This window comes from Phyllobates terribilis, unplaced genomic scaffold (assembly GCF_046119375.1).
Source record: "Phyllobates terribilis strain yellow unplaced genomic scaffold, ASM4611937v1 Scaffold_25__1_contigs__length_18738178, whole genome shotgun sequence".
Lineage (NCBI taxonomy): Eukaryota > Metazoa > Chordata > Amphibia > Anura > Dendrobatidae > Phyllobates > Phyllobates terribilis.
In genome coordinates, this window is record NW_027362785.1 from 12,562,766 (window position 1) to 12,706,944 (window position 144,179).

Consider the following 144,179-nt stretch of genomic DNA (forward strand, 5'->3'; position numbering starts at 1 on the left):
TCTCCTCCTCTCCTGACATCCTCTGTGCTGCTGGAGATCCTGCTCCTCTCTCCATGTAACTCTCAGCCTGTGATCTCCTCCTCTCCTGACATCCTCTGTGCTGCTGGGGATCCCTCCTCCTTCCTCCATGTAACTCTCAGCCTGTGATCTCCTCCTCTCCTGACATCCTCTGTGCTGCTGGGGATCCTGCTCCTCCCTCCATGTAACTCTCAGCCTGTGATCTCCTCCTCTCCTGACATCCTCTGTGCTGCTGGGGATCCTGCTCCTCCCTCCATGTAACTCTCAGCCTGTGATCTCCTCCTCTCCTGACATCCTCTGTGCTGCTGGGATCCTGCTCCTCTCTCCATGTAACTCTCAGCCTGTGATCTCCTCCTCTCCTGACATCCTCTGTGCTGGCTGGGGATCCTGCTCCTCTCTCCATGTAACTCTCAGCCTGTGATCTCCTCCTCTCCTGACAACCTCTGTGCTGCTGGGGATCCTGCTCCCCCCTCCCTGTAACTCTCAGCCTGTGATCTCCTCCTCTCCTGACATCCTCTGTGCTGCTGGGGATCCTGCTCCTCCCTCCATGTACTCTCAGCCTGTGATCTCCTCCTCTCCTGACATCCTCTGTGCTGCTGGGGATCCTGCTCCTCCCTCCATGTAACTCTCAGCCTGTGATCTCCTCCTCTCCTGACATCCTCTGTGCTGCTGGGACCCTGCTCCTCTCTCCCATGTAACTCTCAGCCTGTGATCTCCTCCTCTCCTGATATCCTCTGTGCTGCTGGGGATCCTGCTCCTCCCTCCATGTAACTCTCAGCCTGTGATCTCCTCCTCTCCTGACATCCTCTGTGCTGCTGGGGATCCTGCTCCCCCTCCATGTAACTCTCAGCCTGTGATCTCCTCCTCTCCTGACATCCTCTGTGCTGCTGGGGATCCTGCTCCTCCCTCCATGTAACTCTCAGCCTGTGACCTCCTCCTCTCCTGACATCCTCTGTGCTGCTGGGGATCCTGCTCCTCCCCTCCATGTAACTCTCAGCCTGTGATCTCCTCCTCTCCTGACATCCTCTGTGCTGCTGGGGATCCTGCTCCTCCCTCCATGTAACTCTCAGCCTGTGATCTCCTCCTCTCCTGACATCCTCTGTGCTGCTGGGGATCCTGCTCCTCCCTCCATGTAACTCTCAGCCTGTGATCTCCTCCTCTCCTGACATCCTCTGTGCTGCTGGGGATCCTGCTCCTCTCTCCATGTAACTCTCAGCCTGTGATCTCCTCCTCTCCTGACATCCTCTGTGCTGCTGGGATCCTGCTCCTTCCTCCATGTAACTCTCAGCCTGTGATCTCCTCCTCTCCTGACATCCTCTGTGCTGCTGGGGATCCTGCTCCCCCATCCATGTAACTCTCAGCCTGTGATCTCCTCCTCTCCTGACATCCTCTGTGCTGCTGGAGATCCTGCTCCTCTCTCCATGTAACTCTCAGCCTGTGATCTCCTCCTCTCCTGACATCCTCTGTGCTGCTGGGGATCCTCCTCCTTCCTCCATGTAACTCTCAGCCTGTGATCTCTCTCTCCTGACATCCTCTGTGCTGCTGGGATCCTGCTCCTCTCTCCATGTAACTCTCAGCCTGTGATCTCCTCCTCTCCTGACATCCTCTGTGCTGCTGGGGATCCCTCCCTCCCTCCATGTCACTCTCAGCCTGTGATCTCCTCCTCTCCTGACATCCTCTGTGCTGCTGGGGATCCTGCTCCTCCCTCCATGTAACTCTCAGCCCGTGATCTCCTCCTCTCCTGACATCCTCTGTGCTGCTGGGGATCCTGCTCCTCTCTCCATGTAACTCTCAGCCTGTGATCTCCTCCTCTCCTGACATCCTCTGTGCTGCTGGGGATCCCGCTCCTCCCTCCATTTAACTCTCAGCCTGTGATCTCCTCCTCTCCTGACATCCTCTGTGCTGCTGGGATCCCGCTCCTCCCTCCATGTAACTCTCAGCCTGTGATCTCCTCCTCTCCTGACATCCTCTGTGCTGCTGGGGATCCTCCTCCTTCCTCCATGTAACTCTCAGCCTGTGATCTCCTCCTCTCCTGACATCCTCTGTGCTGCTGGGGATCCTGCTCCTCCCTCCATGTAACTCTCAGCCTGTGATCTCCTCCTCTCCTGACATCCTCTGTGCTGCTGGGGATCCTGCTCCTCCCTCCATTTAACTCTCAGCCTGTGATCTCCTCCTCTCCTGACATCCTCTGTGCTGCTGGGGATCCTGCTCCTCTCTCCATGTAACTCTCAGCCTGTGATCTCCTCCTCTCCTGACATCCTCTGTGCTGCTGGGGATCCTGCTCCTCCCTCCATGTAACTCTCAGCCTGTGATCTCCTCCTCTCCTGACATCCTCTGTGCTGCTGGGGATCCTGCTCCTCCCTCCATGTAACTCTCAGCCTGTGATCTCCTCCTCTCCTGACATCCTCTGTGCTGCTGGGGATCCTGCTCCTCCCTCCATGTAACTCTCAGCCTGTGATCTCCTCTCCTGACATCCTCTGTGCTGCTGGAGATCCCGCTCCTCCCTCCATGTAACTCTCAGCCTGTGATCTCCTCCTCTCCTGACATCCTCTGTGCTGCTGGGGATACTGCTCCTCCCTCCATGTAACTCTCAGCCTGTGATCTCCTCTCCTGACATCCTCTGTGCTGCTGGGGATCCTGCTCCTCCCTCCATGTAACTCTCAGCCTGTGATCTCCTTCTCTCCTGACATCCTCTGTGCTGCTGGGGATCCTGCTCCTCCCTCCATGTAACTCTCAGCCTGTGATCTCCTCTCCTGACATCCTCTGTGCTGCTGGAGGTCCTGCTCCCCCCTCCATGTAACTCTCAGCCTGTGATCTCCTCCTCTCCTGACATCCTCTGTGCTGCTGGGGATCCTGCTCCTCCCTCCATGTAACTCTCACCCTGTGATCTCCTCCTCTCCTGACATCCTCTGTGCTGCTGGAGATCCTGCTCCCCCCTCCATGTAACTCTCAGCCTGTGATCTCCTCCTCTCCTGACATCCTCTGTGCTGCTGGGGATCCTCCTCCTCCCTCCATGTAACTCTCAGCTGTGATCTCCTCCTCTCCTGACATCCTCTGTGCTGCTGTGGATCCTGCTCCTCCCTCCATGTAACTCTCAGCCTGTGATCTCCTCCTCTCCTGACATCCTCTGTGCTGCTGGGGATCCTGCTCCTCCCTCCATGTAACTCTCAGCCTGTGATCTCCTCCTCTCCTGACATCCTCTGTGCTGCTGGGGATCCTCCTCCTCCCTCCATGTAACTCTCAGCCTGTGATCTCCTCCTCTCCTGACATCCTCTGTGCTGCTGGGGATCCTGCTCCTCCCTCCATGTAACTCTCAGCCTGTGATCTCCTCCTTCCTGACATCCTCTGTGCTGCTGGGGATCCTGCTCCTCCCTTCCATGTAACTCTCAGCCTGTGATCTCCTCCTCTCCTGACATCCTCTGTGCTGCTGGGGATCCTGCTCCTCCCTCCATGTAACTCTCAGCCTGTGATCTCCTCCTCTCCTGACATCCTCTGTGCTGCTGGGGATCCTGCTCCTCCCTCCATGTAACTCTCAGCCTGTGATCTCCTCCTCTCCTGACATCCTCTGTGCTGCTGGGGATCCTGCTCCTCTCTCCATGTAACTCTCAGCCTGTGATCTCCTCTTCTCCTGACATCCTCTGTGCTGCTGGGGATCCTGCTCCTCCCTCCATGTAACTCTCAGCCTGTGATCTCCTCCTCTCCTGACATCCTCTGTGCTGCTGGGGATCCTGCTCCTCCTCCCTCCATGTAACTCTCAGCCTGTGATCTCCTCCTCTCCTGACATCCTCTGTGCTGCTGGGGATCCTGCTCCTCCCTCCATGTAACTCTCAGCCTGTGATCTCCTCCTCTCTGACATCCTCTGTGCTGCTGGGGATCCTGCTTCTCCCTCCATGTAACTCTCAGCCTGTGATCTCCTTCTCTCCTGACATCCTCTGTGCTGCTGGGGATCCTGCTCCTCCCTCCATGTAACTCTCAGCCTGTGATCTCCTTCTCTCCTGACATCCTCTGTGCTGCTGGGGATCCTGCTCCTCCCTCCATGTAACTCTCAGCCTGTGATCTCCTCCTCTCCTGACATCCTCTGTGCTGCTGGGGATCCTGCTCCTCTCTCCATGTACTCTCAGCCTGTGATCTCCTCCTCTCCTGACATCCTCTGTGCTGCTGGGGATCCTGCTCCTCTCTCCATGTAACTCTCAGCCTGTGATCTCCTCCTCTCCTGACATCCTCTGTGCTGCTGGGGATCCTGCTCCTCTCTCCATGTAACTCTCAGCCTGTGATCTCCTCTTCTCCTGACATCCTCTGTGCTGCTGGGGATCCTGCTCCTCTCTCCATGTAACTCTCAGCCTGTGATCTCCTCCTCTCCTGACATCCTCTGTGCTGCTGGGGATCCCGCTCCTCCCTCTATGTAACTCTCAGCCTGTGATCTCCTCCTCTCCTGACATCCTCTGTGCTGCTGGGGATCCTGCTCCTCCCTCCGTGTAACTCTCAGCCTGTGATCTCCTCCTCTCCTGACATCCTCTGTGCTGCTGGGGATCCTGCTCCTCCCTCCCATGTAACTCTCACCTGTGATCTCCTTCTCTCCTGACATCCTCTGTGCTGCTGGGGATCCTGCCCTCCCTCCATGTAACTCTCAGCCTGTGATCTCCTCCTCTCCTGACATCCTCTGTGCTGCTGGGGATCCTGCTCCTCTCTCCATGTAACTCTCAGCCTGTGATCTCCTCCTCTCCTGACATCCTCTGTGCTGCTGGGGATCCTGCTCCTCCCTCCATGTAACTCTCAGCCTGTGATCTCCTTCTCTCCTGACATCCTCTGTGCTGCTGGGGATCCTGCTCCTCCCTCCATGTAACTCTCAGCCTGTGATCTCCTCTCTCCTGACATCCTCTGTGCTGCTGGGGATCCCGCTCCTCTCTCCATGTAACTCTCAGCCTGTGATCTCCTCCTCTCCTGACATCCTCTGTGCTGCTGGGGATCCTGCTCCTCCCTCCATGTAACTCTCATCCTGTGATCTCCTCCTCTCCTGACATCCTCTGTGCTGCTGGGATCCTGCTCCTCCCTCCATGTAACTCTCAGCCTGTGATCTCCTCCTCTCCTGACATCCTCTGTGCTGCTGGGGATCCTCCTCCTCCCTCCATGTAACTCTCAGCCTGTGATCTCCTTCTCTCCTGACATCCTCTGTGCTGCTGGGGATCCTGCTCCTCCCTCCATGTAACTCTCAGCCTGTGATCTCCTCCTCTCCTGACATCCTCTGTGCTGCTGGGGATCCTGCTCCTCTCTCCATGTAACTCTCAGCCTGTGATCTCCTCCTCTCCTGACATCCTCTGTGCTGCTGGGGATCCTGCTCCTCTCTCCATGTAACTCTCAGCCTGTGATCTCTTCCTCTCCTGACATCCTCTGTGCTGCTGGGGATCCTGCTCCCCCTCCCTGTAACTCTCAGCCTGTGATCTCCTCCTCTCCTGACATCCTCTGTGCTGCTGGGGATCCTGCTCCTCCCTCCATGTAACTCTCAGCCTGTGATCTCCTCCTCTCCTGACATCCTCTGTGCTGCTGGGGATCCTGCTCCTCCCTCCATGTAACTCTCAGCCTGTGATCTCCTCCTCTCTGACATCCTCTGTGCTGCTGGGGATCCTGCTCCTCCCTCCATGTAACTCTCAGCCTGTGATCTCCTCCTCTCCTGACATCCTCTGTGCTGCTGGGGATCCTGCTCCTCCCTCCATGTAACTCTCAGCCTGTGATCTCCTCCTCTCCTGACATCCTTTGTGCTGCTGGGGATCCTGCTCCTCCCTCCATGTAACTCTCAGCCTGTGATCTCCTTCTCTCCTGACATCCTCTGTGCTGCTGGGGATCCTGCTCCTCCCTCCATGTAACTCTCAGCCTGTGATCTCCTCCTCTCCTGACATCCTCTGTGCTGCTGGGGATCCTGCTCCTCCCTCCATGTAACTCTCAGCCTGTGATCTCCTCCTCTCCTGACATCCTCTGTGCTGCTGGGGATCCTGCTCCTCCCTCCATGTAACTCTCAGCCTGTGATCTCCTCCTCTCCTGACATCCTCTGTGCTGCTGGGGATCCTGCTCTTCCCTCCATGTAACTCTCAGCCTGTGATCTCCTCCTCTCCTGACATCCTCTGTGCTGCTGGGGATCCTGCTCCTCTCTCCATGTAACTCTCAGCCTGTGATCTCCTCCTCTCCTGACATCCTCTGTGCTGCTGGGATCCTGCTCCTCCCTCCATGTAACTCTCAGCCTGTGATCTCCTCCTCTCCTGACATCCTCTGTGCTGCTGGGGACCCTGCTCCTCCCTCATGTAACTCTCAGCCTGTGATCTCCTCCTCTCCTGACATCCTCTGTGCTGCTGGGGATCCTGCTCCTCTCTCCATGTAACTCTCAGCCTGTGATCTCCTCCTCTCCTGACATCCTCTGTGCTGCTGGGGATCCTGCTCCTCCCTCCATGTAACTCTCAGCCTGTGATCTCCTCCTCTCCTGACATCCTCTGTGCTGCTGGGGATCCTGCTCCTCCCTCCATGTAACTCTCAGCCTGTGATCTCCTCCTCTCCTGACATCCTCTGTGCTGCTGGGGATCCTGCTCCTCTCTCCATGTAACTCTCAGCCTGTGATCTCCTCCTCTCCTGACATCCTCTGTGCTGCTGGGGATCCTGCTCCCCCCTCCATGTAACTCTCAGCCTGTGATCTCCTCCTCTCCTGACATCCTCTGTGCTGCTGGGGATCCTGCTCCTCCCTCCATGTATCTCTCAGCCTGTGATCTCCTCCTCTCCTGACATCCTCTGTGCTGCTGGGGATCCTGCTCCCTCCTCCATGTAACTCTCAGCCTGTGATCTCCTCCTCTCCTGACATCCTCTGTGCTGCTGGGGATCCTGCTCCCCCCTCCATGTAACTCTCAGCCTGTGATCTCTCTCTCCTGACATCCTCTGTGCTGCTGGGATCCTGCTCCTCTCTCCATGTAACTCTCAGCCTGTGATCTCCTCCTCTCCTGACATCCTCTGTGCTGCTGGGGATCCTGCTCCTCTCTCCATGTAACTCTCAGCCTGTGATCTCCTCCTCTCCTGACATCCTCTGTGCTGCTGGGGATCCTGCTCCTCCCTCCATGTAACTCTCAGCCTGTGATCTCCTCCTCTCCTGACATCCTCTGTGCTGCTGGGGATCCTCCTCCTCCCTCCATGTAACTCTCAGCCTGTGATCTCCTCCTCTCCTGACATCCTCTGTGCTGCTGGGGATCCTGCTCCCTTCCTCCATGTAACTCTCAGCCTGTGATCTCCTCCTCTCCTGACATCCTCTGTGCTGCTGGGGATCCTGCTCCTCCCTCCATGTAACTCTCAGCTGTGATCTCCTCCTCTCCTGACATCCTCTGTGCTGCTGGGGATCCTGCTCCTCCCTCCATGTAACTCTCAGCCTGTGATCTCCTTCTCTCCTGACATCCTCTGTGCTGCTGGGGATCCTCCTCCTCCCTCCATGTAACTCTCAGCCTGTGATCTCCTCCTCTCCTGACATCCTCTGTGCTGCTGGGGATCCTCCTCCTCCCTCCATGTAACTCTCAGCCTGTGATCTCCTCCTCTCCTGACATCCTCTGTGCTGCTGGGGATCCTGCTCCCCCCTCCATGTAACTCTCAGCCTGTGATCTCCTCTCTCCTGACATCCTCTGTGCTGCTGGGGATCCTGCTCCTCCCTCCATGTAACTCTCAGCCTGTGATCTCCTCCTCTCCTGACATCCTCTGTGCTGCTGGGGATCCTGCTCCTCCCTCCATGTAACTCTCAGCCTGTGATCTCCTCCTCTCCTGACATCCTCTGTGCTGCTGGGGATCCTGCTCCTCCCTCCATGTAACTCTCAGCCTGTGATCTCCTTCTCTCCTGACATCCTCTGTGCTGCTGGGGATCCTCCTCCTCCCTCCATGTAACTCTCAGCCTGTGATCTCCTCCTCTCCTGACATCCTCTGTGCTGCTGGGGATCCTCCTCCTCCCTCCATGTAACTCTCAGCCTGTGATCTCCTCCTCTCCTGACATCCTCTGTGCTGCTGGGGATCTGCTCCTTCCTCCATGTAACTCTCAGCCTGTGATCTCCTCCTCTCCTGACATCCTCTGTGCTGCTGGGGATCCTGCTCCTCCCTCCATGTAACTCTCAGCCTGTGATCTCCTCCTCTCCTGACATCCTCTGTGCTGCTGGGATCCTGCTCCTCCCTCCATGTAACTCTCAGCCTGTGATCTCCTTCTCTCCTGACATCCTCTGTGCTGCTGGGGATCCTCCTCCTCCCTCCATGTAACCTTAGCCTGTGATCTCCTCCTCTCCTGACATCCTCTGTGCTGCTGGGGATCCTGCTCCTCTCTCCATGTAACTCTCAGCCTGTGATCTCCTCCTCTCGTGACATCCTCTGTGCTGCTGGGGATCCTGCTCCTCCCTCCATGTAACTCTCAGCCTGTGATCTCTCCTCTCCTGACATCCTCTGTGCTGCTGGGGATCCTGCTCCTCCCTCCATGTAACTCTCAGCCTGTGATCTCCTCCTCTCCTGACATCCTCTGTGCTGCTGGGGATCCTGCTCCTCCCTCCATGTAACTCTCAGCCTGTGATCTCCTCCTCTCCTGACATCCTCTGTGCTGCTGGGGATCCTGCTCCTCTCTCCATGTAATCTCAGCTGTGATCTTCCTCTCTCCTGACATCCTCTGTGCTGCTGGGGATCCCGCTTCTCCCTCCATGTAACTCTCAGCCTGTGATCTCCTCCTCTCCTGACATCCTCTGTGCTGCTGGGGATCCTGCTCCTCCCTCCATGTAACTCTCAGCCTGTGATCTCCTCCTGTCCTGACATCCTCTGTGCTGCTGGGGATCCTGCTCCTCCCTCCATGTAACTCTCAGCCTGTGATCTCCTTCTCTCCTGACATCCTCTGTGCTGCTGGGGATCCTCCTCTCCCTCCATGTAACTCTCAGCCTGTGATCTCCTCCTCTCCTGACATCCTCTGTGCTGCTGGGGATCCTGCTCCTCTCTCCATGTAACTCTCAGCCTGTGATCTCCTCCTCTCCTGACATCCTCTGTGCTGCTGGGGATCCTGCTCCTCCCTCCATGTAACTCTCAGCCTGTGATCTCCTCCTCTCCTGACATCCTCTGTGCTGCTGGGGATCCTGCTCCTCTCTCCATGTAACTCTCAGCCTGTGATCTCCTCCTCTCCTGACATCCTCTGTGCTGCTGGGGATCCTGCTCCTCTCTCCATGTAACTCTCAGCCTGTGATCTCCTCCTCTCCTGACATCCTCTGTGCTGCTGGGGATCCCTGCTCTTCCTCCATGTAACTCTCAGCCTGTGATCTCCTGCTCTCCTGACATCCTCTGTGCTGCTGGGGATCCTGCTCCTCTCTCCATGTAACTCTCAGCCTGTGATCTCCTCCTCTCCTGACATCCTCTGTGCTGCTGGGGATCCTGCTCCTTCCTCCATGTAACTCTCAGCCTGTGATCTCCTCCTCTCCTGACATCCTCTGTGCTGCTGGGGATCCTGCTCCTCCCTCCATGTAACTCTCAGCCTGTGATCTCCTCCTCTCCTGACATCCTCTGTGCTGCTGGGGATCCTGCTCCTTCCTCCATGTAACTCTCAGCCTGTGATCTCCTCCTCTCCTGACATCCTCTGTGCTGCTGGGGATCCTGCTCCTCCCTCCATGTAACTCTCAGCCTGTGATCTCCTCCTCTCCTGACATCCTCTGTGCTGCTGGGGATCCTGCTCCTTCCCTCCATGTACTCTCAGCCTGTGATCTCCTCCTCTCCTGACATCCTCTGTGCTGCTGGGGATCCTGCTCCTCCCTCCATGTAACTCTCAGCCTGTGATCTCCTCCTCTCCTGACATCCTCTGTGCTGCTGGGGATCCTGCTCCCCCCCTCCATGTAACTCTCAGCCTGTGATCTCCTCCTCTCCTGACATCCTCTGTGCTGCTGGGGATCCTGCTCCTCCCTCCATGTAACTCTCAGCCCTGTGATCTCCTCCTCTCCTGACATCCTCTGTGCTGCTGGGGATCCTGCTCCTCCTCCATGTAACTCTCAGCCTGTGATCTCCTCCTCTCCTGACATCCTCTGTGCTGCTGGGGATCCTGCTCCTCTCTCCATGTAACTCTCAGCCTGTGATCTCCTCCTCTCCTGACATCCTCTGTGCTGCTGGCGGTTGTAGTGTTTCAGTCTGGAGAGCACAGTCAGGATATAGTGTAACGAGTAATGAGTAGTGACGTCACACTGTGGTAGGGAGTGTGGGGCCGCTCCCCTATCCGTGAGCCGGTGCGGTCAGTGTGGGCATAGCTGCCCTTCCTTCCTCCGGCTTCAGTGACGTCACTCTTCTCCGCCATTGTGTTGTGGTCACTTTTCCTCCCGAGTGGCTGCCTGACTCCTGAACTATGGCGCCTGTCGTCAGGGGCGGAGCTCTTCCGTCTCGCAGGACGTCCGGGCGGGGCAGCGCGCTCTTTTCCGTCAGGCGGGCCCGCGCACGCAGCAGTGACGCTGTGACGTGGTGACGCGGTGGCGCGCCGGCCTCCTCCCTTGGCTGCGCTCGGTGTTCCTGTCGATGTAAGATGGCGGACTTCCTGCCGTCCCGCTCCGTGCTCTCCGTGTGTTTCCCCAACTGCGCGCTGAACAGCCGGGAGGCCGAGCAGCAGCGCAAGTCCAAGGAGATCGACCGCGTCATCTCCCGGGAGAAGACCTACGTCAAGCGGCTGGTGAAGATCCTGCTGCTGGGCGCCGGCGAGAGCGGAAAGTCCACCTTCCTGAAGCAGATGCGCATCATCCACGGGCAGGACTTCGATGTGCGGGCGAAGCAGGAGTTCCGGGCCACCATCTACAGCAACGTCATCAAGGGTGAGGACCGGGGGAGGATGAAGAGGGGACCGGGGAGGATGAGGAGGGGACAGGACCACCAGCTACAGCAACGTCATCAAGGGTGGGGACCGGGGGAGGGGGAGGAGGGGACACGGCCACCAGCTGCAGCAACATCCTCAAGGGTGAGGACCGGGGGATGGTGAGGAGGGGGCAAGGCCACCATCCACAGCAACGGCATCAAGGGTGAGGACCAGGGGAGGGGGAGGAAAGGGGGCAGGGCCACCGTCTACAGCAACGTCATCAAGGCGGAGGCTGAGGAGAGGACCGGGGGAGGGTGAGTAGGGGGCAAGGCCACCATCTTCAGCGACATCATTAAGGGTGAGGACCGGGGGAGGCTGAGGAGGGAGCAGGGCCACCATCTACAGCAACATCATCAAGGGTGAGGACCATGGGAGGATGAGGAGGGGGCAGGGCCACCATCTACAGCAGCGTCATCAAGGGTGGGGGGAGGAGGGGACCTGGGGAGGGTGAGTAGGGGACATGGCCACCATCTACAGCAACGTCATCAAGGGTGAGAACTGGGGAAAGGTGAGGAGGGAACCTGGCCACCGTCTACAGCAACGTCATCAAGTGTGAGGACCAGGGGAGGTAGAGGAGGGCACCTGGTCACCGTCTACAGCAACGTCATCAAGGGTGAGGACCAGGGGAGGTAGAGGAGGGCACCTGGCCACCATCTACAGCAGCGTCATCAAGGGTGAGGACCAGGGGAGGTAGAGGAGGGAACCTGGACACCATCTACAGCAACGTCATCAAGGGTGAGGACCAGGGGTGGTAGAGGAGGGAACCTGGCCACCATCTACAGCAACGTCATCAAGGGTGAGGAGGGGACAGGACCACCAGCTGCAGCAACATCCTCAAGGGTGAGGACCGGGGGTGGCTGAGGAGGGGACTGGGGGGTGGCTGAGGAGGGGACCTGGCCACCATCCACAGCAACATCATCAAGGGTGAGTACCGGGGGAGGCTGAGGAGGGGACCGGGGGATGGTGAGGAGGGGGCAAGGCCACCATCCACAGCAACGGCATCAAGGGTGAGGACCAGGGGAGGCGGAGGAGAGGGGGCAGGGCCACCATCCACAGTAGCGTCATCAAGAGTGAGGACCAGGGGTGGGAGAGGAGGGAACCTGGGCACCATTTACAGCGACGTCATCAAGGGTGAGGACCAGGGGAGGTAGAGGAGGTAACCTGGATACCATCTACAGCAACGTCATCAAGGGTGAGGACCGGGGGAGGGTGTGGAGGGAACCTGGCCACCATCTACAGCAATGTCATCAAGGATGAGGACCAGGGGAGGTAGAGGAGGGGGCAGGGCCACCATCCACAGCAACGTCATCAAGGGTGAGGACCAGGGGAGGTAGAGGATGTAACCTGGATACCATCTACAGCAACGTCATCAAGGGTGAGGACCGGGTGAGGAGGAGACAGGGAAACCATGTACAGCAACTTCATCAAGGATGAGGACTGGGGGAGGCTGAGGAGCGGACCGGGGAGGAGTGGGCAGGGCAACCATCCACAGCAACGTCAAGGGTGAGGACCTGGGGAGGGTGAGGAGGGGGCAGGGCCACCATCTACAGCAACGTCATCAAGGGTGAGGACCGGGGGAGGCTGAGGAGGGGACCGGAGGAGGGGGCAGGGCCACCATCCACAGCAACGCCATCAAGGGTGAGGACCGGGGGAGGGTGAGGAGCGAACCTGGCCATCATCTACAGCAACGTCATCAAGGGTGAGGACCGGGTGAGAATGAGGAGGGGACAGGCCCACCATCTACCGCAACATCATCAAGGGTGAGGACCGGGGGAGGCTGAGGAGGGGACCGGGTGAAGAGGGGGCAAGGCCACCATCTACAGCAACGTCATCAAGAGTGAGGACCGGGGCAGGGACACCATCTACAGCAACATCATCAAGGGTGAGGACCGGGGGAGTTGGAGGAGGGGGCCAGGGGAGGGTGAGGACCAGGGGAGGGTGAGGAGGGGGCCAGGGGAGAGGAGGGAACCTGGTCACCATCTACAGCAACTTCATCAAGGGTGAGGACCGGGGGAGTCTGAGGAGGGGACCGGAAGAGGGTGAGGAGGGGGGCAGGGCCACCATCTACTACAGCATCGTCATCAAGGGTGAGGACTGGGGAAGGGTGAGGAGGGAACCTGGCCACTATCTACAGCAACGTCATCAAGTGTGAGGACCAGGGGAGGTAGAGGAGGGAACCTGGACACCATCTACAGCAACGTCATTAAGGGTGAGACCGGGGGAGGGGAGAGGGGACCAGGCCACCATCTACAGCAGTGCCATCGGGGGTGAGACCAGGGGTGGGTGAGGGGAACGGACCACCATCTACAGCAACGTCATCAAGAGTGAGACCTGGGGTGGGTGAGGGGACCGGACCACCATCTACAGCAAGGTCATCAAGGGTGAGACCAGGGGTGGGTGAGGGGAGCGTGCCACCATCTACAGCAACGTCATCAAGGGTGAGACCAGGGGTGGGTGAGGGAACCGGGCCACCATCTACAGCAAGGTCATCAAGGGTGAGACCAGGGGTGGGTGAGGGGACCGGGCCACCATCTACAGCAACGTCATCAAAGGTGAGAACCTGTTGAGGAGGGGGCAAGGCCACCATCTACAGCAACTTCATCAAGGGTGAGGACCTGAGTAGGGGACCGGGGGAGGGTGAGAAGGGGGCAGGGCCACCATCTACAGCAGCGTCATCAAGGGTGAGGACCGGGGGAGGATGAGGAGGGGGCAGGGCCACCATCTACAGCATCGTCACCAAGGGTGAGGACCTGAGTAGGGGATCGGGGGAGGGTGAGAAGGGGGCAGGGCCACCATCTACAGCAACGTCATCAAAGGTGAGGACCTGTTGAGGGTGAGAAGGGGACAGGGCCACCATCTACAGCAACGTCTGCAAGGGTGAAGACCAGGGGAGGCTGAGGAGGGGACCGGGGAGGCTGAGGAGGGGGCAGGGCCACAATCTACAGCAACGTCACCAAGGGTGAGGGTAAGGAGTAGACAGGGCCACCATGTACAACAACGTCATCAAGGGTGAGGATCGGAGGAGGGTGATTAGAGGACCAGGCCACCATCTACAGTATTGCTATCAAGGGTGAGACTGGGTGAGGAGGGGATTGGGAGAGAGGGTGGTACAGGGCCACCATCTACAGCAACATCAAGGGTGGGGGGACTGGGGGAGGAGGGGGCAGGGTCACCATCACAGCAACGTCATCAAGGGCAAGGACCCGGGGAGGGGACCGGGCCTTCAACTACAGCAACATCCTCAAGGGTGAGGACCGGGTGAGGAGGGGGCAGGGTCACCATCTACAGCAACTTCGCCAAGGGTGAGGACGGGGGGAGGGTGAGGAGGGGACCGGAGGAGGTGGCAGGGCCACCATCTACAGCAACGTCATCAAAGATGAGGACCGGGGGAGGGGGAGGAGGGGACCGGGGGAGGGGACAGGTCCACCATCTACAGCAACGTCATCAAGGGTGAGGACCGGGGGAGGCTGAGGAGGGGACCGGAGGAGGGGGCAGGGCCACCATCTACAGCAACGTCCTCAATGGTGAGGACTGGGGGAGGGGGAGGAGGGGGCAGGGACACCATCTACAGCAACATCAAGGGTGGGGGGACTGGGGGAGGAGGGGGCAGGGTCACCATCTACAACATCATCATCAAGGACGAGGACCGGGGGAGGGTGATTAGGGGACCAGGCTACCTTCTACAGTATCACCATCAAGGGTGAGGCTGGGGGAGGGTGAGGAGGGAACTGGGAGAGAGGAGGGTACAGGGCCACCATCTACAGCAACGTCATCAAGAGTGATGACCAGGGGAAGGTGAGGAGGAGACCGGGGAGAGGAAGGAACCGAGTCACTATCTACCGCATCGTCATCAAGCGTGAGGGGACCAGGGGAGGGGATTGGGCAACCATCTACAGCAATGTAATCAAGGGTGAGAGGTAACAGGACCACCATCTACAGCAACGTCATCAAGGGGACCGGGGGAGGGTGAGGAGGGGACATGGTCACCATCTACAGCAATGCCATCAAGGGTGAGACCAGGGGAGGTTGAGGAGGAGACTGGGGAGAGAAGGGGACCTGGCCATCAAGGGTTAAATTAGATGAGGGGACCGGGGGAGAGGAGGCGATTTCGCTACCAGGGGTGGGTGATGGGACCAGGCCACCATCTACAGCAGCGCCATCAAGGAGGGGACCAGGGAAGAAGAGGGGACCAGGCCATCAAGGGTTAAATTAGATGAGACGATCGGGCCACCATCTACAGCAACGTCATTAAGGGTGAGACCGGGGGAGGGAAGAGGGGACCAGGCCACCATCTACAGCAGCGCCATCGGGGGTGGGTGAGGGGACCGGACCACCATCTACAGCAACGTCATCAAGAGTGAGACCTGGGGTGGGTGAGGGGACCGGGCTACCATCTACAGCAATGTCATTAAGGGTGAGACCGGGGGAGGGGAGAGGGGACCAGGCCACCATATACAGCAGCGCCATCAGGGGTGAGACCTGGGGTGGGTGAGGGGACCGGGCCACCATCTACAGCAAGGTCATCAAGGGTGAGACCGGGGGTGGGTGAGGGGATCGGGCCACCATCTACAGCAACGTCATCAAGGGTGAGACCAGGGGTGGGTGAGGGAACCCGGCCAGCATCTACAGCAACGTCATCAAGGGTGAGACCAGGGGTGGGTGAGGGAACCGGGCCACCATCTACAGCAACGTCATCAAGGGTGAGACCAGGGGTGGGTGAGGGAACCCGGCCAGCATCTACAGCAACGTCATCAAGGGTGAGACCAGGGGTGGGTGAGGGGACCGGGCCACCATCTACAGCAACTTTATCAAGGGTGAGACCAGGGGTGGGTGAGGGAACCGGGCCACCATCTACAGCAACTTTATCAAGGGTGAGACCAGGGGTGGGTGAGGGGACCGGGCCACCATCTACAGCAACTTTATCAAGGGTGAGTCCAGGGGTGGGTGAGGGGACCGGACCACCATCTACAGCAATGTCATCAAGGGTGAGACCAGGGGTGGGTGAGGGGATCAGGCCACCATCTACAGCAATGTCATCAAGGGTGGGTGAGGGGACCGGACCACCATCTACAGCAACGTTAAGGGTGAGACCGTGGGAGGGGAGAAGGGACCAGGCCACCATCTACAGCAACGTCATCAAGGGTGAGACCAGGGGTGGGTGAGGGAACCGGCCAGCATCTACAGCAACGTCATCAAGGGTGGACCAGGGGTGGGTGAGGGGACCGGGCCACCATCTACAGCAACTTTATCAAGGGTGAGACCAGGGGTGGGTGAGGGGACCGGGCCACCATCTACAGCAATGTCATCAAGGGTGAGACCAGGGGTGGGTGTCTACAGCAACGCCATCCAGGGGGATGGTGTCTACAGCAACGCCTTCAAGGGTGAGACCGGGGGAGGGTGTCTATAGCAACGCCATCAAGGGTGAGACCGGGGGAGGGTGTCTACAGCAACGCCATCAAGGGTGAGACCTGGGGAGGGTGTCCACAGCAACGCCATCAAGGGTGAGACCGGGGGAGGGTGATGAGGAGCCTGGACCAGGGGACCGGGCCACCATATACAGCAACGTCATCGAGGGTGAGACCGGGGGAAGATGAGGGGACGGTGCCACCATCTACACCAACGTCATTAGACGTGGGGACCCCGACCTCCCTGCAGTCTTGTGCCCCCTGTATTATTAGTGACCTCCCTGCTGTCATGTGCCCCCCTGTATTAGTGCCCCCCCGACCTCCCTGCTGTCATGTGCCACCCCTGTATTATTAGTGACCCCCCCGACCTCCCTGCTGTCATGTGCCCCCTGTATTATTAGTGACCCCCCCGACCTCCCTGCTGTCATGTGCCCCCTGTATTATTAGTGACCCCCGACCTCCCTGCCGTCATGTGCCCCCTGTATTATTAGTGACCCCCGACCTCCCTGCCGTCATGTGCCCCCTGTATTAGTGCCCCCCCGACCTTCCTGCTGTCATGTGCCCCCCCTGTATTATTAGTGACCCCCGACCTCCCTGCTGTCATGTGCCCCCTGTATTATTAGTGACCCCCGACCTCCCTGCCGTCATGTGCCCCCTGTATTATTAGTGACCCCCCCCGACCTCCCTTCTGTCATGTGCCCCCTGTATTATTAGTGACCCCCCCGACCTCCCTGCCGTCATGTGCCCCCTGTATTATTAGTGACCCCCCCGACCTCCCTGCTGTCATGTGCCCCCTGTATTATTAGTGACCCCCCGACCTTCCTGCTGTCATGTGCCCCCTGTATTATTAGTGACCCCCCCGACCTCCCTGCTGTCATGTGCCCCCTGTATTATTAGTGACCCCCGACCTCCCTGCCCTCATGTGCCCCCTGTATTATTAGTGACCCCCGACCTCCCTGCTGTCATGTGCCCCCTGTATTATTAGTGCCCCCCCCGTCCTCCCTGCTGTCATATGCCCCCTGTATTATTAGTGACCCCCGACCTCCCTGCCGTCATGTGACCCTGTATTATTAGTGACCCCCCCCGAACTCCCTGCCGTCATGTGCCCCCTGTATTGTTAGTGACCCCCGACCTCTCTGCTGTCATGTGCCCCCTGTATTATTAGTGACCTCCAGACCTCCCTGCCGTCATGTGCCCCCTGTATTATTAGTGACCCCCCGACCTCCCTGCCGTCATGTGCCCCCTGTATTATTAGTGACCCCCGACCTCCCTGCCGTCATGTGCCCCCTGTATTATTAGTGACCTCCAGACCTCCCTGCTGTCATGTGCCCCCTGTATTATTAGTGACCCCCCCGACCTTCCTGCCGTCATGTGCCCCCTGTATTATTAGTGACCTCCCTGCCGTCATGTGCCCCCTGTATTATTAGTGACCCCCGACCTTCCTGCTGTCATGTGCCCCCTGTATTATTAGTGACCCCCGACCTTCCTGCTGTCATGTGCCCCCTGTATTATTAGTGACCCTCCCCGACCTCCCGGCTGTCATGTGCCCCCTGTATTATTAGTGATCCCCGACCTCCCTGCTGTAGTCCCCCCTGTATTATTAGTGACCTCACGACCTCCCTGCTGTAGTGCCCGCTGTATTAGTGACCCCCCGACCTCCCTGCTCTCATGTGCCCCCTGTATTATTAGTGACCCCCCCGACCTCCCTGTCATGTGCCTCCTGTATTATTAGTGACCCCCCCGACCTCCCTGCTGTCATGTGCCCCCTGTATTATTAGTGACCCCCCCCCGACCTCCCTGCTGTCATGTGCCCCTTGTATTATTAGTGACCCCCCCGACCTCCCTGCTGTCTTGTGCCCCCCCTGTATTATTAGTGACCCCCGACCTCCCTGCTGTCTTGTGCCCCCTGTATTATTAGTGACCCCCCGACCTCCCTGTCATGTGCCCCCTGTATTTTTAGTGACCCCCCGACCTCCCTGTATTATTAGTGACCCCCCGACCTCCCTGACATGTGCCCCCTGTATTTTTAGTGACCCCCCCGACCTCCCTGTATTATTAGTGACCCTCGACCTCCCTGCTGTCATGTGCCCCCTGTATTTTTAGTGACCCCCCGACCTCCCTGTATTATTAGTGACCCCCCGACCTCCCTGTCATGTGCCCCCTGTATTTTTAGTGACCCCCCGACCTCCCTGTATTATTAGTGACCCCCCGACCTCCCTGACATGTGCCCCCTGTATTTTTAGTGACCCCCCCGACCTCCCTGTATTATTAGTGACCCTCGACCTCCCTGCTGTCATGTGCCCCCTGTATTATTAGTGACCTCCCTGCTGTCATGTGCCGCCTGTATTATTAGTGACCCCCCCGACCTCTCTGCTATCTTGTGCCCCCTGTATTATTAGTGACCTCCCTGCTGTCATGTGCCCCCTGTATTATTAGTGACCCCCCGACCTCCCTGCTGTCTTGTGCCCCCTGTATTATTAGTGACCCCCGACCTCCCTGCCGTCATGTGCCCCCTGTATTATTAGTGACCCCCCCCGACCTCCCTGCTGTCATGTGCCCCCTGTATTATTAGTGACCCTCCCCGACCTCCCTGCTGTCATGTGCCCCCTATATTATTAGTGACCCCCGACCTTCCTGCTGTCATGTGCCCCCTGTATTATTAGTGACCCTCCCCGACCTCCCTGCTGTCATGTGCCCCCTATATTATTAGTGACCCCCGACCTTCCTGCTGTCATGTGCCCCCTGTATTATTAGTGACCCCCCCGACCTCCCTGCTGTCATGTCCCCCCCTGTATTATTAGTGACCCCCCCGACCTCCCTGCTGTCATGTGCCCCCTGTATTATTAGTGACCCCCCCGACCTCCCTGCCGTCATGTGCCCCCTGTATTATTAGTGACCCCCCCGACCTCCCTGCCGTCATGTGCCCCCTGTATTATTAGTGACCTCCCGACCTCCCTGCCGTCATGTGCCCCCTGTATTATTAGTGACCCCCCCGACCTCCCTGCCGTCATTTGCCCCCTGTATTATTAGTGACCCCCCCGACCTCCCTGCTATCATGTACCCCCTGTATTATTAGTGACCCCTGACCTCCCTGCTGTCTTGTGCCCCCCTGTATTAGTGACCCCCCCGACCTCCCTGCTGTCTTGTGCCCCCCCTGTATTATTAGTGACCCCCCCGACCTCCCTGCCGTCATGTGCCCCCTGTATTATTAGTGACCCCCCGACCTCCCTGCTGTCTTGTGCCCCCCCTGTATTATTAGTGACCCCCCCGACCTCCCTGCTGTCATGTACCCCCCTGTATTATTAGTGACCCTTGACCTCCCTGCTGTTTTGTGCCCCCCCTGTATTAGTGACCCCCCGACCTCCCTGCTGTCTTGTGCCCCCCCTGTATTATTAGTGACCCCCCCGACCTCCCTGCCGTCATGTGCCCCCTGTATTATTAGTGACCCCCCCGACCTCCCTGCTGTCATGTGCCCCCTGTATTATTAGTGACCCCCCCGACCTCCCTGCTGTCATGTGCCCCCTGTATTATTAGTGACCCCCACGACCTCCCTGCCGTCATGTGCCCCCTGTATTATTAGTGACCCCCCCGACCTTCCCGCCGTCATGTGCCCCCTGTATTATTAGTGACCCCCCCGACCTTCCCGCCGTCATGTCCCCCCCCCTGTATTATTAGTGACCTCCGACCTCCCTGCTGTCATGTCCCCCCCCCTGTATTATTAGTGACCTCCGACCTCTCTGCTGTCATGTCCCCCCTGTATTATTAGTGACCCCCGACCTTCCTGCTGTCATGTGCCCCATGTATTAGTGATCCCCGACCTCCCTGTATTATTAGTGACCCCCGACCTTCCTGCCGTCATGTGCCCCCTGTATTATTAGTGACCCCCCCCGAACTCCCTGCTGCCATGTGCCCCCTGTATTATTAGTGACCCCCGACCTCCCTGCTGTCATGTGCCCCCTGTATTATTAGTGACCTCCGACCTCCCTGCTGTCATGTCCCCCCTGTATTATTAGTGACCCCCGACCTTCCTGCTGTCATGTGCCCCATGTATTAGTGATCCCCGACCTCCCTGTATTATTAGTGACCCCCGACCTTCCTGCCGTCATGTGCCCCCTGTATTATTAGTGACCCCCCCGACCTCCCTGCTGCCATGTGCCCCCTGTAATATTAGTGACCCCCCCGACCTCCCTGCTGCCATGTGCCCCCTGTAATATTAGTGACCCCCCCGACCTCCCTGCTCTCATGTGCCCCATGTATTATTAGTGACCCCCCCGACCTCCCTGCTGTCATGTGCCCCCTGTATTATTAGTGACCCCCCCGACCTCCCTGCTGTCATGTCCCCCCTGTATTATTAGTGACCCCCGACCTCCCTGCTGTCATGTGCCCCCTGTATTATTAGTGACCCCTCCCGACCTCCCTGCTGTCATGTCCCCCCCCTGTATTATTAGTGACCCCCGACCTCCCTGCTGTCAAGTGCCCCCTGTATTATTAGTGACCCCTCCCGACCTCCCTGCTGTCATGTCCCCCCCCTGTATTATTAGTGACCCCCGACCTCCCTGCTGTCATGTGCCCCCTGTATTATTAGTTTCCCCCCGACCTCCCTGCCGTCATGTGCCCCCCCGACCTCCCTGCCGTCATGTGCCCCCCCGACCTCCCTGCCGTCATGTGCCCCCCCGACCTCCCTGCTGCCATGTGCCCCCTGTATTATTAGTGACCCCCCCGACCTCCCTGCTGTCATGTGCCCCCTGTATTATTAGTGACCCCCTGACCTCCCTGCTGTCTTGTTCCCCCCCTGTATTATTAGTGACCCCCCCGACCTCCCTGCTGCCATGTGCCCCCCTGTATTATTAGTGACCCCCCGACCTCCCTGCTGTCTTGTGCCCCACCCTGTATTATTAGTGACCCCTCCTGACCTCCCTGCCGTCATGTGCCCCCTGTATTATTAGTGACCCCCCCCGACCTCCCTGCCGTCATGTGCCCCCTGTATTATTAGTGACCCCCCGACCTCCCTGCTGTCATGTGCCCCCTGTATCATTAGTGACCCCCCCGACCTCCCTGCCGTCATGTGCCCCCTGTATTATTAGTGACTCCCCCGACCTCCCTGCCGTCATGTGCCCGCTGTATTATTAGTGACCCCCGACCTCCCTGCTGTCATGTGCTCCCTGTATTATTAGTGACCCCCCCGACCTCCCTGCCGTCATGTGCCCCCTGTATTATTAGTGACCCCTGACCTCCCTGCTGTCTTGTGCCCCCCCTGTATTATTAGTGACCCCCCCGACCTCCCTTCTGCCATGTGCCCCCTGTATTATTAGTGACCCCCCCGACCTCCCTGCTGTCATGTGCCCCCTGTATTAGTGACCCCCTCCCCCCGACCTCCCTGCTGTCATGTGCCCCTTGTATTATTAGTGGCCCCCTGTATTATTAGTGACCCCTGACCTCCCTGCTGTCTTGTGCCCCCCCTGTATTATTAGTGACCCCCCGACCTCCCTGCTGTCTTGTGCCCCCCTGTATTATTAGTGACCCCCCCCCGACCTCCCTGCCGTCATGTGCCCCTTGTATTATTAGTGGCCCCCTGTATTATTAGTGACCCCTGACCTCCCTGCTGTCTTGTGCCCCCCCTGTATTATTAGTGACCCCCCGACCTCCCTGCTGTCTTGTGCCCCCCCTGTATTATTAGTGACCCCCCCCCGACCTCCCTGCCGTCATGTGCCCCCTGTATTATTAGTGACCCCCCCCGACCTCCCTGCTGTCATGTGCCTCCTGTATTAGTGACCCCCCCCCCCCCCCGACCTCCCTGCTGTCATGTGCCCCTTGTATTATTAGTGGCCCCCTGTATTATTAGTGACCCCCCCGACCTCCCTGCTGTCTTGTGCCCCCCCTGTATTATTAGTGACCCCCCGACCTCCCTGCTGTCTTGTGCCCCACCCTGTATTATTAGTGACCCCTCCTGACCTCCCTGCAGTCATGTGCCCCCTGTATTATTAGTGACCCCCCCGACCTCCCTGCTGTCATGTGCCCCTTGTATTATTAGTGACTCCCCCGACCTCCCTGCTGTCATGTGCCCGCTGTATTATTAGTGACCCCCGACCTCCCTGCTGTCATGTGCCCGCTGTATTATTAGTGACCCCCGACCTCCCTGCTGTCATGTGCCCCCTGTATTATTAGTGACTCCCCCGACCTCCCTGCTGTCCTGTGCCCGCTGTATTATTAGTGACCCCCCCGACCTCCCTGCCGTCATGTGCCCTCTGTATTATTAGTGACCCCCCCGACCTCCCTGCCGTCATGTGCCCTCTGTATTATTAGTGACCCCCCCCGACCTCCCTGCTGTCATGTGCACCCTGTATTATTAGTGACCCCCCCGACCTCCCTGCTGTCATGTGCCCCCTGTATTATTAGTAACCCCCCCGACCTCCCTGCTGTCATGTGCCCCCTGTATTATTAGTGACCCCCCCGACCTCCCTGCCGTCATGTGCCCTCTGTATTATTAGTGACCCCCCCCGACCTCCCTGCTGTCATGTGCCCCCTGTATTATTAGTGACCCCCCCGACCTCCCTGCTGTCATGTGCCCCCTGTATTATTAGTGACCCCCCCGACCTCCCTGCTGTCATGTGCCCCCTGTATTATTAGTGACCCCCCCGACCTCCCTGCCGTCATGTGCCCTCTGTATTATTAGTGACCCCCCCCGACCTCCCTGCTGTCGTGTGCCCCCTGTATTATTAGTGACCCCCCCGACCTCCCTGCCGTCATGTGCCCCCTGTATTATTAGTGACCCCCCCGACCTCCCTGCCGTCATGTGCCCCCTGTATTATTAGTGACCCCCCCGACCTCCCTGCTGTCGTGTGCCCCCTGTATTATTAGTGACCCCCAGACCTCCCTGCTGTCATGTGCCCCCTGTATTATTAGTGACCCCCAGACCTCCCTGCTGTCTTGTGCCCCCCCTGTATTATTAGTGACCCGCCCGACCTCCCTGCTGTCATGTGCCCCCTGTATTAGTGACCCCCCCGACCTCCCTGCTGTCATGTACCCCCCTGTATTATTAGTGACCCCTGACCTTCCTGCTGTCATGTGCCCCCTGTATTATTAGTGACCACCGACCTCCCTGCTGTCTTGTGCCCCCTGTATTAGTGACCCCCCGACCTCCCTGCTGTCATGTGCCCCCTGTATTAGTGACCCCCCGACCTCCCTGCTGTCATGTGCCCCCTGTATTATTAGTGACCCCCCCGACCTCCCTGCCGTCATGTGCCCCCTGTATTATTAGTGACCACCGACCTCCCTGCTGTCTTGTGCCCCCTGTATTAGTGACCCCCCGACCTCCCTGCTGTCTTGTGCCCCCTGTATTAGTGACCCCCCGACCTCCCTGCTGTCATGTGCCCCCTGTATTATTAGTGACCCCCCCGACCTCCCTGCCGTCATGTGCCCCCTGTATTTAGTGACCTCCCTGCTGTCATGTGCCCCCTGTATTAGTGACCCCCCGACCTCCCTGCTGTCTTGTGCCCCCCCTGTATTATTAGTGACCCCCCCGACCTCCCTGCTGTAGTGCCCCCCCCTGTATTAGTGACCCCCCCGACCTCCCTGCTGTAGTGCCCCCTGAATTAGTGACCCCCCCGACCTCCCTGCCGTCATGTGCCCCCTGTATTATTAGTGACCCCCCCCCGACCTACCTGCTGTGATGTGCCCCCTGTATTATTAGTGAACCCCCCCGACCTCCTTGCTGTCATGTGCCCCCCTGTATTATTAGTGACCCCCGACCTCCCTGCCGTCATGTCCCCCCCTGTATTATTAGTGACCCCCGACCTCAATGCTGTCATGTGCCCCCTGTATTATTAGTGACCCCCCCGACCTCCCTGCTGTCATGTGCCCCCTGTATTATTAGTGACCCCCCCGACCTCCCTTCTGTCATGTGCCCCCTGTATTATTAGTGACCCCCCCGACCTCCCTGCCGTCATGTCCCCCATGTATTATTAGTGACCCCCCCGACCTCCCTGCTGTCAAGTGCCCCCCCCTGTATTATTAGTGACCCCCCGACCTACCTGCTGTCATGTGCCCCCTGTATTATTAGTGACCCCCCCGACCTCCCTGCTGTCTTGTGCCCCCCCCTGTATTATTAGTGACCCCCCGACCTCCCTGCTGCCATGTGCCCCCTGTATTATTAGTGACCCCCCGACCTCCCTGCCGTCATGTGCCCTCTGTATTATTAGTGACCCCCCCGACCTCCCTGCTGTCGTGTGCCCCCTGTATTATTAGTGACCCCCCCGACCTCCCTGCTGCCGTGTGCCCCCTGTATTATTAGTGACCCCCCGACCTCCCTGCCGTCGTGTGCCCCCTGTATTATTAGTGACCCCCGACCTCCCTGCTGTCATGTGCCCCCTGTATTATTAGTGACCCCCCCCGACCTCCCTGCCGTCATGTGCCCCCTGTATTATTAGTGACCCCCGACCTCCCTGCTGTCTTGTGCCCCCCCTGTATTATTAGTGACCCCCAGACCTCCCTGCTGTCATGTGCCCCTGTATTATTAGTGACCCCCCGACCTCCCTGCTGTCTTGTGCCCCCTGTATTATTAGTGACCCCCCCGACCTCCCTGCTGTCATGTGCCCCCTGTATTATTAGTGACCCCCCCGACCTCCCTGCTGTCATGTCCCCCCCTGTATTATTAGTGAACCCCCCGACCTCCCTGCCGTCATGTGCCCCCTGTATTATTAGTGACCCCCCCGACCTCCCTGCTGTCATGTGCCCCCTGTATTATTAGTGACCCCCAGACCTCCCTGCTGTCTTGTGCCCCCCCTGTATTATTAGTGACCCCCCCGACCTCCCTGCTGTCATGTACCCCCTGTATTATTAGTGACCCCTGACCTTCCTGCTGTCATGTGCCCCCTGTATTATTAGTGACCACTGACCTCCCTGCTGTCTTGTGCCCCCTGTATTATTAGTGACGCCCCCCGACCTCCCTGCTGTCTTGTGCCCCCCCTGTATTATTAGTGAACCCCCCGACCTCCCTGCTGTCATGTACCCCCTGTATTATTAGTGACCACTGACCTCCCTGCCGTCATGTGCCCCCTGTATTTAGTGACCTCCCTGCCGTCATGTGCCCCCTGTATTTAGTGACCTCCCTGCCGTCATGTGCCCCCTGTATTTAGTGACCTCCCTGCCGTCATGTGCCCCCTGTATTTAGTGACCTCCCTGCCGTCATGTGCCCCCTGTATTTAGTGACCTCCCTGCTGTCATGTGCCCCCTGTATTAGTGACCCCCCGACCTCCCTGCTGTCATGTGCCCCCTGTATTATTAGTGACCCCCAGACCTCCCTGCCGTCATGTGCCCCCTGTATTATTAGTGACCCCCCGACCTCCCTGCCGTCAAGTGCCCCCTGTATTTAGTGACCTCCCTGCTGTCATGTGCCCCCTGTATTATTAGTGACCCCCCGACCTCCCTGCTGTCTTGTGCCCCCCCTGTATTATTAGTGACCCCCCCCCGACCTCCCTGCTGTAGTGACCCCCCCCGACCTCCCTGCTGTAGTGCCCCCCCTGTATTAGTGACCCCCCCGACCTCCCTGCTGTCATGTGCCCCCTGTATTAGTGACCCCCCCCGACCTCCCTGCTGTCATGTGCCCCCTGTATTATTAGTGACCCCCCGACCTCCCTGCCGTCATGTGCCCCCTGTATTATTAGTGACCCCCCCGACCTCCCTGCCGTCATGTGCCCCCTGTATTATTAGTGACCCTCGACCTCCCTGCTGTCATGTGCCCCCTGTATTATTTGTGACCCTCGACCTCCCTGCTGTCATGTGCCCCCTGTATTATTAGTGACCCTCGACCTCCCTGCTGTCATGTGCCCCCTGTATTATTAGTGACCCTCGACCTCCCTGCTGTCATGTGCCCCCTGTATTATTAGGGACCCTCGACCTCCCTGCTGTCAAGTGCCCCCTGTATTAGGGACCCTCGACCTCCCTGCTGTCATGTGCCCCCTGTATTATTAGTGACCCTCGACCTCCCTGCTGTCATGTACCCCCTGTATTATTAGTGACCCTCGACCTCCCTGCTGTCATGTGCCCCCTGTATTATTAGTGACCCTCGACCTCCCTGCTGTCATGTGCCCCCTGTATTATTAGTGACCCTCGACCTCCCTGCTGTCATGTGCCCCCTGTATTATTAGGGACCCTCGACCTCCCTGCTGTCATGTGCCCCCTGTATTATTAGTGACCCTCGACCTCCCTGCTGTCATGTGCCCCCTGTATTATTAGTGACCCTCGACCTCCCTGCTGTCATGTGCCCCCTGTATTATTAGTGACCCTCGACCTCCCTGCCGTCATGTGCCCCCTGTATTATTAGTGCCCCCCCCGTCCTCCCTGCCGTCTTGTGGCCCCTGTATGATTAGTGACCCCCCCGACCTCCCTGCTGTCATGTGCCCCCTGTATGATTAGTGACCTCCCTGCTGTCATGTGCCCCCTGTATGATTAGTGACCTCCCTGCCGTCATGTGCCCCCTGTATGATTAGTGACCTCCCTGCTGTCATGTGCCCCCTGTATTATTAGTGCCCCCTGTATTATTAGTGCCCCCCCCGACCTCCCTGCCGTCATGTGCCCCCTGTATTATTAGTGACCTCCCTGCTGTCATGTGCCCCCTGTATTATTAGTGACCTCCCTGCTGTCATGTGCCCCTTGTATCATTAGTGACCCCCGACCTCCCTGCCGTCATGTGCCCCCTGTATTATTAATGATCCCCCTCGACCTCCCTGCTGTCATGTGCCCCTTGTATTATTAGTGACCCCCCCCGACCTCCCTGCTGTCTTGTGCCCCCCTGTATTATTAGTGACCCCCTGACCTCCCTGCCGTCATGTGCCCCCTGTATTAGTGATCCCCCCCGACCTCCCTGCTGTCATGTGACCCCTGTATTATTAGTGACCCCCCCCGACCTCCCTGCTGTCATGTGCCCCCTGTATTATTAGTGACCCCCCCTGACCTCCCTGCTGTCATGTGCCCCCTGTATTATTAGTGACCCCCGACCTCCCTGCTGTCATGTGCCCCTGTATTATTAGTGACCCTCCCCGACCTCCCTGCTGTCATGTGCCCCCTGTATTATTAGTGACCCTCGACCTCCCTGCTGTCATGTGCCCCCTGTACTATTAGTGACCCTCGACCTCCCTGCTGTCATGTGCCCCCTGTATTATTTGTGACCCTCGACCTCCCTGCTGTCATGTGCCCCCTGTATTATTTGTGACCCTGACCTCCCTGCTGTCATGTGCCCCCTGTATTATTTGTGACCCTGACCTCCCTGCTGTCATGTGCCCCCTGCATGATTAGTGACCGCCGACCTCCCTGCTGTCTTGTGCCCCCTGTATTAGTGACCCCCTGCAACCTCCCTGCTGTCATGTGCCCCCTGTATTATTAGTGACCCCCCCGACCTCACTGCTGTCATGTGCCCCCTGTATTATTAGTGACCCCCGCGACCTCCCTGCTGTCATGTGCCCCCTGTATTTAGTGACCCCCCCGACCTCCCTGCTGTCATGTGCCCCCTGTATTATTAGTGACCCCCCGACCTCCCTGCTGTCATGTGCCCCCTGTAGTATTAGTGACCCCCGACCTCCCTGCTGTCATGTGCCCCCTGTAGTATTAGTGACCCCCGACCTCCCTGCTGTCATGTGCCCCCTGTAGTATTAGTGACCCCCGACCTCCCTGCTGTCATGTGCCCCCTGTAGTATTAGTGACCCCCGACCTCCCTGCTGTCTTGTGTCCCCTGTATTATTAATGACCCCCCGACCTCCCTGCTGTCATGTGCCCCCTGTATTAGTGAATCCCCCCTACCTCCCTGCCGTCATGTGCCCCCTGTATTATTAGTGACCCTCGACCTCCCTGCTGTCATGTGCCCCCTGTATTATTAGTGACCCTCGACCTCCCTGCTGTCATGTGCCCCCTGTACTATTAGTGACCCCCCGACCTCTCTGCTGTCATGTGCCCCCTGTATTAGTGACCCCCCCCCTGACCTCCCTGCCGTCTTGTGCCCCTGTATTATTAGTGACCCCCCGGCCTCCCTGCTGTCATGTGCCCGCTGTATTATTAGTGACCCCCCCGACCTCCCTGCTGTCATGGGCCCCCTGTATTATTAGTGACCCCCTACCTCCCTGCTGTCATATAACCCCCTGTATTATTAATGACCCCCCGACCTCCCTGCTGTCATGTGCCCCCTGTATTTAGTGACCCCGCCGACCTCCCTGCTGTCATGTGCCCCCTGTTATTAGTGACCCCTCCGACCTCCCTGCTTTTATGTCCCCCCCCTGTATTATTAGTGACCCCCGACCTCCCTGCTGTCATGTGCCCCCTGTATTATTAGTGACCCTCGACCTCCCTGCTGTCATGTGCCCCCTGTTATTAGTGACCCCTCCGACCTCCCTGCTTTTATTTCCCCCCCCTGTATTATTAGTGACCCTCGACCTCCCTGCTGTCATGTGCCCCCTGTATTATTAGTGACCCTCGACCTCCCTGCTGTCATGTGCCCCCTGTATTATTAGTGACCCTCGACCTCCCTGCTGTCATGTGCCCCCTGTATTATTAGTGACCCTCGACCTCCCTGCTGTCATGTGCCCCCTGTATTATTAGTGACCCTCGACCTCCCTGCTGTCATGTGCCCCCTGTATTATTAGTGACCCCCGACCTCCCTGCTGTCATGTGCCCCCTGTATTATTAGTGACCCCCGACCTCCCTGCTGTCATGTGCCCCCTGTAGTATTAGTGACCCCCGACCTCCCTGCTGTCATGTGTCCCCTGTAGTATTAGTGACCCCCGACCTCCCTGCTGTCATGTGCCCCCTGTATTATTAGTGACCCTCGACCTCCCTGCTGTCATGTGCCCCCTGTATTATTAGGGACCCTCGACCTCCCTGCTGTCATGTGCCCCCTGTATTATTAGTGACCCTCGACCTCCCTGCTGTCATGTGCCCCCTGTATTAGTGACCCCCCCCTGACCTCCCTGCCGTCTTGTGCCCCTGTATTATTAGTGACCCCCCGCCCTCCCTGCTGTCATGTGCCCGCTGTATTATTAGTGACCCCCCGACCTCCCTGCTTTCATGTGCCCCCTGTATTATTAGTGACCCCCTACCTCCCTGCTGTCATATAACCCCCTGTATTATTAATGACCCCCCGACCTCCCTGCTGTCATGTGCCCCCTGTATTATTAGTGACACTCGACCTCCCTGCTGTCATGTGCCCCCTGTATTATTAGTGACCCTCGACCTCCCTGCTGTCATGTGCCCCCTGTATTATTAGTGACCCTCGACCTCCCTGCTGTCATGTGCCCCCTGTATTATTAGTGACCCTCGACCTCCCTGCAGTCATGTGCCCCCTGTATTATTAGTGACCCTCGACCTCCCTGCTGTCATGTGCCCCCTGTATTTTTAGTGACCCCCCCGACCTCCCTGCTGTCTTGTGCCCCCTGTATTATTAGTGACCCCCCCGACCTCCCTGCTGTTATGTGCCCCCTGTATTATTAGTGACCCTCGACCTCCCTGCTGTCATGTGCCCCCTGTATTATTAGTGACCCCCCCGACCTCCCTGCTGTCATGTGCCCCCTGTATTATTAGTGACCCCCCCGACCTCCCTGCTGTCTTGTGCCCCCTGTATTATTAGTGACCCCCCCGACCTCCCTGCTGTCTTGTGCCCCCTGTATTATTAGTGACCCCCCCGACCTCCCTGCTGTCATGTGCCCCCTGTATGATTAGTGACCTCCCTGCTGTCATGTGCCCCCTGTATGATTAGTGACCTCCCTGCTGTCATGTGCCCCCTGTATGATTAGTGACCTCCCTGCTGTCATGTGCCCCCTGTATGATTAGTGACCTCCCTGCTGTCATGTGCCCCCTGTATTATTAGTGACCTCCCTGCTGTCATGTGCCCCCTGTATTATTAGTGACCCCCCCGACCTCCCTGCTGTCATGTGCCCCCTGTATTATTAGTGACCTCCCTGCTGTCATGTGCCCCCTGTATCATTAGTGACCCCCGACCTCCCTGCCGTCTTGTGCCCCCTGTATTATTAGTGACCCCCCGACCTCCCTGCCGTCATGTGCCCCCTGTATTATTAGTGACCTCCCTGCTGTCATGTGCCCCCTGTATTATTAGTGACCCCCCCGACCTCCCTGCTGTCATGTGCCCCCTGTATTATTAGTGACCTCCCTGCTGTCATGTGCCCCCTGTATCATTAGTGACCCCCGACCTCCCTGCTGTCGTGTGCCCCCTGTATTATTAGTGACCCCCCCGACCTCCCTGCCGTCATGTGCCCCCTGTATTAGTGATCCCCCCGACCTCCCTGCTGTCGTGTGACCCCTGTATTATTAGTGACCCCCCCGACCTCCCTACTGTCATGTGCCCCCTGTATTATTAGTGACCCCCGACCTCCCTGCTGTCATGTGCCCCCTGTATTATTAGTGACCCCCGACCTCCCTGCTGTCATGTGCCCCCTGTATTATTAGTGACCCCCGACCTCCCTGCTGTCATGTGCCCCCTGTATTAGTGACCCCCGACCTCCCTGCTGTCATGTGCCCCCTGTATTATTAGTGACCCTCCCCGACCTCCCTGCTGTCATGTTCCCCCTGTATTAGTGACCTCCCTGCCCTCATGTGCCCCCTGTATTATTTGTGACCCTGACCTCCCTGCTATCATGTGCCCCCTGTATTATTAGTGACCCCCGACCTCCCTGCTGTCATGTGCCCCCTGTATTATTTGTGACCCCCCCGACCTCCCTGCCGTCATGTGCCCCCTGTATTATTAGTGACCCCCCCGACCTCCCTGCCGTCATGTGCCCCCTGTATTATTAGTGACCCCCTGCAACCTCCCTGCTGTCATGTGCCCCCTGTATTATTAGTGACCCCCCCGACCTCCCTGCTGTCATGTGCCCCCTGTATTATTAGTGACCCCCCGACCTCCCTGCCGTCATGTGCCCCCTGTATTATTAGTGACCCCCCCGACCTCCCTGCCGTCATGTGCCCCCTGTATTATTAGTGACCCCCTGCAACCTCCCTGCTGTCATGTGCCCCCTGTATTATTAGTGACCCCCCCGACCTCCCTGCTGTCATGTGCCCCCTGTATTATTAGTGACCCCCCCGACCTCCCTGCTGTCATGTGCCCCCTGTATTATTAGTGACCCCCCGACCTCCCTGCTGTCATGTGCCCCCTGTATTATTAGTGACCCCCTGCAACCTCCCTGCTGTCATGTGCCCCCTGTATTATTAGTGACCCCCCCCGACCTCCCTGCTGTCATGTGCCCCCTGTATTTAGTGACCCCCCCCGACCTCCCTGCTGTCATATGCCCCCTGTATTTAGTGACCCCGACCTCCCTGCTGTCATGTGCCCCCTGTATTATTAGTGACCCCCGACCTCCCTGCTGTCATGTGCCCCCTGTAGTATTAGTGACCCCCGACCTCCCTGCTGTCATGTGCCCCCTGTAGTATTAGTGACCCCCGACCTCCCTGCTGTCTTGTGCCCCCTGTATTATTAGTGAACCCTGACATCCCTGCTGTCATGTTTCCCCCTGTATTATTAATGACCCCTCGACCTCCCTGCTGTCATGTGCCCCCTGTATTATTAGTGACCCCCCCGACCTCCCTGCTGTCTTGTGCCCCCTGTATTATTAGTGACCCCCCCGACCTCCCTGCTGTCTTGTGCCCCCTGTATTATTAGTGACCCCCCCGACCTCCCTGCTGTCATGTGCCCCCTGTATGATTAGTGACCTCCCTGCTGTCATGTGCCCCCTGTATGATTAGTGACCTCCCTGCTGTCATGTGCCCCCTGTATGATTAGTGACCTCCCTGCTGTCATGTGCCCCCTGTATGATTAGTGACCTCCCTGCTGTCATGTGCCCCCTGTATTATTAGTGACCTCCCTGCTGTCATGTGCCCCCTGTATTATTAGTGACCCCCCCGACCTCCCTGCTGTCATGTGCCCCCTGTATTATTAGTGACCTCCCTGCTGTCATGTGCCCCCTGTATCATTAGTGACCCCCGACCTCCCTGCCGTCTTGTGCCCCCTGTATTATTAGTGACCCCCCGACCTCCCTGCCGTCATGTGCCCCCTGTATTATTAGTGACCTCCCTGCTGTCATGTGCCCCCTGTATTATTAGTGACCCCCCCGACCTCCCTGCTGTCATGTGCCCCCTGTATTATTAGTGACCTCCCTGCTGTCATGTGCCCCCTGTATCATTAGTGACCCCCGACCTCCCTGCTGTCGTGTGCCCCCTGTATTATTAGTGACCCCCCCGACCTCCCTGCCGTCATGTGCCCCCTGTATTAGTGATCCCCCCGACCTCCCTGCTGTCGTGTGACCCCTGTATTATTAGTGACCCCCCCGACCTCCCTACTGTCATGTGCCCCCTGTATTATTAGTGACCCCCGACCTCCCTGCTGTCATGTGCCCCCTGTATTATTAGTGACCCCCGACCTCCCTGCTGTCATGTGCCCCCTGTATTATTAGTGACCCCCGACCTCCCTGCTGTCATGTGCCCCCTGTATTAGTGACCCCCGACCTCCCTGCTGTCATGTGCCCCCTGTATTATTAGTGACCCTCCCCGACCTCCCTGCTGTCATGTTCCCCCTGTATTAGTGACCTCCCTGCCCTCATGTGCCCCCTGTATTATTTGTGACCCTGACCTCCCTGCTATCATGTGCCCCCTGTATTATTAGTGACCCCCGACCTCCCTGCTGTCATGTGCCCCCTGTATTATTTGTGACCCCCCCGACCTCCCTGCCGTCATGTGCCCCCTGTATTATTAGTGACCCCCCCGACCTCCCTGCCGTCATGTGCCCCCTGTATTATTAGTGACCCCCTGCAACCTCCCTGCTGTCATGTGCCCCCTGTATTATTAGTGACCCCCCCGACCTCCCTGCTGTCATGTGCCCCCTGTATTATTAGTGACCCCCCGACCTCCCTGCCGTCATGTGCCCCCTGTATTATTAGTGACCCCCCCGACCTCCCTGCCGTCATGTGCCCCCTGTATTATTAGTGACCCCCTGCAACCTCCCTGCTGTCATGTGCCCCCTGTATTATTAGTGACCCCCCCGACCTCCCTGCTGTCATGTGCCCCCTGTATTATTAGTGACCCCCCCGACCTCCCTGCTGTCATGTGCCCCCTGTATTATTAGTGACCCCCCGACCTCCCTGCTGTCATGTGCCCCCTGTATTATTAGTGACCCCCTGCAACCTCCCTGCTGTCATGTGCCCCCTGTATTATTAGTGACCCCCCCCGACCTCCCTGCTGTCATGTGCCCCCTGTATTTAGTGACCCCCCCCGACCTCCCTGCTGTCATATGCCCCCTGTATTTAGTGACCCCGACCTCCCTGCTGTCATGTGCCCCCTGTATTATTAGTGACCCCCGACCTCCCTGCTGTCATGTGCCCCCTGTAGTATTAGTGACCCCCGACCTCCCTGCTGTCATGTGCCCCCTGTAGTATTAGTGACCCCCGACCTCCCTGCTGTCTTGTGCCCCCTGTATTATTAGTGAACCCTGACATCCCTGCTGTCATGTTTCCCCCTGTATTATTAATGACCCCTCGACCTCCCTGCTGTCATGTGCCCCCTGTATTATTAGTGACCCCCCGACCTCTCTGCTGTCATGTGCCCCCTGTATTAGTGACCCCCCCCTGACCTCCCTGCCGTCTTGTGCCCCTGTATTATTAGTGACCCCCCGACCTCCCTGCTGTCATGTGCCCCTGTATTATTAGTGACCCCCCGACCTCCCTGCTGTCATGTGCTCCCTGTATTATTAGTGACCCCCCCCGACCTCCCTGCTGTCATGGGCCCCCTGTATTATTAGTGACCCCCTACCTCCCTGCTGTCATATAACCCCCTGTATTATTAATGACCCCCCGACCTCCCTGCTGTCATGTGCCCCCTGTATTATTAGTGACCCCCGACCTCCCTGCTGTCATGTGCCCCCTGTATTATTAGTGACCCCCCTGACCTCCCTGCTGTCATGTGCCCCCTGTTTTATTAGTGACCCCCCACGACCTTCCTGCTGTCATGTCCCCCCCCTGTTTTATTAGTGACCCCCGACCTCCCTGCTGTCATGTGCCCCCTGTATTATTAGTGACCCTCGACCTCCCTGCTGTCATGTGCCCCTGTATTATTAGTGACTCCCCGACCTCCCTGCTGTCATGTGCCCCCTGTATTATTAGTGACCCTCGACCTCCCTGCTGTCATGTGTCCCCTGTATTATTAGTGACCCCCCCGACCTCCCTGCTGTCATGTGCCCCCTGTATTATTAGTGACCCCCGACCTCCCTGCTGTCATGTGCCCCCTGTATTATTAGTGACCCCCCTGACCTCCCTGCTGTCATGTGCTCCCTGTTTTATTAGTGACCCCCCCACGACCTTCCTGCTGTCATGTCCCCCCCCTGTATTATTAGTGACCCCCGACCTCCCTGCTGTCCTGTGCCCCCTGTATTATTAGTGACCCTCGACCTCCCTGCTGTCATGTGCCCCTGTATTATTAGTGACTCCCCGACCTCCCTGCTGTCATGTGCCCCCTGTATTATTAGTGACCCCCGACCTCCCTGCTCTCATGTCCCCCCCTGTATTATTAGTGACCCCCGACCTTCCTGCTGTCATGTGCCCCCTGTATTATTAGTGACCCCCGACCTCCCTGCTGTCTTGTGCCCCCTGTATTATTAGTGACCCCCCCGACCTCCCTGCTGTCATGTGCCCCCTGTATTATTAGTGACCCCCGACCTTCCTGCTCTCATGTGCCCCCTGTATTATTAGTGACCCCCGACCTCCCTGCTGTCTTGTGCCCCCTGTATTATTAGTGACCCCCCCGACCTCCCTGCTGTCTTGTGCCCCCTGTATTATTAGTGACCCCCCCGACCTCCCTGCTCTCATGTGCCCCCTGTATTATTAGTGACCCCCCCGACCTCCCTGCTCTCATGTGCCCCCTGTTTTATTAGTGACCTCCCAACCTCCCTGCTGTCATGTGCCCCCTGTATTATTAGTGACCTCCACGACCTCCCTGCTGTCTTGTGCCCCCTGTATTATTAGTGACCCCCCCGACCTCCCTGCTCTCATGTGCCCCCTGTATTATTAGTGACCCCCCCGACCTCCCTGCTCTCATGTGCCCCCTGTTTTATTAGTGACCTCCCAACCTCCCTGCTCTCATGTGCCCCCTGTTTTATTAGTGACCTCCCAACCTCCCTGCTGTCATGTCCCCCCCTGTATTATTAGTGACCCCCGACCTTCCTGCTGTCATGTCCCCCCCTGTATTATTAGTGACCCCCGACCTTCCTGCTGTCATGTGCCCCCTGTATTATTAGTGACCCCCGACCTCCCTGCTGTCTTGTGCCCCCTGTATTATTAGTGACCCCCCCGACCTCCCTGCTGTAGTGCCCCCTGTATTATTAGTGACCCCCCCAACCTCCCTGCTGTCATGTGCCCTCTGTATTATTAGTGACCCCCCCGACCTCCCTGCTGTCATGTGCCCCCTGTATTATTAGTGACCCCCCCGACCTCCCTGCTGTCATGTGCCCCCTGTATTATTAGTGACTCCCTGCCGTCATGTGCCCCCTGTATTATTAGTGACTCCCTGCCGTCATGTGCCCCCTGTATTAGAGACTCCCTGACGTCATGTGCCCCCTGTATTATTAGGGACCCCCCCCGACCTCCCTACTGTCATGTGCCCCCTGTATTTAGTGACTCCCTGCCGTCATGTGCCCCCTGTATTATTAGTGACTCCCTGCCGTCATGTGCCCCCTGTATTATTAGTGACTCCCTGCCGTCATGTGCCCCCTGTATTATTAGTGACTCCCTGCCGTCATGTGCCCCCTGTATTATTAGAGACTCCCTGCTGTCATGTGCCCCCTGTATTATTAGTGACTCCCTGCCGTCATGTGCCCCCTGTATTATTAGTGACTCCCTGCTGTCATGTGCCCCCTGTATTATTAGTGACCCCCCCGACCTCCCTGCTGTCATGTCCCCCCCTGTATTATTAGTGACCCCCGACCTCCCTGCTGTCATGTCCCCCCGTGTATTATTAGTGACCCCCCCGACCTCCCTGCTGTCATGTCCCCCCCTGTATTATTAGTGACCCCCGACCTCCCTGCTGTCATGTCCTCCCCTGTATTGTTAGTGACCCCCGACCTCCCTGCTGTCATGTGACCCCCCCCTGACCTCCCTGCTGTCATGTCCCCCCCTGTATTATTAGTGACTCTCGACCTCCCTGCTGTCATGTGCCCCCTGTATTATTAGTGACCCCCCTGACCTCCCTGCTGTCATGTGCCCCCTGTATTATTAGTGACCCCCCCCGACCTCCCTGCCGTCATGTGCCCCCTGTATTATTAGTGACCCCCCCGACCTCCCTGCTGTCATGTGCCCCCTGTATTATTAGTGACCCCCCCCGACCTCCCTGCCGTCATGTGCCCCCTGTATTATTGGGGGCCACTGAACATCAGATTCCTTTATATGGGCAGCTTCTATTTAGTTCTGACTAGTGTGGTCTCTATTTGTTCCTTGTATATACATTGCGATGTGTGGGGGTCCCTGACACTGGGGTACATGATTTGCCCCCCACATCTGTCGGTTCCTCGTCTATTGTTGGTGACGTAATTTCTTTGGGGTCTTCTGAAGACCCCAGGGGGACGGAGTTACGGGTCTCGGTCTGATTTGTGGTAAGAAACTTGTTTGTTATAAAGGTCCTGACTGCTGTGGGGGTCCCTGCTCTCTGGCCGCCCCCTGGCTGCTGTGGGGGTCCCTGCTCTCTGGCCGCCCCCTGGCTGCTGTGGGGGTCCCTGCTCTCTGGCCGCCCCCTGGCTGCTGTGGGGGTCCCTGCTCTCTGGCCGCCCCCTGGCTGCTGTGGGGGTCCCTGCTCTCTGGCCGCCCCCTGGCTGCTGTGGGGGTCCCTGCTCTCTGGCCGCCCCCTGGCTGCTGTGGGGGTCCCTGCTCTCTGGCCGCCCCCTGGCTGCTGTGGGGGTCCCTGCTCTCTGGCCGCCCCCTGGCTGCTGTGGGGGTCCCTGCTCTCTGGCCGCCCCCTGGCTGCTGTGGGGGTCCCTGCTCTCTGGCCGCCCCCTGGCTGCTGTGGGGGTCCCTGCTCTCTGGCCGCCCCCTGGCTGCTGTGGGGGTCCCTGCTCTCTGGCCGCCCCCTGGCTGCTGTGGGGGTCCCTGCTCTCTGGCCGCCCCCTGGCTGCTGTGGGGGTCCCTGCTCTCTGGCCGCCCCCTGGCTGCTGTGGGGGTCCCTGCTCTCTGGCCGCCCCCTGGCTGCTGTGGGGGTCCCTGCTCTCTGGCCGCCCCCTGGCTGCTGTGGGGGTCCCTGCTCTCTGGCCGCCCCCTGGCTGCTGTGGGGGTCCCTGCTCTCTGGCCGCCCCCTGGCTGCTGTGGGGGTCCCTGCTCTCTGGCCGCCCCCTGGCTGCTGTGGGGGTCCCTGCTCTCTGGTCGCCCCCTGGCTGCTGTGGGGGTCCCTGCTCTCTGGCCGCCCCCTGGCTGCTGTGGGGGTCCCTGCTCTCTGGCCGCCCCCTGGCTGCTGTGGGGGTCCCTGCTCTCTGGCCGCCCCCTGGCTGCTGTGGGGGTCCCTGCTCTCTGGCCGCCCCCTGGCTGCTGTGGGGGTCCCTGCTCTCTGGCCGCCCCCTGGCTGTTGTGGGGGTCCCTGCTCTCTGGCCGCCCCCTGGCTGTTGTGGGGGTCCCTGCTCTCTGGCCGCCCCCTGGCTGCTGTGGGGGTCCCTGCTCTCTGGCCGCCCCCTGGCTGCTGTGGGGGTCCCTGCTCTCTGGCCGCCCCCTGGCTGCTGTGGGGGTCCCTGCTCTCTGGCCGCCCCCTGGCTGCTGTGGGGGTCCCTGCTCTCTGGCCGCCCCCTGGCTGCTGTGGGGGTCCCTGCTCTCTGGCCGCCCCCTGGCTGCTGTGGGGGTCCCTGCTCTCTGGCCGCCCCCTGGCTGCTGTGGGGGTCCCTGCTCTCTGGCCGCCCCCTGGCTGCTGTGGGGGTCCCTGCTCTCTGGCCGCCCCCTGGCTGCTGTGGGGGTCCCTGCTCTCTGGCCGCCCCCTGGCTGCTGTGGGGGTCCCTGCTCTCTGGCCGCCCCCTGGCTGCTGTGGGGGTCCCTGCTCTCTGGCCGCCCCCTGGCTGCTGTGGGGGTCCCTGCTCTCTGGCCGCCCCCTGGCTGCTGTGGGGGTCCCTGCTCTCTGGCCGCCCCCTGGCTGCTGTGGGGGTCCCTGCTCTCTGGCCGCCCCCTGGCTGCTGTGGGGGTCCCTGCTCTCTGGCCGCCCCCTGGCTGCTGTGGGGGTCCCTGCTCTCTGGCCGCCCCCTGGCTGCTGTGGGGGTCCCTGCTCTCTGGCCGCCCCCTGGCTGCTGTCGCTTTCTCTGTTTCTGTTCTGTATTCAGGGCAGGGTGTATGCTGGGAGTTATAGTACGTCTCTGTGGTGCGATGCGGCCCCAGTCTTCGGTGCGGCCCCGTCTCACGGCTCCTCTCTTCTTGCAGGGATCCGGGTGCTGGTGGACGCTCGGGAGAAGCTGCACATCCCCTGGGGAGACCCCCGTAACCAGAAGCACGGGGAGCTGCTGATGTCCTTCGATACGCGCTCGGCGCTGGTGGCGCAGGGGATGGTGGAGACGCAGATCTTCCTGCTGCACTTGGCCTCCATCAAAGCGCTGTGGACGGACAGCGGCATCCAGCACGCCTACGACCGCCGCCGCGAGTTCCAGCTGGTAAGACCACCTAGTCACCCCCAGAGCTGCAGCGCCGGCTGTGAGTGGAGTGAGACCATGTTCAGCAAGCGGGGTCCGAGCCCGGACGGTCCCGCACTGAGGGGCTTCACCTTTCTCATAGCCCCCCTTACTGAGACCATGGAGGTTGATGTGAGGGCAGATGAGCGGTGACGGGCATCCTCTCCCCCATAGCCCCCCTCCTTACCAAGACTGCGGTGGTCGGGTGGTGAGGACTGGTACCGCACAGACCCCCGCCTGTCAGGGAGCCGGGGTCTGCTCCAGGGCTGAGGGGGGTTAATGATATGCTGGGTACAGGGGAGCTGCTCAGTGTCAGTCCTGCCTGCACTCCGGGGGCTCTGCGGAGCGGAGGACGGCGACAGGAGGAGCTAAGGAGGGTGCAGAGCAATCCTGGGGGTACGCCGCCATCTGTATACAGCAGAGTAGTGACTGCAGCTCTGGAGGTGACTGGAGCATAAGACATGATGTAACAGCAGAATAGTGACTGCAGCTCTGGAGGATAAGACGCGATGTAACAGCAGAATAGTGACTGCAGCTCTGGAGGATAAGACGCGATGTAACAGCAGAATAGTGACTGCAGCTCTGGAGGTGACTGGAGGATAAGACACGATGTAACAGCAGAATAGTGTCTGCAGCTCTGGTGGTGACTGGAGGATAAGACACGATGTAACAGCAGAATAGTGTCTGCAGCTCTGGTGGTGACTGGAGGATAAGACCTGATGTAACAGCAGCATAGTGACTGCAGCTCTGGAGGTGACTGGAGGATAAGACATGATGTAACCGCAGAATAGTGACTGCAGCTCTGGAGGTGACTGGAGGATAAGACATGATATAACAGCAGAATAGTGACTGCAGCTCTGGAGGTGACTGGAGGATAAGACACGATGTGACTGTAGCTCTGGAGGTGACTGGAGGATAAGACATGATGTGACAGCAGAATAGTGACTGCAGCTCTGAAGGTGACTGGAGGATAAGACATGATGTAACAGCAGAATAGTGACTGCAGCTCTGGAGGTGACTGGAGGATAAGACACAATGTAACAGCAGAATAGTGAGTACAGCTCTGGAGGTGACTGGAGGATAAGACATGATGTGACAGCAGAATAGTGACTGCAGCTCTGGAGGTGACTGGAGGATAAGACATGATGTAACAGCAGAATAGTTACTGCAGCTCTGGAGGTGACTGAAGGATAAGACATGATGTAACAGCAGCATAGTGACTGCAGCTCTGGAGGTGACTGGAGGATAAGACCTGATGTAACAGCAGCATAGTGACTGCAGCTCTGGAGGTGACTGGAGGATAAGACATGATGTAACAGCAGAATAGTGACTGCAGCTCTGGAGGTGACTGAAGGATAAGACATGATGTAACAGCAGAATAGTGAGGGCAGCTCTGGAGGTGACTGAAGGATAAGACATGATGTAACAGCAGAATAGTGACTGCAGCTCTGGAGGTGACTGAAGGATAAGACATGATGTAACAGCAGAATAGTGAGTGCAGCTCTGGAGGTGAGTGGAGGATAAGACACGATGTAACAGCAGAATAGTGAGTGCAGCTCTGGGGGTGACTGGAGGATTAGACATGATGTAACAGCAGACTAGTGACTGCAGCTCTGGAGGTGACTGGAGGATAAGACATGATGTAACAGCAGAATAGTGACTGCAGCTCTGGAGGATAAGACATGATGTAACAGCAGAATAGTGACTGCAGCTCTGGAGGATAAGACATGATGTAACAGTAGAATAGTGACTGCAGCTCTGGAGGTGACTGGAGGATAAGACATGATGTAACAGCAGAATAGTGACTGCAGCTCTGGAGGTGACTGGAGGATAAGACACGATGTAACAGCAGAATAGTGTCTGCAGCTCTGGAGGTGACTGGAGGATAAGACACGATGTAACAGCAGAATAGTGACTGCAGCTCTGGAGGTGACTGGAGGATAAGACACGATGTAACAGCAGAATAGTGTCTGCAGCTCTGGAGGTGACTGGAGGGTAAGACATGATGTAACAGCAGAATAGTGACTGCAGCTCTGGAGGTGACTGGAAGATAAGACATGGTGTAACAGCAGAATAGTGACTGCAGCTCTGGAGGTGACTGGAGGATAAGACACGATGTGACTGCAGCTCTGGAGGTGACTGGAGGATAAGACATGATGTGACAGCAGAATAGTGACTGCAGCTCTGGAGGTGACTGGAGGATAAGACATGGTGTAACAGCAGAATAGTGACTGCAGCTCTGGAGGTGACTGGAGGATAAGACATGATGTAACAGCAGAATAGTGTCTGCAGCTCTGGAGGTGACTGGAGGATAAGACACGATGTAACAGCAGAATAGTGTCTGCAGCTCTGGAGGTGACTGGAGGGTAAGACATGATGTAACAGCAGAATAGTGAGTGCAGCTCTGGAGGTGAGTGGAGGATAAGACACGATGTAACAGCAGAATAGTGAGTGCAGCTCTGGGGGTGACTGGAGGATTAGACATGATGTAACAGCAGACTAGTGACTGCAGCTCTGGAGGTGACTGGAGGATAAGACATGATGTAACAGCAGAATAGTGACTGCAGCTCTGGAGGATAAGACATGATGTAACAGCAGAATAGTGACTGCAGCTCTGGAGGTGACTGGAGGATAAGACATGATGTAACAGCAGAATAGTGACTGCAGCTCTGGAGGTGACTGGAGGATAAGACATGATGTAACAGCAGAATAGTGACTGCAGCTCTGGAGGTGACTGGAGGATAAGACATGATGTAACAGCAGAATAGTGACTGCAGCTCTGGAGGTGACTGGAGGATAAGACACGATGTAACAGCAGAATAGTGTCTGCAGCTCTGGAGGTGACTGGAGGATAAGACACGATGTAACAGCAGAATAGTGACTGCAGCTCTGGAGGTGACTGGAGGATAAGACACGATGTAACAGCAGAATAGTGTCTGCAGCTCTGGAGGTGACTGGAGGGTAAGACATGATGTAACAGCAGAATAGTGACTGCAGCTCTGGAGGTGACTGGAAGATAAGACATGGTGTAACAGCAGAATAGTGACTGCAGCTCTGGAGGTGACTGGAGGATAAGACACGATGTGACTGCAGCTCTGGAGGTGACTGGAGGATAAGACATGATGTGACAGCAGAATAGTGACTGCAGCTCTGGAGGTGACTGGAGGATAAGACATGGTGTAACAGCAGAATAGTGACTGCAGCTCTGGAGGTGACTGGAGGATAAGACATGATGTAACAGCAGAATAGTGTCTGCAGCTCTGGAGGTGACTGGAGGATAAGACACGATGTAACAGCAGAATAGTGTCTGCAGCTCTGGAGGTGACTGGAGGGTAAGACATGATGTAACAGCAGAATAGTGACTGCAGCTCTGGAGGTGACTGGAAGATAAGACACGATGTAACAGCAGAATAGTGACTGCAGCTCTGGAGGTGACTGGAGGATAAGACACGATGTAACAGCAGAATAGTGTCTGCAGCTCTGGAGGTGACTGGAGGATAAGACATGGTGTAACAGCAGAATAGTGACTGCAGCTCTGGATGTGACTGGAGGATAAGACATGGTGTAACAGCAGAATAGTGACTGCAGCTCTGGAGGTGACTGGAGGATAAGACACGATGTAACAGCAGAATAGTGTTTGCAGCTCTGGAGGTGACTGGAGGATAAGACACGATGTAACAGCAGAATAGTGACTGCAGCTCTGGAGGTGACTGGAGGATAAGACATGATGTAACAGCAGAATAGTGACTGCAGCTCTGGAGGTGACTGGAGGATAAGACATGATATAACAGCAGAATAGTGACTGCAGCTCTGGAGGTGACTGGAGGATAAGACACGATGTGACTGCAGCTCTGGAGGTGACTGGAGGATAAGACATGATGTGACAGCAGAATAGTGACTGCAGCTCTGGAGGTGACTGGAGGATAAGACATGGCGTAACAGCAGAATAGTGACTGCAGCTCTGGAGGTGACTGGAGGATAAGACATGATGTAACAGCAGAATAGTGTCTGCAGCTCTGGAGGTGACTGGAGGATAAGACACGATGTAACAGCAGAATAGTGTCTGCAGCTCTGGAGGTGACTGGAGGATAAGACACGATGTAACAGCAGAATAGTGTCTGCAGCTCTGGAGGTGACTGGAGGGTAAGACATGATGTAACAGCAGAATAGTGTCTGCAGCTCTGGAGGTGACTGGAGGATAAGACACGATGTAACAGCAGAATAGTGACTGCAGCTCTGGAGGTGACTGGAGGATAAGACATGATGTAACAGCAGAATAGTGACTGCAGCTCTGGAGGTGACAGGAGGATAAGACATTATGTAACAGCAGAATAGTGACTGCAGCTCTGGAGGTGACTGGAGGATAAGACACGATGTAACAGCAGAATAGTGAGTGCAGCTCTGGAGGTGACTGGAGGATAAGACACGATGTAACAGCAGAATAGTGTCTGCAGCTCTGGTGGTGACTGGAGGATAAGATACGATGTAACAGCAGAATAGTGACTGCAGCTCTGGAGGATAAGACATGATGTAACAGCAGAATAGTGAATGCAGCTCTGGAGGTGACTGGAGGATAAGACATGATGTAACAGCAGAATAGTGACTGCAGCTCTGGAGGTGACTGGAGGATAAGACACGATGTAACAGCAGAATAGTGACTGCAGCTCTGGAGGTGACTGGAGGATAAGACACGATGTAACAGCAGAATAGTGACTGCAGCTCTGGAGGTGACTGGAGGATAAGACATGATATAACAGCAGAATAGTGACTGCAGCTCTGGAGGTGACTGGAGGATAAGACACGATGTGACTGCAGCTCTGGAGGTGACTGGAGGATAAGATATGATGTGACAGCAGAATAGTGACTGCAGCTCTGGAGGTGACTGGAGGATAAGACATGGTGTAACAGCAGAATAGTGACTGCAGCTCTGGAGGTGACTGGAGGATAAGACATGATGTAACAGCAGAATAGTGACTGCAGCTCTGGAGGTGACTGAAGGATAAGACATGGCGTAACAGCAGAATAGTGACTGCAGCTCTGGAGGTGACTGGAGGATAAGACATGATGTAACAGCAGAATAGTGACTGCAGCTCTGGAGGTGACTGAAGGATAAGACACGATGTAACAGCAGAATAGTGACTGCAGCTCTGGAGGTGACTGGAGGATAAGACACGATGTAACAGCAGAATAGTGACTGCAGCTCTGGAGGTGACTGAAGGATAAGACATGATGTAACAGCAGAATAGTGACTGCAGCTCTGGAGGTGACTGGAGGGTAAGACCTGATGTAACAGCAGCATAGTGACTGCAGCTCTGGAGGTGACTGGAGGATAAGACATGATATAACAGCAGCATAGTGACTGCAGCTCTGGAGGTGACTGGAGGATAAGACATGATGTAACAGCAGAATAGTGACTGCAGCTCTGGAGGTGACTGAAGGATAAGACATGATGTAACAGCAGAATAGTGAGTGCAGCTCTGGAGGTGACTGGAGGATAAGACACGATGTAACAGCAGAATAGTGACTGCAGCTCTGGAGGTGACTGAAGGATAAGACCTGATGTAACAGCAGAATAGTGACTGCAGCTCTGGAGGATAAGACATGATGTAACAGCAGAATAGTGACTGCAGCTCTGGAGGTAACTGGAGGATAAGACACGATGGAACAGCAGACTAGTGACTGCAGCTCTGGAGGTGACTGGAGGATAAGACATGATGTAACAGCAGAATAGTGACTGCAGCTCTGGAGGATAAGACATGATGTAACAGTAGAATAGTGACTGCAGCTCTGGAGGATAAGACATGATGTAACAGCAGAATAGTGACTGCAGCTCTGGAGGATAAGACATGATGTAACAGCAGAATAGTGACTGCAGCTCTGGAGGTGACTGGAGGATAAGACATGATGTAACAGCAGAATAGTGACTGCAGCTCTGGAGGTGACTGGAGGATAAGACATGATGTAACAGCAGAATAGTGACTGCAGCTCTGGAGGTGACTGGAGGATAAGACACTATGTAACAGCAGAATAGTGACTGCAGCTCTGGAGGTGACTGGAGGATAAGACACGATGTAACAGCAGAATAGTGACTGCAGCTCTGGAGGTGACTGGAGGATAAGACATGATGTAACAGCAGAATAGTGACTGCAGCTCTGGAGGTGACTGGAGGATAAGACACGATGGAACAGCAGAATAGTGACTGCAGCTCTGGAGGTGACTGGAGGATAAGACATGATATAACAGCAGAATAGTGACTGCAGCTCTGGAGGTGACTGGAGGATAAGACACGATGTGACTGCAGCTCTGGAGGTGACTGGAGGATAAGATATGATGTGACAGCAGAATAGTGACTGCAGCTCTGGAGGTGACTGGAGGATAAGACATGGTGTAACAGCAGAATAGTGACTGCAGCTCTGGAGGTGACTGGAGGATAAGACATGATGTAACAGCAGAATAGTGACTGCAGCTCTGGAGGTGACTGAAGGATAAGACATGGCGTAACAGCAGAATAGTGACTGCAGCTCTGGAGGTGACTGGAGGATAAGACATGATGTAACAGCAGAATAGTGACTGCAGCTCTGGAGGTGACTGAAGGATAAGACACGATGTAACAGCAGAATAGTGACTGCAGCTCTGGAGGTGACTGGAGGATAAGACACGATGTAACAGCAGAATAGTGACTGCAGCTCTGGAGGTGACTGAAGGATAAGACATGATGTAACAGCAGAATAGTGACTGCAGCTCTGGAGGTGACTGGAGGGTAAGACCTGATGTAACAGCAGCATAGTGACTGCAGCTCTGGAGGTGACTGGAGGATAAGACATGATATAACAGCAGCATAGTGACTGCAGCTCTGGAGGTGACTGGAGGATAAGACATGATGTAACAGCAGAATAGTGACTGCAGCTCTGGAGGTGACTGAAGGATAAGACATGATGTAACAGCAGAATAGTGAGTGCAGCTCTGGAGGTGACTGGAGGATAAGACACGATGTAACAGCAGAATAGTGACTGCAGCTCTGGAGGTGACTGAAGGATAAGACCTGATGTAACAGCAGAATAGTGACTGCAGCTCTGGAGGATAAGACATGATGTAACAGCAGAATAGTGACTGCAGCTCTGGAGGTAACTGGAGGATAAGACACGATGGAACAGCAGACTAGTGACTGCAGCTCTGGAGGTGACTGGAGGATAAGACATGATGTAACAGCAGAATAGTGACTGCAGCTCTGGAGGATAAGACATGATGTAACAGTAGAATAGTGACTGCAGCTCTGGAGGATAAGACATGATGTAACAGCAGAATAGTGACTGCAGCTCTGGAGGATAAGACATGATGTAACAGCAGAATAGTGACTGCAGCTCTGGAGGTGACTGGAGGATAAGACATGATGTAACAGCAGAATAGTGACTGCAGCTCTGGAGGTGACTGGAGGATAAGACATGATGTAACAGCAGAATAGTGACTGCAGCTCTGGAGGTGACTGGAGGATAAGACACTATGTAACAGCAGAATAGTGACTGCAGCTCTGGAGGTGACTGGAGGATAAGACACGATGTAACAGCAGAATAGTGACTGCAGCTCTGGAGGTGACTGGAGGATAAGACATGATGTAACAGCAGAATAGTGACTGCAGCTCTGGAGGTGACTGGAGGATAAGACACGATGGAACAGCAGAATAGTGACTGCAGCTCTGGAGGTGACTGGAGGATAAGACATGATGTAACAGCAGAATAGTGACTGCAGCTCTGGAGGTGACTGGAGGATAAGACATGATGTAACAGCAGAATAGTGACTGCAGCTCTGGAGGTGACTGGAGGATAAGACGATGTAACAGCAGAATAGTGACTGCAGCTCTGGTGGTGACTGAAGGATAAGACACTATGTAACAGCAGAATAGTGACTGCAGCTCTGGAGGATAAGAGATGTTGTAACAGCAGAATAGTGACTGCAGCTCTGGAGGTGACTGGAGGATAAGAGATGATGTAACAGCAGAATAGTGACTGCAGCTCTGGAGGTGACTGGAGGATAAGACACGATGTAACAGCAGAAAAGTGACTGCAGCTCTGGAGGTGACTGGAGGATAAGAGATGATGTAACAGCAGAATAGTGACTGCAGCTCTGGTGGTGACTGGAGGATAAGAGATGATGTAACATCAGAATAGTGACTGCAGCTCTGGTGGTGGCTGGAGGATAAGACATGATGTAACAGCAGAATAGTGACTGCAGCTCTGGAGCTGACTGGAGGATAAGACATGATGTAACATCAGAATAGTGACTGCAGCTCTGGAGGTGACTGGAGGATAAGACACGGTGTAATAACAGAATAGTGACTGCAGCTCTTGAGGTGGCTGGAGGATAAGACACGATGTAACAGCAGAATAGTGACTGCAGCTCTGGAGGTGACAGGAGGATAAGACATGATGTAACATCAGAATAGTGACTGCAGCTCTGGAGGTGACTGGAGGATAAGACATGATGTAACAGCAGAATAGTGACTGCAGCTCTGGAGGTGGCTGGAGGATAAGACACGATGTAACAGCAGAATAGTGACTGCAGCTCTGGAGGTGACTGGAGGATAAGACATGATGTAACATCAGAATAGTGACTGCAGCTCTGGAGGTGACTGGAGGATAAGACACGGTGTAATAACAGAATAGTGACTGCAGCTCTTGAGGTGGCTGGAGGATAAGACACGATGTAACAGCAGAATAGTGACTGCAGCTCTGGAGGTGACAGGAGGATAAGACATGATGTAACATCAGAATAGTGACTGCAGCTCTGGAGGTGACTGGAGGATAAGACACGATGTAACAGCAGAATAGTGAGTGCAGCTCTGGTGGTGACTGGAGGATAAGACACGATGTAACAGCAGAATAGTGACTGCAGCTCTGGAGGTGACTGGAGGATAAGACACGATGTATCAGCAGAATAGTGACTGCAGCTCTGGAGGTGACTGGAGGATAAGACACGATGTAACAGCAGAATAGTGTCTGCAGCTCTGGAGGTGACTGGAAGATAAGACACGATGTAACAGCAGAATAGTGTCTGCAGCTCTGGAGGTGACTGGAGGATAAGACATGATGTAACAGCAGAATAGTGACTGCAGCTCTGGAGGTGACAGGAGGATAAGACATGATGTAACAGCAGAATAGTGACTGCAGCTCTGGAGGTGACTGAAGGATAAGACACGATGTAACAGCAGAATAGTGAGTGCAGCTCTGGAGGTGACTGGAGGATAAGACACGATGTAACAGCAGAATAGTGTCTGCAGCTCTGGTGGTGACTGGAGGATAAGACACGATGTAACAGCAGAATAGTGACTGCAGCTCTGGAGGTGACTGGAGGATAAGACACGATGTAACCGCAGAATAGTGACTGCAGCTCTGGAGGTGACTGGAGGATAAGACACAATGTAACCGCAGAATAGTGACTGCAGCCCTGGCGGTGACTGGAGGATAAGACACGATGTAACAGCAGAATAGTGACTGCAGCTCTGGAGGTGACTGGAGGATAAGACATGATATAACAGCAGAATAGTGACTGCAGCTCTGGAGGTGACTGGAGGATAAGACACGATGTGACTGCAGCTCTGGAGGTGACTGGAGGATAAGACGCGATGTAACAGCAGAATAGTGACTGCAGCTCTGGAGGTGACTGGAGGATAAGACACGATGTAACAGCAGAATAGTGTCTGCAGCTCTGGAGGTGACTGGAGGATAAGACATGATGTAACAGTAGAATAGTGACTGCAGCTCTGGAGGTGACTGGAGGATAAGACATGATGTAACAGTAGAATAGTGACTGCAGCTCTGGAGGTGACTGGAGGATAAGACACGATGTAACAGTAGAATAGTGACTGCAGCTCTGGAGGTGGCTGGAGGATAAGACACGATGTAACAGCAGAATAGTGACTGCAGCTCTGGAGGTGACTGGAGGATAAGACATGATATAACAGCAGAATAGTGACTGCAGCTCTGGAGGTGACTGGAGGATAAGACACGATGTAACAGCAGAATAGTGACTGCAGCTCTGGAGGTGACTGGAGGATAAGACACAATGTAACAACAGAATAGTGACTGCAGCTCTGGAGGTGACTGGAGGATAAGACATGATGTAACAGCAGAATAGTGACTGCAGCTCTGGAGGTGACTGGAGGATAAGACACAATGTAACAACAGAATAGTGACTGCAGCTCTGGAGGTGACTGGAGGATAAGACACAATGTAACAACAGAATAGTGACTGCAGCTCTGGAGGTGACTGGAGGATAAGACATGATATAACAGCAGAATAGTGACTGCAGCTCTGGAGGTGGCTGGAGGGTAAGACACGATGTAACAGCAGAATAGTGAGTGCAGCTCTGGAGGTGACTGGAGGATAAGACACGATGTAACAGCAGAATAGTGTCTGCAGCTCTGGTGGTGACTGGAGGATAAGACACGATGTAACAGCAGAATAGTGACTGCAGCTCTGGAGGTGACTGGAGGATAAGACACGATGTAACCGCAGAATAGTGACTGCAGCTCTGGAGGTGACTGGAAGATAAGACACAATGTAACAGCAGAATAGTGACTGCAGCTCTGGAGGTGACTGGAGGATAAGACATGATGTAACAGCAGAATAGTGAGTGCAGCTCTGGAGGTGACTGGAGGATAAGACATGATGTAACAGCAGAATAGTGACTGCAGCTCTGGAGGTGACTGGAGGATAAGACACGATGTAACAGTAGAATAGTGACTGCAGCTCTGGAGGTGACTGGAGGATAAGACACGATGTAACAGCAGAATAGTGACTGCAGCTCTGGAGGTGACTGGAGGATAAGACACGATGTAACAGCAGAATAGTGACTGCAGCTCTGGAGGTGACTGGAGGATAAGACACGATGTAACAGCAGAATAGTGACTGCAGCTCTGGAGGTGACTGGAGGATAAGACATGATGTAACAGCAGAATAGTGACTGCAGCTCTGGAGGTGACTGGAGGATAAGACACGATGTAACAGCAGAATAGTGACTGCAGCTCTGGAGGTGACTGGAGGATAAGACATGATGTAACGGCAGAATAGTGAGTGCAGCTCTGGAGGTGACTGGAGGATAAGACAGGATGTAACAGCAGAATAGTGACTGCAGCTCTGGAGGTGACTGGAGGATAAGACATGATGTAACGGCAGAATAGTGAGTGCAGCTCTGGAGGTGACTGGAGGATTCGGTGCTCTCACCTGCTGACCCTTCTCTTTCCTGCAGGGGGAGTCGGTGAAGTATTTCCTGGATAATTTGGAGAAGTTGGGGGAAGCGGTGAGTTCGGGGCCACAGATGGGGGGGGGGGGATAGGTGTGGTAAGATTGCGGTGTGTGTGGAGCAGTGATGTCCTCGGGCTCCTGCGGTGCGAGGCTGATCTGTGTCCTCCCTGCAGCGTTGTCCTCGCTCCCATAGTGCGGAGGTTTCCTGCGTGTTGTCTGCGTGTCGGGGGTTAATTACATCTAGTGGAAGAAGCTTCCAGCATCAGCAGGGTTAACTGAGGCGAGGGGCGGGGCCAGACACTGGGACTTCATTTTTATTATTCAACAAAATAGAATTAACCCTTCTATTCCTGGAAGCTTCTTAATCTGCAGGTTTAATGTGTAGATGAGATGCTGCACTGTATATGGGGAATGACATGGACACAGGCTGCAGCAACCAGTGACCTGTGTGGAGATGGCGGTAGATGGGGCAAAGCCGCCATACTGAAGCATCACTGGGATGTGTGGTGTCCCTGCTCCCCCTGCTGGCTGCTCGCTGTCATTACTGTGTGTGGTGTCCCTGCCCCCCCTGCTGGCTGCTCGCTGTCATTACTGTGTGTGGTGTCCCTGCCCCCCCTGCTGGCTGCTCGCTGTCATTACTGTGTGTGGTGTCCCTGCCCCCCCTGCTGGCTGCTCGCTGTCATTACTGTGTGTGGTATGCCTGCTCCCCCTGCTGGCTGCTCGCTGTCATTACTATGTGTGGTGTCCCTGCCCCCCCTGCTGGCTGCTCGCTGTCATTACTATATGTGGTATCCCTGCCCCCCCTGCTGGCTGCTCGCTGTCATTACTGTGTGTGGTATCCCTGCTCCCCCTGCTGGCTGCTCGCTGTCATTACTATGTGTGGTGTCCCTGCTCCCCCTGCTGGCTGCTCGCTGTCATTACTGTGTGTGGTGTCCCTGCCCCCCCTGCTGGCTGCTCGCTGTCATTACTGTGTGTGGTATGCCTGCTCCCCCTGCTGGCTGCTCGCTGTCATTACTGTGTGTGGTGTCCCTGCCCCCCCTGCTGGCTGCTCGCTGTCATTACTGTGTGTGGTGTCCCTGCTCCCCCTGCTGGCTGCTCGCTGTCATTACTGTGTGTGGTATGCCTGCTCCCCCTGCTGGCTGCTCGCTGTCATTACTGTGTGTGGTGTCCCTGCTCCCCCTGCTGGCTGCTCGCTGTCATTACTGTGTGTGGTGTCCCTGCCCCCCCTGCTGGCTGCTCGCTGTCATTACTGTGTGTGGTATGCCTGCTCCCCCTGCTGGCTGCTCGCTGTCATTACTGTGTGTGGTGTCCCTGCCCCCCCTGCTGGCTGCTCGCTGTCATTACTGTGTGTGGTATGCCTGCTCCCCCTGCTGGCTGCTCGGTGTCATTACTGTCTGTGGTGTCCCTGCCCCCCCTGCTGGCTGCTCGCTGTCATTACTGTGTGTGGTGTCCCTGCTCCCCCTGCTGGCTGCTCGCTGTCATTACTGTGTGTGGTGTCCCTGCTCCCCCTGCTGGCTGCTCGCTGTCATTACTGTGTGTGGTGTCCCTGCTCCCCCTGCTGTCTGCTCGCTGTCATTACTATGTGTGGTATGCCTGCTCACCCTGCTGGCTGCTCGCTGTCATTACTGTGTGTGGTGTCCCTGCCCCCCCTGCTGGCTGCTCGCTGTCATTACTGTGTGTGGTATGCCTGCCCCCCCTGCTGGCCGCTCGCTGTCATTACTATGTGTGGTGTCCCTGCTCCCCCTGCTGGCTGCTCGCTGTCATTACTATGTGTGGTGTCCCTGCCCCCCCTGCTGGCTGCTCGCTGTCATTACTATGTGTGGTGTCCCTGCCCCCCCTGCTGGCTGCTCGCTGTCATTACTATATGTGGTATCCCTGCTCCCCCTGCTGGCTGCTCGCTGTCATTACTATGTGTGGTGTCCCTGCTCCCCCTGCTGGCTGCTCGCTGTCATTACTGTGTGTGGTGTCCCTGCTCCCCCTGCTGGCTGCTCGCTGTCATTACTATGTGTGGTGTCCCTTCCCCCCCTGCTGGCTGCTCGCTGTCATTACTATGTGTGGTGTCCCTTCCCCCCCTGCTGGCTGCTCGCTGTCATTACTGTGTGTGGTGTCCCTGCCCCCCCTGCTGGCTGCTCGCTGTCATTACTGTGTGTGGTGTCCCTGCCCCCCCTGCTGGCTGCTCGCTGTCATTACTGTGTGTGGTGTCCCTGCTCCCCCTGCTGGCTGCTCGCTGTCATTACTATGTGTGGTGTCCCTGCTCCCCCTGCTGGCTGCTCGCTGTCTTTACTATATGTGGTATCCCTGCTCCCCCTGCTGGCTGCTCGCTGTCATTACTATGTGTGGTGTCCCTGCTCCCCCTGCTGGCTGCTCGCTGTCATTACTGTGTGTGGTGTCCCTGCTCCCCCTGCTGGCTGCTCGCTGTCATTACTGTATGTGGTATCCCTGCTCCCCCTGCTGGCTGCTCGCTGTCATTACTATGTGTGGTGTCCCTGCTCCCCCTGCTGGCCGCTCGCTGTTATTACTATGTGTGGTGTCCCTGCTCCCCCTGCTGGCTGCTCGCTGTCATTACTGTATGTGGTTTCCCTGCTCCCCCTGCTGGCCGCTCGCTGTCATTACTTTATGTGGTATCCCTGCTCCCCCTGCTGGCTGCTCGCTGTCATAACTTTATGTGGTATCCCTGCTCCCCCTGCTGGCTGCTCGCTGTCATTACTATGTGTGGTGTCCCTGCTCCCCCTGCTGGCTGCTCGCTGTCATTACTGTGTGTGGTGTCCCTGCTCTCCCTGCTGGCTGCTCGCTGTCATTACTTTGTGGTATCCCTGCTCCCCCTGCTGGCTGCTCGTTGTCATTACTTTATGTGGTATCCCTGCTCCCCCTGCTGGCTGCTCGCTGTCATAACTTTATGTTGTATCCCTGCTCCCCCTGCTGGCTGCTCGCTGTTACTATATGTGAAGGTAACTGGATACTTAGTCACATTAAACAGTGTTTCTGTTTTTTCTCTCCTCTATAATCCTTCACTTTCTACTAACCCCTCTAATCCCTACACCTAAGGAACTCTTCATCTCTCCCTCCATCCTCCTCATCCATCTCACCTCCTCCTCAGAACTATTCCTCAACATTCAATCCTTTTGTCTCCAATCACAGACAGCCACCTCATGCTCTCTCCTGCTCCCACCTGCTAACACTTTCTCTGCTCCTCCTCACTGCTGGCGACATCTCCCCTAATCCCCCCACTCATCCCCACAGTCACTTCTACCTTTCATCCTAGATCTAGCACACATTTCCACAACCTCTCTAACCTTATACCCATCCGCCCAGCCCCTGCTTCCCCAGCCCCACTAACAGGAGCTCTATGGAACGCTCGCTCCGTCTGCAACAAACTTTCCTACATCCACGATCTCTTCATCACTAACAAACTCTCCTTCTCGGCATCATTGAAGCCTGGCTCACCCCCTCTGACACGGCCTCTCCTGCTGCACTTTTGTATGACGGACTCCTCCTTTCCCACACACCCCGCCCCAGCAGCAAGCATGGTGGAGGAGTAGGCTTTCTCTTGTTAGATAACTGCTCCTTCACCCAAATCCCACTGCCACCCTCAGTTACTCTCCCCTCTTTTGAGGTGCACTGTGTGCGCATTTACTCCCCCTCCAACCTTCAACTGGCTGTCATCTACTGCCCCCGCCCAGGACCAGCCACCACCTTCTTCTACCACTTCACCACCCAGCTACTTCACTTCCTTTCCGCTGACGTCCCCACTATCCTCATGGATGACTTCAACATCCCCATTGACACTTCCCTCTCATCTGTCTCTAAGCTCCTATCCCTCACTTCCTCCTTCGGCCTCGCTCAATGGTCTTCAGCCCCCACTCATAAAGATGGCCACACTCTGGACCTCATCTTCACCCGCCTCTGTTCCCTATCTAACCTCTCTAACTCTCCTCTCCCTCTCTCTGACCACAACCTCCTCACATTTTCTCCCCTCTCCAGGGCAACAATCCCCACTCCCGAAACCTGCACACCCTCGCAGAAACGTCAAACACCTCGACCTACACTCACTCTCCGAATCCCTTCTCCTCTTACAGACATAAGTTCCTTACACGATGCAGATGTTGCTGCCGCTTTATATAACACTACAATAGCTGCAGCTCTCAATTCAGTCGCCCCCCTCACACATACCAAAGCCCGCACAATCATCAGACAACCCTGGCACACCAGCCTAACTAAAGAACTGCGACGGGCCTCCAGGGTTGCTGAGTGTAGATGGAAAAGGTCCCGCTCCATACAAGCACTTCATCGCATTCAAACAGTCCCTCACTACCTTCAAGTCCACACTCACTGCAGCAAAACAAACCTACTTCTCATCTCACATATCCTCCTTGTCTCACAACCCCAAACTATTCAACACCTTCAATTCTCTCCTCCATCCTCCAGCGCCTCCTCCCTCTCCTCTCATCTCAGCTGAAGACTTTACCTCATTCTTCAAGCAGAAGATTGACACCATCAGACAAAGCTTTTGCTATAACTCTCCACACCGTCCTCCTCCTCAGATCTACTCCACTATCCTTCTCCGACATCACGGAAGATCAACTTCCCTCTTTGCTCTCCAGATCACCCCTCACCACCTGCGAACTTGACCTAATTCCGTCCCACCTCATCCCAAACCTCACTGCAGTCTTCATCCCAACCCTAACCCACCTCTTCAACCTGTCACTAGCAACTGGTGTCTTCCCCTCATGCTTCAAACCCGCCCCTATCACACCCATCCTCAAAAAGCCCTCCCTTGACCCATCCTCTGAGACCAGCTACCGCCCCATATCACTTCTCCCCAACGCCTCAAAACTACTGGAACAACGTGTCCAAGCCCTCTCCACTTCCTGCCGACTCCAACTCAGAAATATCTCCTGGATAGGTTGTAAGTGGGTTGTGACTAGACAGGGGGAGAGGAGAGTTGGAGAGGGGGGTGAAGATGAGGTCCAGTGTGGGGGCGGAAGACCATTGAGTGAGACCGAAGGGATACAGATGAGAGGGAAGTGTCAATGGGGATGTTGAAGTTACCCATTATGATAGTGGGGATGTCAGTGGAAAGGAAGAAGTTTGCCAGGTGGTGAAGTGGTCTAAGAAGGTGGCGGTTGGTCCTGGGGGGGTGGTAGATGACAGCCAGCTGGAGGTTGGAGGAGGGAGTAGGTGCGCGTACAGTGCACTTCAAAAGAGGGGAGGGCGGCAGTGGGATTGGGGAGAAGGAGCAGTTATCTTGACAAAAGAAAACCTACTCCTCCACCATGCTTGCTGCTGGGGCGGGGTGTTTGGGAAAGGTGGAATCCACCGTACGAAAATGCAGCTGGAGAGGCCGTGTCAGAGGGGGTGAGCCAGGTTTCGGTTGATGCTGAGGAAGGAAAGTTTGTTAGTAATAAAAAGATCATGGATGTAGGAAGGTTTGTTGCAGATGGAGCGAGTGTTCCAGAGAGTCCTGCTAGAGGGACTGGGGAAGTGGCGGCTGGGTATAAGGTTAGAGAAGTTACGGAAATTTGTGGTACGTTGTGGATAAGAGGTAGAAGTGACTGGGGATTTGGTGAGGAGGGCCAGGATTTGGAGAGATGTCGCAGGCAGTGAGAAGCAGGGAAAGTGTTAGGTGGGAACATGAGGTGGCTGTCTATATGGAGACAGAGGATTGAATGTTGAGGAATAGTTCTGAGGAGGAGGTGAGATGAATGGGGAGGATGGAGGGAGAGATGAAGAGTTCATTACTAGGTGTAGGGATTAGGGGGTTAGTACAAAGTGGAGGAGTATAGGGGAGAGGAAACATTGTTTACTTTGCCTGCGTATCCAGTTCCCTTCTGATTCAATTCTGGTCGTCTTCTTATTTCTACCCTTACGCTATGAGATACTTAAGGCGATGGATGCAGACACTGGGGGGGGTCTCCGCTGCTGTGTTCAGTGTGACAGTCTAGGGGGGGGAAGGGTGTCTCGTCTGTGAATGTTGCAGTCCGGTGGGTCTTTGTGGTGTGTGCGACACTGGGGGTCTCTGGTGCGTATGACAGTCCAAGGGTCTCCTCTGCTTATTGTGCTGTCCTCTCCCCGCAGGACTACCTCCCATCTCAGCAGGACATCCTTCTGGCCCGTCGTCCCACCAAGGGGATCCACGAATATGACTTTGAAATAAAGAACGTGCCTTTCAAGATGGTGGACGTGGGCGGGCAGCGGTCGGAGCGGAAGCGGTGGTTCGAGTGCTTCGACAGCGTCACCTCCATCCTGTTCTTGGTGTCGTCCAGCGAGTACGACCAGGTGCTGATGGAGGACCGCCAGACCAACCGGCTCACAGAGTCCCTCAACATCTTCGAGACCATCGTGAACAACCGGGTGTTCAGCAACGTGTCCATCATCCTGTTCCTGAACAAGACGGACCTCCTGGAGGAGAAGGTGAAGGTGGTGGGCATCCAGGACTACTTCCCGGAGTTCTCGGGGGAGCCGCACTGCCTAGCCGACGTGCAGAAGTTCCTGGTGGATTGTTTCCGCACCAAGCGCCGGGACCAGCAGCAGAAGCCGCTGTACCACCACTTCACCACCGCCATCAACACGGAGAACATTCGGCTGGTGTTCCGCGACGTGAAGGACACCATCCTGCACGACAACCTGAAGCAGCTGATGCTGCAGTGATGGCCGCCGCCGAGGCTGCTCTTTTTAAGATTCTCCTGATTTTATGGTTTTACTTGTTGTTTGAGGCTTCTGCCGCCGCTCTGGGGACTCGCAGCCAATCAGAGCCGGCCTTACGGAGCAGCAGTGGCCGCAGCGGTGGACGGAGCGGCGCCTCCTCCCTGCCGCGGCCCCGGGATCCCGCCTTATCTGTGTATAACTAACAGCACAAATCTGTATTTTACACTTTGCGCCTTTTTTATTTTTTACCATCCTTTTTTTAAGTTTCCTGAATTTGTAGCCATTTGTCAGAGGATGATGAGGGTGGTGGTCCGCGCCCCCACATGTCAGAGGATGATGAGGGTGGTGGTCCGCGCCCCCCGCAGCACAGAGTCTCTAGTTTTATATTGTAGTATTACTTTTAACCTATTAACGAGGACTTGTCCGCTGGGAGGCGCCTGGACCGCCGCCTGCGCCTGGACCGCCGCCTGGACCTGGGGACCGCCGCCAGCGCCTGGACCGAGGCCTTAGCGGATGCAGTACTAATACCATGTAATAGAAGCCTTGGATCTGCGGGGACGAGACCCCTGTAACGATGCCCACGACCCTTCATCTTGCACTTTGTCGAGGGCAGATGGGTGGCGGGACCCTGGATTACCGATCCTTATAGGGGGCACCACTAGTCAGGGCCGCCTGTGCCCAGGGTCTGTGAGCGTACTACTGTAGGGGGCGCTGCGGAGAGTTACGGGGGCTCTTGTGGTGTCGTCCTCCGCTCCGTCTGTCTTCATGTGCCAAAGCAATAATTTCCACTGTGTCCTGGGGTCCGCAGACCCCTCTCCGCCCTGTCGCCTGCAGCGTGGTGGCAGGTGTGGTGTGGGGGTCTCTGGCCCCCCGTGTAACCAGCTCTTGTATCCGGATGTCTCTTCACTTTTGTTTTTTTTTCGGATGTTTTCTAGATGAAATGTGAATGAATCTTCGGGGGTCACCGGGGGGAGGGGCAGCAGCTGTGGATTTTTCGGGTGGGGGGGTTGTATTTGTCATTTTCTTCACCTGGTGAATGGTCGGTGTGGGATATAATGGGGGGCAAAGCGCTTGCTCCCTGTTGTCAGCCAGTGGCTGCAGGGGCTCCCACAGATGAAGGCCGGAGGATGGCGCCTCCGGGGGGCTCCCAGTCTGTGCCGTCACCTATTATTGTTTAACTGAAGGGGGTTAATCTGCACGGGGTCGTTGGGCCACATTCACACAGATGTTATCCGGAGCGGAGAGTCGCGCGGGCTCTGCAGTCCTGCACAGCACGATTGCTGACGGAAGGGGTCCGGCGGTCGCTGGGGGAGGTCGGGGCAGAAGTCAGGATCCAGTGTGCTATATGGGTGGGGTCTCTTCTCTCGCTACTCTGAGCGGGGGTCTCTTCTCTCGCTTCTCTGAGCGGGGGTCTCTTGCTATAATGGGCAGGGGCGGGGTAGCACATTGTAATGGGCGGGGTCTCTGGCCCTGCACTATACGGGGGGGGGGGCATTATTGGAGGCTCCAGAAGCTTTCCGGCCATGTAGCGCCTGGTCACAGCCTCCGCCCCCGTCGGCCTCCGCCCCCGTCAGCCTCCGCCCCCGTCAGCCTCCGCCCCCCGTAGTTGGGGGCGGAGCTTCCAGATCTGTTCACCATCCCCTCCTCCATTACTTAGGTGCCTTCCGCTGAGACTTGTAGTTCCCAAACGCTGCAGATCCCCTGGTGCCAAATGCTAAGTCACGCCTGCGGCTCTGTACTACTACCCCCAGCAGATTCACACAGCAATAAATGAGTATGTGGGAGGAGCCTGTGCTTGTCCCGCCCCCTCTATCATCCTGTAGCTTTATATACCCACAATGGGGGCAGCAGTGGAAAGTCGCTCCGGTCCTGAATGTAAAGCTGCAGCTTTGCTTCATTTACATCCAGAGCTGTGCTCACAGTTCAGCTGCAGAGCATTGTGGGAGATGTGGTGGTCTCCGCCTGATGGGAGCACTGGATGTGACTGGAGAAGCAGAGACCCCCGACGCTCGGCCATGGCGCTTTCCCTTTAACCCCTCGGTGCCTTCTGCCTTTTTATGGTTTTTATACAGAAGTGTTTTATAGATCAGCCGCTCGTTTTCTACGTCCTGTAAATATGTGACCCCCTCGCATCATAACCATGGAGGGCGGCCAGTAACTACAAAAGTGCCTGCAGGTTGTACCTCACCCCAGAATCTCAGCTGTACGGAGGCAGGAGGCGCGCAGTGCCTCACCGCTGCCACTAGTCCTGGTCTCTTATATGTATGGCCGCTCGCAGCTGCCGTCTGTGGAGAACGATGTAACCGCGCCGCGTAGAGTTAAGATGGTGGCGCGGCCAACGCTGGTTGTACTCCTATGCTGCAATCTATTGCTACAGCTCCCTGACTGTGCGCCCCTCTCCACGCCTCCCTCCTGACTGCGCCCCTCTCCACGCCTCCCTCCTGACTGCGCCCATCTCCACGCCTCCCTCCTGACTGTGCGCCCCTCTCCACGCCTCCCTCCTGACTGTGCGCCCCTCTCCACGCCTCCCTCCTGACTGTGCGCCCCTCTCCACGCCTCCCTCCTGACTGTGCGCCCCTCTCCACGCCTCCCTCCTGACTGTGCGCCCCTCTCCACGCCTCCCTCCTGACTGTGCGCCCCTCTCCACGCCTCCCTCCTGACTGTGCGCCCCTCTCCACGCCTCCCTCCTGACTGTGTGCCCCTCTCCACGCCTCCCTCCTGACTGTGCGCCCCTCTCCACGCCTCCCTCCTGACTGTGCGCCCCTCTCCACGCCTCCCTCCTGACTGTGCGCCCCTCTCCACGCCTCCCTCCTGACTGTGCGCCCCTCTCCACGCCTCCCTCCCTCCTGACTGTGCGCCCCTCTCCACGCCTGCCTCCCTCCTGACTGTGCGCCCCTCTCCACGCCTGCCTCCCTCCTGACTGTGCGCCCCTCTCCACGCCTGCCTCCCTCCTGACTGTGCGCCCCTCTCCACGCCTGCCTCCCTCCTGACTGTGCGCCCCTCTCCACGCCTGCCTCCCTCCTGACTGTGCGCCCCTCTCCACGCCTGCCTCCCTCCTGACTGTGCGCCCCTCTCCACGCCTGCCTCCCTCCTGACTGTGCGCCCCTCTCCACGCCTGCCTCCCTCCTGACTGTGCGCCCCTCTCCACGCCTGCCTCCCTCCTGACTGTGCGCCCCTCTCCACGCCTGCCTCCCTCCTGACTGTGCGCCCCTCTCCACGCCTGCCTCCCTCCTGACTGTGCGCCCCTCTCCACGCCTGCCTCCCTCCTGACTGTGCGCCCCTCTCCACGCCTGCCTCCCTCCTGACTGTGCGCCCCTCTCCACGCCTGCCTCCCTCCTGACTGTGCGCCCCTCTCCACGCCTGCCTCCCTCCTGACTGTGCGCCCCTCTCCACGCCTGCCTCCCTCCTGACTGTGCGCCCCTCTCCACGCCTGCCTCCCTCCTGACTGTGCGCCCCTCTCCACGCCTGCCTCCCTCCTGACTGTGCGCCCCTCTCCACGCCTGCCTCCCTCCTGACTGTGCGCCCCTCTCCACGCCTGCCTCCCTCCTGACTGTGCGCCCCTCTCCACGCCTGCCTCCCTCCTGACTGTGCGCCCCTCTCCACGCCTGCCTCCCTCCTGACTGTGCGCCCCTCTCCACGCCCGCCTCCCTCCTGACTGTGCGCCCCTCTCTACGCCCGCCTCCCTCCTGACTGTGCGCCCCTCTCTACGCCCGCCTCCCTCCTGACTGTGCGCCCCTCTCTACGCCCGCCTCCCTCCTGACTGTGCGCCCCTCTCTACGCCCGCCTCCCTCCTGACTGTGCGCCCCTCTCTACGCCCGCCTCCCTCCTGACTGTGCGCCCCTCTCTACGCCCGCCTCCCTCCTGACTGTGCGCCCCTCTCTACGCCCGCCTCCCTCCTGACTGTGCGCCCCTCTCTACGCCCTCCTGACTGTGCGCCCCTCTCTACGCCCTCCTGACTGTGCGCCCCTCTCTACGCCCTCCTGACTGTGCGCCCCTCTCTACGCCCTCCTGACTGTGCGCCCCTCTCTACGCCCTCCTGACTGTGCGCCCCTCTCTACGCCCTCCTCCCTCCTGACTGTGCGCCCCTCTCTACGCCCTCCTCCCTCCTGACTGTGCGCCCCTCTCTACGCCCTCCTCCCTCCTGACTGTGCGCCCCTCTCCACGCCCTCCTCCCTCCTGACTGTGCGCCCCTCTCCACGCCCCAGTTCCAGACCTTATGTCCACCATCTTCCGTCTCCGGGTGCTTTGTGGCCCCGGCCGTGTGATCTGGGGCTTTGCTGTTGTACATTTTCTTGGTGATAAGTTATTTGGAGCTGACACCCCCCTGCGCTGATCTCGGCTCCGCGGTTGTCGGATGCCTCGTGCGTCCTGTACATTCTGTATATATTCCTGAGGATTTTTGTTGTTGCATTTTTCCATTATTTGCCTTGTAAATCTGATAGTTACTGACCTGAAATAAACCTGATAAATCCTGAGCTGCCGTGTTCTGCAGATGATGGGGTCCGGGGATGTGGGGGTCCATGTCCCGTGGTACCTGAACCTGCAAGAGACACGGCCACTTCGACTCCAAATGTTATCATATATCTCCAGGTAGGCCGCCACGTTGTCTCCCTGCTGCGGTAGAGGTGGGCTCGCCGCGTTGTCTCCCCGCTGCGGTAGAGGTGGGCTGGCCGCGTTGTCTCCCCGCTGGGGTAGAGGTGGGCTGGCCGCGTTGTCTCGCCGCTGGGGTAGAGGTGGGCTGGCCGCGTTGTCTCGCCGCTGCGGTAGAGGTGGGCTGGCCGCGTTGTCTCGCCGCTGGGGTAGAGGTGGGCTGGCCGCGTTGTCTCGCCGCTGGCGTAGAGGTGGGCTGGCCGCGTTGTCTCGCCGCTGGCGTAGAGGTGGGCTGGCCGCGTTGTCTCGCCGCTGGCGTAGAGGTGGGCTGGCCGCGTTGTCTCGCCGCTGGCGTAGAGGTGGGCTGGCCGCGTTGTCTCGCCGCTGGCGTAGAGGTGGGCTGGCCGCGTTGTCTCGCCGCTGGGGTAGAGGTGGGCTGGCCGCGTTGTCTCGCCGCTGGGGTAGAGGTGGGCTGGCCGCGTTGTCTCGCCGCTGGGGTAGAGGTGGGCTGGCCGCGTTGTCTCGCCGCTGGGGTAGAGGTGGGCTGGCCGCGTTGTCTCGCCGCTGGGGTAGAGGTGGGCTGGCCGCGTTGTCTCGCCGCTGGGGTAGAGGTGGGCTGGCCGCGTTGTCTCGCCGCTGGGGTAGAGGTGGGGTATTAGACCTCCGTCAACCCGGTGAATAACCTCCGGCCCTCACCGTGCCCTCTGCCTTTATGATCGTGTGACAGAACAGCCGGTGGTGCAGAGGTCACTGGTACACCGGAGGCTCCTATTCTAGGACCACACTGGTAACAAGCCCACTCTTCACACTCCTGCCCCCTGAATCTTCCCCATCACCTGTGAGTGATACAAGGCGGTTAGTAGGTTATCTGCCCCGTGTTCTGTGAGAGCCGCGATTTCTGGACACACAGATGTTCTGGAAGTGACAGGATGGCAAGTGCAGTCCACTGCGGCTCCACACAAGGTGAGGGATTTGGAGCTTTGTTCTGTGATTGTTAGGGATTTAAAGAAAGAAAAGAAGCCTAGAGAAATCCAGGATTGCTGTAGGTGGTGATGATGAACCTTCCTATTACCGAGTAAACTTCTGAGCGAAGCAGGGAGCCAAGTGACGATTACCCAGCTCAGGGCCACCTGTCGAAGCATCTTAAGGGGAAATGTGCCGTAAAGTGGAGGCCATGATATTGGAAGACAGTCAGGTCAAAGTCATTGTTATAGCTCATGACTTAGCGGAAGCCGTGTTGGCTTAGATGCTTATCATTCATGTCAGAGGTCAGTTCCCGGTGGGTGCCATGAATGTTGGCACCTGTGCAAAAAATAAATAGCCAAGAGAATTTAGACCGAGAAAATCCAGGAGACTTCTCAAATTACTACAACCATGGGTCCACCACCATGATCCTGAGACCAAACACATGGGTCCTAGGTCCATGCAATGGAATCACGAGAGGTGACGAGCCGACCGCTGCAGAGATCATGGCAGTGGTTTTATAGGATACAGAAGGCTATTTATTACTAGAATTCGTGCCACATAAGACAATTACTAGAGACACCTCGCCTTCAACAATGAAGGCCTCGTGAGGCCAAGAGAAACGCCTTGGGAAGTTGTCGGCTGGATGTAGATGAGGACAGAGGAGGCCCTGGAGGTGGATGTGGGGGGCACATACTTTCCTCCATATTAATGTCTATGGATGTAGATGAGGACAGAGAAGCCCCTGGAGGTGGATGTGGGGGGCACATACTTTTCTCCATATTAATGTCTATGGATGTAGATGAGGACAGAGAAGCCCCTGGAGGTGGATGTGGGGGGCACATACTTTTTTCCATATTAATGTCTATGGATGTGTGGCGCCCCTGCTGCGCATTGGTGCCACAGATCCTAGAGGGGTGCATGGACGGATTCCTCCATAAGAAGCCCTCGTAGCATTCACACACCTCCACCTTCCACCTCAGACCATCAGAGGGAGCCCGATGGGGATATAAATAGGGAAGGTGGAGCTAGGCAGTTAAGTCTGAGTCTAGTCTGAAGTCTGAAAGGAGTCCAGTTACAGTCAGTTCCTGCAGTAGAGAAGCCTGAGAGAGGTCAGCCTGCAGTGGAGCTCAGTCCAGAGGGAGCTCAGGTTAGTGAGCCCAAGGCGTGCCGACGCCATAAGAGCGGTGAAGAGTAGCGAGGCCTACTGCCAGTGTGACGCCTAGCGAGGGCCCCGAGCGCGGCCGAAGGCAAGTGGAGTAGCGAGCTACATAGGGGGGCAGAGGAGCTTAACCAGCTCACCCCAAGACCATATACTGGACACCGGGTCCGCGTCTGCAAGGATCTCTAGGACCAGCAGAAACAACCGGAACCCCTGGCGAACTACATGTCCCAGGAATACCAAAAGCTGACTGAAATACAAGGGTCAGCTGAGGCCCAAGAGACCAGGGAGTGTTATCTCCAACAGAAGGCCCTACCACCAGGTCAGCCGGTGCAAGACAGAGACCCAAGTTAGGCCTAGCTCCAGGCAGGTCACAAACTTACCAGGAAAAGGCAAGAAACAGGAGGCCCCACACCCACTCACTGGGGAGAGTCCTGAAATGCACCCTTCACCCTACAGTGCCCTGGATCGTGCCTGAAACACCACCAGTAAAGGTACTGAAGTGAACTGTTGTGTGTGTGCCTATCCTTCCTCTGACCCGGCTGGGTCCCCTCTGTCCTGCATCCCCTCTCCTACGCTGCCCTGAGGCCCCGCTCCACCTGTGGGGAGCCGCACCAACTAAGCTGCCTGACCACTGGCCTCAGAGGACTCCAGCAGCGCTGGTGATCCTCACCAGACACCACGGGTGGCGTCAAACTCTTTCCTACCCCATTCCTCCTTTACCCCCCCTTTTTTTAAGAGTGACCCCAGGGTACGGGCCCGGGAGCCGGCCACCGCGGCATCCCCCTAAACTAACAGCAAGGCCCGGGCGCCGAGTCGTCCCCATCCCCTGGGCGCGTCCTCTCTCCCTGGCGTCACGAACAGGATTCCGTGCCCGCCGCAACGACAGTGTTGTGCCTGTTGCCACCGGGTACTGTGCGCCTTTAATCAAAAAACTGTGTATTTAACTGTGGCGAAGATTGCCGCCATTGTTGTGCCGCCGAGCGGGAAGAAGGGCGTAACTGCGGGAAACTGAGGGGCGTACCTGCTGAAGCGCGCGAAGCCGCGGACACGCCTCAACGTCAAACCAGGAAGCGCCAGGTCCTCTGTGAGCGCTCTGACGTAGGACGCAAGGTCCTGAAGAAGACAGTCACCTGCGGAGCTGCGGCCAACCGGAAGAAAAGAAAAGAAGGTAGGCCATGGTTCCCTAGGGGGGCGCCAGAATGTCCGAAGAGCAGCACAACGCCTAAGTACCAGTTAACCACTCTGATGATCAACCCGCGCCCGGGCAGACCGAAGCAGCCGCTCCACCAGCAAGTCCTGTCACTCCTGTCATACCCATGGCCCTACCGTACATTCCTGGAGCGAAGTGGCTCCCCCAGTACAGCGGCAAACCAGATACCCTGTCTGGGTTCAAACGGAAGATATGCGGCATACTGGACATGTACTCGATGACGGGCAAGCAGAGAGCCGCTGTGGTATTAGGACAATTGACTTGAGCTGCGGAGCGAGAAGTAGAAACCTGGTCGGCCGCAGACCAGGAGTCAGTGTCCGCCATCTTTAAAAAGTTACAGACTGTCTTTGAGGATCGTACTGAGACAGACCTCCGGATGAGGCTCTACAACTGCTCTCAGCAACCGGAGGACAGTGTTCGGGACTATGCCTGGCGTCTACAAGGGGCCCTGCGGGCTCTGAAACAGGTTGGCCCAACCAGCATCGATAATGAAAATAAAATGCTGAAGGAACAGTTTGTCCGGGGACTGAGGTCTCCAGAGGAGAGCAGGACTGTGCCTTGGTGGTCCTGGGATCATCCAGATGCCACCTTTGACACCCTTAAGGACATGGCTATAAAAGGAATGCAGCCTCTGGAAACTGCCATCCTATGTTACCAGGGTGGGGCTACCCCAGTGTCTGCAGCGTCCACCTTTTCCCCGGTGGCTGCTGAAGCCAAGGTGCAAGCAACGTTCCCTAGTGAGCTGGACAGCCTGCGCTCTGAAGTGCGTCAGCTGAGCAAAACCCTGACCACCGTGCTGAGTGCCCTGCAGCTGAGGACGGAGCCCGAGGAGGAAGGAAGGATCCTGCTAGCCGACAGCCCTGAGGATGTCCCCTGGATGAGGAGGAGGACAACGCCACCCCCTGGGAGGACCAGCGACCAACGCCGTCCACTCAGGGACCCTGTCTGCCACTGCTGCCACAAGACAGGTCACGCCGTCCTGGAGCTGTCCTTTAAACGAGCAAACCCTGGGGCCGAGGGCTGACACCCAGGAGTAGACCCCTCAGGCCCATCAAACTGGTACCGCAGGTTCGTGGGAGGAAGACCGTTGTGCTGGACGGCATCGCGACCCCTGCTCTGCTGGACACAGGATCTCAGGTAACCATCATGCCTGATGTCCTCTACAAAAGGTTCTTGTCCATGGACAACCTAAGCCCGCCAGCTCCAAATCTCCCAGTGTATGCCTCAAATGGACTCCCCCTTAACCTAGTCGGGGTTAAGGATGTGTCAGTAAAGGTTGGAAGAGTGGAACTGAAGGACCAGGGGCTAATTGTAGTAGAGACTAATCCTGATGACACCAATCCGTATATGGTACTAGGCACTAACATTGTTGGTAAGTGTTTGGGAGAAGTGTTGTTCTTGCTCCAACAGATGGCTGACACTGCCAGACCAGGACAGAGGAGGGCGCTCCTGAGCGAGATACGAGCCCTCCTGTACCAGCAACAGGTAAAGCTAACAGGTGGTGAGATTGGTAATGTGCGGGTGACAGACCCCATACCCATTGTGATATCCCCCCGATGAGTGAGATGCTGATTTGGTGTAGAGCAGCAATAGGTCTCAAAGGACGGAGCTACCAGGCGGTAGTAGAGCCCCTTAGCTCGGAGCATAGACCTACACTCTTGACTGCCAGAGGGGTGGTGGATGTACGCAATGGGATGGTGCCCGTACGCCTCCTAAACTATGGGGAGGACGAGGTTAGATTACCACGCTACGCCACTGTTGCCAAACTGTACACAGTAGATAACAACTCCATACACACGGCGGAGTCCTTAACCTCACCAGACGGAGTGGAGGATAATGACCCGGCAACCCAGGTGGAGGATTGGTGTCCACAGCTCCATGTTGGGACAGACACCACTCCTGCCCATCAGAAACCGGGTGTACACCGGGTGGTTCAGGAATACGCGCAGGTATTCAGTAAGCACCCACTTGACTTTGGGAGGATTAAAGGGGTTCAACACCATATCCCCACAGGTGACCATCCACCCATCAAAGAACGTTACAGGCCTATACCACCAGCTCACTACCAGAAAGCCAAGGAGATGTTGCATGACATGAAGAAGGCAGGGGTAGTAAGGGATAGTTGTAGTCCCCGGGCAGCTCCCCTGGTCCTGGTCAGGAAAAAGGATGGAAGCATGAGGATGTGTATAGATTACAGACAGGTAAATCGCATTACACATAAAGATGCATACCCTTTGCCTCGTATAGAGGAATCCCTGGCTGCATTAAAGTCTGCAAATTACTTCTCCACCCTTGACCTCACTAGTGGATACTGGCAAGTCGCTGTGGCTGAGGAGGATCGGGAGAAGACGGCCTTCACCACCCCGATGGGACTCTGCGAGTTCAACAATATGCCGTTTGGACTCTGCAACGCCCCAGGAACGTTCCAGAGGTTGGAGTGCTGCCTGGGACACCGCAACTTCGAGACTGTACTGCTATACCTAGATGACGTGATAGTGTACTCCAAAACGTACGAGGACCACTTGAAGCACCTGGCAGAGGTACTTGAGTCACTGTCCCGGTACGGGATGAAGTTGAAGCCCTCAAAGTGCCACCTGCTCAAGAGAAAGGTACAGTACCTGGGGCACATTGTCAGTCCAGAAGGAGTAGCACCGGACCCAGAGAAGGTCACTGCCATCCAGAAGTGGCCGGAGCCGAAGAACCTCAAGGAGGTGCGTCAGTTCCTGGGACTAGTCGGGTATTACCAGAGGTTTGTGAAGGACTATACTAAGAAAGCAGCTCCTCTGCAAGAACTCCTGGTAGGGCAGTCCCCCAGAGGCAGAAATCCCCCGTTCCAGTGGGGTAAGGAGCAGGCTGAATCCTTTAATGTGATGAAGGAGATCCTGACAGGTGATGAGATCCTAGCCTACCCTGACTACAGGCAACCGTTCCTGCTGAACACTGATGCCAGCAATGAAGGGCTGGGCGCTGTCCTAAGTCAGAAGCAGAATGGCCGAGAGAAGGTGATCGCCTATGCAAGCAGGAAGCTCCGCCCGACCGAGAGGAACCCAGAGAACTATAGCAGCTTCAAGTTAGAGTTCCTGGCCTTGGTCTGGGCCATCACTGAAAGGTTCAAGCACTACCTAGCCTCCAGTAAGTTCACTGCCTTCACTGATAACAACCCCTTGATCCATCTTGAGACAGCCAAGTTAGGAGCCATGGAACAACGATGGATGGCTCGGCTGTCAAACTACCAATTCACTATTAAGTACCGGGCGGGCCGCAAGAACGCCAACGCCGATGCCCTGTCCAGGATGCCTCACCAGTCGGACACTGAAGAAGTGAATGACCTGGAAGAGATAGAGCTACCTGCCTTTCATCGGAATGGGATGATCAACGAGACTCCAGGAGGCAACGTGGAAAGACGTTAAACCCCCTGCCTCACCACAGCTGGAAGGAGACCCAGGACAGCGACCCAGTTGTCAGCCGTATCAAACAGCTGATAACCCAAGAAGGTTCCTCCCTGGAAAAAGAAGCGTCTCCGCAAGCAAAGCAGCTGTGGAACGAGAGAAGCCGGCTGTTTATCTACCGTGAGAAGCTGTGCCGGAGGTACGTCAATCCAAAAACCCACGAGATGGTATGGCAGATCATAGTGCCCAGGACGGGCATCCAAATGGTGTTGGAGGCCTACCACAATCAGGCGGGGCACCCCCTGCTGAAGTGTCGATTCTACTGGGTAGGAATGCGCAGCTCCATTGAGAGGTGGTGCCGGGATTGTGGACCCTGTGGCCTCAGAAGAAAAGACTACAGCAGCCAGAAGGCACCCCTGCAACCCATCAAGACAACTTGACCCTTGGAGATCGTGGCCCTGGATCATGCTGTCACCCAGCCGGTCAGGATATTCCTATGCCCTGACCATGGTGGATCACTACTCCAGGTTCCTGGTGGTCGCCCCCGTCAAGGATCTGACGGCAGAGACAGCAGTGAGGACGTTTCAGGCCTACTTCTGCAGGCCCCATGGATACCCGGAGCAGGTGCTGACAGATCAAGGCCCAGCCTTTGAGGCCAAACTGGTCAAAGAGTTCTGCCATCTGTATGGGTGTAAAAAGATCCGGACTACACCGTACCACCCCCAAACCAACGGTCTCTGTGAAAAGATGAATAACATCATCATCGACCTGCTGAAGACCTTACCACTAGATGAGAGAAATCAGTGGCCAGACCTACTACTTGACCTGGTCGATCTGTACAACCACATACCTGTGAGTTCCACCAATTGTACTCCAGCATATCTCATGCGAGCAAGACCTGGGAAGTTGCCCATGGACCTGGAGGTCGGAGTGGTAGAACCTGCTGCAGATAAGTCCACTGAGGACTGGGACACGACCAGACAGGAGCAGTACAGGAGAGTACAGGCCTGTGTCGAAGACAGTCTCACTCGGGTGAGGGACAAGCAGGAGGCCCACTACAATAAAAGTGCACCCGCAGAACCCTTCACACCTGGAGAAGTGGTGTTAAAAAGGAAAAGGAGAAACCACAAACTTGATGACCAGTGAGAGAGAGAACCCTACACTGTGTTAAACTCAAGATCGGTAACAGGAAGACCTGTCTAATTACTAAGGATGGAGGAATAACGACTGCAGCGGTATCTAGAGACCATCTGAAGTTGTGTCCAGACCTGCTAAAGCCCCAAGAAGAAGTGCCTCTCACCGTACCGGAGGAGCCTAAAGATGCAGTACTCCATACTGACGTAGGAGACTTCCCGGCAGATTGGCCTCAACTAGGAGGAGCAGTAATAATACCTGTGGTCCACTTCTACCAACAGCCAGAAGACCCTCCACAGCAAGTAGAACCTGTAAGTGCTGCAGAAGACCCTGCTCAAGAAGGATCCCCAGTTGGAGCAGAGCAAGAAGGCCCAGCCTATGGTACACTTGCCAGTCCCGTAGAGAGGTTAAGGCAACCCTGCAGTTCCCCAACACATAGAACTGACAATGGGAGGTAGTACAAACACCAGTACCACACGCATCCCAGTACCACGTAGGTTGACACGTAGCACACGAGGTCAGACCCTTGTCAGATACAGAGAGTAAAGAAGGAAACTCTGACAGTGTAGATAGTTGCCCTTGTGGTATTATATTGAGTATTTTCATGTATATGTATTTATTAACTTGTGTTTTGCCTTACAATGGACAGTTTAAGTGAAATGGACACTTTTCTTGTTTGCCTCTAGTTACCCGTCCGGGTACATTAAGAACTTTGTGGCTGAGGACTATGTGCAGCCCAAAAAACTGTTTCTTGTATGTAATTGCACTCCCTGGAGTGCCCCTTTAGGTGACCTCAGAAGAAAAACCTGTCTGGAGTGGCTCTACTGGAGGTCCAACTCAGGAACTTCATGCCCTGCAGCCAGCCCAGGGCCTACGTTGAGTGTTTGGGACAGGTCCCTCAAGCTACCAAGTACTCTACCCTGTGAGATGGACATCCTATCTGGGAACCTCACCAAAAGAGACTTGAATTCTGAGGTTGCTTATTGTATATATGTATATATTTGCTATTTATAATGATTTATTATGTAACGTTCAAGCAAGTGCCTCCCATAAAGGGAAGATTGTTATTATTGTTATAAAAAGTACTTCAGTCCGGGAGTACTGAGCTTTGCTAGGGGGGAATGTGGTGCCCCTGGTGCGCATTGGTGCCACAGATCCCAGAGGGGTGCATGGACAGATTCCTCCACAAGAGGCCCTCGTAGCATTCACACACCTCCACCTTCCACCTCAGACCACCAGAGGGAGCCCGATATGGATATAAATAGGGAAGGTGGAGCTAGGCAGTTGAGTCTGAGTCTAGTCTGAAAGGAGTCCAGTTACAGTCAGTTCCTGCAGTAGAGAAGCCTGAGAGAGGTCAGCCTACAGTGGAGCTCAGTCCAGAGGGAGCTCAGGTTAGTGAGCCCAAGGCGTGCCGACGCCATAAGAGCAGTGAAGAGTAGCGAGGCCTACTGCCAGTGTGAAGCCTAGTGAGAGCCCCGAGCGCGGCCGAAGGCAAGTGGAGTGGCGAGCTACATAGGGGGCAGAGGAGCTTAACCAGCTCACCCCATAAGCATTTACCGGACACCGGGTCCACGTCTGCAAGGATCTCTAGGACCAGCAGAAACAACCGGAACCCCTGGCGAACTACATGTCCCAGGAATACCAAAAGCTGACTGAAATACAAGGGTCAGGAGTCACTGAGGCCCAAGAGACCAGGGAGTGTGATATCCAACAGAAGGCCCTACTACCAGGTCAGCCGGTGCAAGACAGAGACCAAGTTAGCTCCAGGCCGGTCAGAAACTTATCAGGAAAAGGCAAGAAACAGGAGGACCTATACCCGCTCAGTGGGGAGAGTCCTGAAATGCATCCTTCACCCTACAGTGCCCTGGATCATGCCTGTGATGCGCCCCCTGGGCCGTGTGTGTGTGTGAGAATACCCGGAGCTGGGCCTCTGTATAACGCTGAGGTTTGTAGTCTCCGTGGCGGCGACCCGGTCCCGTGGCTCAGGGTGGTAAAACCAGTGGCGGATCTGTTTATTTGGTTTTGCAATGATTAAATGTCCTACTACGCCACCCGTGGATTGCGGCCACTGAGAACCGCCACTGCGGGCAGACCGCTGAGGCTGGTGTGTGCGCAGCAGGGGGGGGTAGTATAACTCCCCACGGGAGGAGTATAGCCTCAGGGCAGTGAGTGCAGATGATGGGGGTGATAGTGCGCGGGAGCAGCAGTAATGACTCAGAGTCCAGTGATGCAGTCCAGGGTCTTTACTCAGTTTTACACTCCAAGCCACTTCTGCAAGTGATGTCTGCCCACGTCGTACTGTGCTCACCAGGTGAGGGGCTCGGCCGACTCCCAGGTACCTTTTGGAGTGCTTTCCAAGACCCCCTTCGTGTGTACTTTTTCTGGCCTGTCGTACCCCCCAATTGACCACTTTTCTGTCCAGCTACCTCGGGCCTTGGCGGGCAAACGTATGTTCCATTTCCCTGGGTCCTATATGGTGCCTTCCTAACGGGTGTAGTGAGGGGCCGTGCATGTACAATGCCACGGCCTCTGGTTACTAGCTGAGGGTAGATGCTCTCCTCCACTAGATGAGGGATTCGGTTCCCTTTCTTGGCCTGACCCCCCTACTCTGGTAGCGGCGGGCGTGCGGTGGCGGCTGGCCGGTCCGCACCCCTGGGGTCCCTTCAGTCTTCTCCTAGAACTTCCTCCGTTCTTCTCCCTTCCTTCGTTCTCCTCCAGGCCCAGGCCTTAAGACTTGGCCTGCCTGCGGAGCAAAGCCCATGCAGAGCCCCTGCTCCTCGCCTCCTGCTCTCTCTCGCTCTTTCTTCTACTTCTTTCTCTTTCTACTCTGACTCTAAGATGGTGCCCACCATATATACTCCCCTATACAGTGCACCCTGGATCTACTCTCCCCACCCACACACTACCGGGTTCCCCCTTTCTAGGTGTTCCCTCTCCCCACTCCAGACAGGGACAGTTGTGCTCACTCTTGGGAGCATTGTCGCCCTGTCCCCCGGAAATGTGGTGTAGTGCATGTGGGTGTTAGGGTCCTGAGCCACACTCCATCCTTACCCGGGAGTGGAATATCACACCTCTGGCTGAGATGCAATACCTCTGTAGCGACCGAACCCTCGGGGCGCTACATTCCCCCCTGGTAAATCACAGCACGTCCTCAGGCTGGAACAGAGCAAAAGACATGCAAAAACATTTTTAAATTTAACCTTTTAAAAGCAATTCAACATTTTCTTTTTCCCTTTATGGGAGACAACTTTTCCTGTTACTTTCAGCATTATTAAACTTTACTTTTTAATATATATATAAAACATTTCTTTCAGTAGAAAACACAAAACTATTCTCAGCAGCATTCTTGCGACGAAGTCTCTTTAGCAGGTCACAGTCTTTGTTGCGACCAGGTGTCCATGTCACCCAACAAGGTGCAATTTTACTAAGTGTAACAAACACCTTCAGGTATCCTTTGAGGTAGGTGTGTATAAAACCAGTAGAGGGCACTTTAAGAAGTGCAACTATTTACAGAATTTGGCTGTTCCCAGTCCTCAGCCAGATAATTCACAGTCCCTTTTCGGGTAACTTTAACAAACACATAAACTTTTACAACAACCCTTAACCGGATAAACTTCCTGTAATCTGCAATCAACGTGTCACGAAACTTTTTTTTTTTTTTTTTCCTTCACCCTGGCGGGTAACTATGTGCAGTTCTGTTGCTCTTTAGTATCCTGGCGCCTCATCCTCTTCAAGCTCATCCGCATCCGGGTCCTCCGCATAGTGGGGTTCAGGGTAGTGGTGTTCTTCCACCTTCCGAACGTTAAGAGCGTACCACCCTCGCAGTCCTCGATGTCGGGTGTATGATATCCGATCTCCCAGGAACAGATCCCGTTTCAGGTGACCCGCGGGCAGATGACCCTCCACATCCCTCCGGTCAACATAGAGGTCTGTGTTGGTTATCGGGTCCCGAATAAAACCCCCACCCCTTCTCCTGGTGGAATTTAGCCACGATCCCGGTTACCATGAGACCGCGTGCAGCTTGGGGGTTTCGGCGGGTCCGAGTCTTTTCTGCCGCGCTCCGAGCTTGCAGCTGTTCCTGCCTCTGGCGCCGCGCCTGCTCCTCCTCCAGCTGCCTTATTTCCCGCCGGCAGAACTCCTGCCTGCGAGCTGCGTCCGCCCGCGTCTCCTGAGAAAACCCCATTAGGTCCTCCCCGGTCTGGTCCCACTCTATCTGGACCTCTTCCTCCGGGAGCTGGGGGATGGTGACTGGCTGTGGAGCGGGCAGGAGCGGAGCAAGCGGGGCCTCGGCCCCAGCGGACAGGTCCCTCCGATGACAAGGGTGAACCCATCCACGTGGCAGGGGGACCGGCTCTCCATCAGGTCCGGCGAGCTGACTGTATAGGTTGGTCCCTAAGGATGGTAGTGTTGGGACCGGGGGCGCATTCTGCTGGGAGGCACCTGGTGGCATCAGGCCTTGCGACCGGGCCTGGAGCGGGCAGCTTCCGGCCACACCCGGGGTCAAGGGGCATGGCGTGGGACTTGGTCCGGCGGCTGCGCTTGGGGCCTAGGTGCAGGCGGCGGGAGCGGAAGAGGAGGTGCAGCGACTTCCGGGGCGATCGGCTCCGTGGCGGGGTCCAGGGGCAGGTTAGTGGCGTCCTGGCTGGTATCAGGGGCGTCCCCCTTACCTGCTCCCTTTGCAGCGCCGCTCTCAGCCTCCGGCGGTCCTCCTCCATCCTCAGGGGCAGGCTCACTGTTGGGTGGTTGCAGTGCCTCTTGCTGCCGGGCCTCGACCCGCCGCGATGGCCTCCCTCTGCGCCTGGACCATCCTCCGGTCCAAATCCTCCAATCCAGCCCGGAAGAATTCAGGGTATTCTCCGGGGAGCTGGGCTATCAGCTCCGTGAGGCTGCACGGAGCCGCTTCGGCCTGCAGTAGGCCACTGGCACGGGTACTGGGGCTGGTGCTGCTCGCCATCTCCGGGTGTGGTCTGCCAAGACTGATCCAAACCACACCCTGCCCCTCGGTTTTCTTTCCCTTCCGCCCCTGTTGGGGGTGGTCCCGGGGCAATCTGCTGACAATCACTCTCAGGGGCAGCCCCCCCACGTTGATGGACATCTCTACAGCCGCACTCATGGCTTTTGGGGGTGGGCTCCGTCTTTGGCTCCATTCTGGGACCTGGCCCACGATGGGAGGTGGCTTCTTGTCGTCGTTTGGCGCGCACCTAATGGCGTCCATATTGCTGGGGCGGGCGCCACATTCAATACAGTGAAACAGTCTCTAGGCACACAGTGCCCGATGATAACGGGCTGGTTTCGATCCTGCCGACTACGCCAAAGTTGACGCGCCCCCTGGGCCGTGTGTGTGAATACCCGGAGCCGGGCCTCTGTATAACGCTGGGGTTTGTAGTCTCCGTGGCGGCGACCCGGTCCCGTGGCTCAGGGCGGTCAAACCAGTGGCGGATCTATTTATGTGGTTTTGCAATGATTAAATGTCTGACTACACCACCCGTGGATTGCGGTCACTGAGAACCGCCGCTGCGGGGCAGACCGCTGAGGCTGATGTTGTGTGCGCAGCAGAGGGTAGTATAACTCCCCACGGGAGGAGTATAGCCTCAGGGCAGTGAGTGCAGATGGTGGGGGTGATGGTGCAGGGCAGCAGCAGTAATGACTCAGAGTCCAGTGATGCAGTCCAGGGTCTTTACTCACAGTTTACACTCCAAGCCACTTCTGCAGGTGATGGCTGCCCACGTCGTCCTGTGCTGACCAGGTGAGGGGCTCGGCCGACTCCCAGGTACCTTTGGAATGCTTTCCAGGACCCCCTTCGTGTGTACTTTTTCTGGCCTGTCGTACCCCACAATTGACCACGTTTCTGTCCAGCTGCCTCGGGCCTTGGCGGGCAAACGTATGTTCCGTTTCCCTGGGTCCTATATGGTGCCTTCCTAACGGGTGTAGTGAGGGGCTGTAACGCGTACAATGCTAGGGCCTCCGGTTACTAGCTGAGGGTAGCTGCTCTCCTCCACTAGATGAGGGATCCGGTTCCCTTTCTTGGCCTGACCCCCCTACTCTGGTAGCGGCGGGCGTGCGGTGGCGGCTGGCCGGTCCGCACCCCTGGGGTCCCTTCAGTCTTCTCCTAGAGCTTCCTCTGTTCTTCTCCCTTCCTTCGTTCTCCTCCAGGCCCAGGCCTTAAGACTTGGCCTGCCTGCGGAGCAGAGCCCATGCAGAGCCTCTGCTCCTCGCCTCCTGCTCTCTCTCGCTCTTTTACTTCTTTCTCTTTCTACTCTGACTCTAAGATGGTGCCCACCATATATACTCCCCTATACAGTGCCCCCTGGATCTACTCTCCCCACCCACACACTACCGGGTTCCCCCTTTCTAGGTGTTCCCTTCCCCCACTCCAGACAGGGACAGGGGCAGTTGTGCTCACTCTTGGGAGCATTGTCGCCCTGTCCCCTGGAAATGTGGTGTAGTGCATGTGGGTGCAGAGTCCTGATCCACACTCCATCCTTACCTGAGAGTGAGATACCCAGATGTGTGGTAAGATGCAATACCTCTGTAGCGACCGAACCCTCGGGGCGCTACATCTGAAACACCACCAGTAAAGGTACTGAAGTGAACTGTCGTGTGTGCCTATTCTTCTTCCGACCCGGCTGGGTCCCCTCTGTCCGGCATCTCCCTCTCCGTACGCTGCCCTGAGGCTCCGCTCCACCTGTGGGGAGCCGCACCAACTAGCTGCCTGATCACCGGCCTCAGAGGACTGTAGCAGCGCTGGTGATCCTCACCAGACACCACGGGTGGTGTCACAAACTGTTTCCTACCCCATTCCTCCTTCCCCCCCCCCTTTTATTTAAGAGTGACCCCAGGGTACGGCCTCGGGAGCCGGCCACCGCGGCATCCCCAAAACTAACAGCAAGGCCCGGGCGCCGAGTCCCCATCCCTTGGGCGCGTCCGTTGTAGATGAGGATAGAGAAGCCCCTGGAGGTGGATGTGGGGGGCACATACTTTCCTCCATATTAATGTCTATGGATGTAGATGAGGACAGAGAAGCCCCCGGAGGTGGATGTGGGGGGCACATACTTTTCTCCATATTAATGTCTATGAATCATAGAATGGTAGAGTTGGAGGGGACCTCCTGGGTCATCTGGTCCAACCCCCTGCTCAAAGCAGGATTCACTAAATCATCTCAGACAGATGTCTGTCCAGCCTCTGTTTGAAGACGTCCATTGAAGGGGAACTCACCACCTCTCGTGGCCGCCTGTTCCACTCATTAATCACCCTAACTGTCAAAAAGTTTTTTCTAATATCTAATCTGTGTCTCCTCCCATTTAGTTTCATCCCATTGCTTCTAGTCTTTCCTTGTGCAAATGAGAATAAAGATGATCCTTCTACAATGTGACAGCCCTTGACATATTTGTAGACAGCTATTAAGTCTCCTCTCAGTCTTCTTTTTTGCAAGCTAAACATTCCCAAATCCTGCAACCGTTCCTCATAGGACATGGTTTGCAGACCAGTCACCATTCTGGTCGCTCTTCTCTGAACTTGCTCCAGTTTGTCTATGTCTGTTTTAAAATGTGGTGCCCAAAACTGTACACAGTATTCCAGATGAGGTCTGACCAAAGAGGAGTAAAGACCGATAATGACTTCACGTGATCTAGACTCTATGCTTCTCCTAATACCTCCCAGAACTGGACACAGTATCCAGATGAGGTCTGACCAAGGAGGAGTAGAGGGGATAATTACTTCACGTGATCTAGACTCTATGCTTCTCCTAATACCTCCCAGAACTGGACACAGCATCCAGATGAGGTCTGACCAAGGAGGAGTAGAGGGGGATAATTACTTCACGTGATCTAGACTGTATGCTTCTCCTAATACCTCCCAGAACTGGGCACAGTATCCAGATGAGGTCTGACCAAGGAGGAGTAGAGGGGATAATGACTTCACGTGATCTAGACTCTATGCTTCTCCTAATACCTCCCAGAACTGGACACAGCATCCAGATGAGGTCTGACCAAGGAGGAGTAGAGGGGATAATTACTTCACGTGATCTAGACTCTATGCTTCTCCTAATACCTCCCAGAACTGGACACAGCATCCAGATGAGGTCTGACCAAGGAGGCGTAGAGGGGATAATTACTTCACGTGATCTAGACTCTATGCTTCTCCTAATACCTCCCAGAACTGGACACAGTATCCAGATGAGGTCTGACCAAGGAGGAGTAGAGGAGGATAATGACTTCACGTGATCTAGACTCTATGCTTCTCCTAATACCTCCCAGAACTGGACACAGTATCCAGATGAGGTCTGACCAAGGAGGAGTAGAGGGGATAATTACTTCACGTGATCTAGACTCTGTGCTTCTCCTAATACCTCCCAGAACTGGACACAGTATCCAGATGAGGTCTGACCAAGGAGGAGTAGAGGAGGATAATGACTTCACGTGATCTAGACTCTATGCTTCTCCTAATACCTCCCAGAACTGGACACAGTATCCAGATGAGGTCTGACCAAGGAGGAGTAGAGGGGGATAATTACTTCACATGATCTAGACTCTATGCTTCTCCTAATACCTCCCAGAACTGGGCACAGTATCCAGATGAGGTCTGACCAAGGAGGAGTAGAGGGGGATAATTACTTCACGTGATCTAGACTCTATGCTTCTCCTAATACCTCCCAGAACTGGACACAGTATCCAGATGAGGTCTGACCAAGGAGGAGTAGAGGGGATAATGACTTCACGTGATCTAGACTCTATGCTTCTCCTAATACCTCCCAGAACTGGACACAGTATCCAGATGAGGTCTGACCAAGGAGGAGTAGAGGGGGATAATTACTTCACGTGATCTAGACTCTATGCTTCTCCTAATACCTCCCAGAACTGGACACAGTATCCAGATGAGGTCTGACCAAGTAGGAGTAGAGGGGGATAATTACTTCACGTGATCTAGACTCTATGCTTCTCCTAATACCGCCCAGAACTGGACACAGTATCCAGATGAGGTCTGACCAAAGAGGAGTAAAGACCAATAATGACTTCACGTGATCTAGACTGTATGCTTCTGCTAATACCTCCCAGAACTGGACACAGTATCCAGATGAGGTCTGACCAAGGAGGAGTAGAGGAGGATAATTACTTCACGTGATCTAGACTCTATGCTTCTCCTAATACCTCCCAGAACTGGACACAGTATCCAGATGAGGTCTGACCAAGGAGGAGTAGAGGGGGATAATGACTTCACGTCATCTAGACTCTGCTTCTCCTAATACCTCCCAGAACTGGACACAGTATCCAGATGAGGTCTGACCAAGGAGAAGTAGAGGGGGTAATTACTTCACGTGATCTAGACTCTATGCTTCTCCTAATATCTCCCAGAACTGGACACAGTATCCAGATGAGATCTGACCAAGGAGGAGTAGAGGGGGATAATTACTTCACGTGATCTAGACTCTATGCTTCTCCTAATACCTCCCAGAACTGGACACAGTATCCAGATGAGGTCTGACCAAGGAGGAGTAGAGAGGATAATTACTTCACGTGATCTAGACTCTATGCTTCTCCTAATACCTCCCAGAACTGGACACAGTATCCAGATGAGGTCTGACCAAGGAGGAGTAGAGGGGATAATGACTTCACGTGATCTAGACTCTATGCTTCTCCTAATACCTCCCAGAACTGGACACAGTATCCAGATGAGGTCTGAACAAGGAGGAGTAGAGGGGATAATTACTTCACGTGATCTAGACTGTATACTTCTCCTAATACCTCCCAGAACTGGACACAGTATCCAGATGAGGTCTGACCAAGGAGAAGTAGAGGGGGTAATTACTTCACGTGATCTAGACTCTATGCTTCTCCTAATACCTCCCAGAAATGGACACAGTATCCAGATGAGGTCTGACCAAGGAGGAGTAGAGGGGATAATTACTTCACGTGATCTAGACTCTATGCTTCTCCTAATACCTCCCAGAACTGGGCACAGTATCCAGATGAGGTCTGACCAAGGAGGAGTAGAGGGGGATAATTACTTCACGTGATCTAGACTCTATGCTTCTCCTAATACCTCCCAGAACTGGACACAGTATCCAGATGAGGTCTGACCATGGAGGAGTAGAGGGGGATAATTACTTCACGTGATCTAGACTCTGTGCTTCTCCTAATACCTCCCAGAACTGGACACAGTATCCAGATGAGGTCTGACCATGGAGGAGTAGAGGGGGATAATTACTTCACGTGATCTAGACTCTGTGCTTCTCCTAATACCTCCCAGAAATGGACACAGTATCCAGATGAGGTCTGACCAAGGAGGAGTAGAGGGGATAATTACTTCACGTGATCTAGACTCTATGCTTCTCCTAATACCTCCCAGAACTGGACACAGTATCCAGATGAGGTCTGACCAAGGAGGAGTAGAGGGGATAATTACTTCACGTGATCTAGACTCTATGCTTCTCCTAATACCTCCCAGAACTGGACACAGTATCCAGATGAGGTCTGACCAAGGAGGAGCAGAGGGTATAATTAATTCACGTGATCTAGACTCTATGCTTCTCCTAATACCTCCCAGAACTGGACACAGTATCCAGATGAGGTCTGACCAAGGAGGAGTAGAGGGGGATAATTACTTCACGTGATCTAGACTCTATGCTTCTCCTAATACCTCCCAGAACTGGACACAGTATCCAGATGAGGTCTGACCAAGGAGGAGTAGAGGGGGATAATTACTTCACATGATCTAGACTCTATGCTTCTCCTAATACCTCCCAGAACTGGACACAGTATCCAGATGAGGTCTGACCAAAGAGGAGTAAAGTCCGATAATGACTTCACGTGAACTAGACTCTATACCTCTCCTAATACCTCCCAGAACTGGACACAGTATCCTGATGAGGTCTGACCAAAGAGGAGTAAAGTCCGGTAATGACTTCACGTGATCTAGACTCTATGCTTCTCCTAATACCTCCCAGAACTGGACACAGTATCCAGATGAGGTCTGACCAAGGAGAAGTAGAGGGGGATAATTACTTCACGTGATCTAGACTCTATGCTTCTCCTAATACCTCCCAGAACTGGACACAGTATCCAGATGAGGACTGACCAAGGAGGAGTAGAGGGGATAATTACTTCACGTGATCTAGACTCTATGCTTCTCCTAATACCTCCCAGAACTGGACACAGTATCCAGATGAGGTCTGACCAAGGAGAAGTAGAGGGGGATAATTACTTCACGTGATCTAGACTCTATGCTTCTCCTAATACCTACCAGAACTGGGCACAGTATCCAGATGAGATCTGACCAAGGAGGAGTAAAGGGGATAATTACTTGACGTGATCTAGACTCTATGCTTCTCCTAATAACTCTCAGAACTGGGCACAGTATCCAGATGAGGTCTGACCAAGGAGGAGTAAAGGGGATAATTACTTCACGTGATCTAGACTCTATGCTTCTCCTAATAACTCTCAGAACTGGGCACAGTATCCAGATGAGGTCTGACCAAGGAGGAGTAGAGAGGATAATGACTTCACGTGATCTAGACTCTATGCTTCTCCTAATACCTCCCAGAACTGGACACAGTATCCAGATGAGGACAGACCAAGGAGGAGTAGAGGAGGATAATTACTTCACGTGATCTAGACTCTATGCTTCTCCTAATACCTCCCAGAACTGGACACAGTATCCAGATGAGGTCTGACCAAGGAGGAGAGTAGAGGGGATAATTACTTCACGTGATCTAGACTCTATGCTTCTCCTAATACCTCCCAGAACTGGACACAGTATCCAGATGAGGTCTGACCAAGGAGAAGTAGAGGGGGTAATTACTTCACGTGATCTAGACTCTATGCTTCTCCTAATACCTCCCAGAACTGGACACAGTATCCAGATGAGGTCTGACCAAGGAGGAGTAGAGGGGATAATTACTTCACGTGATCTAGACTCTATGCTTCTCCTAATACCTCCCAGAACTGGACACAGTATCCACATGAGGTCTGACCAAGGAGGAGTAGAGGAGGATAATTACTCCACGTGATCTAGACTCTATGCTTTTCCTAATACCTCCCAGAACTGGACACAGTATCCAGATGAGGTCTGACCAAGGAGGAGTAGAGGGGATTATTACTTCATGTGATCTAGATTCTATGCTTCTCCTAATACCTCCCAGAATTGGGCACAGTATCCAGATGAGGTCTGACCAAGGAGGAGTAGAGGGGATAATTACTTCACGTGATCTAGACTCTATGCTTCTCCTAATACCTCCCAGAACTGGACACAGCATCCAGATGAGGTCTGACAAAGGAGGAGTAGAGGAGATAATTACTTCACGTGATCTAGACTCTATGCTTCTCCTAATACCTCCCAGAACTGGGCACAGTATCCAGATGAGGTCTGACCAAGGAGGAGTAGAGGGGGATAATTACTTCACGTGATCTAGACTCTATGCTTCTCCTAATATCTCCCAGAACTGGACACAGTATCCAGATGAGGGCTGACCAAGGAGGAGTAGAGGGGATAATTACTTCACGTGATCTAGACTCTATGCTTCTCCTAATAACTCCCAGAACTGGGCACAGTATCCAGATGAGGTCTGACCAAAGAGGAGTAAAGTCCGATAAAGACTTCACGTGATCTAGACTCTATACCTCTCCTAATACCTCCCAGAACTGGACACAGTATCCAGATGAGGTCTGACCAAAGAGGAGTAAAGTCCGATAATGACTTCACGTGATCTAGACTCTATGCTTCTCCTAATACCTCCCAGAACTGGACACAGTATCCAGATAAGATCTGACCAAGGAGGAGTAGAGGGGGATAATTACTTCACGTGATCTAGACTCTATGCTTCTCCTAATACCTCCCAGAACTGGACACAGTATCCAGATGAGGTCTGACCAAGGAGGAGTAGAGGGGATAATTACTTCACGTGATCTAGACTCTATGCATCTCCTAATACCTCCCAGAACTGGACACAGTATCCAGATGAGGTCTGACCAAGGAGAAGTAGAGGGGGATAATTACTTCACGTGATCTAGACTCTATGCTTCTCCTAATACCTCCCAGAACTGGACACAGTATCCAGATGAGATCTGACCAAGGAAGAGTAGAGGGGATAATGACTTCACGTGATCTAGACTCTATGCTTCTCCTAATAACTCTCAGAACTGGGCACAGTATCCAGATGAGGTCTGACCAAGGAGGAGTAAAGGGGATAATGACTTCACGTGATCTAGACTCTATGCTTCTCCTAATAACTCTCAGAACTGGGCACAGTATCCAGATGAGGTCTGACCAAGGAGGAGTAGAGAGGATAATGACTTCACGTGATCTAGACTCTATGCTTCTCCTAATACCTCCCAGAAATGGGCACAGTATCCAGATGAGGTCTGACCAAGGAGGAGTAGAGGGAGATAATGACTTCACGTGATCTAGACTCTATGCTTCTCCTAATACCTCCGAGAACTGGACACAGTATCCAGATGAGGTCTGACCAAGGAGAAATAGAGGGGATAATTACTTCACGTGATCTAGACTCTATGCTTCTCCTAATACCTCCCAGAACTGGACACAGTATCCAGATGAGGTCTGACCAAGGAGGAGTAGAGGGGATAATTACTTCACGTGATCTAGACTCTATGCTTCTCCTAATACCTCCCAGAACTGGACACAGTATCCAGATGAGGTCTGACCAAGGAGGAGAAGAGGGGATAATTACTTCACGTGATCTAGACTCTATGCTTCTCCTAATACCTCCCAGAACTGGACACAGTATCCAGATGAGGTCTGACCAAGGAGGAGTAGAGGGGATAATTACTTCACGTGATCTAGACTCTATGCTTCTCCTAATACCTCCCAGAACTGGACACAGTATCCAGATGAGGTCTGACCAAGAAGGAGTAGAGGGGGATAATTACTTCACGTGATCTAGACTCTATGCTTCTCCTAATACCTCCCAGAACTGGACACAGTATCCAGATGAGGTCTGACCAAGGAGTAGTAGAGGGGGATAATTACTTCACGTGATCTAGACTCTATGCTTCTCCTAATACCTCCCAGAACTGGACACAGCATCCAGATGAGGTCTGACCAAGGAGGAGTAGAGGAGATAATTACTTCACGTGATCTAGACTCTATGCTTCTCCTAATACCTCCCAGAACTGGACACAGCATCCAGATGAGGTCTGACCAAAGAGGAGTAAAGTCCGATAATGACTTCACGTGATCTAGACTCTGTACCTCTCCTAATACCTCCCAGAACTGGACACAGTATCCAGATGAGTTCTGACCAAAGAGGAGTAGAGGAGGATAATTACTTCACGTGATCTAGACTCTATGCTTCTCCTAATACCTCCCAGAACTGGACACAGTATCCAGATGAGGTCTGACCAAGGAGGAGTAGAGGGGAATAATTACTTCACGTGATCTAGACTCTATGCTTCTCCTAATACCTCCCAGAACTGGACACAGTATCCAGATGAGGTCTGACCAAGGAGAAGTAGAGGGGGATAATTACTTCACGTGATCTAGACTCTATGCTTCTCCTAATACCTCCCAGAACTGGACACAGTATCCAGATGAGGTCTGACCAAGGAGAAGTAGAGGGGGATAATTACTTCACGTGATCTAGACTCTATGCTTCTCCTAATACCTCCCAGAACTGGACACAGCATCCAGATGAGGTCTGACCAAGGAGGAGTAGAGGAGATAATTACTTCACATGATCTAGACTCTATGCTTCTCCTAATACCTCCCAGAACTGGACACAGTATCCAGATGAGGTCTGACCAAGGAGGAGTAGAGGGGATAATGACTTCACGTGATCTAGACTCTATGCTTCTCCTAATACCTCCCAGAACTGGACACAGTATCCAGATGAGGTCTGACCAAGGAGTAGTAGAGGGGGATAATTACTTCACGTGATCTAGACTCTATGCTTCTCCTAATACCTCCCAGAACTGGACACAGCATCCAGATGAGGTCTGACCAATGAGGAGTAGAGGAGATAATTACTTCACGTGATCTAGACTCTATGCTTCTCCTAATACCTCCCAGAACTGGGCACAGTATCCAGATGAGGTCTGACCAAGGAGGAGTAGAGGGGGATAATTACTTCACGTGATCTAGACTCTATGCTTCTCCTAATATCTCCCAGAACTGGACACAGTATCCAGATGAGGTCTGACCAAGGAGGAGTAGAGGGGGATAATTACTTCACATGATCTAGACTCTATGCTTCTCCTAATACCTCCCAGAACTGGGCACAGTATCCAGATGAGGTCTGACCAAAGAGGAGTAAAGTCCGATAATGACTTCACGTGATCTAGACTCTATACCTCTCCTAATACCTCCCAGAACTGGACACAGTATCCAGATTAGGTCTGACCAAAGAGGAGTAAAGTCCGATAATGACTTCACGTGATCTAAACTCTATGCTTCTCCTAATACCTCCCAGAACTGGACACAGTATCCAGATGAGATCTGACCAAGGAGGAGTAGAGGGGGATAATTACTTCACGTCATCTAGACTCTATGCTTCTCCTAATATCTCCCAGAACTGGACACAGTATCCAGATGAGGTCTGACCAAGGAGGAGTAGAGGGGGATAATTACTTCACATGATCTAGACTCTATGCTTCTCCTAATACCTCCCAGAACTGCACACAGTATCCAGATGAGGTCTGACCAAAGAGGAGTAAAGTCCGATAATGACTTCACGTGATCTAGACTCTATACCTCTCCTAATACCTCCCAGAACTGGACACAGTATCCAGATTAGGTCTGACCAAAGAGGAGTAAAGTCCGATAATGACTTCACGTGATCTAGACTCTATGCTTCTCCTAATACCTCCCAGAACTGGACACAGTATCCAGATGAGGTCTGACCAAGGAGGAGTAGAGGGGATAATTACTTCACGTGATCAAGACTCTATGCTTCTCCTAATACCTCCCAGAACTGGACACAGTATCCAGATGAGATCTGACCAAGGAGAAATAGAGGGGATAATTACTTCACGTGATCTAGACTCTATGCTTCTCCTAATAACTCTCAGAACTGGACACAGCATCCAGATGAGGTCTGACCAAGGAGAAATAGAGGGGATAATTACTTCACGTGATCTAGACTCTATGCTTCTCCTAATAACTCTCAGAACTGGACACAGCATCCAGATGAGGTCTGACCAAGGAGAAATAGAGGGGATAATTACTTCACGTGATCTAGACTCTATGCTTCTCCTAATACCTCCCAGAACTGGACACAGCATCCAGATGAGGTCTGACCAAGGAGAAACAGAGGGGATAATTACTTCACGTGATCTAGACTCTATGCTTCTCCTAATACCTCCCAGAACTGGACACAGTATCCAGATGAGGTCTGACCAAGGAGAAATAGAGGGGATAATTACTTCACGTGATCTAGACTCTATGCTTCTCCTAATACCTCCCAGAACTGGGCACAGTATCCAGATGAGGTCTGACCAAGGAGGAGTAGAGGGGGATAATTACTTCACGTGATCTAGACTCTATGCTTCTCCTAATATCTCCCAGAACTGGACACAGTATCCAGATGAGGTCTGACCAAGGAGGAGTAGAGGGGGATAATTACTTCACATGATCTAGACTCTATGCTTCTCCTAATACCTCCCAGAACTGGACACAGTATCCAGATGAGGTCTGACCAAAGAGGAGTAAAGTCCGATAATGACTTCACGTGATCTAGACTCTATACCTCTCCTAATACCTCCCAGAACTGGACACAGTATCCAGGTGAGGTCTGACCAAAGAGGAGTAAAGTCCGATAATGACTTCACGTGATCTAGACTCTATACTTCTCCTAATACCTCCCAGAACTGGACACAGTATCCAGATGAGATCTGACCAAGGAGGAGTAGAGGGGGATAAATACTTCACGTGATCTAGACTCTATGCTTCTCCTAATACCTCCCAGAACTGGACACAGTATCCAGATGAGGTCTGACCAAGGAGGAGTAGAGGGGATAATTACTTCACGTGATCTAGACTCTATGCTTCTCCTAATACCTCCCAGAACTGGACACAGTATCTAGATGAGGTCTGACCAAGGAGAAGTAGAGGGGGATAATTACTTCACGTGATCTAGACTCTATGCTTCTCCTAATACCTCCCAGAACTGGGCACAGTATCCAGATGAGATCTGACCAAGGAGGAGTAAAGGGGATAATTACTTCACGTGATCTAGACTCTATGCTTCTCCTAATAACTCTCAGAACTGGGCACAGTATCCAGATGAGGTCTGACCAAGGAGGAGTAAAGGGGATAATGACTTCACGTGATCTAGACCAGGGTTCCCCAACTCCAGTCCTCAAGGCCCACCAACAGGTCATGTTTTCAGGATTTCCTTAGTATTGCACAGGTGATAATTCCATCATCAGCACAGGCAATAGTTACATCACCTGTGCAATACTAAGGAAATCCTGAAAACATGACCTGTTGGTGGGCCTTGAGGACTGGAGTTGGGGAACCCTGATCTAGACTCTATGCTTCTCCTAATAACTCTCAGAACTGGGCACAGTATCCAGATGAGGTCTGACCAAGGAGGAGTAGAGAGGATAATGACATCACGTGATCTAGACTCTATGCTTCTCCTAATACCTCCCAGAAATGGCCACAGTATCCAGATGAGGTCTGACCAAGGAGGAGTAGAGGGAGATAATGACTTCACGTGATCTAGACTCTATGCTTCTCCTAATACCTCCGAGAACTGGACACAGTATCCAGATGAGGTCTGACCAAGGAGAAGTAGAGGGGGTAATTACTTCACGTGATCTAGACTCTATGCTTCTCCTAATACCTCCCAGAACTGGACACAGTATCCAGATGAGGTCTGACCAAGGAGAAGTAGAGGGGGATAATTACTTCACGTGATCTAGACTCTATGCTTCTCCTAATACCTCCCAGAACTGGGCACAGTATCCAGATGAGATCTGACCAAGGAGGAGTAAAGGGGATAATTACTTCACGTGATCTAGACTCTATGCTTCTCCTAATAACTCTCAGAACTGGGCACAGTATCCAGATGAGGTCTGACCAAGGAGGAGTAAAGGGGATAATGACTTCACGTGATCTAGACCAGGGTTCCCCAACTCCAGTCCTCAAGGCCCACCAACAGGTCATGTTTTCAGGATTTCCTTAGTATTGCACAGGTGATAATTCCATCATCAGCACAGGCAATAGTTACATCACCTGTGCAATACTAAGGAAATCCTGAAAACATGACCTGTTGGTGGGCCTTGAGGACTGGAGTTGGGGAACCCTGATCTAGACTCTATGCTTCTCCTAATAACTCTCAGAACTGGGCACAGTATCCAGATGAGGTCTGACCAAGGAGGAGTAGAGAGGATAATGACATCACGTGATCTAGACTCTATGCTTCTCCTAATACCTCCCAGAAATGGCCACAGTATCCAGATGAGGTCTGACCAAGGAGGAGTAGAGGGAGATAATGACTTCACGTGATCTAGACTCTATGCTTCTCCTAATACCTCCGAGAACTGGACACAGTATCCAGATGAGGTCTGACCAAGGAGAAGTAGAGGGGGTAATTACTTCACGTGATCTAGACTCTATGCTTCTCCTAATACCTCCCAGAACTGGACACAGTATCCAGATGAGGTCTGACCAAGGAGGAGTAGAGGGGATAATTACTTCACGTGATCTAGACTCTATGCTTCTCCTAATACCTCCCAGAACTGGACACAGTATCCAGATGAGGTCTGACCAAGGAGGAGTAGAGGGGATAATTACTTCACGTGATCTAGACTCTATGCTTCTCCTAATACCTCCCAGAACTGGACACAGTATCCAGATGAGGTCTGACCAAGGAGTAGTAGAGGGGGATAATTACTTCACGTGATCTAGACTCTATGCTTCTCCTAATACCTCCCAGAACTGGACACAGCATCCAGATGAGGTCTGACCAAGGAGGAGTAGAGAGGATAATTACTTCACGTGATCTAGACTCTATGCTTCTCCTAATACCTCCCAGAACTGGACACAGTATCCAGATGAGATCTGACCAAGGAGGAGTAGAGGGGATAATTACTTCACGTGATCTAGACTCTATGCTTCTCCTAATACCTCCCAGAACTGGACACAGTATCCAGATGAGGTCTGACCAAGGAGGAGTAGAGAGGATAATTACTTCACGTGATCTAGACTCTATGCTTCTCCTAATACCTCCCAGAACTGGACACAGTATCCAGATGAGGTCTGACCAAGGAGGAGTAGAGGGGATAATGACTTCACGTGATCTAGACTCTATGCTTCTCCTAATACCTCCCAGAACTGGACACAGTATCCAGATGAGGTCTGAACAAGGAGGAGTAGAGGGGATAATTACTTCACGTGATCTAGACTGTATACTTCTCCTAATACCTCCCAGAACTGGACACAGTATCCAGATGAGGTCTGACCAAGGAGAAGTAGAGGGGGTAATTACTTCACGTGATCTAGACTCTATGCTTCTCCTAATACCTCCCAGAAATGGACACAGTATCCAGATGAGGTCTGACCAAGGAGGAGTAGAGGGGATAATTACTTCACGTGATCTAGACTCTATGCTTCTCCTAATACCTCCCAGAACTGGGCACAGTATCCAGATGAGGTCTGACCAAGGAGGAGTAGAGGGGGATAATTACTTCACGTGATCTAGACTCTATGCTTCTCCTAATACCTCCCAGAACTGGACACAGTATCCAGATGAGGTCTGACCATGGAGGAGTAGAGGGGGATAATTACTTCACGTGATCTAGACTCTGTGCTTCTCCTAATACCTCCCAGAACTGGACACAGTATCCAGATGAGGTCTGACCATGGAGGAGTAGAGGGGGATAATTACTTCACGTGATCTAGACTCTGTGCTTCTCCTAATACCTCCCAGAAATGGACACAGTATCCAGATGAGGTCTGACCAAGGAGGAGTAGAGGGGATAATTACTTCACGTGATCTAGACTCTATGCTTCTCCTAATACCTCCCAGAACTGGACACAGTATCCAGATGAGGTCTGACCAAGGAGGAGTAGAGGGGATAATTACTTCACGTGATCTAGACTCTATGCTTCTCCTAATACCTCCCAGAACTGGACACAGTATCCAGATGAGGTCTGACCAAGGAGGAGCAGAGGGTATAATTAATTCACGTGATCTAGACTCTATGCTTCTCCTAATACCTCCCAGAACTGGACACAGTATCCAGATGAGGTCTGACCAAGGAGGAGTAGAGGGGGATAATTACTTCACGTGATCTAGACTCTATGCTTCTCCTAATACCTCCCAGAACTGGACACAGTATCCAGATGAGGTCTGACCAAGGAGGAGTAGAGGGGGATAATTACTTCACATGATCTAGACTCTATGCTTCTCCTAATACCTCCCAGAACTGGACACAGTATCCAGATGAGGTCTGACCAAAGAGGAGTAAAGTCCGATAATGACTTCACGTGAACTAGACTCTATACCTCTCCTAATACCTCCCAGAACTGGACACAGTATCCTGATGAGGTCTGACCAAAGAGGAGTAAAGTCCGGTAATGACTTCACGTGATCTAGACTCTATGCTTCTCCTAATACCTCCCAGAACTGGACACAGTATCCAGATGAGGTCTGACCAAGGAGAAGTAGAGGGGGATAATTACTTCACGTGATCTAGACTCTATGCTTCTCCTAATACCTCCCAGAACTGGACACAGTATCCAGATGAGGACTGACCAAGGAGGAGTAGAGGGGATAATTACTTCACGTGATCTAGACTCTATGCTTCTCCTAATACCTCCCAGAACTGGACACAGTATCCAGATGAGGTCTGACCAAGGAGAAGTAGAGGGGGATAATTACTTCACGTGATCTAGACTCTATGCTTCTCCTAATACCTACCAGAACTGGGCACAGTATCCAGATGAGATCTGACCAAGGAGGAGTAAAGGGGATAATTACTTGACGTGATCTAGACTCTATGCTTCTCCTAATAACTCTCAGAACTGGGCACAGTATCCAGATGAGGTCTGACCAAGGAGGAGTAAAGGGGATAATTACTTCACGTGATCTAGACTCTATGCTTCTCCTAATAACTCTCAGAACTGGGCACAGTATCCAGATGAGGTCTGACCAAGGAGGAGTAGAGAGGATAATGACTTCACGTGATCTAGACTCTATGCTTCTCCTAATACCTCCCAGAACTGGACACAGTATCCAGATGAGGACAGACCAAGGAGGAGTAGAGGAGGATAATTACTTCACGTGATCTAGACTCTATGCTTCTCCTAATACCTCCCAGAACTGGACACAGTATCCAGATGAGGTCTGACCAAGGAGGAGAGTAGAGGGGATAATTACTTCACGTGATCTAGACTCTATGCTTCTCCTAATACCTCCCAGAACTGGACACAGTATCCAGATGAGGTCTGACCAAGGAGAAGTAGAGGGGGTAATTACTTCACGTGATCTAGACTCTATGCTTCTCCTAATACCTCCCAGAACTGGACACAGTATCCAGATGAGGTCTGACCAAGGAGGAGTAGAGGGGATAATTACTTCACGTGATCTAGACTCTATGCTTCTCCTAATACCTCCCAGAACTGGACACAGTATCCACATGAGGTCTGACCAAGGAGGAGTAGAGGAGGATAATTACTCCACGTGATCTAGACTCTATGCTTTTCCTAATACCTCCCAGAACTGGACACAGTATCCAGATGAGGTCTGACCAAGGAGGAGTAGAGGGGATTATTACTTCATGTGATCTAGATTCTATGCTTCTCCTAATACCTCCCAGAATTGGGCACAGTATCCAGATGAGGTCTGACCAAGGAGGAGTAGAGGGGATAATTACTTCACGTGATCTAGACTCTATGCTTCTCCTAATACCTCCCAGAACTGGACACAGCATCCAGATGAGGTCTGACAAAGGAGGAGTAGAGGAGATAATTACTTCACGTGATCTAGACTCTATGCTTCTCCTAATACCTCCCAGAACTGGGCACAGTATCCAGATGAGGTCTGACCAAGGAGGAGTAGAGGGGGATAATTACTTCACGTGATCTAGACTCTATGCTTCTCCTAATATCTCCCAGAACTGGACACAGTATCCAGATGAGGGCTGACCAAGGAGGAGTAGAGGGGATAATTACTTCACGTGATCTAGACTCTATGCTTCTCCTAATAACTCCCAGAACTGGGCACAGTATCCAGATGAGGTCTGACCAAAGAGGAGTAAAGTCCGATAAAGACTTCACGTGATCTAGACTCTATACCTCTCCTAATACCTCCCAGAACTGGACACAGTATCCAGATGAGGTCTGACCAAAGAGGAGTAAAGTCCGATAATGACTTCACGTGATCTAGACTCTATGCTTCTCCTAATACCTCCCAGAACTGGACACAGTATCCAGATAAGATCTGACCAAGGAGGAGTAGAGGGGGATAATTACTTCACGTGATCTAGACTCTATGCTTCTCCTAATACCTCCCAGAACTGGACACAGTATCCAGATGAGGTCTGACCAAGGAGGAGTAGAGGGGATAATTACTTCACGTGATCTAGACTCTATGCATCTCCTAATACCTCCCAGAACTGGACACAGTATCCAGATGAGGTCTGACCAAGGAGAAGTAGAGGGGGATAATTACTTCACGTGATCTAGACTCTATGCTTCTCCTAATACCTCCCAGAACTGGACACAGTATCCAGATGAGATCTGACCAAGGAAGAGTAGAGGGGATAATGACTTCACGTGATCTAGACTCTATGCTTCTCCTAATAACTCTCAGAACTGGGCACAGTATCCAGATGAGGTCTGACCAAGGAGGAGTAAAGGGGATAATGACTTCACGTGATCTAGACTCTATGCTTCTCCTAATAACTCTCAGAACTGGGCACAGTATCCAGATGAGGTCTGACCAAGGAGGAGTAGAGAGGATAATGACTTCACGTGATCTAGACTCTATGCTTCTCCTAATACCTCCCAGAAATGGGCACAGTATCCAGATGAGGTCTGACCAAGGAGGAGTAGAGGGAGATAATGACTTCACGTGATCTAGACTCTATGCTTCTCCTAATACCTCCGAGAACTGGACACAGTATCCAGATGAGGTCTGACCAAGGAGAAATAGAGGGGATAATTACTTCACGTGATCTAGACTCTATGCTTCTCCTAATACCTCCCAGAACTGGACACAGTATCCAGATGAGGTCTGACCAAGGAGGAGTAGAGGGGATAATTACTTCACGTGATCTAGACTCTATGCTTCTCCTAATACCTCCCAGAACTGGACACAGTATCCAGATGAGGTCTGACCAAGGAGGAGAAGAGGGGATAATTACTTCACGTGATCTAGACTCTATGCTTCTCCTAATACCTCCCAGAACTGGACACAGTATCCAGATGAGGTCTGACCAAGGAGGAGTAGAGGGGATAATTACTTCACGTGATCTAGACTCTATGCTTCTCCTAATACCTCCCAGAACTGGACACAGTATCCAGATGAGGTCTGACCAAGAAGGAGTAGAGGGGGATAATTACTTCACGTGATCTAGACTCTATGCTTCTCCTAATACCTCCCAGAACTGGACACAGTATCCAGATGAGGTCTGACCAAGGAGTAGTAGAGGGGGATAATTACTTCACGTGATCTAGACTCTATGCTTCTCCTAATACCTCCCAGAACTGGACACAGCATCCAGATGAGGTCTGACCAAGGAGGAGTAGAGGAGATAATTACTTCACGTGATCTAGACTCTATGCTTCTCCTAATACCTCCCAGAACTGGACACAGCATCCAGATGAGGTCTGACCAAAGAGGAGTAAAGTCCGATAATGACTTCACGTGATCTAGACTCTGTACCTCTCCTAATACCTCCCAGAACTGGACACAGTATCCAGATGAGTTCTGACCAAAGAGGAGTAGAGGAGGATAATTACTTCACGTGATCTAGACTCTATGCTTCTCCTAATACCTCCCAGAACTGGACACAGTATCCAGATGAGGTCTGACCAAGGAGGAGTAGAGGGGAATAATTACTTCACGTGATCTAGACTCTATGCTTCTCCTAATACCTCCCAGAACTGGACACAGTATCCAGATGAGGTCTGACCAAGGAGAAGTAGAGGGGGATAATTACTTCACGTGATCTAGACTCTATGCTTCTCCTAATACCTCCCAGAACTGGACACAGTATCCAGATGAGGTCTGACCAAGGAGAAGTAGAGGGGGATAATTACTTCACGTGATCTAGACTCTATGCTTCTCCTAATACCTCCCAGAACTGGACACAGCATCCAGATGAGGTCTGACCAAGGAGGAGTAGAGGAGATAATTACTTCACATGATCTAGACTCTATGCTTCTCCTAATACCTCCCAGAACTGGACACAGTATCCAGATGAGGTCTGACCAAGGAGGAGTAGAGGGGATAATGACTTCACGTGATCTAGACTCTATGCTTCTCCTAATACCTCCCAGAACTGGACACAGTATCCAGATGAGGTCTGACCAAGGAGTAGTAGAGGGGGATAATTACTTCACGTGATCTAGACTCTATGCTTCTCCTAATACCTCCCAGAACTGGACACAGCATCCAGATGAGGTCTGACCAATGAGGAGTAGAGGAGATAATTACTTCACGTGATCTAGACTCTATGCTTCTCCTAATACCTCCCAGAACTGGGCACAGTATCCAGATGAGGTCTGACCAAGGAGGAGTAGAGGGGGATAATTACTTCACGTGATCTAGACTCTATGCTTCTCCTAATATCTCCCAGAACTGGACACAGTATCCAGATGAGGTCTGACCAAGGAGGAGTAGAGGGGGATAATTACTTCACATGATCTAGACTCTATGCTTCTCCTAATACCTCCCAGAACTGGGCACAGTATCCAGATGAGGTCTGACCAAAGAGGAGTAAAGTCCGATAATGACTTCACGTGATCTAGACTCTATACCTCTCCTAATACCTCCCAGAACTGGACACAGTATCCAGATTAGGTCTGACCAAAGAGGAGTAAAGTCCGATAATGACTTCACGTGATCTAAACTCTATGCTTCTCCTAATACCTCCCAGAACTGGACACAGTATCCAGATGAGATCTGACCAAGGAGGAGTAGAGGGGGATAATTACTTCACGTCATCTAGACTCTATGCTTCTCCTAATATCTCCCAGAACTGGACACAGTATCCAGATGAGGTCTGACCAAGGAGGAGTAGAGGGGGATAATTACTTCACATGATCTAGACTCTATGCTTCTCCTAATACCTCCCAGAACTGCACACAGTATCCAGATGAGGTCTGACCAAAGAGGAGTAAAGTCCGATAATGACTTCACGTGATCTAGACTCTATACCTCTCCTAATACCTCCCAGAACTGGACACAGTATCCAGATTAGGTCTGACCAAAGAGGAGTAAAGTCCGATAATGACTTCACGTGATCTAGACTCTATGCTTCTCCTAATACCTCCCAGAACTGGACACAGTATCCAGATGAGGTCTGACCAAGGAGGAGTAGAGGGGATAATTACTTCACGTGATCAAGACTCTATGCTTCTCCTAATACCTCCCAGAACTGGACACAGTATCCAGATGAGATCTGACCAAGGAGAAATAGAGGGGATAATTACTTCACGTGATCTAGACTCTATGCTTCTCCTAATAACTCTCAGAACTGGACACAGCATCCAGATGAGGTCTGACCAAGGAGAAATAGAGGGGATAATTACTTCACGTGATCTAGACTCTATGCTTCTCCTAATAACTCTCAGAACTGGACACAGCATCCAGATGAGGTCTGACCAAGGAGAAATAGAGGGGATAATTACTTCACGTGATCTAGACTCTATGCTTCTCCTAATACCTCCCAGAACTGGACACAGCATCCAGATGAGGTCTGACCAAGGAGAAACAGAGGGGATAATTACTTCACGTGATCTAGACTCTATGCTTCTCCTAATACCTCCCAGAACTGGACACAGTATCCAGATGAGGTCTGACCAAGGAGAAATAGAGGGGATAATTACTTCACGTGATCTAGACTCTATGCTTCTCCTAATACCTCCCAGAACTGGGCACAGTATCCAGATGAGGTCTGACCAAGGAGGAGTAGAGGGGGATAATTACTTCACGTGATCTAGACTCTATGCTTCTCCTAATATCTCCCAGAACTGGACACAGTATCCAGATGAGGTCTGACCAAGGAGGAGTAGAGGGGGATAATTACTTCACATGATCTAGACTCTATGCTTCTCCTAATACCTCCCAGAACTGGACACAGTATCCAGATGAGGTCTGACCAAAGAGGAGTAAAGTCCGATAATGACTTCACGTGATCTAGACTCTATACCTCTCCTAATACCTCCCAGAACTGGACACAGTATCCAGGTGAGGTCTGACCAAAGAGGAGTAAAGTCCGATAATGACTTCACGTGATCTAGACTCTATACTTCTCCTAATACCTCCCAGAACTGGACACAGTATCCAGATGAGATCTGACCAAGGAGGAGTAGAGGGGGATAAATACTTCACGTGATCTAGACTCTATGCTTCTCCTAATACCTCCCAGAACTGGACACAGTATCCAGATGAGGTCTGACCAAGGAGGAGTAGAGGGGATAATTACTTCACGTGATCTAGACTCTATGCTTCTCCTAATACCTCCCAGAACTGGACACAGTATCTAGATGAGGTCTGACCAAGGAGAAGTAGAGGGGGATAATTACTTCACGTGATCTAGACTCTATGCTTCTCCTAATACCTCCCAGAACTGGGCACAGTATCCAGATGAGATCTGACCAAGGAGGAGTAAAGGGGATAATTACTTCACGTGATCTAGACTCTATGCTTCTCCTAATAACTCTCAGAACTGGGCACAGTATCCAGATGAGGTCTGACCAAGGAGGAGTAAAGGGGATAATGACTTCACGTGATCTAGACCAGGGTTCCCCAACTCCAGTCCTCAAGGCCCACCAACAGGTCATGTTTTCAGGATTTCCTTAGTATTGCACAGGTGATAATTCCATCATCAGCACAGGCAATAGTTACATCACCTGTGCAATACTAAGGAAATCCTGAAAACATGACCTGTTGGTGGGCCTTGAGGACTGGAGTTGGGGAACCCTGATCTAGACTCTATGCTTCTCCTAATAACTCTCAGAACTGGGCACAGTATCCAGATGAGGTCTGACCAAGGAGGAGTAGAGAGGATAATGACATCACGTGATCTAGACTCTATGCTTCTCCTAATACCTCCCAGAAATGGCCACAGTATCCAGATGAGGTCTGACCAAGGAGGAGTAGAGGGAGATAATGACTTCACGTGATCTAGACTCTATGCTTCTCCTAATACCTCCGAGAACTGGACACAGTATCCAGATGAGGTCTGACCAAGGAGAAGTAGAGGGGGTAATTACTTCACGTGATCTAGACTCTATGCTTCTCCTAATACCTCCCAGAACTGGACACAGTATCCAGATGAGGTCTGACCAAGGAGAAGTAGAGGGGGATAATTACTTCACGTGATCTAGACTCTATGCTTCTCCTAATACCTCCCAGAACTGGGCACAGTATCCAGATGAGATCTGACCAAGGAGGAGTAAAGGGGATAATTACTTCACGTGATCTAGACTCTATGCTTCTCCTAATAACTCTCAGAACTGGGCACAGTATCCAGATGAGGTCTGACCAAGGAGGAGTAAAGGGGATAATGACTTCACGTGATCTAGACCAGGGTTCCCCAACTCCAGTCCTCAAGGCCCACCAACAGGTCATGTTTTCAGGATTTCCTTAGTATTGCACAGGTGATAATTCCATCATCAGCACAGGCAATAGTTACATCACCTGTGCAATACTAAGGAAATCCTGAAAACATGACCTGTTGGTGGGCCTTGAGGACTGGAGTTGGGGAACCCTGATCTAGACTCTATGCTTCTCCTAATAACTCTCAGAACTGGGCACAGTATCCAGATGAGGTCTGACCAAGGAGGAGTAGAGAGGATAATGACATCACGTGATCTAGACTCTATGCTTCTCCTAATACCTCCCAGAAATGGCCACAGTATCCAGATGAGGTCTGACCAAGGAGGAGTAGAGGGAGATAATGACTTCACGTGATCTAGACTCTATGCTTCTCCTAATACCTCCGAGAACTGGACACAGTATCCAGATGAGGTCTGACCAAGGAGAAGTAGAGGGGGTAATTACTTCACGTGATCTAGACTCTATGCTTCTCCTAATACCTCCCAGAACTGGACACAGTATCCAGATGAGGTCTGACCAAGGAGGAGTAGAGGGGATAATTACTTCACGTGATCTAGACTCTATGCTTCTCCTAATACCTCCCAGAACTGGACACAGTATCCAGATGAGGTCTGACCAAGGAGGAGTAGAGGGGATAATTACTTCACGTGATCTAGACTCTATGCTTCTCCTAATACCTCCCAGAACTGGACACAGTATCCAGATGAGGTCTGACCAAGGAGTAGTAGAGGGGGATAATTACTTCACGTGATCTAGACTCTATGCTTCTCCTAATACCTCCCAGAACTGGACACAGCATCCAGATGAGGTCTGACCAAGAAGGAGTAGAGGAGATAATTACTTCACGTGATCTAGACTCTATGCTTCTCCTAATACCTCCCAGAACTGGGCACAGTATCCATATGAGGTCTGACCAAGGAGGAGTAGACGGGGATAATTACTTCACGTGATCTAGACTCTATGCTTCTCCTAATATCTCCCAGAACTGGACACAGTATCCAGATGAGGTCTGACCAAGGAGGAGTAGAGGGGGATAATTACTTCACATGATCTAGACTCTATGCTTCTCCTAATACCTCCCAGAACTGCACACAGTATCCAGATGAGGTCTGACCAAAGAGGAGTAAAGTCCGATAATGACTTCACGTGATCTAGACTCTATAACTCTCCTAATACCTCCCAGAACTGGACACAGTATCCAGATTAGGTCTGACCAAAGAGGAGTAAAGTCCGATAATGACTTCACGTGATCTAGACTCTATGCTTCTCCTAATACCTCCCAGAACTGGACACAGTATCCAGATGAGATCTGACCAAGGAGGAGTAGAGGGGGATAATTACTTCACGTGATCTAGACTCTATGCTTCTCCTAATACCTCCCAGAACTGGACACAGTATCCAGATGAGGTGTGACCAAGGAGAAGTAGAGGGGGATAATTACTTCACGTGATCTAGACTCTATGCTTCTCCTAATACCTCCCAGAACTGGACACAGTATCCAGATGAGATCTGACCAAGGAGGAGTAAAGGGGATAATTACTTCACGTGATCTAGACTCTATGCTTCTCCTAATACCTCCCAGAACTGGACACAGTATCCAGATGAGATCTGACCAAGGAGGAGTAAAGGGGATAATTACTTCACGTGATCTAGACTCTATGCTTCTCCTAATAACTCTCAGAACTTGACACAGCATCCAGATGAGGTCTGACCAAGGAGAAATAGAGGGGATAATTACTTCACGTGATCTAGACTCTATGCTTCTCCTAATACCTCCCAGAACTGGACACAGCATCCAGATGAGGTCTGACCAAGGAGAAATAGAGTGGATAATTACTTCACGTGATCTAGACTCTATGCTTCTCCTAATACCTCCCAGAACTGGGCACAGTATCCAGATTAGGTCTGACCAAGGAGGAGTAGAGGGGGATAATTACTTCACGTGATCTAGACTCTATGCTTCTCCTAATATCTCCCAGAACTGGACACAGTATCCAGATGAGGTCTGACCAAGGAGGAGTAGAGGGGGATAATTACTTCACATGATCTAGACTCTATGCTTCTCCTAATACCTCCCAGAACTGGACACAGTATCCAGATGAGGTCTGACCAAAGAGGAGTAAAGTCCGATAATGACTTCACGTGATCTAGACTCTATACCTCTCCTAATACCTCCCAGAACTGGACACAGTATCCAGGTGAGGTCTGACCAAAGAGGAGTAAAGTCCGATAATGACTTCACGTGATCTAGACTCTATACTTCTCCTAATACCTCCCAGAACTGGACACAGTATCCAGATGAGATCTGACCAAGGAGGAGTAGAGGGGGATAAATACATCACGTGATCTAGACTCTATGCTTCTCCTAATACCTCCCAGAACTGGACACAGTATCCAGATGAGGTCTGACCAAGGAGGAGTAGAGGGGATAATTACTTCACGTGATCTAGACTCTATGCTTCTCCTAATACCTCCCAGAACTGGGCACAGTATCCAGATGAGATCTGACCAAGGAGGAGTAAAGGGGATAATTACTTCACGTGATCTAGACTCTATGCTTCTCCTAATAACTCTCAGAACTGGGCACAGTATCCAGATGAGGTCTGACCAAGGAGGAGTAAAGGGGATAATGACTTCACGTGATCTAGACCAGGGTTCCCCAACTCCAGTCCTCAAGGCCCACCAACAGGTCATGTTTTCAGGATTTCCTTAGTATTGCACAGGTGATAATTCCATCATCAGCACAGGCAATAGTTACATCACCTGTGCAATACTAAGGAAATCCTGAAAACATGACCTGTTGGTGGGCCTTGAGGACTGGAGTTGGGGAACCCTGATCTAGACTCTATGCTTCTCCTAATAACTCTCAGAACTGGGCACAGTATCCAGATGAGGTCTGACCAAGGAGGAGTAGAGAGGATAATGACTTCACGTGATCTAGACTCTATGCTTCTCCTAATACCTCCCAGAAATGGCCACAGTATCCAGATGAGGTCTGACCAAGGAGGAGTAGAGGGAGATAATGACTTCACGTGATCTAGACTCTATGCTTCTCCTAATACCTCCGAGAACTGGACACAGTATCCAGATGAGGTCTGACCAAGGAGAAGTAGAGGGGGTAATTACTTCACGTGATCTAGACTCTATGCTTCTCCTAATACCTCCCAGAACTGGACACAGTATCCAGATGAGGTCTGACCAAGGAGGAGTAGAGGGGATAATTACTTCACGTGATCTAGACTCTATGCTTCTCCTAATACCTCCCAGAACTGGACACAGTATCCAGATGAGGTCTGACCAAGGAGGAGTAGAGGGGATAATTACTTCACGTGATCTAGACTCTATGCTTCTCCTAATACCTCCCAGAACTGGGCACAGTATCCAGATGAGGTCTGACCAAGGAGGAGTAGAGGGGGATAATTACTTCACGTGATCTAGACTCTATGATTCTCCTAATACCTCCCAGAACTGGACACAGTATCCAGATGAGGTCTGACCAAGGAAAAGTAGAGGGGATAATTACTTCACGTGATCTAGACTCTATGCTTCTCCTAATACCTCCCAGAACTGGACACAGTATCCAGATGAGGTCTGACCAAGGAGGAGTAGAGGGGGATAATTACTTCACGTGATCTAGACTCTATGCTTCTCCTAATACCTCCCAGAACTGGACACAGTATCCAGATGAGGTCTGACCAAGGAGTAGTAGAGGGGGATAATTACTTCACGTGATCTAGACTCTATGCTTCTCCTAATACCTCCCAGAACTGGACACAGCATCCAGATGAGGTCTGACCAAGGAGGAGTAGAGGAGATAATTACTTCACGTGATCTAGACTCTATGCTTCTCCTAATACCTCCCAGAACTGGACACAGTATCCAGATGAGGTCTGACCAAGGAGTAGTAGAGGGGGATAATTACTTCACGTGATGTAGACTCTATGCTTCTCCTAATACCTCCCAGAACTGGACACAGCATCCAGATGAGGTCTGACCAAGGAGGAGTAGAGGAGATAATTACTTCACGTGATCTAGACTCTATGCTTCTCCTAATACCTCCCAGAACTGGACACAGTATCCAGATGAGGTCTGACCAAGGAGTAGTAGAGGGGGATAATTACTTCACGTGATCTAGACTCTATGCTTCTCCTAATACCTCCCAGAACTGGACACAGCATCCAGATGAGGTCTGACCAAGGAGGAGTAGAGGAGATAATTACTTCACGTGATCTAGACTCTATGCTTCTCCTAATACCTCCCAGAACTGGGCACAGTATCCAGATGAGGTCTGACCAAGGAGGAGTAGAGGGGGATAATTACTTCACGTGATCTAGACTCTATGCTTCTCCTAATATCTCCCTGAACTGGACACAGTATCCAGATGAGGTCTGACCAAGGAGGAGTAGAGGGGGATAATTACTTCACATGATCTAGACTCTATGCTTCTCCTAATACCTCCCAGAACTGGGCACAGTATCCAGATGAGGTCTGACCAAGGAGGAGTAGAGGGGGATAATTACTTCACGTGATCTAGACTCTATGCTTCTCCTAATACCTCCCAGAACTGGACACAGTATCCAGATGAGATCTGACCAAGGAGGAGTAGAGGGGGATAATTACTTCACGTGATCTAGACTCTATGCTTCTCCTAATACCTCCCAGAACTGGACACAGTATCCAGATGAGGTCTGACCAAGGAGGAGTAGAGGGGATAATTACTTCACGTGATCTAGACTCTATGCTTCTCCTAATACCTCCCAGAACTGGACACAGTATCCAGATGAGGTCTGACCAAGGAGAAGTAGAGGGGGATAATTACTTCACGTGATCTAGACTCTATGCTTCTCCCAATACCTCCCAGAACTGGACACAGTATCCAGATGAGGTCTGACCAAGGAGGAGTAGAGGGGATAATTACTTCACGTGATCAAGACTCTATGCTTCTCCTAATACCTCCCAGAACTGGACACAGTATCCAGATGAGATCTGACCAAGGAGGAGTAAAGGGGATAATTACTTCACGTGATCTAGACTCTATGCTTCTCCTAATAACTCTCAGAACTGGGCACAGTATCCAGATGAGGTCTGACCAAGGAGGAGTAAAGGAGGATAATTACTTCACGTGATCTAGACTCTATGCTTCTCCTAATACCTCCCAGAACTGGACACAGTATCCAGATGAGGTCTGACCAAGGAGGAGTAGAGGAGGATAATTACTTCACGTGATCTAGACTCTATGCTTCTCCTAATACCTCCCAGAACTGGACACAGTATCCAGATGAGGTCTGACCAAGGAGGAGTAGAGGGGGATAATTACTTCACGTGATCTAGACTCTATGCTTCTCCTAATACCTCCCAGAACTGGACACAGTATCCAGATGAGGTCTGACTAAGGAGGAGTAGAGGAGGATAATTACTCCACGTGATCTAGACTCTATGCTTCTCCTAATACCTCCCAGAACTGCACACAGTATCCAGATGAGGTCTGACCAAGGAGGAGTAGAGGGGATAATTACTTCACGTGATCTAGACTCGATGCTTCTCCTAATACCTCCCAGAACTGGGCACAGTATCCAGATGAGATCTGACCAAGGAGGAGTAGAGGGGATAATTAATTCACGTGATCTAGACTGTATGCTTCTCCTAATACCTCTCAGAACTGGACACAGTATCCAGATGAGGTCTGACCAAGGAGGAGTAGAGGGGGATAATTACTTCACATGATCTAGACTGTATGCTTCTCCTAATACCTCCCAGAACTGGGCACAGTATCCAGATGAGGTCTGACCAAGGAGGAGTAGAGGGAGATAATGACTTCACGTGATCTAGACTCTATGCTTCTCCTAATACCTCCGAGAACTGGACACAGTATCCAGATGAGGTCTGACCAAGGAGGAGTAAAGGGGATAATTACTTCACGTGATCTAGACTCTATGCTTCTCCTAATAACTCTCAGAACTGGGCACAGTATCCAGATGAGGTCTGACCAAGGAGGAGTAGAGGAGGATAATTACTTCACGTGATCTAGACTCTATGCTTCTCCTAATACCTCCCAGAACTGGACACAGTATCCAGATGAGGTCTGACCAAGGAGGAGTAGAGGGGGATAATTACTTCACGTGATCTAGACTCTATGCTTCTCCTAATACCTCCCAGAACTGGACACAGTATCCAGATGAGGTCTGACCAAGGAGGAGTAGAGGGGATAATTACTTCACGTGATCTAGACTCTATGCTTCTCCTAATACCTCCCAGAACTGGGCACAGTATCCAGATGAGGTCTGACCAAGGAGGAGTAGAGGGGGATAATTACTTCACGTGATGTAGACTCTATGCTTCTCATAATACCTCCCAGAACTGGGCACAGTATCCAGATGAGGTCTGACCAAGGAGGAGTAGAGGGGATAATGACTTCACATGATCTAGACTCTATGCTTCTCCTAATACCTCCCAGAACTGGACACAGTATCCAGATGAGGTCTGACCAACGAGGAGTAGAGGGGGATAATTACTTCACGTGATCTAGACTCTATGCTTCTCCTAATACCTCCCAGAACTGGACACAGTATCCAGATGAGGTCTGACCAAGGAGGAGTAGAGGGGATAATTACTTCACGTGATCTAGACTCTATGCTTCTCCTAATACCTCCCAGAACTGGACACAGTATCCAGATGAGGTCTGACCAAGGAGGAGTAGAGGGGGATAATTACTTCACGTGATCTAGACTCTATGCTTCTCCTAATACCTCCCAGAACTGGACACAGTATCCAGATGAGGTCTGACCAAGGAGGAGTGGAGGGGGATAATTACTTCATGTGATCTAGACTCTATGCTTCACCTAATACCTCCCAGAACTGGACGCAGTATCCAGATGAGGTCTGACCAAGGAGGAGTAGAGGGGCTAATTACTTCACGTGATCTAGACCCTATGCTTCTCCTAATACCTCCCAGAACTGGACACAGTATCCAGATGAGGTCTGACCAAGGAGGAGTAGAGGAGGATAATTACTCCACGTGATCTAGACTCTATGCTTCTCGTAATACCTCCCAGAACTGGACACAGTATCCAGATGAGATCTGACCAAGGAGGAGTAGAGGGGATAATTACTTCACGTGATCTAGACTGTATGCTTCTCCTAATACCTCCCAGAACTGGACACAGTATCCAGATGAGGTCTGACCAAGGAAGAGTAGAGGGGATAATTACTTCACGTGATCTAGACTCTATGCTTCACCTAATACCTCCCAGAACTGCACACAGTATCCAGATGAGGTCTGACCAAGGAGGAGTAGAGGGGATAATTACTTCACGTGATCTAGACTCTATGCTTCTCCTAATACCTCCCAGAACTGGACACAGTATCCAGATGAGGTCTGACCAAGGAAGAGTAGAGGGGATAATTACTTCACGTGATCTAGACTCTATGCTTCTCCTAATACCTCCCAGAACTGGACACAGTATCCAGATGAGGTCTGACCAAAGAGGAGTAAAGTCTGATAATGACTTCACGTGATCTAGACTCTATGCTTCTCCTAATACCTCCCAGAACTGAACACAGTATCGAGATGAGGTCTGACCAAGGAGGAGTAGAGGGGGATAATTACTTCACATGATCTAGACTCTATGCTTCTCCTAATACCTCCCAGAACTCAACACAGTATCCAGATGAGGTCTGACCAAGGAGGAGTAGAGGGGGATAATTACTTCACGTGATCTAGACTCTATGCTTCTCGTAATACCTCCCAGAACTGGACACAGTATCCAGATGAGATCTGACCAAGGAGGAGTAGAAGGGATAATTACTTCACGTGATCTAGACTGTATGCTTCTCCTAATACCTCCCAGAACTGGGCACAGTATCCAGATGAGGTCTGACCAAGGAGGAGTAGAGGGGATAATGACTACACGTGATCTAGACTCTATGCTTCTCCTAATACCTCCCAGAACTGGACACCATATCCAGATGAGGTCTGACCATAGAGGAGTAAAGTCCGATAATGACTTCACGTGATCTAGACTCTATGCTTCTCCTAATACCTCCCAGAACTGGACACAGTATCCAGATGAGATCTGACCAAGGAGGAGTAGAGGGGATAATTACTTCACGTGATCTAGATTGTATGCTTCTCCTAATACCTCCCAGAACTGGGCACAGTATCCAGATGAGGTCTGACCAAGGAGGAGTAGAGGGGGATAATTACTTCACGTGATCTAGACTCTATGCTTCTCCTAATACCTCCCAGAACTGGACACAGTATCCAGATGAGGTCTGACCAAGGAGCAGTAGAGGGGGATAATTACTTCACGTGATCTAGACTCTATGCTTCTCCTAATACCTCCCAGAACTGGACACAGTATCCAGATGAGGTCTGACCAAGGAGCAGTAGAGGGGGATAATTACTTCACGTGATCTAGACTCTATGCTTCTCCTAGTACCTCCCAGAACTGGGCACAGCATCCAGATGAGGTCTGACCAAGGAGGAGTAGAGGGGGATAATTACTTCACGTGATCTAGACTCTATACTTCTCCTAATACCTCCCAGAACTGGACACAGTATCCAGATGAGGTCTGACCAAGGAAGAGTAGAGGAGGATAATGACTTCACGTGATCTAGACTCTATACTTTTCCTAATACCTCCCAGAACTGGACACAGTATCCAGATGAGGTCTGACCAAGGAGGACTAGAGGGGGATAATTACTTCACGTGATCTAGACTCTATGCTTCTCCTAATACCTCCCAGAACTGGACACAGTATCCAGATGAGGTCTGACCAAGGAGGACTAGAGGGGGATAATTACTTCACGTGATCTAGACTCTATACTTCTCCTAATACCTCTCAGAACTGGACACAGTATCCAGATGAGGTCTGACCAAGGAGGAGTAGAGGGATAATTACTTCACGTGATCTAGACTCCATGCTTCTCCTAATACCTCCCAGAACTGGACACAGTATCCAGATGAGGTCTGACCAAGGAGGACTAGAGGGGGATAATTACTTCACGTGATCTAGACTCTATACTTCTCCTAATACCTCTCAGAACTGGACACAGTATCCAGATGAGGTCTGACCAAGGAGGACTAGAGGGGGATAATTACTTCACGTGATCTAGACTCTATGCTTCTCCTAATACCTCCCAGAACTGGGCACAGCATCCAGAAGAGGTCTGACCAAGGAGCAGTAGAGGGGGATAATTACTTCACGTGATCTAGACTCTATGCTTCTCCTAATACCTCCCAGAACTGGGCACAGCATCCAGATGAGGTCTGACCAAGGAGGAGTAGAGGGGATAATGACTTCACGTGATCTAGACTCTATGCTTCTCCTAATACCTCCCAGAACTGGACACAGTATCCAGATGAGGTCTGACCAAGGAGGAGTAGAGGGGATAATTACTTCACGTGATCTAGACTCTATGCTTCTCCTAATACCTCCCAGGACTGGACACAGTATCCAGATGAGATCTGATCAAGGAGGAGTAGAGGAGGATAATGACTTCACGTGATCTAGACTCTATGCTTCTCCTAATACCTCCCAGAACTGGACGCAGTATCCAGATGAGGTCTGACCAAGGAGGAGTAGAGGGGATAATTACTTCACGTGATCTAGACTCTATGCTTCTCCTAATACCTCCCAGAACTGGACACAGTATCCAGATGAGGTCTGACCAAGGAGGAGTAGAGGGGATAATGACTTCACGTGATCTAGACTCTATGCTTCTCCTAATACCTCCCAGAACTGGACACAGTATCCAGATGAGGACTGACCAAGGAGGAGTAGAGGAGGATAATTACTTCACGTGATCTAGACACTATGCTTCTCCTAATACCTCCCAGAACTGGACACAGTATCCAGATGAGGTCTGACCAAGGAGGAGTAGAGGGGGATAATTACTTCACATGATCTAGACTGTATGCTTCTCCTAATACCTCCCATAATTGGGCACAGTATCCAGATGAGGTCTGACCAAGGAGGAGTAGAGGGGATAATTACTTCATGTGATCTAGACTCTATGCTTCTCCTAATACCTCCCAGAACTGGACACAGTATCCAGATGAGGTCTGACCAAGGAGGAGTAGAGGGGATAATTACTTCACGTGATCTAGACTCTATGCTTCTCCTAATACCTCCCAGAACTGGACACAGTATCCAGATGAGGTCTGACCAAGGAGGCGTAGAGGGGATAATTACTTCACGTGATCTAGACTCTATGCTTCTCCTAATACCTCCCAGAACTGGACACAGCATCCAGATGAGGTCTGACCAAGGAGGAGTAGAGGAGATAATTACTTCACGTGATCTAGACTCTATGCTTCTCCTAATACCTCCCAGAACTGGACACAGCATCCAGATGAGGTCTGACCAAGGAGAAGTAGAGGGGATAAATACTTCACGTGATCTAGACTCTATGCTTCTCCTAATACCTCCCAGAACTGGGCACAGTATCCAGATGAGGTCTGACCAAGGAGGAGTAGAGGGGGATAATTACTTCACGTGATCTAGACTCTATGCTTCTCCTAATATCTCCCAGAACTGGACACAGTATCCAGATGAGGTCTGACCAAGGAGGAGTAGAGGGGGATAATTACTTCACATGATCTAGACTCTATGCTTCTCCTAATACCTCCCAGAACTGGACACAGTATCCAGATGAGGTCTGACCAAAGAGGAGTAAAGTCCGATAATGACTTCACGTGATCTAGACTCTATACCTCTCCTAATACCTCCCAGAACTGGACACAGTATCCAGATGAGGTCTGACCAAGGAGGAGTAGAGGGGATAATGCCTTCACGTGATCTAGACTCCATGCTTCTCCTAATACCTCCCAGAACTGGACACAGTATCCAGATGAGGTCTGACCAAGGAGGACTAGAGGGGGATAATTACTTCACGTGATCTTAATTACTTCACGTGATCTACACTCTATAATTCTCCTAATACCTCTCAGAACTGGACACAGTATCCAGATGAGGTCTGACCAAGGAGGACTAGAGGGGGATAATTACTTCACGTGATCTAGACTCTATGCTTCTCCTAATACCTCCCAGAACTGGGCACAGCATCCAGAAGAGGTCTGACCAAGGAGCAGTAGAGGGGGATAATTACTTCACGTGATATAGACTCTATGCTTCTCCTAATACCTCCCAGAACTGGGCACAGCATCCAGATGAGGTCTGACCAAGGAGGAGTAGAGGGGATAATGACTTCACGTGATCTAGACTCTATGCTTCTCCTAATACCTCCCAGAACTGGACACAGTATCCAGATGAGGTCTGACCAAGGAGGAGTAGAGGGGATAATTACTTCACGTGATCTAGACTCTATGCTTCTCGTAATACCTCCCAGAACTGGACACAGTATCCAGATGAGATCTGATCAAGGAGGAGTAGAGGAGGATAATGACTTCACATGATCTAGACTCTATGCTTCTCGTAATACCTCCCAGAACTGGACACAGTATCCAGATGAGATCTGACCAAGGAGGAGTAGAGGGGATAATTACTTCACGTGATCTAGACTGTATGCTTCTCCTAATACCTCCCAGAACTGGGCACAGTATCCAGATGAGGTCTGACCAAGGAGGAGTAGAGGGGATAATGACTTCACGTGATCTAGACTCTATGCTTCTCCTAATACCTCCCAGAACTGGACACAGTATCCAGATGAGGTCTGACCATAGAGGAGTAAAGTCCGATAATGACTTCACGTGATCTAGACTCTATGCTTCTCCTAATACCTCCCAGAACTGGACACAGTATCCAGATGAGATCTGACCAAGGAGGAGTAGAGGGGATAATTACTTCACGTGATCTAGACTGTATGCTTCTCCTAATACCTCCCAGAACTGGGCACAGTATCCAGATGAGGTCTGACCAAGGAGGAGTAGAGGGGGATAATTACTTCACGTGATCTAGACTCTATGCTTCTCCTAATACCTCCCAGAACTGGACACAGTATCCAGATGAGGTCTGACCAAGGAGCAGTAGAGGGGGATAATTACTTCACGTGATCTAGACTCTATGCTTCTCCTAATACCTCCCAGAACTGGACACAGTATCCAGATGAGGTCTGACCAAGGAGCAGTAGAGGGGGATAATTACTTCACGTGATCTAGACTCTATGCTTCTCATAATACCTCCCAGAACTGGGCACAGCATCCAGATGAGGTCTGATCAAGGAGGAGTAGAGGGGGATAATTACTTCACGTGATCTAGACTCTATACTTCTCCTAATACCTCCCAGAACTGGACACAGTATCCAGATGAGGTCTGACCAAGGAAGAGTAGAGGAGGATAATGACTTCACGTGATCTAGACTCTATACTTTTCCTAATACCTCCCAGAACTGGACACAGTATCCAGATGAGGTCTGACCAAGGAGGACTAGAGGGGGATAATTACTTCACGTGATCTAGACTCTATGCTTCTCCTAATACCTCCCAGAACTGGACACAGTATCCAGATGAGGTCTGACCAAGGAGGACTAGAGGGGGATAATTACTTCACGTGATCTAGACTCTATACTTCTCCTAATACCTCTCAGAACTGGACACAGTATCCAGATGAGGTCTGACCAAGGAGGAGTAGAGGGATAATTACTTCACGTGATCTAGACTCCATGCTTCTCCTAATACCTCCCAGAACTGGACACAGTATCCAGATGAGGTCTGACCAAGGAGGACTAGAGGGGGATAATTACTTCACGTGATCTAGACTCTATACTTCTCCTAATACCTCTCAAAACTGGACACAGTATCCAGATGAGGTCTGACCAAGGAGGACTAGAGGGGGATAATTACTTCACGTGATCTAGACTCTATGCTTCTCCTAATACCTCCCAGAACTGGGCACAGCATCCAGAAGAGGTCTGACCAAGGGGGAGTAGAGGGGATAATGCCTTCACGTGATCTAGACTCCATGCTTCTCCTAATACCTCCCAGAACTGGACACAGTATCCACATGAGGTCTGACCAAGGAGGAGTAGAGGAGGATAATTACTCCATGTGATCTAGACTCTATGCTTTTCCTAATACCTCCCAGAACTGGACACAGTATCCAGATGAGATCTGACCAAGGAGGAGTAGAGGGGGATTATTACTTCATGTGATCTAGATTCTATGCTTCTCCTAATACCTCCCAGAATTGGGCACAGTATCCAGATGAGGTCTGACCAAGGAGGAGTAGAGGGGATAATTACTTCACGTGATCTAGACTCTATGCTTCTCCTAATACCTCCCAGAACTGGACACAGCATCCAGATGAGGTCTGACAAAGGAGGAGTAGAGGAGATAATTACTTCACGTGATCTAGACTCTATGCTTCTCCTAATACCTCCCAGAACTGGGCACAGTATCCAGATGAGGTCTGACCAAGGAGGAGTAGAGGGGGATAATTACTTCACGTGATCTAGACTCTATGCTTCTCCTAATATCTCCCAGAACTGGACACAGTATCCAGATGAGGTCTGACCAAAGAGGAGTAAAGTCAGATAAAGACTTCACGTGATCTAGACTCTATACCTCTCCTAATACCTCCCAGAACTGGACACAGTATCCAGATGAGGTCTGACCAAAGAGGAGTAAAGTCCGATAATGACTTCACGTGATCTAGACTCTATGCTTCTCCTAATACCTCCCAGAACTGGACACAGTATCCAGATAAGATCTGACCAAGGAGGAGTAGAGGGGGATAATTACTTCACGTGATCTAGACTCTATGCTTCTCCTAATACCTCCCAGAACTGGACACAGTATCCAGATGAGGTCTGACCAAGGAGGAGTAGAGGGGATAATTACTTCACGTGATCTAGACTCTATGCTTCTCCTAATACCTCCCAGAACTGGACACAGTATCCAGATGAGGTCTGACCAAGGAGAAGTAGAGGGGGATAATTACTTCACGTGATCTAGACTCTATGCTTCTCCTAATAACTCTCAGAACTGGGCACAGTATCCAGATGAGGTCTGACCAAGGAGGAGTAGAGAGGATAATGACTTCACGTGATCTAGACTCTATGCTTCTCCTAATACCTCCCAGAAATGGGCACAGTATCCAGATGAGGTCTGACCAAGGAGGAGTAGAGGGAGATAATGACTTCACGTGATCTAGACTCTATGCTTCTCCTAATACCTCCGAGAACTGGACACAGTATCCAGATGAGGTCTGACCAAGGAGAAATAGAGGGGGTAATTACTTCACGTGATCTAGACTCTATGCTTCTCCTAATACCTCCCAGAACTGGACACAGTATCCAGATGAGGTCTGACCAAGGAGGAGTAGAGGGGATAATTACTTCACGTGATCTAGACTCTATGCTTCTCCTAATACCTCCCAGAACTGGACACAGTATCCAGATGAGGTCTGACCAAGGAGGAGTAGAGGGGATAATTACTTCACGTGATCTAGACTCTATGCTTCTCCTAATACCTCCCAGAACTGGACACAGTATCCAGATGAGGTCTGACCAAGGAGGAGTAGAGGGGATAATTACTTCAAGTGATCTAGACTCTATGCTTCTCCTAATACCTCCCAGAACTGGACACAGTATCCAGATGAGGTCTGACCAAGGAGGAGTAGAGGGGATAATTACTTCACGTGATCTAGACTCTATGCTTCTCCTAATACCTCCCAGAACTGGACACAGTATCCAGATGAGGTCTGACCAAGGAGGAGTAGAGGGGGTAATTACTTCACGTGATCTAGACTCTATGCTTCTCCTAATACCTCCCAGAACTGGACACAGTATCCAGATGAGGTCTGACCAAGGAGGAGTAGAGGAGGATAATTACTTCACGTGATCTAGACTCTATGCTTCTCCTAATACCTCCCAGAACTGGACGCAGTATCCAGATGAGGTCTGACCAAGAAGGAGTAGAGGGGGATAATTACTTCACGTGATCTAGACTCTATGCTTCTCCTAATACCTCCCAGAACTGGACACAGTATCCAGATGAGGTCTGACCAAGGAGTAGTAGAGGGGGATAATTACTTCACGTGATCTAGACTCTATGCTTCTCCTAATACCTCCCAGAACTGGACACAGCATCCAGATGAGGTCTGACCAAGGAGGAGTAGAGGAGATAATTACTTCACGTGATCTAGACTCTATGCTTCTCCTAATACCTCCCAGAACTGGACACAGCATCCAGATGAGGTCTGACCAAAGAGGAGTAAAGTCCGATAATGACTTCACGTGATCTAGACTCTATACCTCTCCTAATACCTCCCAGAACTGGACACAGTATCCAGGTGAGGTCTGACCAAAGAGGAGTAAAGTCCGATAATGACTTCACGTGATCTAGACTCTATACTTCTCCTAATACCTCCCAGAACTGGACACAGTATCCAGATGAGTTCTGACCAAAGAGGAGTAGAGGAGGATAATTACTTCACGTGATCTAGACTCTATGCTTCTCCTAATACCTCCCAGAACTGGACACAGTATCCAGATGAGGTCTGACCAAGGAGGAGTAGAGAGGATAATTACTTCACGTGATCTAGACTCTATGCTTCTCCTAATACCTCTCAGAACTGGACACAGTATCCAGGTGAGGTCTGACCAAGGAGGAGTAGTGGGGAATAATTACTTCACGTGATCTAGACTCTATGCTTCTCCTAATACCTCCCAGAACTGGACACAGTATCCAGATGAGGTCTGACCAAGGAGGAGTAGAGGGGATAATTACTTCACGTGATCTAGACTCTATGCTTCTCCTAATACCTCCCAGAACTGGACACAGTATCCAGATGAGGTCTGACCAAGGAGAAGTAGAGGGGGATAATTACTTCACGTGATCTAGACTCTATGCTTCTCCTAATACCTCCCAGAACTGGACACAGCATCCAGATGAGGTCTGACCAAGGAGGAGTAGAGGAGATAATTACTTCACATGATCTAGACTCTATGCTTCTCCTAATACCTCCCAGAACTGGACACAGTATCCAGATGAGGTCTGACCAAGGAGGAGTAGAGGGGATAATGACTTCACGTGATCTAGACTCTATGCTTCTCCTAATACCTCCCAGAACTGGGCACAGTATCCAGATGAGGTCTGACCAAGGAGGAGTAGAGGGGGATAATTACTTCACGTGATCTAGACTCTATGCTTCTCCTAATATCTCCCAGAACTGGACACAGTATCCAGATGAGGTCTGACCAAGGAGGAGTAGAGGGGGATAATTACTTCACATGATCTAGACTCTATGCTTCTCCTAATACCTCCCAGAACTGCACACAGTATCCAGATGAGGTCTGACCAAAGAGGAGTAAAGTCCGATAATGACTTCACGTGATCTAGACTCTATACCTCTCCTAATACCTCCCAGAACTGGACACAGTATCCAGATGAGGTCTGACCAAAGAGGAGTAAAGTCCGATAATGACTTCACGTGATCTAGACTCTATACCTCTCCTAATACCTCCCAGAACTGGACACAGTATCCAGATGAGGTCTGACCAAAGAGGAGTAAAGTCCGATAATGACTTCACGTGATCTAGACTCTATGCTTCTCCTAATACCTCCCAGAACTGGACACAGTATCCAGAAGAGGTCTGACCAAGGAGGAGTAGAGGGGATAATGCCTTCACGTGATCTAGACTCCATGCTTCTCCTAATACCTCCCAGAACTGGACACAGTATCCAGATGAGGTCTGACCAAGGAGGACTAGAGGGGGATAATTACTTCACGTGATCTTAATTACTTCACGTGATCTACACTCTATAATTCTCCTAATACCTCTCAGAACTGGACACAGTATCCAGATGAGGTCTGACCAAGGAGGACTAGAGGGGGATAATTACTTCACGTGATCTAGACTCTATGCTTCTCCTAATACCTCCCAGAACTGGGCACAGCATCCAGAAGAGGTCTGACCAAGGAGCAGTAGAGGGGGATAATTACTTCACGTGATCTAGACTCTATGCTTCTCCTAATACCTCCCAGAACTGGGCACAGCATCCAGATGAGGTCTGACCAAGGAGGAGTAGAGGGGGATAATGACTTCACGTGATCTAGACTCTATGCTTCTCCTAATACCTCCCAGAACTGGACACAGTATCCAGATGAGGTCTGACCAAGGAGGAGTAGAGGGGATAATTACTTCACGTGATCTAGACTCTATGCTTCTCGTAATACCTCCCAGAACTGGACACAGTATCCAGATGAGATCTGATCAAGGAGGAGTAGAGGAGGATAATGACTTCACATGATCTAGACTCTATGCTTCTCGTAATACCTCCCAGAACTGGACACAGTATCCAGATGAGATCTGACCAAGGAGGAGTAGAGGGGATAATTACTTCACGTGATCTAGACTGTATGCTTCTCCTAATACCTCCCAGAACTGGGCACAGTATCCAGATGAGGTCTGACCAAGGAGGAGTAGAGGGGATAATGACTTCACGTGATCTAGACTCTATGCTTCTCCTAATACCTCCCAGAACTGGACACAGTATCCAGATGAGGTCTGACCATAGAGGAGTAAAGTCCGATAATGACTTCACGTGATCTAGACTCTATGCTTCTCCTAATACCTCCCAGAACTGGACACAGTATCCAGATGAGATCTGACCAAGGAGGAGTAGAGGGGATAATTACTTCACGTGATCTAGACTGTATGCTTCTCCTAATACCTCCCAGAACTGGGCACAGTATCCAGATGAGGTCTGACCAAGGAGGAGTAGAGGGGGATAATTACTTCACGTGATCTAGACTCTATGCTTCTCCTAATACCTCCCAGAACTGGACACAGTATCCAGATGAGGTCTGACCAAGGAGCAGTAGAGGGGGATAATTACTTCACGTGATCTAGACTCTATGCTTCTCCTAATACCTCCCAGAACTGGACACAGTATCCAGATGAGGTCTGACCAAGGAGCAGTAGAGGGGGATAATTACTTCACGTGATCTAGACTCTATGCTTCTCCTAATACCTCCCAGAACTGGGCACAGCATCCAGATGAGGTCTGATCAAGGAGGAGTAGAGGGGGATAATTACTTCACGTGATCTAGACTCTATACTTCTCCTAATACCTCCCAGAACTGGACACAGTATCCAGATGAGGTCTGACCAAGGAAGAGTAGAGGAGGATAATGACTTCACGTGATCTAGACTCTATACTTTTCCTAATACCTCCCAGAACTGGACACAGTATCCAGATGAGGTCTGACCAAGGAGGACTAGAGGGGGATAATTACTTCACGTGATCTAGACTCTATGCTTCTCCTAATACCTCCCAGAACTGGACACAGTATCCAGATGAGGTCTGACCAAGGAGGACTAGAGGGGGATAATTACTTCACGTGATCTAGACTCTATACTTCTCCTAATACCTCTCAGAACTGGACACAGTATCCAGATGAGGTCTGACCAAGGAGGAGTAGAGGGATAATTACTTCACGTGATCTAGACTCCATGCTTCTCCTAATACCTCCCAGAACTGGACACAGTATCCAGATGAGGTCTGACCAAGGAGGACTAGAGGGGGATAATTACTTCACGTGATCTAGACTCTATACTTCTCCTAATACCTCTCAAAACTGGACACAGTATCCAGATGAGGTCTGACCAAGGAGGACTAGAGGGGGATAATTACTTCACGTGATCTAGACTCTATGCTTCTCCTAATACCTCCCAGAACTGGGCACAGCATCCAGAAGAGGTCTGACCAAGGGGGAGTAGAGGGGATAATGCCTTCACGTGATCTAGACTCCATGCTTCTCCTAATACCTCCCAGAACTGGACACAGTATCCACATGAGGTCTGACCAAGGAGGAGTAGAGGAGGATAATTACTCCATGTGATCTAGACTCTATGCTTTTCCTAATACCTCCCAGAACTGGACACAGTATCCAGATGAGATCTGACCAAGGAGGAGTAGAGGGGGATTATTACTTCATGTGATCTAGATTCTATATACCTCCAGAATTGGACCTATCCAGAATGGACACAGCATCCAGATGAGTGACAAAGAGACGATCTATACTCCCAGAACTGGGCCACAGTATCCAGATGAAGGTCTGACCAAGGAGGAGTAGAGGGGGATAATTACTTCACGTGATCTAGACTCTATGCTTCTCAGGAGATAATTACTTCACGTGATCTAGACTCTATGCTTCTCCTAATACCTCCCAGAACTGGGCACAGTATCCAGATGAGGTCTGACCAAGGAGGAGTAGAGGGGGATAATTACTTCACGTGATCTAGACTCTATGCTTCTCCTAATATCTCCCAGAACTGGACACAGTATCCAGATGAGGTCTGACCAAAGAGGAGTAAAGTCAGATAAAGACTTCACGTGATCTAGACTCTATACCTCTCCTAATACCTCCCAGAACTGGACACAGTATCCAGATGAGGTCTGACCAAAGAGGAGTAAAGTCCGATAATGACTTCACGTGATCTAGACTCTATGCTTCTCCTAATACCTCCCAGAACTGGACACAGTATCCAGATAAGATCTGACCAAGGAGGAGTAGAGGGGGATAATTACTTCACGTGATCTAGACTCTATGCTTCTCCTAATACCTCCCAGAACTGGACACAGTATCCAGATGAGGTCTGACCAAGGAGGAGTAGAGGGGATAATTACTTCACGTGATCTAGACTCTATGCTTCTCCTAATACCTCCCAGAACTGGACACAGTATCCAGATGAGGTCTGACCAAGGAGAAGTAGAGGGGGATAATTACTTCACGTGATCTAGACTCTATGCTTCTCCTAATACCTCCCAGAACTGGGCACAGTATCCAGATGAGATCTGACCAAGGAAGAGTAGAGGGGATAATGACTTCACGTGATCTAGACTCTATGCTTCTCCTAATAACTCTCAGAACTGGGCACAGTATCCAGATGAGGTCTGACCAAGGAGGAGTAGAGAGGATAATGACTTCACGTGATCTAGACTCTATGCTTCTCCTAATACCTCCCAGAAATGGGCACAGTATCCAGATGAGGTCTGACCAAGGAGGAGTAGAGGGAGATAATGACTTCACGTGATCTAGACTCTATGCTTCTCCTAATACCTCCGAGAACTGGACACAGTATCCAGATGAGGTCTGACCAAGGAGAAATAGAGGGGGTAATTACTTCACGTGATCTAGACTCTATGCTTCTCCTAATACCTCCCAGAACTGGACACAGTATCCAGATGAGGTCTGACCAAGGAGGAGTAGAGGGGATAATTACTTCACGTGATCTAGACTCTATGCTTCTCCTAATACCTCCCAGAACTGGACACAGTATCCAGATGAGGTCTGACCAAGGAGGAGTAGAGGGGATAATTACTTCACGTGATCTAGACTCTATGCTTCTCCTAATACCTCCCAGAACTGGACACAGTATCCAGATGAGGTCTGACCAAGGAGGAGTAGAGGGGATAATTACTTCACGTGATCTAGACTCTATGCTTCTCCTAATACCTCCCAGAACTGGACACAGTATCCAGATGAGGTCTGACCAAGGAGGAGTAGAGGGGATAATTACTTCACGTGATCTAGACTCTATGCTTCTCCTAATACCTCCCAGAACTGGACACAGTATCCAGATGAGGTCTGACCAAGGAGGAGTAGAGGGGGTAATTACTTCACGTGATCTAGACTCTATGCTTCTCCTAATACCTCCCAGAACTGGACACAGTATCCAGATGAGGTCTGACCAAGGAGGAGTAGAGGAGGATAATTACTTCACGTGATCTAGACTCTATGCTTCTCCTAATACCTCCCAGAACTGGACGCAGTATCCAGATGAGGTCTGACCAAGAAGGAGTAGAGGGGGATAATTACTTCACGTGATCTAGACTCTATGCTTCTCCTAATACCTCCCAGAACTGGACACAGTATCCAGATGAGGTCTGACCAAGGAGTAGTAGAGGGGGATAATTACTTCACGTGATCTAGACTCTATGCTTCTCCTAATACCTCCCAGAACTGGACACAGCAACCAGATGAGGTCTGACCAAGGAGGAGTAGAGGAGATAATTACTTCACGTGATCTAGACTCTATGCTTCTCCTAATACCTCCCAGAACTGGACACAGCATCCAGATGAGGTCTGACCAAAGAGGAGTAAAGTCCGATAATGACTTCACGTGATCTAGACTCTATACCTCTCCTAATACCTCCCAGAACTGGACACAGTATCCAGGTGAGGTCTGACCAAAGAGGAGTAAAGTCCGATAATGACTTCACGTGATCTAGACTCTATACTTCTCCTAATACCTCCCAGAACTGGACACAGTATCCAGATGAGTTCTGACCAAAGAGGAGTAGAGGAGGATAATTACTTCACGTGATCTAGACTCTATGCTTCTCCTAATACCTCCCAGAACTGGACACAGTATCCAGATGAGGTCTGACCAAGGAGGAGTAGAGAGGATAATTACTTCACGTGATCTAGACTCTATGCTTCTCCTAATACCTCTCAGAACTGGACACAGTATCCAGGTGAGGTCTGACCAAGGAGGAGTAGTGGGGAATAATTACTTCACGTGATCTAGACTCTATGCTTCTCCTAATACCTCCCAGAACTGGACACAGTATCCAGATGAGGTCTGACCAAGGAGGAGTAGAGGGGATAATTACTTCACGTGATCTAGACTCTATGCTTCTCCTAATACCTCCCAGAACTGGACACAGTATCCAGATGAGGTCTGACCAAGGAGAAGTAGAGGGGGATAATTACTTCACGTGATCTAGACTCTATGCTTCTCCTAATACCTCCCAGAACTGGACACAGCATCCAGATGAGGTCTGACCAAGGAGGAGTAGAGGAGATAATTACTTCACATGATCTAGACTCTATGCTTCTCCTAATACCTCCCAGAACTGGACACAGTATCCAGATGAGGTCTGACCAAGGAGGAGTAGAGGGGATAATGACTTCACGTGATCTAGACTCTATGCTTCTCCTAATACCTCCCAGAACTGGACACAGTATCCAGATGAGGTCTGACCAAGGAGTAGTAGAGGGGGATAATTACTTCACGTGATCTAGACTCTATGCTTCTCCTAATACCTCCCAGAACTGGACACAGCATCCAGATGAGGTCTGACCAAGGAGGAGTAGAGGGGGATAATTACTTCACGTGATCTAGACTCTATGCTTCTCCTAATACCTCCCAGAACTGGACACAGTATCCAGATGAGGTCTGACCAAGGAGTAGTAGAGGGGGATAATTACTTCACGTGATCTAGACTCTATGCTTCTCCTAATACCTCCCAGAACTGGACACAGCATCCAGATGAGGTCTGACCAAGGAGGAGTAGAGGGGGATAATTACTTCACGTGATCTAGACTCTATGCTTCTCCTAATACCTCCCAGAACTGGACACAGTATCCAGATGAGGTCTGACCAAGGAGGAGTAGAGGGGGATAATTACTTCACGTGATCTAGACTCTATGCTTCTCCTAATATCTCCCAGAACTGGACACAGTATCCAGATGAGGTCTGACCAAGGAGGAGTAGAGGGGGATAATTACTTCACATGATCTAGACTCTATGCTTCTCCTAATACCTCCCAGAACTGCACACAGTATCCAGATGAGGTCTGACCAAAGAGGAGTAAAGTCCGATAATGACTTCACGTGATCTAGACTCTATACCTCTCCTAATACCTCCCAGAACTGGACACAGTATCCAGATTAGGTCTGACCAAAGAGGAGTAAAGTCCGATAATGACTTCACGTGATCTAAACTCTATGCTTCTCCTAATACCTCCCAGAACTGGACACAGTATCCAGATGAGATCTGACCAAGGAGGAGTAGAGGGGGATAATTACTTCACGTCATCTAGACTCTATGCTTCTCCTAATATCTCCCAGAACTGGACACAGTATCCAGATGAGGTCTGACCAAGGAGGAGTAGAGGGGGATAATTACTTCACATGATCTAGACTCTATGCTTCTCCTAATACCTCCCAGAACTGCACACAGTATCCAGATGAGGTCTGACCAAAGAGGAGTAAAGTCCGATAATGACTTCACGTGATCTAGACTCTATACCTCTCCTAATACCTCCCAGAACTGGACACAGTATCCAGATTAGGTCTGACCAAAGAGGAGTAAAGTCCGATAATGACTTCACGTGATCTAGACTCTATGCTTCTCCTAATACCTCCCAGAACTGGACACAGTATCCAGATGAGGTCTGACCAAGGAGAAGTAGAGGGGGATAATTACTTCACGTGATCTAGACTCTATGCTTCTCCTAATACCTCCCAGAACTGGACACAGTATCCAGATGAGGTCTGACCAAGGAGGAGTAGAGGGGATAATTACTTCACGTGATCAAGACTCTATGCTTCTCCTAATACCTCCCAGAACTGGACACAGTATCCAGATGAGATCTGACCAAGGAGAAATAGAGGGGATAATTACTTCACGTGATCTAGACTCTATGCTTCTCCTAATAACTCTCAGAACTGGACACAGCATCCAGATGAGGTCTGACCAAGGAGAAATAGAGGGGATAATTACTTCACGTGATCTAGACTCTATGCTTCTCCTAATACCTCCCAGAACTGGACACAGCATCCAGATGAGGTCTGACCAAGGAGAAATAGAGGGGATAATTACTTCACGTGATCTAGACTCTATGCTTCTCCTAATAACTCTCAGAACTGGACACAGTATCCAGATGAGGTCTGACCAAGGAGAAATAGAGGGGATAATTACTTCACGTGATCTAGACTCTATGCTTCTCCTAATACCTCCCAGAACTGGACACAGCATCCAGATGAGGTCTGACCAAGGAGAAATAGAGGGGATAATTACTTCACGTGATCTAGACTCTATGCTTCTCCTAATACCTCCCAGAACTGGGCACAGTATCCAGATGAGGTCTGACCAAGGAGGAGTAGAGGGGGATAATTACTTCACGTGATCTAGACTCTATGCTTCTCCTAATATCTCCCAGAACTGGACACAGTATCCAGATGAGGTCTGACCAAGGAGGAGTAGAGGGGGATAATTACTTCACATGATCTAGACTCTATGCTTCTCCTAATACCTCCCAGAACTGGACACAGTATCCAGATGAGGTCTGACCAAGGAGGAGTAGAGGGGGATAATTACTTCACATGATCTAGACTCTATGCTTCTCCTAATACCTCCCAGAACTGCACACAGTATCCAGATGAGGTCTGACCAAAGAGGAGTAAAGTCCGATAATGACTTCACGTGATCTAGACTCTATACCTCTCCTAATACCTCCCAGAACTGGACACAGTATCCAGATTAGGTCTGACCAAAGAGGAGTAAAATCCGATAATGACTTCACGTGATCTAGACTCTATGCTTCTCCTAATACCTCCCAGAACTGGACACAGTATCCAGATGAGGTCTGACCAAGGAGAAGTAGAGGGGGATAATTACTTCACGTGATCTAGACTCTATGCTTCTCCTAATACCTCCCAGAACTGGACACAGTATCCAGATGAGGTCTGACCAAGGAGGAATAGAGGGGATAATTACTTCACGTGATCAAGACTCTATGCTTCTCCTAATACCTCCCAGAACTGGACACAGTATCCAGATGAGATCTGACCAAGGAGAAATAGAGGGGATAATTACTTCACGTGATCTAGACTCTATGCTTCTCCTAATAACTCTCAGAACTGGACACAGCATCCAGATGAGGTCTGACCAAGGAGAAATAGAGGGGATAATTACTTCACGTGATCTAGACTCTATGCTTCTCCTAATAACTCTCAGAACTGGACACAGCATCCAGATGAGGTCTGACCAAGGAGAAATAGAGGGGATAATTACTTCACGTGATCTAGACTCTATGCTTCTCCTAATACCTCCCAGAACTGGACACAGCATCCAGATGAGGTCTGACCAAGGAGAAATAGAGGGGATAATTACTTCACGTGATCTAGACTCTATGCTTCTCCTAATACCTCCCAGAACTGGGCACAGTATCCAGATGAGGTCTGACCAAGGAGGAGTAGAGGGGGATAATTACTTCACGTGATCTAGACTCTATGCTTCTCCTAATATCTCCCAGAACTGGACACAGTATCCAGATGAGGTCTGACCAAGGAGGAGTAGAGGGGGATAATTACTTCACATGATCTAGACTCTATGCTTCTCCTAATACCTCCCAGAACTGGACACAGTATCCAGATGAGGTCTGACCAAAGAGGAGTAAAGTCCGATAATGACTTCACGTGATCTAGACTCTATACCTCTCCTAATACCTCCCAGAACTGGACACAGTATCCAGGTGAGGTCTGACCAAAGAGGAGTAAAGTCCGATAATGACTTCACGTGATTTAGACTCTATACTTCTCCTAATACCTCCCAGAACTGGACACAGTATCCAGATGAGATCTGACCAAGGAGGAGTAGAGGGTGATAAATACTTCACGTGATCTAGACTCTATGCTTCTCCTAATACCTCCCAGAACTGGACACAGTATCCAGATGAGGTCTGACCAAGGAGGAGAAGAGGGGATAATTACTTCACGTGATCTAGACTCTATGCTTCTCCTAATACCTCCCAGAACTGGACACAGTATCCAGATGAGGTCTGACCAAGGAGAAGTAGAGGGGGATAATTACTTCACGTGATCTAGACTCTATGCTTCTCCTAATAACTCCTAGAACTGGGCACAGTATCCAGATGAGATCTGACCAAGGAGGAGTAAAGGGGATAATTACTTCACGTGATCTAGACTCTATGCTTCTCCTAATAACTCTCAGAACTGGGCACAGTATCCAGATGAGGTCTGACCAAGGAGGAGTAAAGGGGATAATGACTTCACGTGATCTAGACCAGGGTTCCCCAACTCCAGTCCTCAAGGCCCACCAACAGGTCATGTTTTCAGGATTTCCTTAGTATTGCACAGGTGATAATTCCATCATCAGCACAGGCAATAGTTACATCACCTGTGCAATACTAAGGAAATCCTGAAAACATGACCTGTTGGTGGGCCTTGAGGACTGGAGTTGGGGAACCCTGATCTAGACTCTATGCTTCTCCTAATAACTCTCAGAACTGGGCACAGTATCCAGATGAGGTCTGACCAAGGAGGAGTAGAGAGGATAATGACATCACGTGATCTAGACTCTATGCTTCTCCTAATACCTCCCAGAAATGGCCACAGTATCCAGATGAGGTCTGACCAAGGAGGAGTAGAGGGAGATAATGACTTCACGTGATCTAGACTCTATGCTTCTCCTAATACCTCCGAGAACTGGACACAGTATCCAGATGAGGTCTGACCAAGGAGAAGTAGAGGGGGTAATTACTTCACGTGATCTAGACTCTATGCTTCTCCTAATACCTCCCAGAACTGGACACAGTATCCAGATGAGGTCTGACCAAGGAGGAGTAGAGGGGATAATTACTTCACGTGATCTAGACTCTATGCTTCTCCTAATACCTCCCAGAACTGGACACAGTATCCAGATGAGGTCTGACCAAGGAGGAGTAGAGGGGATAATTACTTCACGTGATCTAGACTCTATGCTTCTCCTAATACCTCCCAGAACTGGACACAGTATCCAGATGAGGTCTGACCAAGGAGTAGTAGAGGGGGATAATTACTTCACGTGATCTAGACTCTATGCTTCTCCTAATACCTCCCAGAACTGGACACAGCATCCAGATGAGGTCTGACCAAGAAGGAGTAGAGGAGATAATTACTTCACGTGATCTAGACTCTATGCTTCTCCTAATACCTCCCAGAACTGGGCACAGTATCCATATGAGGTCTGACCAAGGAGGAGTAGACGGGGATAATTACTTCACGTGATCTAGACTCTATGCTTCTCCTAATATCTCCCAGAACTGGACACAGTATCCAGATGAGGTCTGACCAAGGAGGAGTAGAGGGGGATAATTACTTCACATGATCTAGACTCTATGCTTCTCCTAATACCTCCCAGAACTGCACACAGTATCCAGATGAGGTCTGACCAAAGAGGAGTAAAGTCCGATAATGACTTCACGTGATCTAGACTCTATACCTCTCCTAATACCTCCCAGAACTGGACACAGTATCCAGATTAGGTCTGACCAAAGAGGAGTAAAGTCCGATAATGACTTCACGTGATCTAGACTCTATGCTTCTCCTAATACCTCCCAGAACTGGACACAATATCCAGATGAGATCTGACCAAGGAGGAGTAGAGGGGGATAATTACTTCACGTGATCTAGACTCTATGCTTCTCCTAATACCTCCCAGAACTGGACACAGTATCCAGATGAGGTCTGACCAAGGAGGAGTAGAGGGGATAATTACTTCACGTGATCTAGACTCTATGCTTCTCCTAATACCTCCCAGAACTGGACACAGTATCCAGATGAGGTCTGACCAAGGAGAAGTAGAGGGGGATAATTACTTCACGTGATCTAGACTCTATGCTTCTCCTAATACCTCCCAGAACTGGACACAGTATCCAGATGAGATCTGACCAAGGAGGAGTAAAGGGGATAATTACTTCACGTGATCTAGACTCTATGCTTCTCCTAATAACTCTCAGAACTGGACACAGCATCCAGATGAGGTCTGACCAAGGAGAAATAGAGGGGATAATTACTTCACGTGATCTAGACTCTATGCTTCTCCTAATACCTCCCAGAACTGGACACAGCATCCAGATGAGGTCTGACCAAGGAGAAATAGAGTGGATAATTACTTCACGTGATCTAGACTCTATGCTTCTCCTAATACCTCCCAGAACTGGGCACAGTATCCAGATTAGGTCTGACCAAGGAGGAGTAGAGGGGGATAATTACTTCACGTGATCTAGACTCTATGCTTCTCCTAATATCTCCCAGAACTGGACACAGTATCCAGATGAGGTCTGACCAAGGAGGAGTAGAGGGGGATAATTACTTCACATGATCTAGACTCTATGCTTCTCCTAATACCTCCCAGAACTGGACACAGTATCCAGATGAGGTCTGACCAAAGAGGAGTAAAGTCCGATAATGACTTCACGTGATCTAGACTCTATACCTCTCCTAATACCTCCCAGAACTGGACACAGTATCCAGGTGAGGTCTGACCAAAGAGGAGTAAAGTCCGATAATGACTTCACGTGATCTAGACTCTATACTTCTCCTAATACCTCCCAGAACTGGACACAGTATCCAGATGAGATCTGACCAAAGAGGAGTAGAGGGGATAATTACTTCACGTGATCTAGACTCTATACTTCTCCTAATACCTCCCAGAACTGGACACAGTATCCAGATGAGGTCTGACCAAGGAGGAGTAGAGGGGGATAAATACTTCACGTGATCTAGACTCTATACTTCTCCTAATACCTCCCAGAACTGGACACAGTATCCAGATGAGGTCTGACCAAGGAGGAGTAGAGGGGATAATTACTTCACGTGATCTAGACTCTATGCTTCTCCTAATACCTCCCAGAACTGGACACAGTATCCAGATGAGGTCTGACCAAGGAGAAGTAGAGGGGGATAATTACTTCACGTGATCTAGACTCTATGCTTCTCCTAATACCTCCCAGAACTGGGCACAGTATCCAGATGAGATCTGACCAAGGAGGAGTAAAGGGGATAATTACTTCACGTGATCTAGACTCTATGCTTCTCCTAATAACTCTCAGAACTGGGCACAGTATCCAGATGAGGTCTGACCAAGGAGGAGTAAAGGGGATAATGACTTCACGTGATCTAGACCAGGGTTCCCCAACTCCAGTCCTCAAGGCCCACCAACAGGTCATGTTTTCAGGATTTCCTTAGTATTGCACAGGTGATAATTCCATCATCAGCACAGGCAATAGTTACATCACCTGTGCAATACTAAGGAAATCCTGAAAACATGACCTGTTGGTGGGCCTTGAGGACTGGAGTTGGGGAACCCTGATCTAGACTCTATGCTTCTCCTAATAACTCTCAGAACTGGGCACAGTATCCAGATGAGGTCTGACCAAGGAGGAGTAGAGGGGGATAATTACTTCACGTGATCTAGACTCTATGCTTCTCCTAATACCTCCCAGAAATGGCCACAGTATCCAGATGAGGTCTGACCAAGGAGGAGTAGAGGGAGATAATGACTTCACGTGATCTAGACTCTATGCTTCTCCTAATACCTCCGAGAACTGGACACAGTATCCAGATGAGGTCTGACCAAGGAGAAGTAGAGGGGGTAATTACTTCACGTGATCTAGACTCTATGCTTCTCCTAATACCTCCCAGAACTGGACACAGTATCCAGATGAGGTCTGACCAAGGAGGAGTAGAGGGGATAATTACTTCACGTGATCTAGACTCTATGCTTCTCCTAATACCTCCCAGAACTGGACACAGTATCCAGATGAGGTCTGACCAAGGAGGAGTAGAGGGGATAATTACTTCACGTGATCTAGACTCTATGCTTCTCCTAATACCTCCCAGAACTGGGCACAGTATCCAGATGAGGTCTGACCAAGGAGGAGTAGAGGGGGATAATTACTTCACGTGATCTAGACTCTATGATTCTCCTAATACCTCCCAGAACTGGACACAGTATCCAGATGAGGTCTGACCAAGGAGGAGTAGAGGGGATAATTACTTCACGTGATCTAGACTCTATGCTTCTCCTAATACCTCCCAGAACTGGACACAGTATCCAGATGAGGTCTGACCAAGGAGGAGTAGAGGGGGATAATTACTTCACGTGATCTAGACTCTATGCTTCTCCTAATACCTCCCAGAACTGGACACAGTATCCAGATGAGGTCTGACCAAGGAGTAGTAGAGGGGGATAATTACTTCACGTGATCTAGACTCTATGCTTCTCCTAATACCTCCCAGAACTGGACACAGCATCCAGATGAGGTCTGACCAAGGAGGAGTAGAGGAGATAATTACTTCACGTGATCTAGACTCTATGCTTCTCCTAATACCTCCCAGAACTGGACACAGTATCCAGATGAGGTCTGACCAAGGAGTAGTAGAGGGGGATAATTACTTCACGTGATCTAGACTCTATGCTTCTCCTAATACCTCCCAGAACTGGACACAGCATCCAGATGAGGTCTGACCAAGGAGGAGTAGAGGAGATAATTACTTCACGTGATCTAGACTCTATGCTTCTCCTAATACCTCCCAGAACTGGACACAGTATCCAGATGAGGTCTGACCAAGGAGTAGTAGAGGGGGATAATTACTTCACGTGATCTAGACTCTATGCTTCTCCTAATACCTCCCAGAACTGGACACAGCATCCAGATGAGGTCTGACCAAGGAGGAGTAGAGGAGATAATTACTTCACGTGATCTAGACTCTATGCTTCTCCTAATACCTCCCAGAACTGGGCACAGTATCCAGATGAGGTCTGACCAAGGAGGAGTAGAGGGGGATAATTACTTCACGTGATCTAGACTCTATGCTTCTCCTAATATCTCCCAGAACTGGACACAGTATCCAGATGAGGTCTGACCAAGGAGGAGTAGAGGGGGATAATTACTTCACATGATCTAGACTCTATGCTTCTCCTAATACCTCCCAGAACTGGACACAGTATCCAGATGAGGTCTGACCAAAGAGGAGTAAAGTCCGATAATGACTTCACGTGATCTAGACTCTATACCTCTCCTAATACCTCCCAGAACTGGACACAGTATCCAGATTAGGTCTGACCAAAGAGGAGTAAAGTCCGATAATGACTTCACGTGATCTAGACTCTATGCTTCTCCTAATACCTCCCAGAACTGGACACAGTATCCAGATGAGATCTGACCAAGGAGGAGTAGAGGGGGATAATTACTTCACGTGATCTAGACTCTATGCTTCTCCTAATACCTCCCAGAACTGGACACAGTATCCAGATGAGGTCTGACCAAGGAGGAGTAGAGGGGATAATTACTTCACGTGATCTAGACTCTATGCTTCTCCTAATACCTCCCAGAACTGGACACAGTATCCAGATGAGGTCTGACCAAGGAGAAGTAGAGGGGGATAATTACTTCACGTGATCTAGACTCTATGCTTCTCCCAATACCTCCCAGAACTGGACACAGTATCCAGATGAGGTCTGACCAAGGAGGAGTAGAGGGGATAATTACTTCACGTGATCAAGACTCTATGCTTCTCCTAATACCTCCCAGAACTGGACACAGTATCCAGATGAGATCTGACCAAGGAGGAGTAAAGGGGATAATTACTTCACGTGATCTAGACTCTATGCTTCTCCTAATAACTCTCAGAACTGGGCACAGTATCCAGATGAGGTCTGACCAAGGAGGAGTAAAGGAGGATAATTACTTCACGTGATCTAGACTCTATGCTTCTCCTAATACCTCCCAGAACTGGACACAGTATCCAGATGAGGTCTGACCAAGGAGGAGTAGAGGAGGATAATTACTTCACGTGATCTAGACTCTATGCTTCTCCTAATACCTCCCAGAACTGGACACAGTATCCAGATGAGGTCTGACCAAGGAGCAGTAGAGGGGGATAATTACTTCACGTGATCTAGACTCTATGCTTCTCCTAATACCTCACAGAACTGGACGCAGTATCCAGATGAGGTCTGACCAAGGAGGAGTAGAGGGGATAATTACTTCACGTGATCTAGACTCTATGCTTCTCCTAATACCTCCCAGAACTGGACACAGTATCCAGATGAGGTCTGACTAAGGAGGAGTAGAGGAGGATAATTACTCCACGTGATCTAGACTCTATGCTTCTCCTAATACCTCCCAGAACTGCACACAGTATCCAGATGAGATCTGACCAAGGAAGAGTAGAGGGGATAATTACTTCACGTTATCTAGACTCTATGCTTCTCCTAATACCTCCCAGAACTGGACACAGTATCCAGATGAGGTCTGACCAAGGAGGAGTAGAGGGGATAATTACTTCACGTGATCTAGACTCGATGCTTCTCCTAATACCTCCCAGAACTGGGCACAGTATCCAGATGAGATCTGACCAAGGAGGAGTAGAGGGGATAATTAATTCACGTGATCTAGACTGTATGCTTCTCCTAATACCTCTCAGAACTGGACACAGTATCCAGATGAGGTCTGACCAAGGACGAGTAGAGGGGGATAATTACTTCACATGATCTAGACTGTATGCTTCTCCTAATACCTCCCAGAACTGGGCACAGTATCCAGATGAGGTCTGACCAAGGAGGAGTAGAGGGAGATAATGACTTCACGTGATCTAGACTCTATGCTTCTCCTAATACCTCCGAGAACTGGACACAGTATCCAGATGAGGTCTGACCAAGGAGGAGTAGAGGGGGATAATTACTTCACGTGATCTAGACTCTATGCTTCTCCTAATACCTCCCAGAACTGCACACAGTATCCAGATGAGATCTGACCAAGGAAGAGTAGAGGGGATAATTACTTCACGTTATCTAGACTCTATGCTTCTCCTAATACCTCACAGAACTGGACACAGTATCCAGATGAGGTCTGACCAAGGAGGAGTAGAGGGGATAATTACTTCACGTGATCTAGACTCGATGCTTCTCCTAATACCTCCCAGAACTGGGCACAGTATCCAGATGAGATCTGACCAAGGAGGAGTAGAGGGGATAATTAATTCACGTGATCTAGACTGTATGCTTCTCCTAATACCTCTCAGAACTGGACACAGTATCCAGATGAGGTCTGACCAAGGAGGAGTAGAGGGGGATAATTACTTCACATGATCTAGACTGTATGCTTCTCCTAATACCTCCCAGAACTGGGCACAGTATCCAGATGAGGTCTGACCAAGGAGGAGTAGAGGGAGATAATGACTTCACGTGATCTAGACTCTATGCTTCTCCTAATACCTCCGAGAACTGGACACAGTATCCAGATGAGGTCTGACCAAGGAGGAGTAAAGGGGATAATTACTTCACGTGATCTAGACTCTATGCTTCTCCTAATAACTCTCAGAACTGGGCACAGTATCCAGATGAGGTCTGACCAAGGAGGAGTAGAGGAGGATAATTACTTCACGTGATCTAGACTCTATGCTTCTCCTAATACCTCCCAGAACTGGACACAGTATCCAGATGAGGTCTGACCAAGGAGGAGTAGAGGGGGATAATTACTTCACGTGATCTAGACTCTATGCTTCTCCTAATACCTCCCAGAACTGGACACAGTATCCAGATGAGGTCTGACCAAGGAGGAGTAGAGGGGATAATTACTTCACGTGATCTAGACTCTATGCTTCTCCTAATACCTCCCAGAACTGGGCACAGTATCCAGATGAGGTCTGACCAAGGAGGAGTAGAGGGGGATAATTACTTCACGTGATGTAGACTCTATGCTTCTCATAATACCTCCCAGAACTGGGCACAGTATCCAGATGAGGTCTGACCAAGGAGGAGTAGAGGGGGATAATTACTTCATGTGATCTAGACTCTATGCTTCACCTAATACCTCCCAGAACTGGACGCAGTATCCAGATGAGGTCTGACCAAGGAGGAGTAGAGGGGCTAATTACTTCACGTGATCTAGACCCTATGCTTCTCCTAATACCTCCCAGAACTGGACACAGTATCCAGATGAGGTCTGACCAAGGAGGAGTAGAGGAGGATAATTACTCCACGTGATCTAGACTCTATGCTTCTCGTAATACCTCCCAGAACTGGACACAGTATCCAGATGAGATCTGACCAAGGAGGAGTAGAGGGGATAATTACTTCACGTGATCTAGACTGTATGCTTCTCCTAATACCTCCCAGAACTGGACACAGTATCCAGATGAGGTCTGACCAAGGAAGAGTAGAGGGGATAATTACTTCACGAGATCTAGACTCTATGCTTCACCTAATACCTCCCAGAACTGCACACAGTATCCAGATGAGGTCTGACCAAGGAGGAGTAGAGGAGGATAATTACTTCACGTGATCTAGACTCTATGCTTCTCCTAATACCTCCCAGAACTGGACACAGTATCCAGATGAGGTCTGACCAAGGAGCAGTAGAGGGGGATAATTACTTCACGTGATCTAGACTCTATGCTTCTCCTAATACCTCACAGAACTGGACGCAGTATCCAGATGAGGTCTGACCAAGGAGGAGTAGAGGGGATAATTACTTCACGTGATCTAGACTCTATGCTTCTCCTAATACCTCCCAGAACTGGACACAGTATCCAGATGAGGTCTGACTAAGGAGGAGTAGAGGAGGATAATTACTCCACGTGATCTAGACTCTATGCTTCTCCTAATACCTCCCAGAACTGCACACAGTATCCAGATGAGATCTGACCAAGGAAGAGTAGAGGGGATAATTACTTCACGTTATCTAGACTCTATGCTTCTCCTAATACCTCCCAGAACTGGACACAGTATCCAGATGAGGTCTGACCAAGGAGGAGTAGAGGGGATAATTACTTCACGTGATCTAGACTCGATGCTTCTCCTAATACCTCCCAGAACTGGGCACAGTATCCAGATGAGATCTGACCAAGGAGGAGTAGAGGGGATAATTAATTCACGTGATCTAGACTGTATGCTTCTCCTAATACCTCTCAGAACTGGACACAGTATCCAGATGAGGTCTGACCAAGGAGGAGTAGAGGGGGATAATTACTTCACATGATCTAGACTGTATGCTTCTCCTAATACCTCCCAGAACTGGGCACAGTATCCAGATGAGGTCTGACCAAGGAGGAGTAGAGGGAGATAATGACTTCACGTGATCTAGACTCTATGCTTCTCCTAATACCTCCGAGAACTGGACACAGTATCCAGATGAGGTCTGACCAAGGAGGAGTAGAGGGGGATAATTACTTCACGTGATCTAGACTCTATGCTTCTCCTAATACCTCCCAGAACTGCACACAGTATCCAGATGAGATCTGACCAAGGAAGAGTAGAGGGGATAATTACTTCACGTTATCTAGACTCTATGCTTCTCCTAATACCTCACAGAACTGGACACAGTATCCAGATGAGGTCTGACCAAGGAGGAGTAGAGGGGATAATTACTTCACGTGATCTAGACTCGATGCTTCTCCTAATACCTCCCAGAACTGGGCACAGTATCCAGATGAGATCTGACCAAGGAGGAGTAGAGGGGATAATTAATTCACGTGATCTAGACTGTATGCTTCTCCTAATACCTCTCAGAACTGGACACAGTATCCAGATGAGGTCTGACCAAGGAGGAGTAGAGGGGGATAATTACTTCACATGATCTAGACTGTATGCTTCTCCTAATACCTCCCAGAACTGGGCACAGTATCCAGATGAGGTCTGACCAAGGAGGAGTAGAGGGAGATAATGACTTCACGTGATCTAGACTCTATGCTTCTCCTAATACCTCCGAGAACTGGACACAGTATCCAGATGAGGTCTGACCAAGGAGGAGTAAAGGGGATAATTACTTCACGTGATCTAGACTCTATGCTTCTCCTAATAACTCTCAGAACTGGGCACAGTATCCAGATGAGGTCTGACCAAGGAGGAGTAGAGGAGGATAATTACTTCACGTGATCTAGACTCTATGCTTCTCCTAATACCTCCCAGAACTGGACACAGTATCCAGATGAGGTCTGACCAAGGAGGAGTAGAGGGGGATAATTACTTCACGTGATCTAGACTCTATGCTTCTCCTAATACCTCCCAGAACTGGACACAGTATCCAGATGAGGTCTGACCAAGGAGGAGTAGAGGGGATAATTACTTCACGTGATCTAGACTCTATGCTTCTCCTAATACCTCCCAGAACTGGGCACAGTATCCAGATGAGGTCTGACCAAGGAGGAGTAGAGGGGGATAATTACTTCACGTGATGTAGACTCTATGCTTCTCATAATACCTCCCAGAACTGGGCACAGTATCCAGATGAGGTCTGACCAAGGAGGAGTAGAGGGGGATAATTACTTCATGTGATCTAGACTCTATGCTTCACCTAATACCTCCCAGAACTGGACGCAGTATCCAGATGAGGTCTGACCAAGGAGGAGTAGAGGGGCTAATTACTTCACGTGATCTAGACCCTATGCTTCTCCTAATACCTCCCAGAACTGGACACAGTATCCAGATGAGGTCTGACCAAGGAGGAGTAGAGGAGGATAATTACTCCACGTGATCTAGACTCTATGCTTCTCGTAATACCTCCCAGAACTGGACACAGTATCCAGATGAGATCTGACCAAGGAGGAGTAGAGGGGATAATTACTTCACGTGATCTAGACTGTATGCTTCTCCTAATACCTCCCAGAACTGGACACAGTATCCAGATGAGGTCTGACCAAGGAAGAGTAGAGGGGATAATTACTTCACGAGATCTAGACTCTATGCTTCACCTAATACCTCCCAGAACTGCACACAGTATCCAGATGAGGTCTGACCAAGGAGGAGTAGAGGGGATAATTACTTCACGTGATCTAGACTCTATGCTTCTCCTAATACCTCCCAGAACTGGACACAGTATCCAGATGAGGTCTGACCAAGGAAGAGTAGAGGGGATAATTACTTCACGTGATCTAGACTCTATGCTTCTCCTAATACCTCCCAGAACTGGACACAGTATCCAGATGAGGTCTGACCAAAGAGGAGTAAAGTCTGATAATGACTTCACGTGATCTAGACTCTATGCTTCTCCTAATACCTCCCAGAACTGAACACAGTATCCAGATGAGGTCTGACCAAGGAGGAGTAGAGGGGGATAATTACTTCACATGATCTAGACTCTATGCTTCTCCTAATACCTCCCAGAACTCAACACAGTATCCAGATGAGGTCTGACCAAGGAGGAGTAGAGGGGGATAATTATTTCACGTGATCTAGACTCTATGCTTCTCGTAATACCTCCCAGAACTGGACACAGTATCCAGATGAGATCTGACCAAGGAGGAGTAGAGGGGATAATTACTTCACGTGATCTAGACTGTATGCTTCTCCTAATACCTCCCAGAACTGGGCACAGTATCCAGATGAGGTCTGACCAAGGAGGAGTAGAGGGGATAATGACTTCACGTGATCTAGACTCTATGCTTCTCCTAATACCTCCCAGAACTGGACACCGTATCCAGATGAGGTCTGACCATAGAGGAGTAAAGTCCGATAATGACTTCACGTGATCTAGACTCTATGCTTCTCCTAATACCTCCCAGAACTGGACACAGTATCCAGATGAGATCTGACCAAGGAGGAGTAGAGGGGATAATTACTTCACGTGATCTAGATTGTATGCTTCTCCTAATACCTCCCAGAACTGGGCACAGTATCCAGATGAGGTCTGACCAAGGAGGAGTAGAGGGGGATAATTACTTCACGTGATCTAGACTTTATGCTTCTCCTAATACCTCCCAGAACTGGACACAGTATCCAGATGAGGTCTGACCAAGGAGCAGTAGAGGGGGATAATTACTTCACGTGATCTAGACTCTATGCTTCTCCTAATACCTCCCAGAACTGGACACAGTATCCAGATGAGGTCTGACCAAGGAGCAGTAGAGGGGGATAATTACTTCACGTGATCTAGACTCTATGCTTCTCCTAGTACCTCCCAGAACTGGGAACAGCATCCAGATGAGGTCTGACCAAGGAGGAGTAGAGGGGGATAATTACTTCACGTGATCTAGACTCTATACTTCTCCTAATACCTCCCAGAACTGGACACAGTATCCAGATGAGGTCTGACCAAGGAAGAGTAGAGGAGGATAATGACTTCACGTGATCTAGACTCTATACTTTTCCTAATACCTCCCAGAACTGGACACAGTATCCAGATGAGGTCTGACCAAGGAGGACTAGAGGGGGATAATTACTTCACGTGATCTAGACTCTATGCTTCTCCTAATACCTCCCAGAACTGGACACAGTATCCAGATGAGGTCTGACCAAGGAGGACTAGAGGGGGATAATTACTTCACGTGATCTAGACTCTATACTTCTCCTAATACCTCTCAGAACTGGACACAGTATCCAGATGAGGTCTGACCAAGGAGGAGTAGAGGGATAATTACTTCACATGATCTAGACTCCATGCTTCTCCTAATACCTCCCAGAACTGGACACAGTATCCAGATGAGGTCTGACCAAGGTGGACTAGAGGGGGATAATTACTTCACGTGATCTAGACTCTATACTTTTCCTAATACCTCTCAGAACTGGACACAGTATCCAGATGAGGTCTGACCAAGGAGGACTAGAGGGGGATAATTACTTCACGTGATCTAGACTCTATGCTTCTCCTAATACCTCCCAGAACTGGGCACAGCATCCAGAAGAGGTCTGACCAAGGAGCAGTAGAGGGGGATAATTACTTCACGTGATCTAGACTCTATGCTTCTCCTAATACCTCCCAGAACTGGGCACAGCATCCAGATGAGGTCTGACCAAGGAGGAGTAGAGGGGATAATGACTTCACGTGATCTAGACTCTATGCTTCTCCTAATACCTCCCAGAACTGGACACAGTATCCAGATGAGGTCTGACCAAGGAGGAGTAGAGGGGATAATTACTTCACGTGATCTAGACTCTATGCTTCTCCTAATACCTCCCAGGACTGGACACAGTATCCAGATGAGATCTGATCAAGGAGGAGTAGAGGAGGATAATGACTTCACGTGATCTAGACTCTATGCTTCTCCTAATACCTCCCAGAACTGGACGCAGTATCCAGATGAGGTCTGACCAAGGAGGAGTAGAGGGGATAATTACTTCACGTGATCTAGACTCTATGCTTCTCCTAATACCTCCCAGAACTGGACACAGTATCCAGATGAGGTCTGACCAAGGAGGAGTAGAGGGGATAATGACTTCACGTGATCTAGACTCTATGCTTCTCCTAATACCTCCCAGAACTGGACACAGTATCCAGATGAGGACTGACCAAGGAGGAGTAGAGGAGGATAATTACTTCACGTGATCTAGACTCTATGCTTCTCCTAATACCTCCCAGAACTGGACACAGTATCCAGATGAGGTCTGACCAAGGAGGAGTAGAGGGGGATAATTACTTCACATGATCTAGACTGTATGCTTCTCCTAATACCTCCCATAATTGGGCACAGTATCCAGATGAGGTCTGACCAAGGAGGAGTAGAGGGGATAATTACTTCATGTGATCTAGACTCTATGCTTCTCCTAATACCTCCCAGAACTGGACACAGTATCCAGATGAGGTCTGACCAAGGAGGAGTAGAGGGGATAATTACTTCACGTGATCTAGACTCTATGCTTCTCCTAATACCTCCCAGAACTGGACACAGTATCCAGATGAGGTCTGACCAAGGAGGCGTAGAGGGGATAATTACTTCACGTGATCTAGACTCTATGCTTCTCCTAATACCTCCCAGAACTGGACACAGCATCCAGATGAGGTCTGACCAAGGAGGAGTAGAGGAGATAATTACTTCACGTGATCTAGACTCTATGCTTCTCCTAATACCTCCCAGAACTGGACACAGCATCCAGATGAGGTCTGACCAAGGAGAAGTAGAGGGGATAAATACTTCACGTGATCTAGACTCTATGCTTCTCCTAATACCTCCCAGAACTGGGCACAGTATCCAGATGAGGTCTGACCAAGGAGGAGTAGAGGGGGATAATTACTTCACGTGATCTAGACTCTATGCTTCTCCTAATATCTCCCAGAACTGGACACAGTATCCAGATGAGGTCTGACCAAGGAGGAGTAGAGGGGGATAATTACTTCACATGATCTAGACTCTATGCTTCTCCTAATACCTCCCAGAACTGGACACAGTATCCAGATGAGGTCTGACCAAAGAGGAGTAAAGTCCGATAATGACTTCACGTGATCTAGACTCTATACCTCTCCTAATACCTCCCAGAACTGGACACAGTATCCAGATGAGGTCTGACCAAAGAGGAGTAAAGTCCGATAATGACTTCACGTGATCTAGACTCTATGCTTCTCCTAATACCTCCCAGAACTGGACACAGTATCCAGATGAGATCTGACCAAGGAGGAGTAGAGGGGGATAATTACTTCACGTGATCTAGACTCTATGCTTCTCCTAATACCTCCCAGAACTGGGCACAGCATCCAGAAGAGGTCTGACCAAGGAGGAGTAGAGGGGATAATGCCTTCACGTGATCTAGACTCCATGCTTCTCCTAATACCTCCCAGAACTGGACACAGTATCCAGATGAGGTCTGACCAAGGAGGACTAGAGGGGGATAATTACTTCACGTGATCTTAATTACTTCACGTGATCTACACTCTATAATTCTCCTAATACCTCTCAGAACTGGACACAGTATCCAGATGAGGTCTGACCAAGGAGGACTAGAGGGGGATAATTACTTCACGTGATCTAGACTCTATGCTTCTCCTAATACCTCCCAGAACTGGGCACAGCATCCAGAAGAGGTCTGACCAAGGAGCAGTAGAGGGGGATAATTACTTCACGTGATCTAGACTCTATGCTTCTCCTAATACCTCCCAGAACTGGGCACAGCATCCAGATGAGGTCTGACCAAGGAGGAGTAGAGGGGATAATGACTTCACGTGATCTAGACTCTATGCTTCTCCTAATACCTCCCAGAACTGGACACAGTATCCAGATGAGGTCTGACCAAGGAGGAGTAGAGGGGATAATTACTTCACGTGATCTAGACTCTATGCTTCTCGTAATACCTCCCAGAACTGGACACAGTATCCAGATGAGATCTGATCAAGGAGGAGTAGAGGAGGATAATGACTTCACATGATCTAGACTCTATGCTTCTCGTAATACCTCCCAGAACTGGACACAGTATCCAGATGAGATCTGACCAAGGAGGAGTAGAGGGGATAATTACTTCACGTGATCTAGACTGTATGCTTCTCCTAATACCTCCCAGAACTGGGCACAGTATCCAGATGAGGTCTGACCAAGGAGGAGTAGAGGGGATAATGACTTCACGTGATCTAGACTCTATGCTTCTCCTAATACCTCCCAGAACTGGACCCAGTATCCAGATGAGGTCTGACCATAGAGGAGTAAAGTCCGATAATGACTTCACGTGATCTAGACTCTATGCTTCTCCTAATACCTCCCAGAACTGGACACAGTATCCAGATGAGATCTGACCAAGGAGGAGTAGAGGGGATAATTACTTCACGTGATCTAGACTGTATGCTTCTCCTAATACCTCCCAGAACTGGGCACAGTATCCAGATGAGGTCTGACCAAGGAGGAGTAGAGGGGGATAATTACTTCACGTGATCTAGACTCTATGCTTCTCCTAATACCTCCCAGAACTGGACACAGTATCCAGATGAGGTCTGACCAAGGAGCAGTAGAGGGGGATAATTACTTCACGTGATCTAGACTCTATGCTTCTCCTAATACCTCCCAGAACTGGACACAGTATCCAGATGAGGTCTGACCAAGGAGCAGTAGAGGGGGATAATTACTTCACGTGATCTAGACTCTATGCTTCTCCTAATACCTCCCAGAACTGGGCACAGCATCCAGATGTGGTCTGACCAAGGAGGAGTAGAGGGGGATAATTACTTCACGTGATCTAGACTCTATACTTCTCCTAATACCTCCCAGAACTGGACACAGTATCCAGATGAGGTCTGACCAAGGAAGAGTAGAGGAGGATAATGACTTCACGTGATCTAGACTCTATACTTTTCCTAATACCTCCCAGAACTGGACACAGTATCCAGATGAGGTCTGACCAAGGAGGACTAGAGGGGGATAATTACTTCACGTGATCTAGACTCTATGCTTCTCCTAATACCTCCCAGAACTGGACACAGTATCCAGATGAGGTCTGACCAAGGAGGACTAGAGGGGGATAATTACTTCACGTGATCTAGACTCTATACTTCTCCTAATACCTCTCAGAACTGGACACAGTATCCAGATGAGGTCTGACCAAGGAGGAGTAGAGGGATAATTACTTCACGTGATCTAGACTCCATGCTTCTCCTAATACCTCCCAGAACTGGACACAGTATCCAGATGAGGTCTGACCAAGGAGGACTAGAGGGGGATAATTACTTCACGTGATCTAGACTCTATACTTCTCCTAATACCTCTCAAAACTGGACACAGTATCCAGATGAGGTCTGACCAAGGAGGACTAGAGGGGGATAATTACTTCACGTGATCTAGACTCTATGCTTCGCCTAATACCTCCCAGAACTGGGCACAGCATCCAGAAGAGGTCTGACCAAGGGCGAGTAGAGGGGATAATGCCTTCACGTGATCTAGACTCCATGCTTCTCCTAATACCTCCCAGAACTGGACACAGTATCCAGATGAGGTCTGACCAAGGAGGACTAGAGGGGGATAATTACTTCACGTGATCTAGACTCTATAATTCTCCTAATACCTCTCAGAACTGGACACAGTATCCAGATGAGATCTGACCAAGGAGGACTAGAGGGGGATAATTACTTCACGTGATCTAGACTCTATGCTTCTCCTAATACCTCCCAGAACTGGGCACAGCATCCAGAATAGGTCTGACCAAGGAGCAGTAGAGGGGGATAATTACTTCATGTGATCTAGACTCTATGCTTCTCCTAATACCTCCCAGAACTGGGCACAGCATTCAGATGAGGTCTGACCAAGGAGGAGTAGAGGGGATAATGACTTCACGTGATCTAGACTCTATGCTTCTCCTAATACCTCCCAGAACTGGACACAGTATCCAGATGAGGTCTGACCAAGGAGGAGTAGAGGGGATAATTACTTCACATGATCTAGACTCTATGCTTCTCCTAATACCTCCCAGAACTGGACACAGTATCCAGATGAGATCTGATCAAGGAGGAGTAGAGGAGGATAATGACTTCACGTGATCTAGACTCTATGCTTCTCCTAATACCTCCCAGAACTGGACGCAGTATCCAGATGAGGTCTGACCAAGGAGGAGTAGAGGGGATAATTACTTCATGTGATCTAGACTCTATGCTTCTCCTAATACCTCCCAGAACTGGACACAGTATCCAGATGAGGTCTGACCAAGGAGGAGTAGAGGGGATAATGACTTCACGTGATCTAGACTCTATGCTTCTCCTAATACCTCCCAGAACTGGACACAGTATCCAGATGAGGACTGACCAAGGAGGAGTTGAGGAGGATAAGTACTTCACGTGATCTAGACTCTATGCTTCTCCTAATACCTCCCAGAACTGGGCACAGTATCCAGATGAGGTCTGAACAAGGAGGAGTAGAGGGAGATAATGACTTCACGTGATCTAGACTCTATGCTTCTCCTAATACCTCCGAGAACTGGACACAGTATCCAGATGAGGTCTGACCAAGGAGAAGTAGAGGGGGTAATTACTTCACGTGATCTAGACTCTATGCTTCTCCTAATACCTCCCAGAACTGGACACAGTATCCAGATGAGGTCTGACCAAGGAGGAGTAGAGGGGATAATTACTTCACATGATCTAGACTCTATGCTTCTCCTAATACCTTCCAGAACTGGACACAGTATCCAGATGAGGTCTGACCAAGGAGAAGTAGAGGGGGTAATTACTTCACGTGATCTAGACTCTATGCTTCTCCTAATACCTCCCAGAACTGGACACAGTATCCAGATGAGGTCTGACCAAGGAGGAGTAGAGGGGATAATTACTTCACGTGATCTAGACTCTATGCTTCTCCTAATACCTCCCAGAACTGGACACAGTATCCAGATGAGGTCTGACCAAGGAGGAGTAGAGGGGATAATTACTTCACGTGATCTAGACTCTATGCTTCTCCTAATACCTCCCAGAACTGGACACAGTATCCACATGAGGTCTGACCAAGGAGGAGTAGAGGAGAATAATTACTTCACGTGATCTAGACTCTATGCTTCTCCTAATACCTCCGAGAACTGGACACAGTATCCAGATGAGGTCTGACCAAGGAGAAGTAGAGGGGGTAATTACTTCACGTGATCTAGACTCTATGCTTCTCCTAATACTTCCCAGAACTGGACACAGTATCCAGATGAGGTCTGACCAAGGAGGAGTAGAGGGGATAATTACTTCACGTGATCTAGACTCTATGCTTCTCCTAATACCTCCCAGAACTGGGCACAGTATCCAGATGAGGTCTGACCAAGGAGGAGTAGAGGGGGATAATTACTTCACGTGATCTAGACTCTATGCTTCTCCTAATACCTCCCAGAACTGGACACAGTATCCAGATGAGGTCTGACCAAGGAGGAGTAGAGGGGATAATTACTTCACGTGATCTAGACTCTATGCTTCTCCTAATACCTCCCAGAACTGGACACAGTATCCAGATGAGGTCTGACCAAGGAGGAGTAGAGGGGATAATTACTTCACGTGATCTAGACTCTATGCTTCTCCTAATACCTCCCAGAACTGGACACAGTATGCAGATGAGTTCTGACCAAGGAGGCGTAGAGGGGATAATTACTTCACGTGATCTAGACTCTATGCTTCTCCTAATACCTCCCAGAACTGGACACAGCATCCAGATGAGGTCTGACCAAGGAGGAGTAGAGGAGATAATTACTTCACGTGATCTAGACTCTATGCTTCTCCTAATACCTCCCAGAACTGGACACAGCATCCAGATGATGTCTGACCAAGGAGAAGTAGAGGGGATAATTACTTCACGTGATCTAGACTCTATGCTTCTCCTAATACCTCCCAGAACTGGGCACAGTATCCAGATGAGGTCTGACCAAGGAGGAGTAGAGGGGGATAATTACTTCACGTGATCTAGACTCTATGCTTCTCCTAATATCTCCCAGAACTGGACACAGTATCCAGATGAGGTCTGACCAAGGAGGAGTAGAGGGGGATAATTACTTCACATGATCTAGACTCTATGCTTCTCCTAATACCTCCCAGAACTGGACACAGTATCCAGATGAGGTCTGACCAAAGAGGAGTAAAGTCCGATAATGACTTCACGTGATCTAGACTCTATACCTCTCCTAATAGCTCCCAGAACTGGACACAGTATCCAGATGAGGTCTGACCAAAGAGGAGTAAAGTCCGATAATGACTTCACGTGATCTAGACTCTATGCTTCTCCTAATACCTCCCAGAACTGGACACAGTATCCAGATGAGATCTGACCAAGGAGGAGTAGAGGGGGATAATTACTTCACGTGATCTAGACTCTATGCTTCTCCTAATACCTCCCAGAACTGGACACAGTATCCAGATGAGGTATGACCAAGGAGAAGTAGAGGGGGATAATTACTTCACGTGATCTAGACTCTATGCTTCTCCTAATACCTCCCAGAACTGGGCACAGTATCCAGATGAGATCTGACCAAGGAGGAGTAAAGGGGATAATTACTTCACGTGATCTAGACTCTATGCTTCTCCTAATAACTCTCAGAACTGGGCACAGTATCCAGATGAGGTCTGACCAAGGAGGATTAAAGGGGATAATTACTTCACGTGATCTAGACTCTATGCTTCTCATAATAACTCTCAGGACTGGGCACAGTATCCAGATGAGGTCTGACCAAGGAGGAGTAGAGGGGATAATTACTTCACGTGATCTAGACTCTATGCTTCTCCTAATACCTCCCAGAACTGGGCACAGTATCCAGATGAGGTCTGACCAAGGAGGAGTAGAGAGGATAATGACTTCACGTGATCTAGACTCTATGCTTCTCCTAATACCTCCCAGAACTGGGCACAGTACCAGATGAGGTCTGACCATGGAGGAGTAGAGGGAGATAATGACTTCACGTGATCTAGACTCTATGCTTCTCCTAATACCTCCGAGAACTGGACACAGTATCCAGATGAGGTCTGACCAAGGAGAAGTAGAGGGGGTAATTACTTCACGTGATATAGACTCTATGCTTCTCCTAATACCTCCCAGAACTGGACACAGTATCCAGATGAGGTCTGACCAAGGAGGAGTAGAGGGAGATAATGACTTCACGTGATCTAGACTCTATGCTTCTCCTAATACCTCCCAGAACTGGACACAGTATCCAGATGAGGTCTGACCAAGGAGGAGTAGAGGGGATAATGACTTCACGTGATCTAGACTCTATGCTTCTCCTAATACCTCCCAGAACTGGACACAGTATCCAGATGAGGTCTGACCAAGGAGGAGTAGAGGGGATAATGCCTTCACGTGATCTAGACTCCATGCTTCTTCTAATACCTCCCAGAACTGGACACAGTATCCAGATGAGGTCTGACCAAGGAGGACTAGAGGGGGATAATTACTTCACGTGATCTAGACTCTATAATTCTCCTAATACCTCTCAGAACTGGACACAGTATCCAGATGAGGTCTGACCAAGGAGGACTAGAGGGGGATACTTACTTCACGTGATCTAGACTCTATGCTTCTCCTAATACCTCCCAGAACTGGGCACAGCATCCAGAAGAGGTCTGACCAAGAAGCAGTAGAGGGGGATAATTACTTCACGTGATCTAGACTCTATGCTTCTCCTAATACCTCCCAGAACTGGACACAGTATCCAGATGAGATCTGATCAAGGAGGAGTAGAGGAGGATAATGACTTCACGTGATCTAGACTCTATGCTTCTCCTAATACCTCCCAGAACTGGACACAGTATCCAGATGAGGTCTGACCAAGGAGGAGTAGAGGGGATAATGACTTCACGTGATATAGACTCTATGCTTCTCCTAATACCTCCCAGAACTGGACACAGTATCCAGATGAGGACTGACCAAGGAGGAGTAGAGGAGGATAATTACTTCACGTGATCTAGACTCTATGCTTCTCCTAATACCTCCCAGAACTGGACACAGTATCCAGATGAGGTCTGACCAAGGAGGAGTAGAGGGGGATAATTACTTCACATGATCTAGACTGTATGCTTCTCCTAATACCTCCCAGAACTGGGCACAGTATCCAGATGAGGTCTGAACAAGGAGGAGTAGAGGGAGATAATTACTTCACGTGATCTAGACTATATGCTTCTCCTAATACCTCCCAGAACTGGACACAGCATCCAGATGAGGTCTGACCAAGGAGAAGTAGAGGGGATAATTACTTCACGTGATCTAGACTCTATGCTTCTCCTAATACCTCCCAGAACTGGGCACAGTATCCAGATGAGGTCTGACCAAGGAGGAGTAGAGGGGGATAATTACTTCACGTGATCTAGACTCTATGCTTCTCCTAATATCTCCCAGAACTGGACACAGTATCCAGATGAGGTCTGACCAAGGAGGAGTAGAGGGGGATAATTACTTCACATGATCTAGACTCTATGCTTCTCCTAATACCTCCCAGAACTGGACACAGTATCCAGATGAGGTCTGACCAAA

General features: G+C 51.6%; 1 protein-coding gene across 4 annotated transcripts; it reads left to right on the forward strand.

The window, feature by feature from the left end:
* Positions 1-10,449: 10,449 nt before the first annotated feature.
* On the forward strand, positions 10,450-61,301 carry GNA13 (G protein subunit alpha 13). Of its 4 annotated transcripts, none has more exons than XM_073660344.1 (4): positions 10,450-10,835; positions 38,697-38,923; positions 50,186-50,236; positions 56,257-61,301. In XM_073660344.1, the coding sequence occupies exons 1-4, from the start codon at positions 10,553-10,555 to the stop codon at positions 56,827-56,829; spliced, it is 1,134 nt and encodes a 377-aa protein (XP_073516445.1). In that variant the 5' UTR covers positions 10,450-10,552; the 3' UTR covers positions 56,830-61,301. The 4 variants fall into 4 exon arrangements, with proteins under 4 accessions (XP_073516445.1, XP_073516448.1, XP_073516447.1 ...); XM_073660347.1 differs by lacking the exon at positions 10,450-10,835 and adding an exon at positions 15,556-15,576; XM_073660346.1 differs by lacking the exon at positions 10,450-10,835 and adding an exon at positions 15,983-16,018.
* The last annotated feature ends 82,878 nt before the right edge of the window (positions 61,302-144,179 follow it).

What these genes read in the sequence shown, in the direction of transcription:
- GNA13 (XM_073660344.1), top strand. Translation starts at nt 10,553, where the DNA reads ATGGCGGACTTCCTGCCGTCCCGCTCCGTGCTCTCCGTGTGTTTCCCC. An exon ending in CTACAGCAACGTCATCAAGG is followed by an intron (nt 10,836 to 38,696) that starts GTGAGGACCGGG and finishes CTCTTCTTGCAG; the next exon opens with GGATCCGGGTGCTGGTGGAC. An exon ending in GCCGCCGCGAGTTCCAGCTG is followed by an intron (nt 38,924 to 50,185) that starts GTAAGACCACCT and finishes TCTTTCCTGCAG; the next exon opens with GGGGAGTCGGTGAAGTATTT.